Here is a 144,179-nt window from a genome sequence, read left to right on the forward strand (position 1 = left end):
TTCATAATTGGCGTCTATCCCGATCTTCCAGCTGGTTAACAGTCTCCCTTTTAAGTCCAAAATTGTGCTTCGGTGGGTTGAGGAGCGTGATAGAAGCTCAGATTTATGTCTTGAGCCACCAAAAGCACCAGATCTGAACCCGATGAAACAAATCTGGGCCTGTATCGTGAACCACCTCGGCACCCACAAAGCTCCGGCCCGCAATTTACTGCAAGTAACCCATGAGCTTATACAGCCGGCTCACAGTTTCAAGTCCGTTATTACATTGCCGGCTGTGAGACGGACAGAGCAGCTGTGGCTTCTACTTAGTGCTGTTTCTTCTCTGTTAATAGATGACATGAGCTGTTACATACCAATGGAAAGCTGAGAAATCGATCTGTTTAGTGGTGCATAACACACTCGACTTCTTTCGGTATTTTATGTCTTATAAGCAATCGTTTTCAGGTTTTGTTAGGTTTATTCCCCCAATCCCACCAAGAAAAAATCTTCCAGAAATTGTGTAGTGTGTAAAACAAGCAAGAAAAAGAGTGATATACTGTGTAAGTGTGAGAAATGTCTAGTGGCGTTGGACACGCATGTACTTTTTCGCGTGTACCACACCTACAAAAATTTCTAAAACAGTATTAATTCCATTCCTCATCACTTCCATAAAAAGAAGGATACGTTTATAAAGAATTCCTATCAGTATTACATAATATTGAGAAAAGTGGTACTACACAATATGGTGATTTTCGTAAATTTGAATAGTAAATACAGGGCTGACCATGGGAAACGGTCACTGGGTTAAGGAAAGGGTAAGAACTACACCAATAAGGCAAAGCATTACGACTACCTTCTTAATAGTGTGTTGGTCTGCCTGTGGAACCCATTATATTAGCCTTTCTCAGGTCCTTGGTAGCGTAAGTATGCAGAGTCTTGCGGCGGTAACATTGAGTGGAATGTTCTCAGGTTTCCAACCGCGTCAAGTAATGAAAATTGCACGAGCTTTAGGCCAAGTGATCCTCGGTCATTGCCAAGTGGCATCACTACTAGTGGGCTGGTGGTACCCCTTAGACACACTAATCGCCGGCTGTGACGTCACTGGTGCATGCGGCATCGCCATATACGGGCATATGTTGACTCTGCATTTGACACGCCCGTTTCTGCTGAGCGATCGTTGGATCCCACGCCGTGTTGAGCTGCAGGAAACCGTCTCTGTTTAGAGTGTTATAGGAGATTTTCAATCCATGACTTCTTTAATTACCCACTTCCAGAAGCCACTTGTGCGAGCCAGGACTGACGTTCCGTCGAATTTTATCCGGTGTCCTTTTTCTGGAATATGCTCAGCTATAGCACATTTCTCGGGACAGCTTAGGCGATAAAACCTCTCAGGATCCGTCCTGCGTTGTTCCACAGTGTGTACTGTTTGTCCGACATAACACTAGGCACAATCACCAGGTATCTTGTAGACCCAGGTGTTCTGAGACCTACTGCGTCTTTAACTGGTCTCAGTAATTGACCGACATTCATCGGAGGCGGCTTGTCTTACCCGACACGGAACCACAGAATGGAAATAAAGCAATTAGCTCGTCGGTGGTCTTATTGTGAGCATCGCATGATATCACTTCATTTGTTTGATGGACGTTATAGCTGTAGGTGACTCAGCTAATGGGGCAGGTTGTGGGCACCTGAAATTCTTGCACGATGCACCAATGTTTGTAAAACAGTTCGCTTCTGTGATGATGCCTGATGGCTTGCAAGTACAGATCGGTGTGGGTGGCTTTTCTACAGACGCTGTGGCCAAGGCATCCATTTCGTTTGGGATTGATGAGAACCTCGAGAAAGGGCAATGCATCCTATTTTTTGTACCTGGACGGTAAACTGAATGTTACTGTTAATGTCATTGAAGTATTCCAAGAACTTGTCAGGTTTCTCAAGTCCGTGGGCCGAATGACGAACGTGCCTTTAATGTACTGAAAGAAACAACTAGACTTTAATAGCACCGTGTCTAAAGCAATATCCTCAAAGTGCTCTATGAAGAGGTTTGCAACAGCTGGAGCAAACTGTCTACCCATTGCAACGCCGTCTGTGTGATCGTAATACCGGCCGTTGTACAGATAACAAGAAGATGTCAGAGAGTGCCTAAATACCTCGACCAGTTCACTTACTTCTGCAGACACATTTGTAGAAAGCCCTACCACATCAAAACTGACCATAAAGTCACCATCACTAGGTCGAGACGGTTAACTCGGTTGATAAAACTGCTGAATTTCTAACCCGATATTCACTGTGTCCCACATGTGGAGTGAGGAGATTGGCCAAGTGCATCGTCAGTTTCTATGTTAATGATCCAGCGATGAATGCGATGAGGCGGAATGACATTTCGTCCTTGTGGATCATCGGTACAGAGTAAGCAGTGTGTGGTCTAGGTGCCTGCGGGAGAAGATTCTTCACCACATTATCTTCCATCGAGGAGCTCTTGAGAAGTTCAGATGTCTTTCATATTATTCTCGATGTTGGGTAGCGGGGGAGTTTCCGATAAGTATCGTCGCGCTGTAGCGCGCAGATCATCGTATCATAGTCCGATTATTCCGTAGCTACGGCTCCATTCCACCTGCCAACTGGAAGGATTACAATGCTCTCAATATTTCGTAGTACTCACTGGCCACTACGCTCAATCCTGGTCACGTTGGGCGCTGGGAACTTTGCTTTCGTGAGAATGCGACGCGTTTCACGCAGTATTTCATCCGCTGTTTCATTTGGAGGCTCATTGACTTCCTGTTAGATGCCATTTATTAGATCACAGATTGGAATGTCCCGCGGTGAAGGTGCGAAATTAAGTCCTTTCTTAAGTGGCGACAATGCACCCTTGTCTATATCTCTCGCCGTCAAATTGTTGACGGTGCTTTCCGAGGTTCTGCCTCTCCTTAGCTGCGTCAACCCATTCCCAGTGCTCTTATGGCATTGCATCTGCAACTACCAAGGACGCTCACAGCCTTGGACGTAAGAGCTCTCGTTTCTTTTATTTTATTAGGATGGTCATTTACCTCTATGAAGATGGGAATAAAAAAATATTTTCGCACTGTGAGGAGAAAGTTGATGGCTGATGTTTCGTGAAAAGATTTTTCCCCAACGAAAAACACCTTTGTTTTAATGGGTGTTACCTCAACTCGCGTATCATACCCATGACACTCTCTGTAAAGAAGACACATCAGGTTGCAGACAGGCACAATTGAAAGACACTTACATAAAGCTTTCGACCATAGCCTTCATCGGCAAAGGGAGACACCACCAGCAAGAATATCTCACGGCCTAAGATGCTGGAGTTGGCGGTCGCGAGTGGGTGAGATGTGCCTGCTTCTGTTTGTGAACGGTGAGTGAGTCTTTTGCTAATGAAGGCTATGGCCGAAAGCTTTGTGTAAGTGTCTTTTAATTGTGCCTGTGTGCAACCTGATGTGTCTTCTTTACGGTAAGTAGCAATCTGTCTTTTCTTACATTGTTGGTACTCCTACCTGGAGTTTCCACTGTTTGATCCATGACACGCTCTCCATTATTATCTGATGATGCCAATCGAACTGTCCTCGTTCATACATTGTCGATATTATTTCAAACCTATATGGTAAAAGTCTTCTACTCTGCAGTGATATTCCAGAAGAGTACGGACAGCCGTAGCGTAGGCAGTCTCTTGAGTAGCTACTTTGCATTTTCTAAGAGTTGTCTCAGTAAAGCATTATCTTTGGTTCAACTTCTGCACTACATATTCTGTGTGATTTTACCAATTTAAATTGTTCGTAATTGTAATCCTTAGGTACTCTGTTGATTCTGAAACCTTTAATATTTTGTTCTTTATCGTGTAACCGGAATTTAACGAACTTTTCTACTAATCATTTAGTGAACGTCAGACGTTCTGCAGTTCAGTGTAAATTACCGCTTTTCTCACTACACAAATGTCTTGCCATAATCATTTTGCAATTGTATATGATCTTATGAAGCCATTACAATTAGCAGATAATGCTTGAAGGATGATCGGATTGTCTCCTAAATCGTTGATATGGATTGAGAACAGCAGAGCGCTTATAATACTTACTTGGGGAACGAACCCTAGATATCTGTTTCACTTGATGACTTATTGTGAGTTACTATGAACTGTGATCTTCCTAATAGGAAATCACGAATTCAGTCACACAAATGAGACGATCCTCCACAGACCCGCAACCTGGTTAGAAGACTCTTGTGAGGATTGTTATCAAAGACCTTTTGGATATCCAGAAATATGGAATCAGCACTCATTAGTCAGTGTGAATAAAAAGGTAGTTGTGTTTTAAAAGAGTGATATTTTATGAATCTCTGCTGGTCATGTGTCAGTAGATAGTTTTCACCAGATATCTCATAATGTTCGTATGCTATATTCTAAAACGCTAGTGTAAATTGATTTCAAAGACATAGATCTAAAATTCAACAGATTATTCGTATTTGCTATTCCATGTGCTGGTATGATGTGCAGCTTTCGAATCCTTATGTACATGTCTTTTATCCAGTAAGCGATTGTACATGACTGCAAGAAGTGTAGCATATTTCATCAGCATACTCCGAAAGGACGTACAATCTGGAAGGCAAGATTTGCCATTATTAAGTGACTTTTGTTACTTCACCACTCCGAGGGTACCTACTTCTAAATAACTCAAGTTGGCAACTGGACATGATTAGAATTTTGGAATATTTCCTGCACCTTTCTTGCTGAAGGTGTGTGGGAGAACCGTGTTTAGCAACTCCTGTTTGGTAGTGCTCTCGTTAACGCGCAGTGAAGGTATTGATTACGCCTTGCCGCTGGTACACTTTACATACGGCCATAAGCTCTTTGGATATTCCACCGACAGAGACAGAGATTTGTTTTGGAAACTGCTGAAAAAAATGCAGATTTAACTCTGTATCAAGTTTGGAGCTTCTGTAATCCATTGCTAATGTTAGAGAGTCTACTTTCTTTTCAATCTGATATGATTCATTTCTTGATTCTGCAAGAGTGATGACCTGTTTTATGTACTATCGGCGATCGGTTGCACCTCTCATTAATTTGCTTGGAATAAATCCCTCAGTTACCGTGAACAGCATTTCTTCGAATGTAAGCCACATGCGATAGACTCTTGTTCAGTGAATTTGGAATGGAAGCTGTCTCTTAGGATGTCGACGAAGGACTTTTATGTCCCTTTTTAAACAGACATTTTGCATTTATTCATGGTGGATATAGGTACAATCTGTCTCGCTACAACGATCTCGCGATCACTAATTCCGGTATTCGGTATGACGCTTTTTCCAATGTACACACATATAGAATGATCTATTTCCTTGTCGGCTACCTTTTCTCGTCTGCTAGAGAATAGCAAGATCAATAACATGCCATCAGATTTAATGTTTGAAGGAAGGAGACAATAATATTTTCTCTTTATTTGTAACTACAAAGCAACAGACAGTATGTGAGATCGCAGTTTCTCCCGGCGTATACAATGCTCAAATGACTTACAGGAATACAGCTAAGTAATGTCGTCGACGACCACCGATATGTCGACAGGAGCACACGTCGCCATATCCAAGGCATAACTGCAGCAAGTAAACGTTGTGCAAAGGACTTTGGAACTTCGATTTTCAGAAAAATTCCGGAAAGATAAAACAGGCACACGCACTGTAAACACTATCATCATCACGAACCAAAGGACATCTGAATTCAATCCACCCGAATATTTGTTCCACGATGGAAGTGGAAAATGATGGCTGTCTTCCCTTCCTTCATGTATTGATTACAAGGAAGGAAGGAAGGACATGCCGTTTATAGGAACCCAACTCATACTGACTTGTATCTGCAAGATTTTAGTTGTCACGTTAGCTGGCTCAACGTCAAGGGGTACTTCGTACGTTGGTTCACAGGGCCCATGTCATCTTGGCCGTGAGAGTTTGTCAGCTGATTTATCTCGCCTTCAAGTCACCTTTCATCAGAAGGGTGGTAGTTAAAGAAACACCAGACGTGCCTTGTGCTATCGACCAACTGTGTACCGAGAGGGTGATACCAAGGTGGCACCAAATTCTACGGACCTTTTGTCTTTCTCTGAGATAAATTCGAACAGGATTCGTCATGTTGAGGAAATATGTTCTGAAATATGATTTTTAGACCACTTTCTATGATCAGAGTCGTTCCATAAAGGATGACATTGGTATGCGTAAAGTCGGGTGTCTACAGTATTTCTTACATTCATTGTGGCTTGTCATGTATTGCTCAGACTATCAGGACTGTGGACGACTGGTGTACGGAGCACGAGCATCACACACGATTACGATAGCCGAGAAAATCAGCCATTACAGAACACTGTCTTGGCGCCGATCATCCTATGGAATATAACACCACGGAGATTGTGGCATGCACTTCCAGCTGTTGAGGTAGTGCTGTTACGGAACGTGTTGAAATAAAATTAGCAAGTAAACTTATAAATAGAGATAGAGGTTTTTGTTTAATTTCTGCATGGAATATAGGTCACCTCCTTGTCCAGACACGGAAGGACATAGTTAATGCTACATCACCTGATGGTCATTAATTTCAATGTTGATAACGTCTGACAGCGGTCATCATTGGTTTGTGTTTGCACTTGTGTTTATGGTGTGTGTGTGTGTGTGTGTGTGTGTTATCTTTCTAGAGTTTCTCTGAAAAACGTAAGTTCTAAATTCCTCTGGACAGCGATTACTTGCTGCAGTTACTCCTTGAGAATGGCAGGGTATGCTCCTGTCGAAATATCGGCGGTTGTGAACGATGTCAACCCATTGCATTCCCGTAAATTGTGTGAACTGATAGTACGCTATTGACAATAGAATTATACATCCTCAAAACCAGTTATACTGTAACAGACGAAACGATAAAGATAGCTACTCGGAAAATGGCTTTTGACATTCATCCACATGTGATGTTACCATTAAAGTACCGTGTGCGTGTACGGGTCTCACCTGACACGACGCGCAGCGAGGAGCTGCAGTGAGGCGGCTCGGCTGGTGTGTAGGCGGCTGGCTGCCGGGCGATCCATCAGACGGAGGCAGTGAGCCCGGCGTTAATTACAATTTCTGAAGAGTCGGCCAGACCTTTGTGAGGTGATTAGCCCATCCATCAGCGTTAGCTGCTTCTTGTTCATTACACGCGCACTTTTGAACTCGGCTCGCAAGTTTGCCTGTTACGGCTCCGCATGAGCTACGCACCTTCCCAGACGGCAACTGTTTAATCGCTTAAGCGTCAGCCTCATGGCTGCTCGCAACACGGCAGTACGTTGCTAGAGGGAATATTTCTCTCCGAGGCAGACCGAGTTACCAGTTTCACTCGATAACTCGGCAGGCCGAAGGAAACTCTCCTATTATTCATTAATTCATGCCTCCATCGATTATTTGGATGTGTTCAGTTTCAACGTTCTTTATAGTTATTGAATTACTTAAATGATTGCCTGAACTGGGAATGCACACAAAACTGGAGTTGTCGTGTTGCGTGTTGTAACTGCAAGTGGTGTCCTTGCTCTGTGTTCTTGCTAGCAAACCTTTTTACGAAGTGATTGGATAATGCAACTCACAATACCAGTAAAGAAATATAGTCACTGCAAAATACATTCAGCCCCTTAAGTACTGAATCCTCTGGCCCTGTTCAAAAGTGATGACTTTGGTTCCTGTGCACATAACACATAATAAAATTGTCTTATCTCTAAAGCAGCAACCGTGGATCGCATTATATTCTGCGCTCTCATGAAGAAGAATAAAATGTACTAACTACAGGCTCAGCGGTGTGCGAAGCTGACCGTAATTCGTTTGGCTGATAAATGAAAACATTAAAAAAAAATTAATTGCCTTTAGAAACACATGAGCAAAAATTGAGAGTGCTCAAATGCACTAGTGTTAATCATACTTTGGTTATAATATGAGCAAATTGTCTTGTAAACAAAGTTGCTGACAAGTTAATCATGTAAAGCAGTATCAGTATACAATCCTAATCATCAAGCTAATCATTTGGCACTGAGCAAGGGAAAAGAAGAGTCATGGCTGAAGACTATGAATAGTGACCAATGTGGTTTGCATTCATTGTACGAAGACACCTGAACTCATTATTTTCCTCCATCATGTGCAGAGATACAATAGGTACTCAGTAACAAATTACCAGCAACCATAGTTGTCGATTATCAAAATGACAATAATGTTATGACCATCATCATCACTGCTCTTCATAATGGAGATTCTTCTGAAATCCAAAAGACATATGTGGTCATTTATGTTGAAGTATGAATACCTGCAATAAATTGCTCCAGTACCGTGAACAGAGGTAGGAGACTCGATAATGGAAGGTATAAAAATTTAGCAAAGGTAATGTGGTGGAACATAACGATATCTACCTATGTCAACATCGAATAATCTATTTTCCCAGAAAAAGTTTACTTTCCTAATGAAATTACAGACTGGCTGACGCAATAATCTCTAACATGAAAGTGAATAGGCAAAATTGAAAGCGAATGAATAGGACAAAATAAATAAGTGTGGGATCAGGCCGCTAATTAGACATAGAATAACCTAACATGACAGAGAACATCACTGGTTCATATCAATATACTGTGGCTCTCCGTGGCCTTGTATATGCAATATTGTGACATAACTACTTAAGAAAAACAACAGTAAGATCAAGAACCGAATGGCTGCAGGTGGCCTTGTACTTGGAATAAATGCACACCTTAGTATCTAAAACATTGGAACAGACAATATCAATCAGAGGTTCCAAGTGGCTTTCCTACATACATAAATGCTGATCTTAATAGCTATAAAACGATTGGGGCTCCAAGTGGGCAATTACATGAAATAAATGCTGACTTAATAACTAATGATGTGACAGACATCATCTTTGTGGCTCAAAGTGGCCTAGTTTTACATAGCATAAACTACAAAGCCTAGAAAGCATCATAAAATATCATTTACCTGTAATTTTATATGGCACTCAGACACCTAATCACAATTCATAATGAGAATATGTAACTCAATATGGCTTTTGCAGAAACAAAGTGCTTAAATAGCAGTATTATATAGAAGTATGGCTCTGTATGGCCTGTATGAGTACAATATTAGACAAATAGCTTCATAAAATCAAAGATGGCACTGTATGATTAACGAGACAATAGTTATAGGTTGTATAGCACCCTCTGGACTTCATAAATTTCAATCTATTAAATGACCTATATCTCTAACAATGCGCATATCTCCAGGAAAACATATGGGAATGATTGATAAGCGCAGTACAGTTTAAGAAAATGATTAACAGTCAATCGTCCTTCGTTTTGAGTAGGCCCAAAACACAGAAATAATGTGATTGTAGTATATGCAAGCACAAAGGAAGGAGTACTAAGTGCAGTATAGCTTACTGTCTAGGTAAACGTAATTGTTCACACCAAATCACGAGATAAATATGCAGAGATAGTAGAACCTGGAAATGTGATTGTTAACCTGGATAAAAACCAGCCATGCATACTAACATAAGAAGGCGGTATCATAATTATACAGTCTCATAAGGAATGGTGGAAAACGTTTTAAGTGCAAAGTTTCTGTTGCAGTCTCCTACAAAAACCTCCAGTCATATGGCACAAGGTAAGACAGATTTTCCTAGAAACGCCTCAACATACACAATATGTACTAACATAATACAATATTATTATAGAGGAATCATCAATATGAGAATATAATCCTCATTATTGTAGTGCAGCTTAGGGTGTGAACACTCATTAAACATCAACATTTGATCATTATTCCAAAAAACTGGTGCAGAACAGGACATGAACACTCATTAAATATTATAACAATACTTAATACAAAATGCAGAGGAAAAATATCCTTAATCCTAAATCTTTATGAGCAATCTGCCTAATTTACATAGCGCATGAACAGGAACTTGCTTATGAAGGCTCGTCAGGAAACAGTGTGAGAAATTTCAGTGGTGTCTACTATTCCATATAAGTTGGTTATGTCATGCTTTCGATGCAATGCGTTTCCCTCATACCTTAACGGATGGCACATTTTCATGTGCTTCTATTTATGAGCATAAATTCGGTAAAAGAACCTGTGCTGACACCTGCGTGTTAGCAATATCTACCTCAGCATCGTCCGCAATGCTGGAATCGTCTGATCAGATGGTAAACCAGGTGAAATCATACTGTCAGTAATCTGTACGTTATTTTGGGAAACGGAACACATTTCCTGTGGTTCTTTGCAACTGCTGCACCGCAGAGTGGTTACTATCATTCTCAACATTATTGTCAACAACCAGAGATTCGTCCATTTCGGTGTCTTTAATTGTCAGATTACGCGTGGCATCGTAAATCACATACAGAGTACAAGCAAAAGACAAAAAAAATCAACAATCAAATCAATGAACAACAAGGCGGAGCATACGAAAGCCGATGAACTGTGGAAAATTTTTGTGCATGTTAGTAAACTGCAATGTTCTACCGATGTTACTACAAGATGTTTCACTGCATGACAGAGTGGCGATGTACTTCCAACATTATGGATACCCGGCACATAGCGCGCGTGCGGTTGAAGCGGTATTGAATAGCGAATCATGACAGGTGGATTGCTCATCGAAGCACCATACCATGGCCTCCACGTTCACCGGATCTGACGTCCCCGGATTTCTTTCTGTGGGGAAAGTTGAAGGATATTTGCTATCGTTATCCACCGACAACACATGACGACATGCGTCAGCGCATTGTCAATGTATGTGGGAACATTACGGAAGGCGAACTACTCGCTGTTGAGAGGAATGTCGTTACAAATGCATTGAGGTTGACGGACATTATTTTGAGCGTTTATTGCATTAATGTGGTATTTACAGGTAATCACGCTGTAAAAGCATGCGTTCTCAGAAGTGATAAGTTCACAAAGGTACATGTATCACACTGGAACAACCGAAATAAAATGTTCAAACGTACCTACGTTCTGTATTTTAATTTAAAAAAACCTACCTGTTATCAACTGTTCGCCTAAAATTGTGAGACATATGTTTGTGACTATTACAGCGCCATATACCACAAAGTGAAAGAAGTGGTCCAACGAAAACATTCAGATTCCTTTACGTACTACACGAATATGTAATAAAAAATGGGGGCTCCTATTAAAAAAAAAACGCAGTTGATATCCGTTTGACCTATGGCAGCGCCATCTAGCGGGCCAACCATAGCGCCATCTGGTTTCCCCCTTCAAGCTAGACAAGTTTCGTTCTTTGTTGTTTTTTCGTTTGGCAATTATTTCATTATATATATATATATATATATATATAATCGCCAAACGAAAAAACAACAAAGAACGAAACTTATATATATATATATATATATATATATATATATATATATATATATATATATATATATTGGGTGAGTCACCTAACGTTACCGCTGGATATATTTCGTAAACCACAGCAAATACTGACGAACCGATTCCAGAGACCGAACGTGAGGAGAGGGGCTAGTGTCATTGTTTAATACAAACCATACAAAAATGCACGGAAATATGTTTTTTAACACAAGCCTAGGTTTTTTTAAATGGAACCACGTTAGTTTTGTTAGCACATCTGAACATATAAACAAATACGTAATCAGTGCCGTTTGTTACATTGTAAAATGTTAATTACATCCGGAGATATTGTAACCTAAAGTTGACGCTTGAAATCTCCGACGTTCAGTTGCGTGTTGTAACAAACACGGGCCACGGTCGGCGAGCAGCATCTGCAGGGACATGTTTACGATGACGACCGTGTTTACGAGTGTAGCTGTAGTGCACTGTTGTGGTTTGGTCTAGCTGTCGCAGTGTCCGCATGTAGCGCTTGCTGCTATTGTTATTCCTCATTCGTCTCCGCACGGAGACCAACTGTAGTACACCGTGTTACCAGACGCCTGTGATAGTGTAGTGTTGTAGGAACTGTGACCATGGTGTATTCGAACTCTGAAAAGGCGGAGATGATATCTATGGCGAGTGTCGACGAAATGCAGCTGAAGCCTGCAGGGTGTATGCAGAACGGTACCCGGACAGAGAGCATCCAACGTGCCGCACATTGCAAAACATCTACCGCCAACTGTATGCAACAGGTATAGTCGTAGCACGCAAACGGGTTCGTAACAGGCCCGTCACAGGAGAAGCGGGTGCAGTTGGTGTGTTAGCTGCTGTTGCCATGAACCCACACATGAGTACACGGGACATTGCGAGAGCCGGTGGACTGAGTCAAAGTAGTGTCATGCGCATACTGCATCGTCACCGCTTTCACCCGTTTCATGTGTCGCTACATCAGCAATTACATGATGATAACTTTAATCATCGAGTGCAATTCTGTCAATGGGCATTAACAGAGAATGCGTTGCAGTTCTACCTGTTTACCGATGAAGCGGGTTTCACAAACCACGGGGCAGTGAATTTACGGAACATGCATTACTGGTCCGTGGAGAATCCTCGTTGGCTCAGATAGCTAGAGCGACAGCGACCGTGGACTCTAAATGTATGGTGCGGAATCATTGGCGACCACCTCATTGGTCCTCACTTCATTGCAGGGGCCCAAACAGCTGCAACATACATCGCGTTTCTACAGAATGATCTGCCAACGTTGCTCGAAAATGTCTCACTGGAAACCCGTCGACGTATGTGGTATCAGCATGATGGTGCACCTGGACATTCCGCAATTAACACTAGGCTGACCCTTGACAGGATGTTCGACGGGCGTTTCATAGGACGTGGAGGACGCATAAATTGGCCAGCCCGTTCTCCTGATCTTACACCTCTGGACTTCTTTCTGTGGGGCACGTTAAAGGAGAATGTGTACCGTGATGTGCCTACAACCCCAGAGGATATGAAACAACGTACCATGGCAGCCTGCGGCGACATTACACCAGATGTACTGCGGCGTGTACGACATTCATTACGCCAGAGATTGCAATTGTGTGCAGCAAATGATGGCCACCACATTGAACATCTATTGGCCTGACATGTCGGGACACACTCTATTCCACTCCGTAATTGAAAACGGAAACCACGTGTGTACGTGTACCTCACCCCTCATGGTAATGTACACTTGCGTCAGTGAAAAAGACCAATAAAAAGGTGTTAGCATGTGGACGTAATGTGCTGTTCCAGTCTCTTCTGTACCTAAGATCCACCACCGGTCCCTTTGGATCCCTAGGTAATTCGGTGCTCTCTGATACACACGATCGAACAGTGGAGGGGTGGTGCTCAAGCGTCAACTTTAGGTTACAATATCTCCGGATGTAATTAACATTTTACAATGCAACAAACGGTACTGATTACGTATTTGCCTATATGTTCAGATGTGCTAACAAAACTAACGGGTTTCCATTTAAAACAACGTAGGTTTGTGTTAAAAAACATACTTCTGTGCATTTTTTAATGGTTTGTATTAACCAATTTTTTTATGGTTTGTATTAACCAATTACTCCTCACGTTCGGTCTGTGGAATCGATTCGTCAGTATTTGATGTGGTTTACGAAATATATCCAGCGGCAATGTTAAATGACTCACCCTGTATATATATATATATATATATATATATATATATATATATATATATATATATATATTTCATTGATATATATATTTCATTGATATTAAAATGGTCCATATATATAGACCATTTTAATATCAGTGAAATTTCTCAAAGTGAATGAATGGCAGAGCTGTCGCAGTGTTGCCTAAAGTGGGAATACATACAAAACTGCAGATATCATGTAGTGTGTTGTAACTGCAAGTTGCATGGTTACCCTGTGTTATCGTTAGCAAAACTTTATACGAACTCATTGGGTAATGCAACCTTCAATACCAAGAAAGGAATAACAATCACTGCAAAATACATTCAGCCCCTTAGGTACTGAATCCTCTGACAGTGTTCGAAACTGGTAACTTTGGTCCCTGTGCAAATAACAAATAAATAAAATTGTCTTAACTATAAAGCAGCAACGATGCATAGTGTTATATTCTGCTCTCTCATGAAGAAGAACAAACTGTACTAGCTACAGGCTCAGCAGTGTGCATTGCTGGTCTTAATACTTTGAAATATGCATGAAATACTTCTGGCTGATAAACGGAAACATTTAAGAAAAAACTGTATGTCTTTAAAAAAACATGTGACCTGGCTTTTCAAAACACCTGACAGCTCAAGTTACATTATTCAGAAAATTTACATCCTTTTTACTGAGTGGAAATCCTCCTTCGCTCAGTCACAAACAATGAGATTTGTACAGGAAGTATTATCTACCATTGCTAAAAAGCATAAAAACAAATCTTCAAATTATGTATACGTGTGTGATAACAAATCTCAGAAACATTACAAAAGGGAAATATCTAACTCCTCTATATATCAGATCTGTTTAGGCACGTTCTGGGGTTACTCAGCATAGAACTCACTTTTACCAATTATCAGCCAACTCATTTACACTAGTGCGCTGGCAAAAGGAAAATATTAAAAATTAACTTTTTTACCTTAACTGCGAGAAGACTGTGCGTTCACGTTTATATTCCCAGCAATGCATGTACTCGTAAAACTTCTTTGTAATATCAATCTAGTAAACCTTCCTTGTCACAATTAATTTTACATTTCATCATTTCATTTTACATTCTATAATAAAATCACCCATCATTTTAACCATCTATTTTACGTCCGGTGTATCACAAAATATTGGTATGAGAAAATTCCTACATTATAATCCAACACTTGGTGGCATACAGAGCACATCACAAAAAAACTGCCTACTGCATCCTCTTTCGCTCACAGGCTGATACACTCTCACTGCTGTGCACCAAGCGCTCTCTTACTCCTATACTATAATCTCAGACTAGAAGCTGTATCTTTGGCTCTGCGGTCGGGCAAAGTCAGCGATCTGCTTTACAGAGACCGTCAGAGACATACATCGTTTACAATAGAAAAGTTTGACATTTAAGTGTACCGCAAAAGACTCCTTTCACAGTGGATCACAATATGTTTTGTGACTTCTGGAAAGCTTTCAGTAGCAATGCTTCCCAACAGTATCTACAGAGTATCGAATCAGATGTGTCGTTGGACTGATGAGTCTCAAGCAAACTCAGGGGATTGGGAAAGGTTTAAGGTTATTTTTATCGTTAATTATCTGCATTTCGTTGTTTACTGATCTTAATAATAGTGCTTCCAAATCTACAAATTGTCACTATATGGCAGATGTGATAAAGTTTATAAACGTCACTCGCCTGATGGCAAAACGATCCATGCTGCAAAAGAGAATTCACATTTATTCTCACTGGAAAAGGCAACCGGCAAACGTCGTTGTTGCCTAAACTACCTAGAAACTTTTGCTATACGTGTGGGAGATGCAGTCTAGAATCACAAATAAATTGCTTATTTAGTTAGGAAGGCACGTAAGCTGGATTTTTGTTGTCCTGTTCGTGATCAAGATCAAAGTTTTGCACCTCATCTTGCCTGTAAGATCTATACTACCACTTTAACCTAATGGCTGAACGGAAAAAGTGAGCCACGCCATTCGCTAATCCAGTGGTGTGAGCCTGAAGATCATTTTTGAGACAGTTACTCCCGCCTCAAAGGAGTTGCAGGGAATTTAAGCAAAACTAGGCATAACATGAACTATGATAATGTGTCTTCAGTGCATTTGCCTGTGCCCAGAGATAAAGAGTTGCTTCTTCGTATTTGTAACTTGCAACCAATGGCAACAGACCTAGAGTTAGCTGTTTGGTCCCCTTTCTAAGCACTTATTAAGAGCTTTCTGCGCAACAGAACACATGATAACCATGTTTATATTGTGAGTGATCTGCGAAACAGCTATAAGAACATGGGTTGGAGAATGTCACTTGAAATTCGCTTTTTTCCTTTCCCACCCAGATTTCCTTCCGGAAAATTTGGAAGCTGTAAACGGTGAACAAGGCGAACGCTTTGACCAAGACGTCTGTGTGATGGAACACTGTTATCTATGTCACTGGAACCCTTCAATGATGACCGATCACTGTTAGGATCTTGTTAGGAAGGGCGATGACATTCAAACAAAAGAAAAGCATGGTTGTCATATTTTCGAATACCAAAGGATTTTTAGTATGTGAATATATTGCGAACTAATTTAACCTTCTGTGGGCGTCATGTCCATATATACGGACTGAGTTGTATTGAGGCGTAACGTTATGAATATATATATTTCTTTTTCATTTTGATGTTGTCAATGTTCACTAGCAGAGTTTTCCATTCTGATGTATATCTATGAAGTGTGATGTAGGAAAGGAAACCAGATCTTACCAGTGAATTCCTCACCCCAAAATTAGGTAAATCCAACGTCTTACAACCAGATACAGAAATAACGTTTAAATTTTCTGACTAATGCAACTAGACACACAGAATAAATCTCTTCTATATCTCTCTGATACATGCATCCATCCGTCCATTATTTCGATGTGTTCATTGGATCTCAGTATGGTTCGCGAGGAATCATTGATTTTCTTCTCTTCTGGAAAGCTTTTACTGCCATTTTGTGCCACCAGTACCTACAGAGTATCGAAAGAGATATATCGTTGGACCGAAGAGTTTCAAACAAACTTAATCCAGCAGGACGTTCTTAAACGGAGGCAGTGTTCGGCGGACTTTTAAGCAGGTGTCCTCTGGCGAATGCTGCTCACAGACAGACATCTTCAGACAGTGATGAAAAGTGGCTCTCTACAAACAAATATAAGATAAAACACCAGAATAAACAAATTGTTTCGATATGGTTTCACTAAACGACTGCCACAAATTTGTATCCTAAGGTCCCACGGTCCCACAGCGCTGACTAAAGGTCCGCAAACAGATGGAAATGTAATTAAAATGGGTATAAGTGGCATCATATTTGACTAGGAAACAGTAGAATTACAGAAACTAGATTTCCGAAACCTTACTTCACTTGGCGCTGCGATGTCTTTAGATCCGTAGGTGCATCCATAGGTGCAAAGGATCTCGACTATCACAAATCTCATTAATTAGAGGTGACCTCATGAGCATTCTAATTGAGAATAGCCAGTATCAGTGAAAATAGTATGACGTTGGAGAGTAAACCACTAACATTGATATAAATAACTAAGCCCGAAAAATACCGAAAAGGAAAAAAGAGACAAATAAAATCCACCATTTTCGGGCCTAAAATGACCCAACATGAACATATATTTCATTGCGCCTCGTCTTGTGATACTCGGGTATTTTTATCAACATTCCAATCCTACTTATAACACTCAAAAGAAAACCTACAGAATAAACTGCTACGTAGAGTAGTTCTTCTTCTTCCGTTTTGTGATAGCTGTTCTTTCCTCAAGGCTCTGACGGCTTGGCATGGTGTAAAATTCGAACGGTTTGCCGCGCGGGGTAGCGAGCGCGCGCGCGGGCGTGTGTGTGTGTGTGTGTGTGTGTGTGTGTGTGTGTGTTGTCCTTAGCGTCACTTAGTTTAAGTTCGATTAAGTAGTGTGTAAGCCTAGGGACCGATGATCTCAGCAGTTTGGTCACATAGAAACTTGCCACTACCGCCACCACCATCGAACGGTTTTCAGTCTAATTTTCTCAGCTTTTATCCTAGTAGTGTGCCAAAGTCTTGCTTCCACGGACTCAATGATTGCTTTTTTAGGTATCAGCTCAGGTGTGACAGCGACGTTTAGTCCCTTAGCCAGTGCTTCTCTGACCACGTTGCTTATGAAAGGAGATGAGAGGTTTTATCACTGTTCGAGACGCGTCGAATCGAGGTCGCGATGTTCCGTGTCGTCTTTGCTAGTTTCTGAAAGTGCTTCTTCTGGTGACTGGTGGCAGATTCATTAGTTGAAACCACTTGCAGGTGACTGATTCTGTCGATATTGTCCCAGTCGCTCAGTGACAGCAGAAGATCTGTTTACAGCAAACTTCTACCGTGGAAATGAAGTTCTTTCACAGCTGTTGAACACGCCCCTTCAAAAGAGGTTTACTGGTTTGCCTGTAGATGCTTCTTGCTTTAAGAGTATCTATGGGCACTTCAAAGCGCAGGAATTTACATGTTATGTCATGATCCCTACATCTCAGAGTAGATTAGGTTGTTTAGAAGTTTCCCTTTCTTCTTCTTAAAAATTTACAACTTACGAATGTTTCTGAATGCTTGCCGCCTTTACAGGTCGAAAATGTAGTTGCCTTCGTTACATCTACATCTACTTGTTTACTCTGCAATTCACACTTTAGTGCCAGGCAGAGGGTTCATCGAACCGTTTTCGTACTCCTTCTCTACCATTCCACTCTCGAATGGCGCGTGGGAAAAAGGAACACCTAAATCTTTCCGTTCGAGTTCTGATTTCTCTTATTTTATTATGATGATCATTTCTACCTACGTAGGTGGGTGTCAACAATATATTTTCGCATTCGGAAGAGAAAGCTGGCGATTGAAATTTCGTAAACAGATCTCGCCGCAAAAAAGAAAACGACATTGTTTCAGTGACTACTACCCCAACTCGCGTATCATATCAGTGACACTCTCACCCCTATTGCGTGATAACACGAAACGAGCTGTCCTTCTTTGCACTTTTTCGTTGTCTTCCGTCAATCCGGCCTGTTAAGGATCCCACATCACGCAGCAGTATTCCAGCAGAGGACGGACAAAGATAATGTAGGCTGTCTCTTTAGTGGGTTTGTCGCATCTTCTAAGTTCTCTGCCAACAAAGCGCAGTCTTTGTTTCACCTTCCGCACAATATTATCTATGAGGTGTTTCCAATTTAAGTTGCTCCTAATTATAGTTCCTAGGTATTTAGTGTAATTGACAGCCCTTGGATTTGTGCAATTTATCGTATACCCACAAGTTATCGGATTTCTGTGAGTACCCTTGTGGATGACCTCGCACTTTTCTTTGTTTAGTGCCAATTGCCACTTTTCGCACCATGCAGAAATTCTCTCTAGATCATTTTGTAATTGGAATTGATCGTCTGATGATTTCACTAGACGGTAAATTACAGCGTCACCTGCAAACAATCTAAGGGGGCTGCTCAGATTATCACCTAGTTCATTTATGTAAATCAGCAACAGCAGAGCGCCTATGACACTACCTTGCGGAACGCCGGATATCACTTCTGTTCTACTCGATAATTTACCGTCTATCACTACGAACTGCGACCTCTCTGAGAGGAAATCATGAATCCAGTCACACAACTGGGACGATACTGCATATGCACGCAGTTTGATTAATAGTCGCTTGTGGGGAACGGTATCAAAAGCCTTCTGGAAATCTGGGAATCTATCAGAGATCCCTTGTCGACAGCACTCATTACTTCATGGGAATAAGGAGCTAGCTGTGTTGCATAAGGACAATATTTTCTGAATCCGTGTTGGTTATGTATCAATAAGTTATTTTCTTCAAGGCCACAGAGAGTTGACTTAAAAATTTTCTGAGTATCCTACCGTGTCGTAATGTAAACAAATGTATTGAAAAAATAAACATTTCGGCCTCGGAAATAGGAAAGAAATCGCAAACCGCAACCAGCAGCGCCCTTACCTTGAGTGAAAAATGTTTCTGATGGGAACGGTAATCTCCTGCGTCAGGTTTATGCCCAACATGTCTACCAATCCAGTCACTATATGCTAGGCTCAGGAAAGTAGGAGATAGCTGCTTTACACACTACGGGTTTGTACAACGCTGAATGTCAGTGTGAAGAAATGTACATCGGTGGGATTAGCAGGCCGGTAGCAACGCGCATGCGAGAACATGAGTGCTACATTCGTCTGGGGCAGCACAGAAAGTCTGCAGTGGCCGAACACCGGCAGGACTGCGACAGCGAAATCAAAATTTGACGAAACCCGCGTACTGGCTAAATGGCTGGTTTCGACGAAAGGCAAGATCATAGACGCCATAGAAATAATAAAAATCTCTAACAACAAGAACAGAAAGAGTGGATACGGGGTTGTCCCCATCCTGGCTGTACAATAGGCTGCAGCGAACATTACGTGAGTAACTGCAGTCTCATTCATCGATGGGCACCAATCACAGCAAACAGTACAATAAACAAAAGCAGAAACCCACTCTCCCCTCCTTAGCAACCTGTTATAACGAAGTTCCCGCTCCCTCCGCTTCAAGTGATCAATAATAACTAAGACATTTCAAAATTATGACGTAACTTCATGCTCAGTGAGCTGCGATGACCAAATATAAGCGACTCCTCACAGCTAAAGCGCATCAGTACACCCAGGTTAAGGCCACTATAACCATGGTCGAAATGTTGGCTCCTTCAAACAGTTTTTTTACGTTATGATGGAGTAAGATACCAAGAAAATTTTTATGTCATCTGACTGGCCGCCGATGTCTACGCAATTACAGAAGACGACAGTATTTGGTTGTATTTTTCGAGAAATGGTATTGTAGAGGTTCGTCCATTGCGCTGTAGTCCTCTTTGTAGAAGTTATTAGTTCTTGTCCTCTTCAGAAAGGCCTCAAAGGACACAGATAGAGGAAATATTTTCTTACGTACCACATCTCACCGTTTTCTCATGACGAATGCCGTTCATTTTGTAACTTTCTGTACGAGATCTGTACTGGGTTTTCTGTGGGGAGTCGCTTTACAGAATCGTTTGCGGTTGCCTTTTCATCCTAGTGATGAAACAGTGCATGTTGCTTCGTTGCAGAAATTTGTTGACTTCGTAATGGATCTCTGTAATACTGAAGTGATATTTTGATAATATAGTCTCCATTGTAAATCCAGCGATTAAGTGTTTGATTGCGTTATTTAGATGAATATAGCTGTGTTGTGACTGCAACCCGTGGTCTAGGGGTAGCGTATTTCATTACTAATCAAAATGTACTCGGTCCCGGGATAAAACCTGATACCGCTTCAATTTTGATTAGTAATCACTATTGGCGGCCGAAGACTTCCAGCATAAGAAGTCATCCTTATTCTGCAATGGCCTTATCAAAGAGGACTGAGGAGTGGACAGAGGTGCAGGACACTCTCTTGTCCTTGTGGAGGGGAACTGCCCCTAAAGGAGGAAGGATCAGCATTGAAAAACGGTATGAGAATGCAGAAGGCAATGGAAACCAGTGCTTTAAAGACACACAACGTGTATCCATCGGACATGTGGCTTGCCATTTAAGAAAATGTCATCATGATCTCACCATTGGTAAAAGATTCCGGAAAAGTCCCCCATTCGGATCTCCTGGAGGCGGCTGCCAAGGGGAGGTGACCGTGATAAAAAGATTGACCAATCAACGAAATGATAATGTTCTACAGGTCGGAACGTGTGGCGTCAAAAACTTGAACATGGTAGGGAATCTATAAAAACTAAAAAGGAAAACGCTAAGGCTCAATCTAGATATAGCAAGAGTCAGTGAATTGAAATGGAGAGAAGACAAGGATTTCTGGTCAGATGAGTAGCAGCGGAAAGTGGTATAATCGAAGTAGGAATCGTTACGAATAGGAAGATAGGGCAGAGAGTGGGTTACTGTGAGCAGTTCAGTGATGAGGTTGTTCTTATCAGAATCGACAGCAACCAACAACGATACTTCAAGAGTACATGCCGACGTCACAGGCTGAAGATGAAGGGATAGCGCAAGTATATGAGGATACTGAAAGGTTAATACTGTACGTAACGGGAGATTAAAATATCATGGGGGACGGGAAAGCGGTTGTAGGGTAAGAACGGTTATAGAATAATATCGGCTTGGGACAAGGATTATGAGAGGAGAAAGACTGAGTTCTGTAATAATTTCAGCCAGTAATAGCGAATACATTGTTCAAGAATCTCAGGAGGAGAGGTTATACTTGGAAAAACCTGGTGATACGGGAAGATTTTAGTTAGATTACATTAAAGTCAGACAGACATTCCGAAATCAGATACTGGATTGTAAGGTGTACCCAAGAGCTGATATAGACTCAGATCACAATGAAGAATAGGCCGAAGTTTAACGGATTAGTTAGGAAGAATCGATATGCAAAGAAGTGGGATACGGAAGTGCTAAGAAGCGACTAGATACGCTTGAAAGTCTCTAAGGCTGTAGGTACAACAATAATGAGTAGCCCAGTAGTCAGTACAGTTGAAGAGGAATGAACATCTCTAAAAAGAGAAATCACAGAAGTTGGAAAGAAAACTACAGGTACAAAGAAGGTAACTGGGAAGAAGCCATTGGTAACAGAAGAAATAATTCAGCTGATCGAAAAAGAAGAAAGTACAAAGATGTGCAGGGAAACTCAGGAATACAGAAATACAAGTCGCTGAGGAATAAAATAAGTAGGAAGAGTAGGGAAGCTAAGACGAAATGGCTGCATGAAAAATGTGAAGAAATCGAAAAACAAATGATTGTCTGAAGGACTGGTTGAGCGTATAGGTGAGTCAAATAATCTTCGGTCAAATTAAAAGCAAGGGCGGTAACGTTAAGAGTGCAAGGGAAATTTCACTGTAAAATGCAGAGGAGAGAGCGGATGTGTGTAAAGAGTATCCTGAAGGACTCTACGGGGCGGGGAGAAGGGGGAAAGATTTCTCTGATGTGATAGAAGAAGAAACAGGAGTCGATATAGCACAGATAGGGAATCCATTATGAGAATTAAAATTTAAAACAAGTTTGGAGGACTTAAGATCAAATAAGCAGAAGGGATAGATAAGATCCCAGTAGAATTTCTCAGATCATTGGGGAAAGTGGCAACAAAACGACTATTCATGTTGGTGTGTAGAATATATGAGTCTGGTGACCATCTGACATTCGGAAGAATATCATCCACACAGTTCAGACAACTGCAAGAGGCGACAAGTGGGAGAATTATCGCTCAGGCAGGCGTAATAGCTCAAGCATCCAAGTTACTTACAAGAATGTCCGCCCCAGTAGCTGAGTGGTCAGCGTGACGGATTGCCGTCCTCTGGGCCCGGGTTCGATTCCCGGCTGGGTCGGAGATTTTCTCCGCTCAGGGACTGGGTGTTGTGTTGTGTTCATCATCATTTCATCCCCATCCGGCGTGCAGGTCGCCCAATGTGGCGCCGAATGTACTAAGACCTGCGATATGGCGGCCGGACCTGCCCCGCGAGGGGCCTCCCGGCCAATGATGCCAAACGCTCATTTCCATTTCCACTTACAAGAATAATATACAGAAGAATGGAAAAAGCGACCAACAATTTAAAATGGTGCTAAATGTTCGAAATTATAAGAAAAGTAGGCGTAAGCTATAAGGAGAGACGTTTAATATATAATATGTAGAAGAGCCAACAGGGAACAATAAGAATGGGAGATCGAGAACCAAGTGCTCGTATTAAAAAGAGTGTAATACAGGGACGTAGTCATTCGCCCCTACTGCCCAATCTGTACATCGAAGAAGCAATGATGGAAATAAAGGAAAGTTTCAGGAGTGGAATTAAAATTTAAGGTGTAATTGTATCCATGATACTATTCGCTGATGAGACTGCATGATCTGCTGAGTGGGATGGATAGTTCAATGAGTACACGATTTGGATTGAGATTAAATCGATGAAAGACGGAAGTAATGAGAAGTAACACAAATGAGAACAGCGAGAAACTTAACATCAGGATTGATGGTAACGAAGCAGATTATGTTAAGGAATTCTGCTACCTAGGCAGCAAAATAAGCAGTGACGGAAGGAGCACATCAAAAGCAGACTAACACTGGATAAAAGAGCATTCCTAGCCAAGAGAAGTCTAGTGGTATCAAATGTGGGCCTTAATTTGAAGGAAGAAATTTCTGAGAATGTGAGTTTGGAACACAGCATTGTGTGGTAGTGAAACATGGGCTGTGGGAAAACTGGAATAGAATAGAATCAAAGCATTTGAGATGTGGTGCCACGGACGAATGTTGAAACTTTGGTGGACTGATACGATGAGGAAAGAACCGGAGAAGAAATGAATATGTGGAAAACACCATCAAGGAGAGGGAATGTTAAGACAACGGTTTTGTGCTTAGTATCTAAAGCTGCTATAGGCATTATACATGCATTGTAAAACAGAATGAGATATTGCAATTAAGAAGAGGGACTCGTAGTTTGAAGGGATTAATTTCGAATTCCCGTTTCACCAAACGAAGTTTTGTTTGGTTAACATACATACTACGGGTAAACATAAAGATTCGTACTTCCTTTTAGTCTTCAGTTAGTTAGGTGTACTGAAGCTCCGTGATGTTAACAGTACGTTGCACTTCATAGATCACAACAAAATTAATCAGAATTATTGTTTGTTTGTCATTTTCAAAGAACTTAAATACTAGAAGAAACTACTGGTATTGCGGTTAGTTAATGCATTTTCTCCTTGAGTCATGAAAAAAATGTAAATACATAATCATAATTCTTGTATACGAGCCACGAGCGCAGTTGAGTCTCCTGGAGAATCCAACGAAGGTGTGGTATCACTAACAGAGAACATTCACAGGGACCGCGGAATAGCAAATATAGACGAATATTTGTAAGAAGTCGTCGATAACGAATACTTTTGTAACAAGAATTATTTGTGATATTTCGACTATTTCTACCACACTGTACTAATTGTCACTGAAAAAAAATGTTATATAGCTCCACAAGCATTTATTTTTCTTCTTAGCATTCTTTGTGTGAATACGAGGGCTATTCTGAAAGCAAGTTCGATAGGTTACGAAGTGGAAATGGAAACCATCGTGAAAATCAAAAATGTTGTATTTGCAACAGTTAGCTACTCCTTCCAGCCACTTCACAACATAGTCATCTCTTCTACTTAGACATTTGTTGTAGCGTTGTACAAACTTTTCAATACGCTCTATTACACTCCTGTCCGCTGCAGCTACACCATTACCTCGAATCTGGAGGCAGGTTGTGAAATAAAACAATCTTATTAAAGCAATTATGGTATAACGCAACAGAACAGTGTTACCCTCTGAGAGGAATTTTACTAGGTTGACCGTGTTGTACCTAACGGAAATAGCTTAGCGGAAATGAACGTCAGATTTGGCTCTGAGCACTATGGGACTCAACTGCTGTGGTCATAAGTCCCCTAGAACTTAGAACTACTTAAACCTAACTAACCTAAGGACAGCACACAACACCCAGCCATCACGAGGCAGAGAAAATCCCTGACCCCGCCGGGAATCGAACCCGGGAACCCGGGCGTGGGAAGCGAGAACGCTACCGCACGACCACGAGATGCGGGCATGAACGTCAGAATTACGTAAATATTCGAACAGTAACAAACAATATTTTTGCCTAGCTATACTGTTTAAAGAATAAGGAAAACGGTAGCCAGGCTAATTAGGCAAGAGAAATATTAACGTTCTCGTTTAAGAAAGTAGTTATGAGTAACTTTAACGGATAAACACAACCTATACTCGGCCACACGCGAGTGCAATGAACTCTGACACATACATATGTTTACGGTAAGGTTGAAGCTAGCAGCTAGAGCAGCACAAACTATTTGCAAAAATATAAAAGATACTGAAACTCTATTACTTTCAGGACTTGTTCAAACTGAATGGTCTTTATAACATTACTATTAACATTCACTGCAGGATCATAAATTGGACATAGGTTAAGTCTCTCTTACAAGGGGAGGCAGCCAATTGTGAAATTCAGATTCGATTCATACTGCACATAATAAAAGCTCATGGCCAGAGGTGTAATGTGGCAAAGCACCAAGATGCACTTCTCAGCCGTTGTCGATAAAATAGACCGTTAAAAGACACCGTTGCGGTGAAATACTCTCTACGATTTGTAGTGTTCTACAGCGTTGTGGCGCAGCGGTAAGGGCTCGGGTTCGTAATCCGAAGGTCGCCGGATCGAACCTCGCGCCATGCAATTTTTTTATTATTAGTTTTTTGTAATTCAAATTATGCATGTTGGTGAAGGCGGATCGCTCTCCAATTGTACCGCCTCCATTTTTCCGTTTTTTAACAGGGTGTACCAAAGCTCTCCCGTCCGCACTGATTTTCGACGATGGTATAAGTTGCGCTATGGACCCCATCTACCTTCTTTCGAAGTTCGCAGGCAACTACGCTGTTATGCGGCTGCTCGTTTCGGCCCATTCAACATCTGTCCTTCAAGTGTAACGATCGAGTAACGGAGTTTATATTTCGTACCTGCCACAACGAATTTCTGTTCGTGCGGACTCTATTCTAATTCGAACGTTTGACTTACGCTATACGTATTCGTTTCGGAATATCGTTTCTACGTCTTCCGTTAACTATACGTGGTTAACATTATGAAGACAATTAATAACATTTGTGAAATACAACTTGGTTTGCGGAAAACATAATGATGTTCGAAGTCGCCAGTTTTTCCACGACAAACGACTTTCAACAACTTATTATATGCATAATTGTTGCAACTGATTGCAGGGAATTTGTATATATATATATATATATATATATATATATATATATATATATATATATATATTTGAATTACAAAAAACAAATACTAAAACAAAAGTTGCATGGTGCGAGATTCGATCCGGCGACCTTCGGATTACAAACCCGAGCGCTTACCGCTGCGCCACGACGCTGCGGAAAACTTTTAATCGTAGAAAGTATTTCACCGAAACGGTTTCTTTTAACTGTCTATTTTCTCGACAACGGCTGAGAAGTGCATCTTGGTGCTTTGCCACATTACACCTCTGGCCATGAGCTTTTCTTATGCGCAGTATGAATCGAATCTGAATTTCACTATTGGCGGCCTCCCCTTGTTAGTTAAATACTTTACTATTTGAAATGGAAGTTAATTGGAATCCACTAACAGGTTGCTTCTCACTATCTTTTGAATAAAGAAATTATGGTTTTCATAAGTAGTGGTCTTCCCATTAGTTGTTACCTAGCATTAGCATAATAGACAAACTGTGGATCCTGTTATACTATTGATATGCACTTCCAATACACAAGAGAGACAAACACTTAGCAATCATGAACATATAATTTTCTACTATTGCAGTTTTCCACTTTTACTACAGTGAAACACAATGTTTACAAAATTGCAAGAAACTGACTCACCTTTTAAAATTTACTACAGGTAGCACTATGATCATTAACCAAGCAAAACTTTATAAGCCTCAATTTTAAGAACTTTCATTTATAAAAGGAACAGCAAATTTTACTTTCACTAAATCCACAGTAAATCTGAATATTCCCTTCTCATCAAAGATCAAATAACATTATGTAATTAACTGTCTAACTTCAAGGCTTTCATTTTTTTTCCACAAAATAGGACACTCGGTGATCATAATTCAAATGGAGAGGAACCAGAGAGGCGTTGTGATAGGAAAAAATGAAGGTAGGTACATGAATTCAGTTATAAGTTACCTTATATTTGTGCACACTAAATCGCCCAATAAGCTGATCCTTCACTGTATATTATTATAGTACTCCTTTACAGCGATTGCGCAATGTGGTGGCAACTGCATGTTGGTAGACGGATTTGCAGACAGAATTGCTGGACTTTGGCCCTTCTTGGTGACGAGGATGGATACCAATTCCAGAATCGTTCCAGCTATTTATCCATCCATCCGAGGCATTGCAAAGTAGCAGAAAAAGCCTCTCTCGGAACCAGGACAATATGCCACTTTTACATGGCAGTGCACAGTTTGGTAGCTCGTCCCCGACTGACTCTTGTTTCACCTTTTCTACCTAGGCCAACCACAGTTTGCGCGCGCTACACAGATCCGTTCCCGAGGGGAACCACAACACCTTTTACATACAAACTAACTAAGAACACTAACTGAAGGCCAGCAGTTTACATACCAGCAACCAAACACATTAAATAAAACAGAACATTTGCACATATTAACATTTCTACAAAAAATTATTAACACAGAAATTACAATTATATATAGTAAGTTTTGTTCCCTCCAAATGGGACAAAGAATTTAAATGACAGATACACTACATTGCATACAATCAAATCATGACATCAAAGATTTTACAAAGAAAGGAGTATACAATTTTATGTTATTGATTCAAACACATTTACAGATACGCAATGTTATAACACTCAATCAAAGCAAAAATGCAAAATAAATCCATACAGCATTAGAGCTATGGTGTTACAGCTCCAAGTAGAAGGCTGCCGCCTGTACTTTCCGCCAATTCTCTGCGCTGCTGTACACCTCGTTGTCTGTGCCAAAACGTTATCTTCGTAGCCAGCAGTTCATGTGAGCTGAGATGAAACTATGCGGGTGCAGCACCTTCATCGCCCCTGCAGAGTGCGGCCGAGAATATTGTCAAGAAGAAGGAACTGTATGAGGTTTGCATAACATCAGGCAAAATGTCTCACCAGGCCCTCACACTTAGTAGGGGACACTGTATTCTAGGCGTCTTTACGTACTCACCGTGTCCTCAGAACCGAAACGTGCGACGTGATGCGATCGACGGGCGTACTAGACACACTGTCCAACCAGCTGTGCAAAGCTTCATCGGATTTTTACAGTGGTTTCCATTTCATGACCGATGAGAACTTACTTTCAGAATGCCATTCGTATATTACCTACGTAAATCATTAGGATTTCATTTTCTAAATTTTTTACGTACCATAAAAGGAGATATTCGGGAAGAAGAAAATCAAAGTATTCACAGCATAATGTATAAAGAGCAGGACGTAGAGTGACGACAACATATGGGAACACAATTCAAAAGTTGTTGTTGTTGTTGTGGTCTTCAGTCCTGAGACTGGTATGATGCAGCTCTCCATGCTACTCTATCCTGTGCAAGCTTCTTCATCTCCCAGTACCTACTGCAGCCTACACCCTTCTGAATCTGCTTAGTGTATTCATGTCTTGGTCTCCCTCTATGATTTTTACCCTCCACACTGCCCTAGAATACTAAATTGGTGATCCCTCGATGCCTCAGAACATGTCCTACCAACCGATCCCTTCTTCTACTCAAGTTGTGCCACAAGCTCCTCTTCTCCCCAATTCTATTCAATACCTCCTCATTAGTTATGTGATCAACCCATCTAATCTTCAGCATTCTTCTGTAGCACCACATTTCGAAAGCTTCTATTCTCTTCTTGTCTAAGCTATTTATCGCCCATGTTTCACTTCCATACATGGCCTCACTCCATACAAATACTTTCAGAAACGACTTCCTGACATTTAAATCTATACTCGATGTTAACAAATTTTTCTTCTTCAGAAACGCTCTCCTTGCCATTGCCAGTCTACATTTTATATCTTCTCTACTTCGACCATCATCAGTTATTTTGCTCCCCAAATAGCAAAACTTCTTTACTACACTGAGTGTCTCATTTCCTAATCTAATTCCCTCAGCATCACCCGACCTAATTCGACTACATTCCATTATCCTTGATTTTCTTTTGTTGATGTTCATCTTATACCCTCCTTTCAAGACACTGTCAATTCTGTTCAACTGCTCTCCCAAGTCCTTTGCTGTCTCTGACAGAATTACAATGTCATCGGCGAACCTCAAAGTTTTTATTTCTTCTCCATGGATTTTAATACCTACTCCGAACTTTTCTTTTGTTTCCTTTATTGCTTGCGCACTATACAGATTGAATAACATCGGGGATAGGCTACAACCCTGTCTCACTCCCTTCCCAACCACTGCTTCCCTTTCATACCCCTCGACTCTTATAACTGCCATCTGCTTTCTGTACAAATTGTAAATAGCCTTTCGCTCTCTGTATTTTACCCCTGCCACTTTCAGAATTTGAAAGAGAGTATTCCAACCTACATTGTCAAAAGCTTTCTCTAAGTCTACAAATGCTAGAAACGTAGGTTTGCCTTTCCTTAATCTTTCTTCTAAGATAAGTCGTAGGGTCAGTATTGCCTCACGCGTTCCAACATTTCTACGGAATCCAAACTGATCTTCCCCGGGGTGGCTTCTATCAGTGTTTCCATTCGTCTGTAAAGAATTCGCGTCAGTATTCTGCAGCTGTGACTTATTAAACTGATAGTTCGGTAATTTTCACATCTGTCAACACCTACTTTCTTTGGGATTGGGATTATTATATTATTCTTGAAGTCTGAGGGTATTTCACCTGTCTCATACATCTTGCTCACCAGATGGTAGAGTTTTAGCTCTCGATATACTTACTCGTGTATTGTTATAGCGTAGAGATATATTTCAAATGTAGTAAAGAAAGCTACAACAGTGTTTAAAATCTGCGTTATACAATGTGAACTATCCGTAATCCATGTCTGTGTAACCGTTCAGAGAACCTCTAACTGATTTTTCGACATATGTTTATTTTAATCACAATTACTTTGCCACCAAACTAAACTATATCTGTGAAACAGAATCACTGAGAACTGGTTTGTAGAAACAGCAAACGGAAAAAACACCGCTATAATTCATGGATTACGCCCTATAGACTTTACAAAAATAAGAGTGACATATTCATTGATGTCAAGTACATGACATTGAGCTTTCAGTTGGAAAGACAACTTTTTTTTGTAAAAATCCTAAGTTAAAGTTAATGTTTTTCCTGTAATATATTATGAAGGTCGTGGTATTCTGCAATATCCAAAGTCTTTCAATGTAATTAACAGTCTACATTACATTCAACTGTAAAGATATGGGCGAATGAACTGAGACACTTCTCTTGGACATTTCACAAAGCCGCAAGTTCATGTGAAATTGTCGATAACGTGGACAATATGGTGTTAAGATTTTAAGAAATAGCTGACGGCGGAGATATATTAGAACAAAAAATAAGTCGCATTTATAGGAATAATTCTTCTCATCAAGCACCTAAATTTTGAAGCAACTAATGCGAAACAATATATAAGCTGAAACAAATGACTGCCTGAGACAAAGCCTGGACTACAATAAGGACGCTGCAGTTGCGGAAAATAGTAGTTTCCCAGTGGGCAAAGTGAGTAATTTTAAGTACTAAATTCAGTGGTTCAGTTAGCCTACAAGGAAGATGGAACACTATGACTTAATATCAATTGAAGACCTACATAATTTTATGTATGGAATAAAGTTTTGAGTTGATTAAAGGAGTCGTTTAACTGCAAATGAATATTTTGCAGACTTTCGGGAACTGCACTTTTGGAATTGTTTTTAGGCACTGGATAAATGTTAGTCGCAATGCACTGATCTAATAGGAGGCTACGTCTGCAAGTAGATGCGTTTTATAATTGAAAACGTAGCCTTTCAATGCCAGAAAGACGATATATGACTCTGTTCTCCTGTAGACATCCGGTTTACAGTTACGTTGCCTGTAAGTGTCCTTTTGGTAACATTTACCTTCCTTAAATGCAAATTCTGATATGCCAATGCATGATACTTCAGGCTGACACCAACTCTAATGTCAAACTTCTCCGTAGAGACAAAGTGATCAAATAAGTGTGAAGTGCCTTTAGGTGTAGATCGAGTCTGAACTAGTAATTTATCTGATTTCCACACACTGCAACTGTGACTGAATTAAATGCTAAATGCAGAGCGTTAATGTAATAAAGTGGAGCTTGTTTGAACGAGGAGACTGATGGGTTGTGTCAGCGAGTGTGTTGCGGTTTGAACTGAAAATGTCAGAAGTGGGAGGTTTTTAAAATATATTGCCTGTAATTGGAGTAGATTAAACCGACCGAGAAGTCACGATGCCCAAATTGCCACAGCACTTATGTCACCCTTGTTTACGCATCATATTCATTATGCATACGCTTGGTGAAATTTTGTCATTATTACATGACGCTCCATAATATAAGTCTTTGAGAACGTTGTTCAATGAAAGAAAATAGTAAGTTAATAGAACAAACCCATCAATTTTATTAGTGCAGCTTCAATAGCGTTGTCGAAATATTGTATCTTTCTTCACCTTCTGTCTTAAATTTACGTGTAATTAAGGAAAAGTATATGCATGATATTGCCACCTGGCAAGACACACAGTCTGGCTGCACTGTATTGGTCGAAACAGTTGATAATCGATCATCTTTGCTGAAGTTCGAGTGCACGTAACCACACGCAAATCGATCTGAAAGACTGAATGATTTCTGTCACTTAGATCACATCAAATTAAATTTTTATCCCGTGTAAATTAATGTTAAATGATGCTACAGATTATTTTGGTAGAATGAAGACTTTCACGACCGGATGACACAACTGGTAGTAAACCTTTCGGGATATAAGATCCACAAAAACTCTTCTGTTCGTAACGTTTCGTCCAGAACTGTGTTGGCCATCTTCAGAGGCGTAGCTCCTCCGCTGAGCCGACGAGAATCAACGAAGAAGCAACTCCTCTGTAGACGTCCGGCGCAGTTTTCGACGAAAGGAGCAGAAGAGTTTCGTATACCATGACCTTATACCCCGAAAGGTCTACCTGTAGCAACAGATTATGTTCTCATGTCTCTATAACTGAACGATTAATAATTAATCAATATTTGTGTTTTGTTGCCGTCTGGCAAAACGAACCTAAAGCACTGAATAAATCAAAATTAAATCCAAATTTCTATGTTCAACCTGTTATACAGTATTTTTTGTGTCATAGCCTGCCCCCCTATATTTTTTTCTCACTGTAATTGGTTTCCTAAAATTATCGAGGGTTAGTTAGTGTAAGCACCGACGCTGATTCATTTCTGTTCTTACTTTGTCTCTTGCATGAGCAATAAAGAGAAATGTGCAACACGAAACAGTAAGGCTGTGTCGCTGAGGTAAGCTGTTCAGAAGACACAAGAGACCGAAAATGGCTTGGTCACAGCATACGACTGGTGCCTGCATGACATACATTAACGGTAGGTGATCCTGATAGAGTGTCTTGTGGGAGAGTCGTGTAGTTTGTACACTACACCGGTGGGTGACAAATACGTTAAAAGTGTTCGTTATGTATCACTGCATGAGTGAAGTGGAAGCATATTGGCCAGAGAGGTAGTAATCATTTTTCGAATATCCTGATGCTGCATCGTAGCCATCCCAGTCACATAAGCAGTGACATGAAGCTCAGCCGTGTGGAAATAGTTGAATTCAGCCACACAGATCATCTCCCATTGTTCTAATTGAGTCGAGATATTGGTACAAGTTACACACTCAGTGTATGTAACTCTTTCATCTTGTGGAAAACATTCCCAATGCCTACCCACTCACTGTTGTTATGTTCATACCATTAGTTACTTTCGCTGGCAAAAGTACTATAAGTACTTAGCAGTTACGGGTCAGTTTCGCCTTAATGCCTCTCTCAGGAAACGGCTCCCGCTCGATTAGCGTTATAGCGCAATAGTCTCCATTGGCAAGGTCGTTAACTCAAACTTATAACCTCTGATCCGAATGCCTCCTGTGGGACAAATTTTTATCGTTATCTTTGATAATAAGATATAATTGGTTTTTCACGATAGTCAACATCACGACGCTATGCTCCTGTACTCATTCCCAGCCACATTTCACAAATGGGATACGAGAGCGGCTGGCATGGATTAAGGGTGAAAGGATTCTAGATTCTACCAGGCGTTGTGAGACTGCGATTAAATAAATACTTACTTTAATTTTAGATCAGTTCGTAAAATTATATCTCCACGTATGTTTCCAAATTTGCCGCTTGATACACAACTAATTATGCAGTGCTCCCCAACGTTACATTTTCTCTGACTACATTTATATATAACTTGACGACTTTATAGTTTCTCATGTGTTCTGAAAGGACTCAGCTGCTTAAAATATGAAAGAGAGGAAAGAAAAAAAAATTAAAGTCTCACGTCCAGTAGATGTCAGGATCACGAAATACACAATATCGCTGAAAAGAGTCTGTGTGCAGTACATAAGTGCAGCCAACATTGTCATTGGAGGGTAGGGCGAGTATAACGTTGACAGTAAGAAAGACCACTGCTTAGAGCGTTGTGAAGTGGTAGTAGCATGGCGATCTTTTTTTTTTTTTTTGCGATCACCACAATGCACGGTGGGACTTACCACGGGTTCCGTGTAAACTGCGTACGAAGTGATTTGGTGCCCACTGTAGTAGGCCCTTGCTTTCTGTTGGTATATCTCAGCGATATAGATAATACAAAACTGATGAATAACTTTTGTCTGCCAAATGCAATAGTAAAAAAGTAATTAAATTTACTGGCAGACACAGTAGGAATACTAACATGAATGAGTAGCTAAACAATACAATGTGAAAAAAAATCAAGCTTCTGTGCAGTCGCCTAACGGAATACCTGTGTGCCTGCCGTTGCTCAACATTTTATACAGCATCTGAATGTAAAGGAACGGTGATGCAAGAAGCACTAAATCATAATTACCGTCCTTTGGAAACCTTTAGTTCAGTTGGACGAGACCAATATGGCACTTTTCGTTGGAAGAGGGTGTGATTACGTATGAAGAACACGAGGGTGTGCTTCCTACCATCTAACATGGTGTAGGCTGTGATTTGTGATGAAACAAAGGAAGATTAGCGCTTAAAATCCCGGCGACATCGAGGTCGTTAGAGACCAAGCACTACTACTGCAGCAGCATGGGGAAGAAAATCCGTCGTGCCTTTTTAAAGGAACCACTCGGACCGTCACCTTAAAAGATTCATGAAATCGCGAAATCACTACATCTGGATGACCAGGTAGGAAATTGGACCGCTGTCCTCCCATTTGCTCCTACAGAGCCTCACTGTGCCACCTCGCTCGATGCTGTAGTTTGGGCGATCATTTGTAACTTTCTGTGAACACTCTTTTCGCATGAAAAGATGTTAGTCGAAATCATTCATTCAATGACAGTCATCTTTCACATAAAAAAAATATTTCTTTAACGTTGTCAATTATGACAATTTTCCTACTATCACAACTGGAAAAGTTAAAATTTCCCTTCATAGCCACAGCCTGTCTCAGCCTTTTTAAACTGTACTTGTAAGCATGTAAATGACAGCATGAATTGTAGTAATACACCTATGGCGAATCTGACCCATTGCTCAAGTAATCGGCGAAACATTCGCAGCAGTGCAGTCGCTGGTGGTGGCAAGAAAAATAAGAAATCCAAGATTCTGTAAGCTGGGAAATTCAAAAATCCAAGGTGGGACACGGCGGGATATTAAAAAATGCAATATGGTGCCTGTGGGAAACTCAGAAATGCAAGAAGGTGGGAAATTGAAAAACTAAAAAAAAAAAAAAAAGAATATTCAAAAGTTTAAGATGGTGGAATTAGTCCAGTTGTGCTTTGTAGCCTCTCAACCCTCCCATCCCCCAAACCTTTCCTCGAATCACATCCTAGTACTTTATATGTCGTTAAAATGAAACAACAAAGTAAAATGTAACACCGGAGCATGCATCTTGGCTGCGCTCAAATGTATCTGGAAAATCTGAATTTCTCCACCATGTTAAAAAGTATTTAGCCAAGTACTTATGTGAAAGGTATATCTTACATGCTTACATGTCGTACCCGTGGTCTAATAGTCTGGCATTAGCTGCCGCAGCGGTCGCACGCTCCTCAAGTTTGCTCCGTGAACGTTCAGTGTTTACGCCAGTGTTTTCGTGTTTTGTGCTCGTTTATTGACGTTTTGCACGTGAATTAAGCGTTATCAATTGAGCATTTGGTCTTCTTTCGTGTCATCTTTCTACGAAGTGCCGTTGGGATTTCGGCGTTGTCCGAGATTTCTTCGCTGCAGAACACCATGGCAAACTCCGTGAGAAAAAACACCGTGATTTTCACCTTCGACAAGTACACCCGTCGAGTACAGCCCTCTGCACTTGAAATACACGACTGGATTGCCGAGATAATTGGCCTTCATTCTGAATCTGTTCATACCATGCAGCTCGACTCTGATGAATACTGCATTTTTGTAAAGTTTAACGATTCCGCGAGTGTAGACCGCTTTCTGGCAAAATTTGGTTATGAAACGGAATTTATACACCGTGATGGTACTAAAAGTACTGTCAAACTCCGGAATTCCGAATCTGTAATTAGGAATGTTAGGGTTTTGAATATTCCCATAGAAGTAGACAATTCGAAAATTAAAGATGTCCTTTCAAAGTATGGGGTTGTCAGGCAAACAGTCAACGAAAGGTGGGCTTCGCATTTCAAGCTGCAGTGCTTTAACGGCATTCGCTCCGTGGAGATGGAAGTGAAAGCAAACATTCCCTCCCACATCTTTGTTGACGGGCACAAGGCGCATGTTATGTACTCAGGACAAACCCCTACATGTCATGTATGTAACGAGTCTGGTCACCTCCGTCAGGACTGCCCTCGCCGTGTATTTGTGCTAACAAATAACCTTACGCAACGCCGGAAATTGACACTCAACGATTTGTTGCCAGCCAGTAATACAACAGAGCCAGCGGCGGTCGTGGATCCTGTTACTACCTCTGAAAATGTTGCACTTAATGTTAATGACTTTCCGTCTTTAAAACCTGCATTAACTGCTGAAATTCCGTCCCGTGACAGCGAGATTCCCACAAAAAAGCGTCCTCTAGAGGACACTGAAAGAAATGTTGATGAGGACTCTTCCTGTGAAACACCCGTTGCCAGGAGGCCGAAGCCCAGTCCTGAAGATCTGTTGGAAGTGGAAAAAGGAGATGGAATGAAGGTCGATGTGGCTCCCACTTCCGCACAAGGACTTACACCGCCACGAACAGATAGTGACGCAGCGGGTAGTGATTTTTCACGGAAATGTGACCCTGAGCCTGAGGTCACGGCTGAAATAACCGCATCAAGTGCACAACCCATACAGTGCGAACCGTACGAGGAAGTACCAGGTAAAGAACCTGCTGACTCCGAAGCGCAACGCCGCGCCGAAGGAGGAAATACACAAGCATCACCGCCTCGCCAGCAAAACAACACAACAGACACCACGCCGGAACCAAACATTGACGACTCGCAAGCCACGGCCGTTGCCCCATTTAGCCACCGCCGGCGGCTGCGACAGACACCGGGCCTTGCTGTCACGCGTCATCAAGCGAAAGTCACACCAGAAAAAGAATATCAAATATGAAGTCATCAGGTCCAACACTGACGAGGAGAAAGAGAATGGCCACAGTGACTTATAGCAATGCATTGTCAGGATATCAGGATACTTTTCTTCTCAAGCTATTTGTTTAAAAGCAGTGCAAATTTTCTAGGCAGTTAGTACATGTAATGGGCACACAGCTTGTAAAGATCGTGCCTTGTAGGGAAGCACGTTTGCTGCTATAATCATACCGAACCTCATCCCAAATAGCTTCTTCCGGTATGTCTGTGCTGCAAGCTTATAGCATTACTACTATTAACATTAATAAAATACAGTCACCCTTGAAATTGGCAGCACTAAAGGAATTCTTGTACCAGTCCGGAACAGATATCGCGTTGCTACAAGAAGTTGCGATAACGGAATTTCGGATCCCAGGCTTTTTTGAAATTGTTAATGTTTCTACGGAAGCCAATAATGGTACAGCCATTCTTATAAGGGAAGGCATTCCGGTGACTGAAATCGAACGACTAGAATCAGGAAGAGCCATAGGCATAAAACTTTTCGATGTGACAGTGATTAACCTTTACGCCCCATCAGGAACTTCCCACAAATTGGATCGTGCGAAGTTTTTTCAAGATGAACTGATTTATTTATTGAGGAAAAATCCGTGTTCTCTTATACTAGGTGGAGATTTTAACTGTGTTTTAAACCAGAAAGATCAACAACCCAACTTCAACTACTCGCCACAGTTAAAAAAATTAGTAAGTGATCTACACCTTAAGGATGTGTGGGAACTTCAGCACCCGACGTCAGTCGGGTTCACGTATATAACCAGCCACTCCCGCAGCAGACTAGATAGAATTTACGTGTCACCAAATTTGCAAAATTATTTATTAAACGTTGAGACTATTCCAGTGTATTTTAGCGATCACAGTACACTTTTAACTTGCTTTAATCTAAGTGTACAACCAACCCGTCGATTCAGAGGCCAATGGAACTTAAATATCTCTTTTTTAACTGACGAAGAACTGGAACAGGAAATAAGGTTTGCGTGGACTATGTGCCTGCGCACAGTAGACAAGCACCCAACAGTCATAGACTGGTGGACAAGGAGGGCTAAACCAAGGCTGCGGAAAGTTGTCATGCAGTATAGTGCAGCCAGGCACAGGGAGTTGAGGAATACAATGGAGTTTTATTATAAAGTTTTAAGAGACTTATATCAACAGGCCCATGATGACGTAATTCGTCTGAATGATATCAAAAAAATAAAAGCCAAGTTATTAAGCATTAAACGGCAACAGATGGAGGGACTCAAAATTAAATCGAAAGCCACATCTGTCGTAGCAGATGAAACAGCTTCTCTGTATCACTTGGTGCGGCATGCTAAAAACAGACGTCAAACTTTAATTGATGAAGTCCAGACGCATACTGGTACGAGGCTCACATGCCAGAAACAAATACTGGACGAAGTCCACAGGTACTATGAAACCTTATATGCCCCTACCACAGTGGAAGATGCAGCTCTCGAGGACTTTCTCACTATTTTAGGTCCATAATTGTCGGGAACAGACAACGCTGACATCCTGTCACCTATTACTAAAGATGAAGTGCATGAGGCAGTGCGTAACTCACCTCTCAACAAATCTCCGGGACTTGATGGCCTCCCTGCGGAGTTTTATGCCCGCTACTGGTCTATAATTGGGGACAAGATCACTTCCATGGCAAATGAGGTCCTGAACGGAAAACCGGTCCCTGCAGAGTTTAAGGAAAGTAAAATAGTACTGATTCCTAAGAGTAAAGGCAAAACCAACTTAAACAATTTTCGGCCACTTTCGCTACTAAATTCTGATTACAAAATAATTTCGCGTATTATCAACAAAAGACTCTCTGCCTTTTCCAACAAAATATTGAGTCATCACCAATCTTGCTCTCCGACCAGAACGATATTCGAAAGTCTATCTGCATACAGAGACGTCATTGCAATTACCTCAGTGACAAGTATAAAATGTGCTTTAATCTTTATAGATTTCAACAAAGCTTTTGACCGCGTTAGTCATAGATACCTCTTTGCGACGCTGTCAAGAATGGCTTTCCACCCTCAGATTGTGAACATGCTAAGGAATATTGCAACAGGTGTAAATCCGAAAATAGCAATCAATGGCCAAACATCTAAACCCATACAGATAAGGCGAGGGGTTCCACAGGGCAGTCCCTTATCAATGTTTTTATTTTCAGTATCTTTAGAGCCCTTCCTCCGCACTGTCCACGAAAGATTAACAGGCATAACATTGAGTGGTGAGAAAACTGTCATACGAGCTTATGCTGATGACGTGGGCGTTGTAATAAGGAATAAGGAGGAGACAGTTACACTGGAAAGAGAAATCCAAAGATATTGTCTAGCGTCGGGAGCGACAGTAAATGAAAACAAAAGTCAAATATTGAATCTACGGGGCCTAGATCACCTTCGACTGGCATGGGAAAACAAGACAACAAACATAAAACTTTGGGAATCACCTTAATGGCATGTCCGATACGGATGGCTGCTTTTAACTGGACGGAAACTAGGAGGAAAGTTCATGGTGCTGTAATGGAGAACATCCATCGAACTATGGACCTGGTGCAAAAAGTCAGATTCATCAACTCCTGCGTTTTGTCTAAAGCGTATTTCACTGCGCAGGTATTTCCAATCCCTAAACTAGTAGCGAAAGGGATCATGTCCACTGTTACCAATTATTTATGGAGAGGAGACATATTCAGGGTTGGTGCGACTACGGTTATACTGGATGTCAGAAACGGGGGCCTCGGTTTGGTGCATATTGGCAATAAAGCGTCTGCTCTGTTCCTCAAACGGACTTTCCATGTACTCAGAGAACTTCCACAATGTATAACCGCAAAGCTCTTTGAGGCTGTGACACCCCATAGCCTGCAAGCACCGATTGATGTGCGAAGGATTAATGCCCGTCTGCAGTATGTGAGGAACTTTTTCCTCGAAGCAAGTTATCTTAGTGACGAAATCAGAAGCAACACACGTATCACAGCGCGCGACATCATACTTGAAAGGAAGTTAAATGAGGGTAGAAACAAAATTGAAACGAAATTCCCAAATTGTGACTGGAAAGCTGTATGGCGGAACATCAACTATGCCGGGCTATCTACAGACGCTATTTCCGCATGGTACAAAACAGTTAATAATGTCATCAGCACCAACGAGAGACTATATGGGATCGGTTTAAACCAGACACACCTTTGTGGAAAATGCAATCTGGTGGATACACTCAGCCACAGATTCACCTGTGGTGGCAATGTGCATAACTGGAATTGGATCAGGCAACAAATCGCCTTTCTCACCAGATCCTCTACGGAATATATAACGCCATCGCTCCTCCTGAGACCATACATGACATACTTTCCGAAATTAAAAACCAACGCCATTAGCTGGTTACTGGGAAAATATGTTAGTTATGTCATCCACACACTTGGGTCGGACAACGAGATAGAATTCCGCGTTTACACGAAGTGTGAATATGCAAAAATCAGCACGTATCGCAACCACAAGAAGCACTATGGCAACATGCTGAAGATCATTTTTGAAAGAATGGGTGTTGGTTAAATATGTGAAACCACTACAACACCTTGAACGAGAACGAACAGAAGAAAAATAAAAGTCACTTGGTTCCTTATTATTATTTACTTTAACCTTGCTTCCGGATTTTTTTTTTTTTTGTATGTGTTTAATTGTATTGTATTTAAACTGGTTCATAGTCAAGAAAACTGGTATTAAATATGCTATTATCTTTTATTCAATGGACAGTTTACAAATTAAACAGTGAATTCAACTTTGTAGACAAACCCACTGATTGGGTGACAATAATTTGCACCTAGAATAATCTCAGTTATCTTGAGCAAAGTTTATACTGTAACCACTTTTAAAGTTTGTTTTACCATTATTACTGTATTAGACATATTTAGCATATAAATAGTTTAAAACTGGTTCTTTTTTTAATGTTGCAAATGGTTTAATCATTAATTGTACTGTTGAATACTTGAAATGTATGTTTTAGTAAAATACAATTTAAAAAAAAGGGGTAGTGTCTCTGATTCATAATCAAAACGTCTTCGGTCCCGGGTTCGATCCCTGCCACTGCCTAAATTTTGATAAATAATCAGCATTGGCGGCCGAAGACTTCAGGCATAAGAAGTCAGTCTCATTCTGCCAACGGCCTTGTCAAAGAGGGCGGAGGAGCGGATAGAGGTTCAGGGCACTCTCTTGTCCTAGGGGTGGGAAATTGCCCCTAAAGGCGGAAGAATCAGCAATGATCAACGACATGAGGATGCAGAAGGTAATGGAAACCACTGCATTAAAGACACGTAACGTGTATCCGCAGGACATGTGGCCTGTAATTGAAGAAGTGTCATGATGATCTCTCCATTGGCAAAAGATTCCGGAATAGTCCTCCATTCGGATCTCCGGGAGGGGACTGCCAAGGGGGAGGTTACCATGAGAAAACGATTGAATAATCTACGAAAGGATAACGTTCTACGAGTCGGGGCGTGGAATGTCAGAAGCTTGAACGTGGTAGGGAAACTAGAAAATCTGAAAAGGGAAATGCAAAGGCTCAATCAAGATATAATAGGGGTCAGTGAAGTGAAGTGGAAGGAAGACAAGGATTTCTGGTCAGATGAGTATCGGGTAATATCAACAGCAGAAGAAAATGGTATAACAGGTGAAGGATTCATTATGAATAGGAAGGTAGGGCAGAGGGTGTGTTACTGTGAACAGTTCAGTGACCGGATTGTTCTAGTCAGAATCGACAGCAGACCAACACCGACAACGATAGTTCAGGTATACATGCCGACGTCGCAAGCTGAAGATGAACAGATAGAGAAAGTGTATGAGGATATTGAAAGGGTAATGCAGTATGTAAAGGAGGACGAAAATCTAATAGTCATGGGCGACTGGAATGCAGTTGTAGGGGAAGGAGTAGAGGAAAAGGTTACAGGAGAATATGGGCTTGGGACAAGGAATGAAAGAGTAGAAAGACTAATAGAGTTCTGTAACAAGTTTCAGCTAGTAATAGCGAATACCCTGTTCAAGAATCACAAGAGGAGGAGGTATACTTGGAAAAGGCCGGGAGATACGGGAAGATTTCAATTAGATTACATCATGGTCAGACAGAGATTCCGAAATCAGATACTGGATTGTAAGGCGTACCCAGGAGCAGATATAGATCACAATATAGTAGTGATGAAGAGTAGGCTGAAGTTCAAGACATTAGTCATGAAGAATCAATACGCAAGGAAGTGGCATACGAAAGTACTAAGGAATGATGAGATACGTTTGAAGTTCTCTAACGCTACAGATACAGCAATAAGGAATAGCGCAGTAGGCAGTACAGTTGAAGAGGAATGGACATCTCTAAAAAGGGCCATCACAGAAGTTGGGAAGGAAAACATAGGTACAAAGAAGGTAGCTGCGAAGAAACCATGGGTAACAGAAGAAATACTTCAGTTGATTGATGAAAGGAGGAAGTACAAACAATTTCCGGGAAAATGAGTAATACAGAAATACAAGTCGCTGAGGAATGAAATAAATAGGAAGTGCAGGGAAGCTAAGACGAAATGTCTGCAGGAAACATGTGAAGACATCGAAAAAGATATGAGAGAGCAGATAGGTCGAAAGAATACATTGAAAGCCTCTATGAAGGTGAAGATTTGTTTGATGTGATAGAAGAAGAAACAGGAGTCGATTTAGAAGAGATAGGGGATCCAGTATTAGAATCGGAATTTAAAAGAGCTTTGGAGGATTTACGGTCAAATAAGGCAGAAGGGATAGATAACATTCCATCAGAATTTCTAAAATCACTGGAGAAGTGGCAACAAAACGACTATTCACGTTGGTGTGTAGAATATATGAGTCTGGCGATATACCATCTGAATTTCGGAAAAAGCATCATCCACACAATTCCGAAGACGGCAAGAGCAGACAAGTGCGGGAATTATCGCACAATCAGCTTAACAGCTCATGCAACGAAGCTGTTTACAAGAATAATATACAGAAGAATGGAAAAGAAAATTGAGAATGCGCTAGGTGACGATCAGTTTGGCTTTAGGAAAAGTAAAGGGACGAGAGAGGCAATTCTGACGTTACGGCTAATAATGGAAGCAAGGCTAAAGAAAAAACAAGACACTTTCATAGGATTTGTCGACCTAGAAAAAGCGTTCGACAATATAAAATGGTGCAAGCTGTTCGAGATTCTGAAAAAAGTAGGGGTAAGCTATAGGAAGAGACGGGTCAAGCTGTTCGAGATTCTGAAAGAAGTAGGGGTAAGCTATAGGGAGAGACGGGTCATATACAATATGTACAACAACCAAGAGGGAATAACAAGAGTGGATGATCAAGAACGAAGTGCTCGTATTAAGAAGGGTGTAAGACAAGGCTCTTGCCCTTCGCTCCTACTCTTCAATCTGTACATCAAAGAAGCAATGATGGAAATAAAAGAAAGGTTCAGGAGTGGAATTAAAATACAAGGAGAAAGGATATCAATGATACGATTCGCTGATGACATTGCTATCCTGAGTGAAAGTGAAGAAGAATTAAATGTACTGCTGAACGGAATGAACAGTCTAATGAGTACACAGTATGGTTTGAGAGTAAATCGGAGAAAGGCGAAGGTAATGAGAAGTAGTAGGAATGAGAACAGCGAGAAACTTAACATCAGGATTGATGGTCACGAAGTCAATGAAGTTAAGGAATTCTGCTACCTAGACAGTAAAATAACCAATGACGGACGGAGCAAGGAGGACATCAAAAGCAGACTCGCTATAGCAAAAAAGGCATTTCTGGCCAAGAGAAGTCTACTTATATCAAATACCGGCCTTAATTTGAGAAAAAATTTCTGAGGGCGTACGTCTGGAGTACAGCATTGTATGGTAGTGAAACATGGACTGTGGGAAAACCGGAACAGAAGAGAATCGAAGAATTTGAGATGTGGTGCTATAGACGAATGTTGAAAAGTAGGTGGACTGATAAGGTAAGGAATGAGGAGGTTCTACGCAGAATCAGAGAGGAAAGGAATATGTGGAAAACACTGATAAGGAGAAGGGACAGGATGATAGGACATCTGCTAAGACATGAGGGAACGACTTCCATGGTACTAGAGGGAGCTGTAGAGGGCAAAAACTGTAGAGGAAGACAGAGATTGGAATACGTCAAGCAAATAATTGAGGACGTAGGTTGCAAGTGCTACTCTGAGATGAAGAGGTTAGCACAGGAAAGGTATGTGTGGCGGGCCGCATCAAACCAGTCAGTAGACTGATGACCAGAAAAAAAAAAAATCTTACAGTATTTCCACATATAAATACATCAACAAAGCACGCATGCACACACACACACACACACACACACACGCACACGCACACACAAGTGTGACACTTGAAAAACATCATAGAACAATCTAAATGTGAAAAATAATTAATTTGATGGTCCACTGCTCCTTGTACCAAATGTAGTACGCTGACTGAAGTATGAACATTGACTAGGGCTGTTTATTCTGTAAACTCAAATACATTGTGTGTGTAGGAGTGCGCGCACGCTCATGTGTGTATGTGTGTGTGTGTGTGTGCGAGAAACACCATTTACCTAAACTTTCTGATAAATAGTTTTTAAACATGGTCCCAAATTCAGATCGTTCGGATACTTGTAAGCATATCCAAGGTGCTTGCTGTGTGGGTACATTGGATTTGTCGTTCCACTTTAACGCTCAGCCTAATACTGAGATATGATTGTGAAGAGGGAAGGGCGGAGGGGCAAGGAGGGAGGGAGAGAGATACAAAACATAACTAGACTAGTTACGCTTTTTGGATTCTTTGATAATTTTTCTGCCATCATCAGCGACTGGAATGTGGCGAATTTGGAGCTGACAAGTGGCGGAAACTTACCAGTAGCTCCCAGTCATTTTAGAAATTCTAGCACTGATGTTTATTGGTGTTGATATCTAAAATCATGGTAGGTTTAGTATCATTGTAAAATTTATCCCTGGATGAATAAAATTGCTACCACTACTACTACGTCTACATAATGAGAATGTGAATGAAATAACATGGAATACGAGACCTGCAGAATTCTCGATATTTCATGTTATCCACCCGTTGTGCTTGTATTGGACCAAAGGCCTTGACACAATGGTAAAACCGGTTCCCATCAGATCGCCGATGCTCTGCGCTGTTGGGCTTGACTGAAAACTTGGATTGGTAACCGTCCGGTCTGCCGAGTGCTGTTGGTAAGCGGGGTGCACTCAGCCCTTGTGAAGCAAATTGTGGAGCTGCTTCATTGAGAAATAGCGGCTTCGGTCATGAAAACAATGACCTTAAAAGCCGTGTGCTGATCACATGCTCCTCCATATCTGCGTCAAGTGACGCCAGTAGTCTGAGGATCGTTGGTCCTTCCGAAGCCACATGAGGACAGAACGGGCCCACTGTAGTGAACCGTCTTGAAAGCAGTGAAATGGAAATTTCAAAAGAAGAACAAATGGATGTAGTGCGTTTCGTGACAGCGGAGGAGTACGGGGACCGATGGTACAATGTACAGACATCACTGAAAGTCAGATATAAGGTTCAAAGTGTGGCACGAGCGATTCAGAGAAGGAAGTGTGTCGTTGGGTGTTTATGCTCGGTTTGGAACGCCACACTGCATTACTGATAACATTGCACGGAAAATGAATGCCGTCATTATTTAGGTCCAGCGAATTTTGGTACCAGCCATTGCCGCGTCGGCTCGCCGTCATTAATGACAGTCTGAAATTTCACAAAGTATGCGCAAAATGGGTGCCTCACAGTCTTCAGCCAGCACTGCAAGTATCTCGAAAGAGACACCCCCTTGAGCAGCGCTACTCCAAGAAAGGGAATGAGTTTGTCACATCACTAGAGACGAGACGTGATATCATCATTTCGAATCCGAGAGAAAACGTCGAAGTCTCCAGTGGAAGTATGCAGGATCGCTCCCCCCCCCCCCCCCCCTCCGCCCCCGATACCCACTACATTACGCTTTCTTCTTCTTTTCAAGCCTCTGTTTTACTGCTATGAGCACAAGTGACTGGAGTGGACGTCAACGCTTGCTCGGTCTGTAGTCGCGTGAGTGCGCGCCCTTGTCCTTCTAGCGGAGAGTTTAGGTCCTCAGCGCTCTTATAGAGACCGTACACTCTTCCACAGAGAAAGACATTAATATCATTCCAGTGGTTTGCATTTTACAACTTTGGCTCATTTCTTTTTGAATATACCTTATACAGTAACTAAGTGACACTAACAAGTAACCCCTTGAGCGCAATGTCGCAAAAGGCCAGTGATGTTTACGGCATTCGACGCTCCACATATTGTCTACCAGCAACCTCAAAATTGGCAGCTTGTAGCAGCAGGTATCCAATGGCCAGCACAGCATGAAGCTACGGAGCGCAGTTGAACTGCTTAGTCGACGAGTAGCTGACAACAATGCTACAGTGCTAGTGCTGTTGATATAAAGCAGAGCAACGGTAACGATAAACAAAGTAAACATTGCATTATATCTACAACTGTTGTCGAAGCTGACATTTCGTCAGATAGGAATCAAGGAATTTCACAGACTGAGAAAGAAGTAGCAGATGAAATATTAGCGTTTCTGAAAGATGGCTCAGTGGAATGTGTGGTACAGTATACACTCGACTGTGCAGACAGTGTATGTGGGGAGTAAAATGGTGACCATACATCTTAAGTGAAAGCAATACTGAAACGGGTTTCGAGCCACGTAGTTCGTCATCCTTGTCGAACAGGGAGCCGCAACTCCCGTCTCCAGTGAAACGTAGTAAAGGACAACCGTTGTTCAAGGAGTGGTTACTCAACATAATTACGTACGTGGAAGACCATCCACTGCATAGCAATATGCAGGGACTGATGACCTCAGATGTTAAGTCCCATAGTGCTTACAGCCAAAGAGGTCATCAAAAAAATGGCTCTGAGCACTATGGGACTCAACTGCTGAGGTCATTAGTCTCCTAGAACTTAGAACTAGTTAAACCTAACTAACCTAAGGACATCACAAACATCCATGCCCGAGGCAGGATTCGAACCTGCGACCGTAGCGGTCTTGCGGTTCCAGACTGCAGCGCCTTTAACCGCACGGCCACTTCGGCCGGCAAAGAGGTCATCAGTCCCCTAGAACTTAGAACTACTTAAACCTAACTAACATAAGGACATCAAACAAAAAATGGTTCAAATGGATCTGAGCACTATGGGACTTAACATCTGGGGTCATCAGCCCCCTAGAACTTAGAACTACTTAAACGTAGCCAACCAAAGGGCATCACACATCCATGTCCGAGGCAGGATTCCAACCTGCGACCTTAGCGGTCGAGCGGCTCCAGACTGAAGCGCCTAGAACCGCTCGGCCACATCGGCCGGCTACATCACGCACATCCATGCCCGAAGCAGGATTCGAACCTGCGACCGTAGCGGTCGCACGTTTCCAGACTGAGGCGCCTAGAACCGTTCGGGCACAACGGCCGGCCAGAACTAGCAATACTCACATCATAAATCTTCTCCAGTAGGTTTTCAGTGAAACAACCTACATCAAATCGTTGTTTCATAAAGATCCTGATTCTTCCAGACAGGCATAATTCAAGGAAATTTTAAGATTATTGGATGAGCAAATTGTTGGCTTTCTGCGTCTCTTGTAAATGAGGTTATTAAATCTTTCGAATCGGTTTTGTGTTTCATCATGTGCACATTTCTTGAATGAATCGTAATTAATAGCATTGTAAATAGGTGCATAGCCGTGTGTACTTTAGACGTGTCTTCTCTGATAGCAGGAAATAATGAAATACCGCAAACAGAGACAGAGTCGTGTAAGAAAGGGGCATGGACATGCGCATTGGTTGAAACAAGATGGCTTTTACATCATTTGTAGCTCGAATTAAAGTCTAGAAATTGGAGACAATATTTCCAGCATGCTGTCAAACTTTCTGCTGACAAAACAAAATCTCAATATTTTTGATCAGTTTTACGTACACCCCGGTTTAACGAAAACGTTTATGCAACTCTAGAAGAGTTTAAGAACCGGTACTGCCGTAATATCGGAGATGATGGACGTGTTTACCCGCCGAGCATGGCGGGAAGTATCAAATTGTTCATATAGCTCTAAGCACTATGGAACTTAACATCTGAGTCCGCAGCTCGTGGTCGTCCGGTAGCGTTCTCGCTTCCCGCGCCCGGGTTCCCGGGTTCGATTCCCAGCGGGGTCAGGGATTTTCTCTGCCTCGTGATAACTTGTTGTTGTGTGATGTACTTAGGTTAGTTAGGTTTAAGTAGTTCAAAGTTCTAGGGGCCTGATGACCATAGCTGTTAAGTCCCATAGTGCTCAAAGCCATTTGAACCACTTAACATCTGAGGTCATCAGTCCCCTAGATTTAGAACTACTTGGACCTAACTAACCTAAGGACATTACACACATCCATTCCCGAGGCAGGATTCGAACCTGCGACCGTAGCAGCAGGGCAGTTCCGGACTGAAGCGCCTAGAACCGCTCTTCCACACGGCCAGCTGTAAGTATCAATGTGGTAATGTTCATGTTGCTGGTGGTGGATTTATTGAACATCTGTAATGTAGACTTGAGAGATTCGTAAGTATGGGTCTTAAGTTTAATAGTGGTTTCTCTCAGAGTTTAATAAACATATGCGTTTGAATTACGTGTATTCTTTTTGAAATGTCTCTCTTCTTTGTAGCTACTTGAATGACGTGGACTTAAAAGTGCTGTCTTAAAGGCGGAGGTTTCTAATTGCTCTGAAACAGACGGTCTTCATCAGTGACTGAGACGCCTTGCTGCGGACCGTTGGAATGACTGCGTCCTGCGCAGAAGCCATCACCGCCAGGCGTCGCGTATATGCGTGTCGGCGCCCGCTCGCCCCATCGTCGCTCAACGGCTCGGTTCACATGTAGCCGCGCCGACACGCGTGCGCGATGCCACGCCTGCACGCTGTCGCTTTCTTCTCCTTCACCACCGTCTCTCTCCCGGCCTAGATATTTTTTTCCCTTCTTTCGGTCCGTCGGCCCACTTTTCTGCTGCCAAACTCGCACCTCAGCCGTGGGCGCTTCGCAATCCTTTCGCTGGCGCTTTTCAACACTACAGAAAAGAAGCAGTTAGGATTTCCGGGTGCGGTTTTCCCCCCGCAGACTCCAAGCTCGGGTTCTGCGCCTCGACTCGGCAGACAGCCTCTCCCCCTCCCCCACCCCCTCCACCTTCCCCCTCTTCAATCTCATTGCCAGTCGCTGGCCCCGTCCCTCTTTCAGCCTTTACAGCTCTGTCTCCTTACCTGCTGCTGGGGCGACTTTTTTGACGGCGCTTTAAGCGCCGCGCCGCTCAGAATGTATTCTTGAAAGACAGCGAACCATCTAATTCCGCACAAGGAGCCATAGCTCAGTCTTCCTAGAGGCTGCTCCTTCCTCCTCACGAGTTTAACTTTAAAATTACATTTTCTTTGGGCCTTTATTACCTACTCGGTGGCGTCCTCTGAAATTAAAACTTTAAAGTATTTAGCAATTCCGACTGCTCCAAGTTAAGTCGGTTTTTCCTCGCGTTACACCTTCTGTCGCCGATCCCAGGCGGCGCGGCGAAGGCAAATGCGACACCCAGCCAGGTCCCGTATTCAAATTAGCCCTTGAGGGAATCGCGGGCCCATCAGCCTAGGGAGGGCTGGCTCACCTCGCCATACTGCAGGCAGCGCGCGCGAGACATTCATACAGCACGCCAGAGTGTGCGACTGACGCGTGAAAGCAACACTGATATCTTACAATATGCAGCATATCTACTCAAAAAAGAGAATAAATAAATAAATAAATCCTGAAATAAATAAATAATAAGTGGCCTTTATGTGCTATAAGAAAGGCATTTGATTTTGTACATTAATACTGTTTATCATAATACGATAATCCACCGATTTAATTTCGTAGGTGACAGATAGTTGACACCACAAAATCGCAGAGAGCTTGTCTTTCAACAAATTCGGATGGAAGAAACAGAGATTGCCAGGAAGTCGTTAAACAATTTCCCCAAAACGTAATGGGGTTGGGGTGTTTGGGGGAAGAGACCAAACAGCGAGGTCATCGGTGTCATCGGATTAGGGAAGGACGGGGAAGGAAGTCGGCCGTGCCCTTTCAAAAGAACCATCCTGGCATATTCCTGGAATGATTGAGGAATATCAAGGAAAATCTAAATCAGGATGGCCGGACGCGGGATTGAACCGTCGTCCTCCTGAATGCGAGTCCAGTGAAAAGCTTAATGCTAATGCCAACGACATTATGTTTAACACCCAACAAATAAAATAATTTCTTTGCAGATGACAGAGATATCAATACGGATAATGAATAAAGTACGAGAACCATGTTCGATTCAACGAGAATTATTGTGCCCCACGACCGTGATTTGATCCACAACAGAAAGACAGTCTGCATCGGTCGCAGTGTCATCTGTCTTATTTACTGCAGATGTAGATTTCGGCTAACAGTGCAGTCATCAGTGCGATATAGGCAGTCATGTAGAGTTAACGTAATTATAATATCTCATTTTCCAATGTAACTTAGTCATGTACAAGTATTAGTTCTGGCATTAGTTGAAGTAACGTTTGCACATTATATTGGAATAATACCACTAACGCTCTGATGACAGCTGGACTGTTAGCTGAAATCTATATCTGCAGTAAACAAGGCAGCTGGTACTGCGACTCATACCGATTGGTTGGTTGGTTGGTTTGGGGAAGGAGACCAGACAGCGTGGTCATCGGTCTCATCGGATTAGGGAAGGATTGGGAATGAAGTCGGCCGTGCCCTTTCAGAGGAACCATCCCGGCATTTGCCTGGAGTGATTTAGGGAAATCACGGAAAACCTAAATCAGGATGGCCGGACGCGGGATTGAACCGTCGTCCTCCCGATTGAGAGTCCAGTGTCTAACCACTGCGCCACCCCGCTCGGTGACTCATACCGACTTCCTTTCTGTCCTGAAGTATAAGAAGTCACTTATCATAAAACTGATAGGTTTATTTATTGGTGTTACCCTCACGGTCACTATTTTACCTTTTTATAGTAGGCAACGACCATGACCTAAGCCCAACATACACTACTCCTCTCACTACATCTACACACACTCTATGTGAACCCTATTCACACACAGTTATCAACATCGAGAAAAGAGATCAAGCACAAACAGATAAAGAAATTACCATTTTATTTTAAATGTGAACTTATGAATAGGTATGTCTCGAAGGGGATTGATGAAGGTAAAACTGGAAAATAATGCTTGTGAAAAGCAAAGCAAGAAAAGGGTTTTCGAAGCTGTGTAAGTACATGTAAAAAAAAGAGGTACACTTCGAAACGTTAGTTGCTTGGTTGCAGATGTCATACTGAAGCTGATTGTTAGTAATTTAATGTAAGGGGTTAGTAAAATGAGATAATGAGATAAGCATGCAACTCTGAAAAAATAAAAATGTACTTCGTATTCTCAGATGAAGGTAATAGTAGCGTAAATGCTAATAGCTATACAGGGTGTATCATAACTAATAGCGTAACCGTATAGTTCTGAAAGTAAACGACACTAGAAGCAAAAAAGTCCCAATAAATATCGTCTCTAAAACGAATACCGTAAGAGCTATGTGCACTTCTTCATCTTCGGTACTGTAAAAGAAACCTATTCTGCTGCAAGCTCTCTTTCTGAGACGTAGCAGTATGGACCAAAACAGGAAAGTAATGTCCAGGTAACAGGAGCTGTACAGTGCGTATCGTATAGATCTATGAGCACCTCTGTGGTGTCACCGCCAGACACCACACTTGCTAGGTGGTAGCTTTAAATCGGCCGCGGTCCATTAATACATGTCGGACCCGCGTGTCGCCACTTTCAGTGATAGCAGACCGAGCGCCACCACACGGCAGGTCTAGAGAGACGTACTAGCACTCGCCCCAGTTGTACGGACGACGTAGCTAACGATGCACACTGACGAAGCCTCGCTCATTTGCAGAGCAGATAGTTAGAATAGCCTTCAGCTAAGTCAATGGCTACGACCTAGCAAGGCGCCATTAGCCTTACATAGCTTGTATCTAAAGAGTCTCACTTGTCTAGTCAAGAGCGATGTACCACAAGGATGGATTAAAGTTAAGTATTCCAGCAGCTACGTACTTTTCTTTATAGCATTCATTACGTATCCTGTTACAGACCTATCTCTTGCCTGCGTGAGCTAAACGCGTGCCTTTTCGGCTTCCTCGCATTGTGTCTAGGCTGTCTTGCCTAGACACAACAACCTCTTCACCTTCGCTATCGAGAAAAACTTCTCTTCTATTGAAAAAGTTATATTGAATCGTGGCCCTACTGAGTGTAACATTGTACACTGTGAAACAAACGTCATATTAGTTGACATTATAGTAAGAGCGAGCACAATATACACAATCAACGGTAAAAATGCACCAGTGTTATTGTTCATTGCACCAGATCGTTAACTGGAACAAACTCACCGTACTAAACCATTCACTCAATTATACCTCAATACCAAATCACCGCTAGCAACGTTCAGTATCAAAAGTCAGATTTGACACATAAAGAGCACACGTTATCAAAGTCCAAATTGTCGGAATACTGCATGGACAAACTGTCGGATGTCAGTGTCCAACGAGCGCGATATTTCGGCAAACGACCACGTTTCCCTCATCAGGTGCACTGATGGACTGACTAATCGGCCGCTCCATCAGGCGCCAACGCCCACGCTCCTTACACCCACTCCTCCAGCCGTCCCAGTGTTCCGTCCTTGGTTCGTGCCCAGGTGCGCGTACTGGCGGCACCTCTGCTGTGCCTCCTCGTGCCCCAGAAGTCATTTCGCTATATGGTATCTCACTTGTCTCCTTGACCACAGCGGCGTCCCTGGCCTTACTAAAGATGTACTCTATTACAAGGTCGTCTTTCGCACTGCCAAGCAGAGCTGATCCCCCATCAGTTAGATCATCAGTGCATCTGACGATGGGAGCGTGGTCGTACGCTGAAATATTGTGCCCATTGGAGACGGCCATCCGTGAACTATTTCGATATGAAGTATGCTGGAAGTAGATGAAGCACCGCAATATGCAGACTGTTACACTGGAACGGCTATGTCCAATCCAGCTACGCCCCACTCTAAAACTGTAGAACACACGCGGCTTATAGGCTGCACAAGCTCTTACTCCCATAGCCGTCTTAGGAAAGCGACCAAAACGACATATTTCGTGCTCTGCCCGTTCCTTTATCAACTATCTTACATGACTGATATCCTTAATCAAAAGAATTACTGTGTGCCTGACCATCATTCCAAATGTAATTCTATAAAGGGTTTCAAGTGTTCCAAATATGTACCATATAAATGTTTGGACATTACTAACTGAATATCATTTCTTTTCAGTTACACATTGTTAAATACTAACATAAAATTACATTTTATATTCTGCACAAACCGGAAGGAGAATTGATTGACAACACAATTCTTACTTTCTCTTGCCGGTTTCGCACTATATTGATGACGCATCTTACTTGTAAATTTCAGCTCACATTTTTCTTACCAAATGAAAATAAATATTAGAAAAAAGGACAAAGAATTATGGAGAACTTTTGTTCTGGAACGCAACAGTGATAATAAATATTTTTATTTATAATAAATAGGTAATCTGCTTATCTGTATGTAAAATATTCACATTCTATAGCTTCTTTCAAGCGCTAACAGAAACTGCATCGTATGTGTCTGTAGTGTGTCTGTCGTTAGAAACAAATGTTAATAATGTCGTTAGTGAATGTGGTACAAACATGGTATTAATTTCATAGGAATCGTCTCTTTACTCCGATTTAATTGCAATGTTTAGTTATTCTGTAGTCCTTTGGAAGCCATTTTAGTTTCTTTGGTGAATATAGATTTTAGTTTTAGACACATTCAGAAATTCGCCATGTCTCTAGCGTCTGTAGCCACACGACGCCTTAGTTTCACCCCTCTCCCCCATTGGGAAATCAGGGCAACGTCCGCTCACTGGCCGATCAAATACGCACCCACTCTCTCGCCTCAGTTGCTGTGGCTCTTGTGACCACGTGACAATTCTTGCTTACCAGTCTGCGCGCCCACTATGCTGCTTCTTGTTAGCCTTCTATTGCTGAATTTAATCTCCCATGCCATTACTAACGTATCTGTATGACGTACTGCTTGTAACGTCTCACGACCATTACCAAACTGACAATTCTTTGTGGCATCGTGATGTGTCCTATCTTCCAGTGCCTTCTCTATAAATTGTGCAATAATACCCGTTTTCCCTCGTTCGATTCAGTAACTCCTCGCTTATAATTGGATCTACATAAGAAATTTTCAACGTTTTTCTCTTGCACCATATTTCCAGAGGATCCACTCTGTTCTTGTCTCAACTGCTTATCGTTCGCGTTTCGCACCTATACAAGGTTACACGTCAGACGAAAGCTTTCAGACAAACTTTTCTAATATATTTATACAATGTGTAACATAAACGTATGGCCGAACCCTCAGGAAACGTTCCTCACACTTAGGGGTATAAAATGTGTTGCGACGGGTATCCGCAAACGCCTTATTCCCATGTTAAAGGTCTTTACTACTTCTCTTTAAAATCACATTAATCATGCGAAACACAGTTTGTTTATATCACACTTAACAACACTATACAAAAGTTGCACTGAATAACTCAAACAGTATTGCAAGTAGAAAAATTTTTTTGCGGCAAACGAGAAGTAACGAAGGAAATGCCACAAGGTACAATTTTCGGTCCACTCATATTCATTATTCTTGGTTATCAAGTACCCACACCAAATTCTGCAATCAAGACATCAACAAAGACTTTCCGTCAGCATTTGGGCCGGTATTGCTTGTGACTGATTGTAAGGACTCGAAGAAGAAATTTACCATGGTTTCTTAGAGAACACTCTACCTGTTCTGCTAGAATATGTGCCTTTACCAGGGGTCCAAATAGGTATGCCAGCCACGAAGGACCTCCTCCTCATTCAGTGTTCACGTACGTAGGCTTTTAAATAACTGAGTCCGTGACACATAGATAGGCAGATCTAGAACGATTCCTTAGCCTCCAATACCTTGGCCTAAGCTACTAGACTTTTATTTGTGGGAGCATCTAAAAGCTCATATGTATGAAACTTCGGCAGAAGATGTACAGAGTCTTCGTGCACATATTGTGAAAGGCTGTGAAATAATACTCTGTGATCCAGGGAAACATCAGCGAATCAGGGATTCAATGCAACTCCGCTTTGATGTGTGTATCCTTACCAGTGGAGGGCACCTTGAACATTTTATTTAGGATAGTCATTCACGTTGTGCTGATCGATCATTTCTGTGTTTTTGACTGATTAATGTGCTAAGGAACTGTAAAATCTAGGAAAGACAGCGTGTCCGGACCTACGTCATCTAACATATTTTCTTTCTCTATCTGAGAGCAATTCTTCCTGGAGGATTGACGATATGTTTTTGTGACATCCTGTACTGAATGTCAATAAATTTTAGTTTTTCAGAAACACTGTTTTAGCTATTGCCATTCTACATTTTATATCCTCTCCATTTCGGTCGTCGCCAGTTATTTTGTTGCTCAGGTACCAAAAGTCATGGAATACTTTTAGGTCTCGTTTCCTAATGTAATTCGGCGACAGTAGGCTAGCCTTGTTTTAATTTTGTTAACATTCACCTTATTACCTATTTTCAGTACACTAACCATTCAGAGAAACAAATCCTTCCGTTCAGGTGCTCTTGCAAGTCATTGGTCATCCCTGACTGAATTTCGACGTCATCATGTATTATTTCTTGTCACTGGTCCCCCTGGCTTCGTTGCTTGCTCAATGTAACAATTAAATAGCATCAGACAGAGGCAGGAACCCTGTCTCACCCCCTTCTGAGCTACTGCATCCCTTTCATGCCCTTCCAATTTTATAACTGCTGTCTGATAAAATTCTCTTGCCTCCAGCTGTGTCAGGTGGTTTAAAATCCACAAGCTTTCAGCTGAGTGCTCCTTGGCCACTGTCGTGACAGTCTTTTGGTTTCTATTACCGTTCTTATATAGTCTTTTACAGCTGCACCTCATTCTGAAGCGAGGGTGACGGCGTAGCAATAAAAACATTGCCTTATATGGAACTGCAGCGAGCACCAGTGACGTCAAAGAAGGCAAAAGCAACCAAAAGACAGTCAGCAGATGACGATGGCTTTGGAGTGCTCGGCAGAAGGCTCGAGGTTTTTAAACCACTTCACGTTGCTGGAAGCCCGAGAAAATTTTATCAGTACACATCGCCGCAAAACAATACATTCGTAAATTTCAATCTGGTTTGCTACATAAATTACAATGCAAACAACGGATATTTCAATTCGTCAATTTTCGGAATTTCTCAGGAGCATTAGTTTAACAATTTTTAAGAATTACTGCAGTAATAACGTGTGTAAGTAGAAGTAAAATAACGACGCATGTAGAAAGCGAATGAGGTCAGGTTAACACTACTCGTTTGATGTGGCACGAGCTGTGTTGCTTATGTGTCCACTAGATAATAGCCTAAAGCCGTCCAGTCAGAAATGTCACAGCAGTAGCAAAGCACAGAAATATAAACGCTGTGAAACAGAGGTTTTAATCGTCGTACAGCGAGGAGAGAAAATCAGGAGATGCGGATCCCTTTACTGAAACTGTACCCTGTCCTGCCCGGCGTTAACGTCTCCGGTCGCCTTGCTTACATTGTCAACACAGTAATTACGTTCTTTATGCCAGCGTGCCTGGCCGTAGGACGGCTTAACTGTGCGGAGCTCGGCACCTAGCGCTAGGGGCGCGAGCAGCGCGAGCGATTTTATGTCGCCATTACGCGAGAGCCCCGGGTTTAATTAGGTAACCGCACAGTGGCCGGGCCCGGCTTTGCAGGTGCACTTAGGCCGGCCCCAATTAGAGCTCGGCCGCTGTCCACCAGGTGACGTGTGCACCCGGCGGCCAATCGAAGCGCCGTGTAATCCGGCGGCAGCCAATCGCGGCGAGGACGCAACCGGAACTGCGGAAGCCGGAAATGCGGACGTCGCGGGATTAGCTGCTAACGGCCGCGCGTAATAACCGGCGCGAGGCAACGCGCCGCCCAAGGAGAACTGAGGATGCCACCAAGGCCGGAACGCACCGATCGAACGTAATTAGGAAGCGTCGGTAATCCTGCGGCTGGACCGCCGCGCAGTACAGAGGGACTTCCTTGCCCTCCACAACCAAGGTCTTCCCTCCGGTTTTCTTATCACGGTCATCATTTGCAGCTAATAGTTCAATCTTCACATAAGAGGGGTATTCATTAACAAACCTCTGATTGGGCATAACAAATAATAACGAAAGTTGCGAGTAGGTCTCGCACTCTGAAGATTCGGCACGATGTTAATCGTGTATATAACAGTTCACCCAATCTGGGAATCGAAACTCTCGACTACTTTCGGCTGTTACCAGTATTCTTGGTCAACGGGAAGTTCAAACGTGTGTGAATTCCTAGGGGACCAAACTGCTGAGGTCATAGGTCCCTAGACATACAAACTACTTAGACTTACACTAATTTATACTAAGAACAACACATACACCAATGCCCGAGGAAGGGGTCGCACAATCCGTGATATGGTGCTTCTAACCTCGCGGCCACTCCGCGCAGCCAACGTGAAGTACAGTACAGGTTTCGATGAGTGAGTTGCAGGGCATCAGAATATGTGACATAAATGACCGTATCTTCTGACTGCCCTAACTTAGGAGCGTATATATTTTGTATCAGCAAGGGACCATAGGTCTTGGTGTTTGGCATAAATATGAACTTCATAAGTCTGTCCGTTCCTGGCAAAAACGGTTTTATAAGTCGGACAGGAAAACAGACAAACAACAGAATGATCATATCAGTGTTCCTTTCTTGTCGATTGAGGTACGGAACCCTAAAAGAAAGAAAAAGATTTTCCTACTTAAAATTGTACTGACTTGTTGATACTACTTGATTACACAATCACCATCCAAAATTCAAACATTTGTCGTATCGTCAAAGAGTGTTCCCGCATGGTACTTCTGTCAGCTGTTGTCAGCACCCTCGAGTTCATCGTCGTTGATGAAATACTGAGCAGCCATCTTGGGGAATAGTTGAAAGGCGCTCTGACAGTAAAACATGGAATCTTGAAAAATCTCCCTTCGAAAAACTTTGAATTTTCCCTCGTACGATTGGCAGTATGCTATCACGCACTTTCGTGAAGGGACTGACTCATTCATGCCGTTTGTTTTGGATTGACTTTCGGAGCTTAGTAAAAGTTTGACAATAAAACTGTGTGTAAGCGTACACTCACGCATTACTCTCATAAAATATGTTACCCAAATTTCTTTCAGATTCCAAAAACTCTATCCATAATTTTGCGGTTTGGCAATGTCTGCTTGAAGTTTTGGGCTTATTGAGGGAACGGGTGTGCATCCAATAGCTGGATTGTCCCTTAGTTTCAGAATTCCCACAATGCACCCCTGTCTGGTACCCAGTCAGATTTCTGTTCAGAAATTCCTCCCTCTCTTCATGGTAGCGCTGAAGGAATGTCAACCCATTCTTTCAATACTGTGAACGTCTGTTACACATTTTGTTATGTACAGTGCACAAAACTTATGGTACATTTACATCTCTGTGATTATGTTGAAGAGGGCTACCTTGAAATTTGAGGCGAATCTCAAGAAAAGTTCGGAAATTATATACCGTCGTCTCACATGCACGATATCGTCTGTATGTCGCACAAAGACGTCGGTCGCAGTAGAATGTCTTCCTTGACCACCTACATCGTGCGCGTCTGTTCGACCAGCTATCAGTTTTCTGTGCCACTCCCTTAAAATACCATCACTCATAACTCCACTCCCATTCACATGACACAATCGACGATGAATAGCGGCGCTAAAGAATCATTCTGGTTGCAGGAAGCGAATGAAAGAATACATCTTGCAACGGGTGGGATACGTAATAACAACGTCCATTTCAATTTCATGCTGCTTATACACTGGCGAACACGACAGAGAGGTGACTGGATGCAACGTGAACTTCAAGGTATCGTTTTCTAACTGCGATAGTTCCATGAACTTACAAGCATTTGTCTGTTTTATAACCAATTTGAGGTTGCTTTATGAATAGCGCTCATACTAGAGAAGTAGTTTTTATTTTAATTTGAAAACTGAAAATTTACAGAAGGAAAAGCATATTGTGTACAAGCAATTTCTCCCTGTTCTCGTACTTGAAACTAACACCAAGATACCTCCATCAGTACCGAAGTAAAATTAGCGCTCCTGTTGACACAATGAATTGAATAGTTCAGCATGTATTATGAGAATGCCATGTCTTTCATACTGACGCTCTTTGAAAATGTGTTTTTTCTGTGATTTGGATTAACATAAATATCCCTGAGCAAGAGTGTGCAGAAAGTGAAAGCATTGTGAAATGCAGACTTCCACGGCCGGAAATGTAACAACTAATAAAATACTCCGGACTATTATGCCTTGGTCGAACGGATTTCACGTTAAAACAAAATGTTTCGTCCCCAACTGCGGAGGGCATTTTCAAGATGGATCGTAGCTTCTTTGAATGTCCGTTTCACACCCTGCCTCCCTGGCTACTAAGCATAAAAGCCCAATACATTTTATTAATTGTGAGAGAAAGCATGTGTGATATCTTTCATTAACAACGCTAGTACGTAATAGGTTGGATAGTGCGCTGAAGGACATAGAATGAATTCAGAGAGATGCTGCTAGCGTTGTAAAAAGTTGGTACAGCCCACACGAAATAGTAATAGAAATGCTCAGAGATCTTAGATGGGAAACCCTGTAAGCAGTGGCGACCGGTTATCACGTGCTATTATGCTACAGCACACGGAAAGTACCGCACTAAAAGTATGCCGTTTCTCTTTGAATGCGAGCTAGAAATCGCACAAAAATTACGTCATGTCTCTTCAAATTTGTGCTGGTTTCCAAATAAAACGTTCGAAAACATGTTTAGTAGCGCTCTTATTACGACAACCAGAATCCAGTGTCGAGTGCTGAAATGATGGTCAGCCGCACTACTACCGAGAGAGGTGGCGCAGTGGTTAGACACTGGACTCGCATTCGGGAGGACGACGGTTCAATCCCGCGTCCGGCCATGCTCATTTAGGTTTTCCGTGATTTCCCTAAATCGCTCCAGGCAAATACCGGGATGGTTCCTTTCAAAGGGTACGGCCGATTCCTTCCCCGTCCTTCCCTAATCCGATGAGACCAATGACCTCGCTGTCTGGTCTCCTTCCCCAAACAACCCAACCCGTACTACTATCAATTCAGATGGGACGCAGTTGTCTGTTTTTGATTGCACACGCTCTCACGTGACGTTGTCCCTTGAGGCTACGATTGCTATGTTGCTCACAGCACCAGGTCAGTATGAAATCGCGCTTAACATACTGCACAGGTGGAGAGAATGAGTCGTTTTTTACGAACAGATATACTACCAACTGGATGGGCAAGTGGTTAGCCGCACTGACTGGAAATCCATTGGCTCACATCTGATCCCCGCAACTCCCAACATCTTTTTTTCCACTTTATTTTGTACTTGGCAATGTTAAACAAATGATTATAAAATTTAAATAAGCTTAAACAGTTCAGTTTATATTAAAATTTTGCACGAGCCGCCACTGCATGGAAGAAACGCTATGAAGTTCTCGTGAAATCCTGTTGGGTAAAATCAGAGAACCTGTATCCGTAGATGCCTGTGCAACAATTATGCTGCCATCAATATTCATCTTGCGTAGGGATCACAAGGACAAGATAAGAGAGAGAAGGACGCGTACAATGGCCTCTAGATAGTCACTTTTCCCTCATCTAGGGCGCGATTGGGATAGGAAGGAAAACTGATAATTTTTAAATGAACACACCTGTTTTTTACTGTAATGTTGTTTATTTAATTACGACATAGGTTTCGGCCCTTTGTGTCATTTTCAAGTGCCTGAGTTTGTCATTAATATATATAGTCGGTTACGTAAAAATGGCATAAAAGGCTGAAACTCAGGTCGTAATTAAGGAAACATCAATACAGTCAAATGGCGGTACGTTCATTTAAAAATTATTGTATGCCTGTTGCCCTAGAATATCAAAAACTGATAGTATTGGCACAATGTATTCTACGCCATGCACTGTACATTCATTGTCTTGCTGTGCAGTGGATGGATAGAAACATGAAAACACCACTAACCAAATATTACTACGCCTAGAATAGTGTAAATAAATTTCTAGTATTGAAGAAGCTTATCGTCATCTCGGAACGGATAAATAAAAGTCCAGCATGGATTTCCAGTGGAATTTTATACTACTCTTCCTCGAAAATAGTAACAAGTTCAGGTAACGGTGGTAGAATTAGATTTCTATCACACACATTTTTGTCCAAAGTAGAACACAAAGGTTCAATAATAGTGACATCTGGTGACTGTGGTGATCAGGGGAGGTACGACAGTTCACTCTCGTGCTCTAGAAAACCAGTCCTGGACCATGTGAGCCGTGTGGGCAGGGCCCCTGTCGTATTGGAACGTAGGATCACACACCTGGGATCAGGCATTGTATCGTCAGATGTACCTAACTAACCAAAATCGTCACACAGTGCTCCGAAACATTGCGACCTTGCAGAGCAACCATGGAGAGAATGGAATTGCGTTATACGGCTTCCTATATCATCATCTCACCAAGTTGCACTTTTTAGCAGCAAGCGGTCTGCATCGTAGGCTTTTGATGCCACGCACCAGGCGTAAACAAGGCCATATGGTGGAAACAGTGTGAAACAACTCATTAAACCAAATTACTTTTTTCCATTGCTTCGTAGTCCGTGTTTTATGGATTCAGCAGCAAGTTTTCGTCTTACGAGCGTTGCATCACCGATGTTTAGTTTTGGAATTCCAACTCGCACTGTAATTCCCAGATTATGGTGCTCCGTCCGTGTTCTTTTGCTACCGAAACGGTTCGCGAGTGCTATTTTCTGTTCTGCAACAACTTTTACAAATATCGTTCTCCTACTTTTCGTCCTATTGAAAGACCGTCTTTCATGATTACTTAACACACACTTTCGTCCCCATCGTGACTTAGTAAATAATGTATTTCCACTTTCCTTGTATGCGGTATAGATCTTCGATACGGGGCCTATTGAAACAGCAAGTACTTAGGCTACTTTGGTTATGGAAGCAGACACTACACGAGGACCATCAATTTGCCCACGTTTCTAATTCACTTACTTTCCTCATTAGCACTCACAACTGCGGAGATCTCTGTACTGACCACCACTGACACTTGCAGCATAATGAGGACATTTTACAAGTGCTGTTAGTGGCAAAACACAACAGCTTAAAATGCAGATTTGGCTAGTATCTCCATTTACTTTCAAGCATCCTCTCCTTTCGGTGTTTCCACATTTTTCCATTCCCTGTAGACGCAAATGTAGACGAGCTCAGAGAAAGGCGGTAGGATGCATGTCGGTGATATTATACCTCAGGCGTGTTTGCTGACGATGCTAACTTTTAACTCCTCTATAAGGGGCAATTTATACAGCGAAGAATCAGATTTCTATAAATGTGTAATAATAAGGCAAAGCTTAATGAACTGAAAATTAAATGACTTTCACCAATCATAGTTAACCCGTGGACATATATGCTAACCGTGTATTGTTGTTCAAAACAACCAATCAAATATTAAATTAAAAAGAATTTTACAGGTACATTAAACTGCATGAGGGACCAGAAACGGAATCTTGAACCTTTGCCTTTCGTAGCAAAAGCTCTATCGACCCACCCTAACAGCGTAGGACGTCTTTGGAATAGTTTCAGCCGGCCGGAGTGACCGAGAGGTTCTAGGGGCTATAATCTGGAACCCCGTGACCGCTACGGTCACAGGTTCGAATCCTGCCTCGGGCATGGATGTGTGTGATGTCCTTAGATTAGTTAGGTTTAAGTAGTTCTAAGTTCTAGGGTACTAATGACCTCAGAAGTTAAGTCCCATAGTGCTCAGAGCCATTTGAACCATTTGAACAGTTTCAGTGGAAGCAACCCATTATTTGGATTCTTGCATGATGTCCATGGTATAGTGATGGATGCGGGTCTCCTTGTTTGTGACGTTTCGAAGAAGAGAGTCCTGCTTTAAACACGAATTTGTAGATGATAACCGCACCCACTTCTTGTTCTGCGTAAGTAATCGCGGCAGCTGCTGCGCCGACAACTTTCCCTACCATCTACTTCCCGTATGAAATATTAACTCTAGCTGGTAACGCAGCTATGGTATCTGCTACTTGGCGCAATTTGATTCGGATATCAGGTAGAATCAGGTCGTGGACATTTTCAGTGATCTCTTCCGTAACAGCAATTGAATGGTGCCCTTGGCGATGCTCACTTTAAAATACGTTGAAGCAATAAGTGACGATAGTTACTGATGATGAAGGGTGGCCATAAATAATATCCAAATTCGCCTTTCCCTTGTAAAATGTTTCCTGATTGAAAAGCAGCAAGCAAATCATTGAACGATACTATACTTTTCCATATCGGTGAATATTCCGAAGCAGAACTTACTGTAGTAAGTACTATTAAATCCAAAATAATCTAGAATCAGAGGTATCCCATATAAATTAGTGTCGCATTCCGATTATAGGTGTAGAATTTTTTATTACGATATTACAATCTGGTGTGAGATCATTGCCCAGCATAAGTAATTGGTGTCATGTCGCGGCAAAGATTTGAATTGGTTGTAGCTATTCCCTTCTAGAATTGTGACTTACTTTACAGCAATGGAGGAAATGGAACACAGTCTGCAAGGTTCCGCTGCTTTCAACTTCCATTTCAGCCACGACAGGGTAAGCATTATTCATAGCCAATGGCGTCCCACCAAAATTGCATTAAAGTAATAAGAACTGAAATAATAAGTACAACGGCCGTGAGCCTAACTTAACTATTCATAGAGCGTATTGACGTAAAATACATTCAATTAATTATGTAATTTTGGTTCTAACACCGTCTAACAGACGGCGTCATACGATGGTAACAGCACGTTAGTTAGTGACATATGTCTTGAAAGACTCATACTTGCTGAACCACCCACATGCTCACACTTTTGCCGTTCCTAGCAGTTAGAGCTGTTGCTTCTCGTACGTATTTGTCACTGAGTAACAAATATACCACGAGTTCTGGCTCGTTATTGCCCGAAAAATTTCGTTGCTCGCATGTCGTCTTCCTCGCACGCAGCTGTTATTCCACTCTAGCTTAGTCGAAAAAAAGGCGTTATCATAAAAAAGGCGTTTGTGGTTGCGGTGAGATCTTTTAAAGAAATTTAAATCACCAGCTGTCTCCTCTGGCTGCGCAAATGTTTCGTTGACTCCTAACTACATATAGGGAAACGACCATCGTGATAAAATAAAAGAATTCAGAACTCACACCCAAAGATTTCGGTGTTCATTCTTCCAATTCCTTACTGTCAGAAGACTCTTCTTTCCCACACACAGTTCGTGACGACTGCAATCACTTTTCTCAGCCGAACAAGTTCTTAGCGACACTAAGTGCCGCACACATTTTATCACTCGCCATTTTTTTTTCTCGTACGCAGTTCTAACCCAGCTCGGGAGAAAGCCAAATGTATTCGTGAGCCTTGGATTCCTTACTTTCAGATGCGTTTCGTTAGTCCTGTGAATTGAAACGCCTTACAAGAGTATTGAAGTAAGCTCGACCTGCTTACGTTTTTAAAGACGTGATCAGATTTACTGTAAAACTGAATAGTGATCGACTTGACTGGAGAAGGCAGCAATTCGCTGTTCCCAGTATTCATATCATTTCTCATTAAAGATAATTTAATATATTTTCTGACTGTTGGATGCAATCATTATGGAACGGGGAACAAGCGAACACTGTGATTTTTTTTTTCAGAGAAAAGTCAGAAAATAAAGCAAAAATCAGTTATTCAATAACAAAAGTAACAAGAAACTTATACTTTGTAACGGATACGGGTCTCGATGATATAGAATAAATACGGTGCAAAATCTAGCCGTTACTTCTGCAACCGTACTGGCAATTAACTGGCTTTACCGATACAAGCCATACCAACACAAAAGAGAAGAAACGGAAGTAATCCTCTGAATTATAGACCATATCACTGATACTGATTTGCAGTACGATTCTGGAACATACACATTATGAAATACCTCGTAGAACAAGATCTATTGACACATCGCCAGCATGTATTCAGAAAATATCTTCCTTGTGAAAAATAACTGGCCCTTTATTCATGCGAAGTAGAATGCTATTGACAGGGGATCTCAAGTTGGTTCCATGTCTTTGGATTTCCAGAAGGCTTTTGAAACTATTCCTAACAAGCGGTTACGGATAAAACTGAGTTTTTGTGGAGTATCGTCTCAATTTTGGGCACCCGTAATATCCTGTCAGAAAGGTCACGGAACCGGTAACGGGGGAAAAATCATGTACTGAAACATAAGTGATATCTGTGGTCTCCCAAGGGAAGCCGTCAGTAATCCACACAATTTAGAAGACAGCTTGGGCAGCCCTCTTAGATTCTTTGCAGACAATGCTGTCATTTACCGTCTAGTAAACCCGTCACCAGATCAACACGAAATACAAAAAAATGGTTCAAATGGCTCTGAGCACTATGGGACTTAACATCTGTGGTCGTCAGTCCCCAAGAAGTTAGAACTACTTAAACCTAACTAACCTAAGAACATCATACACATCCATGCCCGAGGCAGGATTCGAACCTGCGGCCGTAGCGGTCACGCGGTTCCAGACTGAAGCGCCTAGAACCGCACGGCCACTCCGGGTGGCACGAAATACAGAATGATTTTCTCAAGATATATACTTGGTGCGAAAGGTGGAAATTGACCTTCATCAGTAAGAAGCGAGAAGTGTCCGCATGAGTACTAGAAACAAATCCGTTAAATCTCGGTTACACGATAAATGATACAAAGTTAAACATTGTAGATTTAAATGAATATTTGCGGATTAAAATAACTAACAACTTAAATTGGATCCATCTAACAGAAAATGTTGTGTGGAGCTCATCCAAAGAGAGAATTTTACTGGCAGAACACTTGGAAGATGGGAAAAAAAATTATTACAGAGATTTTCTTACACTACGATAGTCATTTGTCTTCTAAAGTACCGCTTCGCAATATGAGACTTTTGTCAAATATGACAGACGCAGGATATTAAAAACGATCTCAGAAGAGTAGCTTGTTTTGTGTTATCACAAACAGGGGAATAGACTGCCACAGATATAATACTGCGAGTTCGGTTGACTGTCATAAAAAAAGGTGTTTGTGGTTGCGGCGACATATTTTAAAGAAATTGAAATCACCAGGTGTCTCCTCTGGATGTGCAAATATTTTGTTGACTCCGAACTACATTTGGAGGAACGACCATCGTGATAAAATAACTCACACGGAAAGATTTCGGTGTTCATCCTTCCCACGTGCTATTCAAGAGTGGCGGTTGAGAAACGATCGGAAATTATTTCTGTGAACCCTCTGCTCTCTACTTAAATATGAATTGCAGAGTAGTCATGTGGATGTAGACGCACATACTTCGTAAAACACGGAATATACGTTTGTATTACGAGTCCCCTTCAGAGTATCAGTTAATTAACCAATAATCTCCGAAAATCGCAGTGGACGCGAAATCTGTGACGTCAGCCAGTTCTCAAAAATGGTTCAAATGGCTCTGAGTACTATGGGACTAAACTTCGGAGGTCATCAGTCCCCTAGAACTTAGAACTACTTAAACCTAACTAACCCTAGGACATCACACACGTCCATGCCCGAGGCAGGATTCGAACCTGCGACCGTAGCGGTTGCACGGTTCCAGAGTGTAGCGCCTAGAACCGCTCGGCCACCCAGGCCGGCTCAGCCAGTTCTCTTAAGAACATAAGATACAGTTGTGGTACAACAACACACACATAAGTTTTTGCTAGGAATCACCTTATCGAACTGAATTCAAACCGGCTATGATTATAGACACGAATAGGATTAGGTACTTCGTCACAACAAAATCGTAGCAGCAGATGCGGTCCAAACTACCCTTAATCATTTCACTATGCAGTGAAAAACTGATGTAAGAACAATGTCCCATTACGTTGGTAGGCCTGACACAGCATTCGATATAATTTGCTAATATCTACTAAACAACATCGGCCGTCGTTGTCAGGTAAATTAAAGGACTTCCGCTGCAACACACGCATCAACGATGTCTTGAGAAGCAAAAGGACTAGATTTTCGTGACTGTAGTATGATAGATTTCTGCCGGCCGGAGAAACCTGACGTCGATGCAGTCTACATCAGAACTCCCCTTGTCCTACTAAGACTTGAATTTCCTTCATCTCATCTGTTAGGAAAACTGGGGATAGGTTTACTATGACGTCTGTGTGTGTGTGGAGCATATTGGTAATTAAAACTGCAGCCTTTAGCGACGGTGTCGTCGTCCCTATCGTATATTTGCCATTAGCTTATATCACAGGTCGTTTAGCCACATTGCCTCTACACTTGATCATGTATAGCAACGCCAATAATTATGAACCAAATTTAGTTTAAACACCTCTACAGCGCAAACTAAGCTACAATCTGGCTGCCCAGCATTACAACCAGAAGTGTGCTGAAACAGCTGATTTTTCACATGGCAGGACTGCCTTTCATCCCCCCTCCCCCAACACTCACAAGTTCACAAGACGACATCGTCTACCCTGTCAGGTACCCAGTCATTTTGCTGTGAACTGTTCTCCAGTGTCCCTTGAATTATTGTATGTACTGAAAATGAACACACTTCGTATGCTACAATCAAAGTGTGGACACTTTTATTTTTTCTCTAGATGACCGGTTTCCACAGTGTTACGCTGCCAACATCTGATCTAATATAAGAACAAAAATCATAGAGGCGGGTTCAGGGAGGCTACAATCAATATTGTGCAATATATAAAATATATAAAATTCTATTTATCTTACTAAACTTGTTATAAAATTGCCACTTTACACTACAAGAAGTCAAACTTAAAAGTCACTCCCCACATATACATGGGTTGATAACAAACCAGTTGATAAAATCCGCATAATTGATAAAATGCATAGAGTTGATAAAATGTACACAGCTGATAAAATCTTCATATTTTCCATGCACATTGATAACGAACATGATTCTCACAAGCTTGCTGCACAACATTATGTTGCCAGTGGTGTCTTAATATAGAGACAGCAGACCTGCTACGAAGTTACCTATAAAATCAGAAATTAGTGATACGAAAACTGAACTTCCAGATAAAATATATGCAGCAAAACAAACGTTTGAGCTCTTGGAAATCAGATTTGAAGACTCGGAAAACAAACTAGGAACTCATTAAAACTGAGGAAGGGGTCAGCAAGCAAATAGACAGGGTAGGAAAGGAGCTGCAAACCAAAGTGGACACTAGATTCTGAACTCAGGGGACGGAATGGAGCACACGACAAGAACAGCAGGAAATTTGAACTCCAGGTGAATGCTGAACTAAAACTGGTAATTAAAATCGATAATGAGAAATTGAAAGGGTGGTAGAACTTATTCAGCGAAAGATAGACAATCTGAATTAATCTGTAAGTAATGTAGCAGCTAGGCAGCTACGTATGATGATAGGATATTCTATGGGAATTATTAGTAACATAAAGCAGTTCAGTGATGAAAGCAGGTACCATGCAATAGATTTCGTGGCTACAGGCAAAGATAGCTTTATAAAAGAGATGAGTGAGGAGACAAAGGTAAAGTTTGTAAAGAGACAACTGGAGGAACTACCTCAGACTTGGGGTAACCAGCATGCTGAGGAATTTTTATACTGTAAGGAATTTGAAGCAATGTTCTTGCATAAGTTATGGGGCAGGCCAAGCAATTAAGATTGCAAAATGATTTCTTAAATTGGCCAAATTGCGAAAGTGATAAACTCTGAGAGAGTTCTGCGTTAGGGAATTCAGCAAACTTATACATTTAGACAGACCATTAGGGGTACTAACAGAAATATCAACATTTAAAAAAAGGTTTCTAGGGAAACAGCTATTTAATATAAAGCCCTACTAATTCAGTGGATGAATTTTTCTGAGAACATGAACATGAACAGGGCACTATGCTATAAACAAAAATTGGTAGAACACATGACAGCAGCAGAAATCAGAATAAAGGTAACAATTATGGAAATAATTTCAATGACAGTGGTAACAGGTGGTCATGTAATAGGGATGGGCAGAGTGGCAATCAGAGTGACTGGGGAAACAGGCAGGCAAGAGAAGAAATAATATATGAATGGGGTAGATGACTTCCACCACCATTGATAATGATCACAAGGTGCAGAATTTTAATGGAGTTGGACAGAAAACTAGACAGAGAATCCCTTAAGGTCCACAAGGGTGCGAGGACTTTTCCTGTTAACAAGACCAAAATACGATTTAATAAACGTGATGAGAGGGAAAGAAGGCAGTTGGCCATATGCCAAATGTTTGCTATGCTGGGTAACAATGATATGTGGGAAGGTTTCATGAAATTTAATAAGAGAAATAAAGGTAAAAGGGCAGAGGTATCAATGATGTGAATGACAGAAAACTGTCTTGTATAAGGCAGTTATATGATAGAGATGAGACAATTGAACATAGAGGTAATGATTACATCATAGGTTTATCTACAATGGAAGATACAGTGGGGTTGGAAATTGGAACTGAGCTGGTTACAAATCTAATAAGTAAAAGTATTGCTGACAGTGTAAGTAGAGCAGTCTCAAGAGCTCTTCGTATATATTGTAAATCAGTTTATCACAAAGGTGGCAGGTGATAATGCATGTGACAATGGTCTAGGAAGTGTGAAATATGTGAATGTGCTGTGCCAAAGGTAGTGAAAGGTGATATAGTTGACTGAAAAAGGAAGGAGTCGCTGAGGCTGATATTAGGTGAGATAAAATCTACTGAGTAAATGAAGTGGAAACATTTCTACTCAGTTAATAAGGAAATAGTGTGGTTCTAAGATCGGACGTTAACAGTGAAACGATGAAGAAGGAGGGGCATCAGTGTAATATAAAAGATTGAGTGTCATATGCAAAGGCATATCAGATGTTGTTGCCAGAGGAATGGGAGAATTTACAATTCCAAGTGGCTAGAATGATAGAGGAATTGGATGATGGGAATGCAAGTGAAATATTTAATCACTTATGTAAGGGAGATATTGGGACTGAATGCAGGAATAAGTTTTGGCATGCATGTGTGATGGATAAATAGAGTAGGAAGGAAATTGAAGCTGATTTGATGGGGGAAACTCAGTTAAAAGTAGTAGAAGTACAGAAGGTGCAATCCATTGTTTAGCTCATAGTGGGGAATCCTGAAAGTGAAGCACTGCTGGACATGGGGCTCAAATACATCAACTGTGTCTGAATCCTTTTGGCAATTAATAAGGACAGATCAAGTAGAGCTAACTGTGAGTGGGGTAAAGAACAAGACTACAACTGGGACATGTAGTAAGGTCATTAGGAAGAAAATAATTTTCGAGTTTATGATAAATATTCATTGTTTTACTGCATACTGTTTTATGATTTTAGGACTGTCAATTAACATAATTTTGGGTAAGTATTTTCTGTATAAAAATAATGGTAATAGTCAGGTTAAGGATAGAATTTTGATTCTTGATGCTGGAGTGTACAGAAAGGGAATACAATTTAAAGAGCAATTAAAGGGAGATAAAGTGATGACACATTTGTAGAAGGAAAATGAGGAGTGTTGTGCAGATGAGCTAATAAATAAGATAAAGAAGATAGAGTGCTTACCAGAAGAGAGCAGGTTTCAGCTGGCTGAACGTTTGCATAAATATAAAACTGTGTTTTCAAATAAGCCAGGGAAGGTAGTGAATTTTGAATATTCATTGAAGGTCGGGTCACAGTGTCATTAAAGTAAAGCCTTTCCTTATTGCAGTGAGGAACGAAGAAGCAGTGAGGGATAGGATTTCACCAAATGGTGGAATGGGAAATATCAGAACAGGGAGGGAGTGAATACTGCAATCTGGGAGATTGGAACTGCATGAATTGTGTTAGATGCTAGGAAATTGAATAAAATAGTAATAAGCATAATCAACAAACAGAAATATGAACGAGTTATTCCTAAAATTTAATAATTTAATGCTAATGTCATATATGGATCTGACCTCTGGGTTCTGGCTGGTGCCACTTGCCAAGGAAAGTAGAAAAGACAGAGATTTTCTGTATGAGTAAAAGATCTTAGGGTTGTTCCATTTGCCCTATCCATATCAGCGGCTCTTTCTTTTAGAGCATTAAGTCACGTACTTGGGAGTGAATCGTTGAGGAGGTTTGCATTATATGTAGATGATACAGTCGTCATAAGCAGTACATGACATGAACACTGGCCATTGGTAGAAGAGGTGTTCAGGGCATTGCCCAATTTGGGAATGACACTCAAACTTAGTAAATTTCAATTCATGCAGTTAGAATTAACATTTCGAGGCCATCAATGAACAACTTAATGAATACTACCTTGCAGGTAAGATCAAATGCCACTGAATTGTGTATGAATCCCAAGAACAGGAAGCAGTTGATGTCTTTCATGAGGATGTGTAACTTCTACCTGAAGTTCATCAGAGACTACAGAATGAATCCTCTAGATTTGTGTGAATTATTGAAGAAAAATGTGAATGTAATAAAGAGTTTGTTGCAACAAAGAAAAGCGTTTGTTACAGCAAAATATTTTATTACCAGACATGTAACTCACCTTTTGCATTCCCTGTGTCAGCTCCGATTTTTGTGTGGGGCCTGCGCTATTCCTAGAGAGGATGATATGTGGGGTAGAGGAACAGAGGACAACGCCATTCGTTAGTGAGATGTTCTCAGAATATGAACTCACATTTGGGATCTCGCAAAAGGAACTATTGACTTTTGTGTTTGGATTTCATAAATTTAGGTTCTATTTGGAGGTCAGGGAGGTAAATATATTTACAGACGATAAACCTCTGAGTTATTTTCAGGACTGCACACTTTCGAAAAAAAAAAGGCTAATGATTTGCCATTGTTTCTCCAGCAGTTCCATTACAATATAAGATACAGTAAAGGGAAGCAGAATCATATGGTAGATTTTTGTCATGGATGATAGTAGAGGAGAATGAGTGCGGGGAAGGAGGTGACGAGAGGTATAACATAGCAGTAATATATATGAAAGGTGTAGGGAAGGGGAAGGTACGAAATCGATTCGCAAAGGTATGTGCTGATAACCAAACAGGGATCAAAACCCAAAAATCATGAAGATGAATTTAGGATTTAAAGGGTATATTTAGATGGGGAGGGGGGAGGGGAGTATTACAAGATTTATAAAGGAGTTTTGTTTAGGCGTAGGGAGGTAGATAGTAAAAATAGGTAGTTGTGTTTCCCTGATGATCAGGTTGAAATAATGATTTTACACATCTGTCGTGTACATTATGGAGCCCAGAAACGTGCAGAAGTTATGCAGGAGTATATCTACTCCAATAATACGGCAAGCAGATAGACGTGGAGGGTTTCAGCATGTGAAACATTGCACTGAGACAATACAGACTGAAGTGCTACACATCGTGCCCCCTAAAACAGTAGAGCTGTTGTAGCTGCTGTTTGGACCACTACCCGTAAGACATATTAGTAACTGTGTATGTATTCTCAAAGTATGTTAGGCTGTATTCCCTAAAAAGAGCCAGAAGTAAGAATACTATGAATAACTTAGAGAAGGACTATACAGTAAAAATAAAAGCACAGGAAAAAATTCTTTCAGATATTGCATAATATTTGTTTTTCAGATGTGAGATAAATTCATAGAGAGACTGAGTGTAGTGCATATAAGGATCTTAGTGTTACACCTGGCAAGTAATCCTGCCGAGAGGTACATGCAAGAACTAGGTGGACTATGGAGAACATATTGTAGCAATAGTCACAATGGTTGGGCTGGATATGTTCCTGTATTTGAGGACCTCATGAATACTGTGAAGAGTTGCTCGAATGGTTTCTCTCCCTATGAAGTCATGATGTTTAGGGGGCCAGCACATCCCATAGCTGAAAAGGCGAAATTTCCTTCAGTCATTGTGATAAATAACAACGAGAGAGATGATTGTGTTTTGTGGCAGAAGAGTAAGAAAGGCATGGAGAGTAGGAGGCAGCATAACTGGAAATACAAAATGACGACATTCAAAACTGGGGTAGAGTTTCAGTCAGGACTATAGGTAAATCTAGCAGTATTGATGGTGAAATTAAAAAAATTGTTTGATCTTTATCATGTGCCATTTTAGGTTGCCGAATCTCCACAGACAAATGCATACAGGTTAGACTATCCTAATACAAAGAAACCATTTGGTCCGTAAAATGTATTTGAACTGAGCCCGTATGTCGACAAGTGATGTGGTAGTGATAAATGGAGAAATTTGTGTTCCTGTATATCAGTTGCATAGGTGCGTAACAGATTAACCATCTTGGAAGATTATTATGCGTATTTAGTTATTGTTATGGGTATTCTTGTAAGTGGGAATGGTGCCTCTTGTGAGCTGTTCAAAATTCGAAAGTGTTGTCTCGGTAAGGGAAAATATACGTGTAATCTGGAAAGCAAATAGAGATAGGATTCCAACTGGAAACGACACGCAATGAACTGGTGCTGTATGTGTTTTATAGTTGAAATAGCACATAAATTATCTATTTAAATAAAATCTTTGTAGATCATAGAGTCTGTGGATGTAATTCGATTCTGAGATTGATTTATACGGAATTTGCCCTTATGTGAAGTTTGTCTGTGCACTTCGTTCTATGCTTCAAGATTTTTCACTTGTGAGGTGATACAGAAGACATATTGTAAAACAAGAAGGGTTTCGGGAGCCTGATCACTGGGAAGCCATGGTCCACAGTTACAGATAACTGTTTATTTGGATCATTTGTTTTACATTTGTCAAGATGTGGCTTGGTTGACGAGGAGTACAATGCACTGCTGTCTGTACTTGAGTGAGTGAGAGGTGGCCTGCTGATCCACAGACGGTGCTGGGACTCAAGGAAGAGGTCCTTGCTGTGGAAGCAACTGGAAGACAACAGTGATGGCATGACAAGTGAAAATGATGTGTGACGACACATTGGAGAATTGGAGTTAAATCTGTTTAGATTTGACTAAATACCCAGAGAGACCAATTATTATTGAAATTTATAAGCACGTTTAGAATGCATACGTCACTTACAGTTTAGGCGTATAGCTACTTACATATCACTTATTTCAATGCCGAATTGTTCACCACATGAAGTTCTTAATCACGTATTAGCACAGTTTTATTTGACTTCACGTTTTCTTATTATTTATGTAGGTAGAAGATGTGGTATAGGTATGGATGTCTTAACACTACTTCACGCAGTCATCTTGACCCAATGTCTTCATAAAGTAGAGGTATGTAACATAGGAAAAGGTGACATTGTGTACCCAAAACGGAGCTATCCACAAATACGTAAAGATATTAGCATCCACGTGGGTAATTTGTATCGATATTTCATGTTTATGTTTATTTAGTAATAAATTTATATATTAATAATTGTAGAAGAAATTGAATAACGTTATGCGAAACGTTCTTTTGATGAGCGACTGCTGTTGTGGTATGTGCAATATATGAAAATAAAAATAATCATGAGAAGAAAATATAATGGTATGTGACAGAAATAATTGTGTACTGAATTGTGTAATGTGTTTGGTTGAGGTATTTTAATACTGGGAGAAGCGTTTTCAAACGAATGATTTCAGGTATATGGATGTTAATCTGACTAGAGCAATGTGTCACCTAACAAACCATAGTACAGTGACGCAAGGGAGAGACCGTGGTCCTCTATGTGGTGAGAACTGTGCGGTTAAGGTGAGCTAGAACGGCCTGGGACCACACGTGTTTGAGTTCCGATGTAGAATCAAGCTTATACTGTTGTTGGGAAGCTAGTCTTCGATTTATCAGTCTGTGAGCTGAGAATTTGAACTGTGAACATAGTGGACTTACAGTGGCTGTGATGTAATGAACTGTTTATTGCTTGCAACCGCTGTCTTAGGACTGTTTCCTATTTCTTTGGATCTTCGTCTGTAAGACCATCATTCATAGGAAAGGCATTTCCTATGAATAAAGCAACGGTAAAATTCAAACGTGTGCAAAACATACTTTAATATCCTGAACATCTGATTTAACTGCTTCATTTATGGACTCGCATTCGGGACGACAACGGTTCACACCCACATTCGGCCATGCTGATTTAGATTTTCCGTGATTTCCCTAAATCCCTTCAAACAAATGCTGGGATCATTCCTTTGAGCCCGCATCTCGTGGTCGTGCGGTAGCGTTCTCGCTTCCCACGCCCGGGTTCCCGGGTTCGATTCCCGGCGGGGTCAGGGATTTTCTCTGCCTCGTGATGGCTGGGTGTTGTGTGATGTCCTTAGGTTAGTTAGGTTTAAGTAGTTCTAAGTTCTAGGGGACTGATGACCCAAGATGTTAAGTCCCATAGTGCTCAGAGCCATTTGAACCATTCCTTTGAAAGGGCAGGACGACTTACTTCCCTATTCTTCGCAAATATGGTGAGTTCAATGACCTCGCTGTTTGGTTCCCTCCCCCCGAATCCACCAACCAAGCAACTACGTAATTTAATGTTATATATCAGTATTCGGGAGGACGATGATTCAATCCCGGGTCCGGCCATCCTGATTTAGGTTTTCCGTGATTTCCCTAAATAACTCCAGGCAAACGCCGGGATGGTACCCTTGAAAGGGCGCGGCCGACTTCCTTCCCCATCCTTCCCTAATCCGATGAGACCGATGACCTCGCTATTTGGTCTCTTCACCCAAACAACCCAACCCATATCAGTATTACGCTGACTGATCTCATAGACACCTTAATAATGATTAATCGCTTTTGTAAGGGCGTAAAGCAACGGTGTAAAAAGAAATCTCTGTACAGGTGAACCACGTAACAGGTTATGCTTTCGCCCTCTGCTGGACTGCTAGCAGCAGTAGTTACCGCTAACCAAAGGTAAGTTGCACCTTATTATTTTTATGGGAGATCAGATGATGAGAGCATATGATTGTTGAAACCTGTCATCTAGAAAAAATAAAAGTATCTACACTGTGATCGTGGCGTACGAAGGGCGTTCATTTCCAACCATACCGATTGCCCCACAGCACTCATTGTATGGACCATGTGACAAGGCAAGGAATGTACGAAACGAATTGTTTGCTTCGAAAACTGTAATGGTACTATGAAGTTACTCGCCCACAGTCAGACCACCGTTGCGACCGCGGCGAAGTAAATGCGAACGAAGACAGAACAGAGAGGGATGCTGACAGCACAGCAACGCTCGCGCGCTCCGCTACCTGCCGACGCGGCGTCGCCTTCACGCCGGCGCATCGCAGCGCCGCCAGTAATTGGCGTAATTACCGGCAATTTCTAAATTTATCGCGCACAAACAATCACTGGCTGATGATCACCGACACGGCGCGCCACTCTCATTAGGCGCGGCGTAAAGCAGTCGCCAGTCAGCCGTGGCGCCGATCACGGTTAGCACTGCGCGGGTAATTCTGCCCATTATTAATCTGCACGCGGCCGCCACTGTAATCCAGCGTGGCCCTGTCCAACATATCCGTTATGCTGATTGCTCACTTGGCGAACACTAACTCTAGCTGTTGGTACCTCCAATTGCTAGTAATTCCTATTTTCTTCTGTTTCTATGCAATGACGTAGTAGGTAATTGATTAGCGTTTGATTTGTACTGATAATTGTGATTGGTATCATTCCGCGTTCCATCGCCCTGTTTTTTCTCCTACTCCGCATACCCCTGACAGCCTTTCGTTTTGTTTCTACTGTAGCTTCTTCCTGAGTGGTCTCGCCTGATACTGCTTTGTAGGGAATACGGATTGCTGAATTTGGGAGAGTCTCTATTTCATTTCGAGGCGGTAATTAAATCTGCAGTGATTAGCAGGTATGCACCGGGTCGCAATGAACGCCTCGTGCACCCATTCCCTCCTAGGCTAGAGTCGCTGCCGGTGGCTTTCTTCGTTTTGCCATTTCGTTTGAGGAATTCTCCACCGCACTGTGCTTGCTGAGTTATTGAGCAAGGACGCGGCACAGCCGCAGAGACCCCTAGCTATGTAGGTTTGTTACTTTGTAAATTGTTAATATTGTGTGTCTTGCTCAACTTCCGATGGACTTGAAGGTTGTTCTTGGGACCGAGGAGACGAGAAACATACATATAAAGACACTGTCAATTGCCTTTCCGTTTGGGGTATATAAGTTGTTTCAAACCTTTTGGGTCAAATTGAGACAGGAGATTAGTGGGTCTACAAGCGATTATACTGAAATAGGCAACCAGTGCTCAAAACTGCATGTTTCTCGTGTTATGGACATACACAGTGGCCCATAGTAACTGTTGAATGTGACAACTGCCAGTCTCATTACTTGCATGGCAACGGTGGATGAAGTTGTGCCGCTCTATAGCGAAGATCCTGGGAGTCAGCTGTACACCGGAACAGACAGTGTGTGATAAGCAGTGTACAACTCAGATCACTAAACAGAGACACTGCACACAACTTAGCTCGTAGCATCTCTGTCAAGGGTCGTCCACAGGCATCGCACCTGTGCATTAATATGTGCCGCACTCACACCAGTATCCCTGGTGTCAGTTGCCCACTGCACCAGAGGGCTTGTGACGTGTCCATGGTGGAGTGTGTTACTGTGTGCAGTGCATGACGTGTAGTCTAAGACGGAAAGTTGCTCGTCACAAGAATTGACAGACATGCATTTAAAGTATTCCACGGGAGGATGTAGTGCCCGTAGAGCAGCACGAATCTGCAGAGAATGTTTTCCCAGCAGGCGTCATCCATGGATACCAACCTATGAGAGACAAGGTCGCTCACGCCATAAAGAATGCTGCCGAAGAAAAATTTGGAAATTTGTGGTAAGTACTTTGGGACCATACTGCTGAGGTCATCGGTCCCTAAGCTTACACACTACTTAACCTAACTTAAACTAACTTACCCTAAAGACGGCACACACACCCATGCCCGAGGGAGGACTCGAACCTCCGACGGGAGCAGCGGCGCGAACAGTGATAAGGCGCCTTAAACCGCACGGTTACCCATCGCGGCTGCTGCCAAACACATGGAACACCAGACATTGAGGAGGTGTTGCTGGATTGTGTGGACGACCACCTAGCGATAAGCACATGTCACCTTGCTAGTGAAATGCACACTTTGAACGATACAGCGTGGGGAGTACTGATGGAACATATATTACACACATATCAGAAACAACGTACACAAGCACTGGTCTAACATTCTGCGTGGTGTCTGTTTGTTCTATATCGTGTCTCCCTACCACTTTCGCGCAACGACGCTCTGAGCGTGTTTTTTAGGGAATTGACTAGTTTGAACCTGGGACCTGTTGCTGGTAAGGAGACGTCAGACCACACATGACATGTAGAATCCAGAAGAGTTCAGTGAGACTAGCGATGATATAACCAAATACTCAATGATTTCAGCGTCAGCTCCACTGCACTCCCTGTAAAAGAATCTTAATACTAACTAAATTTAGTGTAAGGGGTTCAAGGCTTTCCTATTTTTAGTTAGCTGGTAAAATAACGTCGAAAAAGCAGTTAAGTTTACCATTGGAAATTTTATTCTACTCTCAAAATATTGTTTATAAATTGCACTATTGATAAAAGGAAATGTTTTAATACAGGATAGTAAAAACCAACTGCGTTCAACAAAAGTGTGAACGAATATTCTCTGAATGGGTTTCCAAGTTCTACAATGGATCGAAGGATGATCTATGCCATATCACATCTATAATCTAGGTTTAAATTAAGTTTCACAAAAGAGAAAAGCTACAGTGATCCTCAATTATCTTTAATTACTTATCTAACTTGTAAATTACAGTGGCTGATGTGGCTTCTCAATAACTATATAACAGAAAAATCATCGAGTTTCAGATTTTTACTTCAAGTGGCAAATGTGAACACCATGAGCTTTAATTGACGATCGACACTAGTATTACGCAAAAAGGGGGTGTAAGAGATGAGACTTTTGCAGTTCTGAGTGAAGCTTTATGCGCTGTTATGAGGCATCGCGTGCGTTCATTACCTTGTCGGTGTTCGTCAGGGGGCGGCGGGCAGCACAACTCCGCTCACCTCGCCGTCTCGGAAGCAACTCTGTCCTAACTTCTCCTTACTACAGTTTACCAAAGTAGGTTTGAAAAAAACTATCTGGCTGTATTTTCATCTGAGCAATCAGGGTCTCAATGTTAACCTTAAGCTACGCCTACAAAACTTCTGTCTATCCAATGAGAGACGTTATACTTTTCGTGGTGGGGCAATGTTTTTAAAGTTTGCAACGTAACAGAGACGCAAAAAAGTGTCACGCTAAAACTTGCAGCTGGTGTGGTCCTTTTTGTGTTATCGTAAGATCTATACTGTTCTTCTGGAGGGCTCTAGCTTTTAACATGGGTTGGGGGGTGGTCCTGACGGTTATCTGGCGACGTGGGTGTCCGTCCCTCATCGTAGGGCCTCCAGCTTAACATGGTTCTGCTCTCAGCTTCTGTTCTCGTTTCTCCTCTCGGAACTGCGTCTGTCTCACGGTGGGAAGGTATGACATGCATTTAGGCATTCTTGTGTTATTCTGTGGTATTCCATTTGCTCACTCGTTACTCCTATTACTTTGGTTAATTTAATGTCACGATTTATTCGGAGCTATGTGACATACTACTGGATTTGCTTATCATGTCAGGGTTTTCATGGAAGGTGTTGGATTTGCCTGACACCTTACACTGGGACCAACGAATTTTGAGCCCTCCGTTCGCTTTTGACAATGTATTATCTACTGCAGTAGCCAGGTTAGCCGAGAGCGCTAACGCGCTGCTTCCTGGACTCGGGTAGGCGCGCCGGCCCCGGATCGAATCCGCCCAGCGGCTTAACGACGGAGGCCGGTGTGCTGGCCAGCCTGGATGTGGGTTTTAGGCGGTTTTCCACATGCCACTAGGTCAATATCAGGCTGGTCCCCACGTCCCGCCTCAGTTACACGGCTCGCAGACATCTGAACACATTTGTACTCTACCATGTATTACACTAGACAGAGACAGTTGGGGTACACTAATTCCATCCCGGGGGGTACAGGGTGGCGGCAGGAAGGGCGTCCGGACACCCCTTAAATTAATTTTGCCCAATCCGATTAACCATGGCGACCCTGCGTTATTGCGGGAACATGGTACAAGCAAAAGAAAGAAAGAAAGATCCACTGCAGTACTGTAGTGCCGAACTTGGTACAGGTTTTACTGTTTACAGACGAAACCTCCGTCACCCATGATGGTGTTTCCAACAGCCACAACAGCCATGTCTGGAGCGGGGACAGTTCTCAAGCCACTCACATATATGGCCACCAGAAACGAAGCTCTATCAAGGTATGGGCGGGCACTGTGTCAGAACACCTAACAGGACCTCATTTACCGCCTCCCCGCTTGACTGGTCCACATTACCTGGTGTTCCTCCGCGATTTTCTGCCACAGTTCTTGGAGATGGTACCCCCTGTCGGCCGCGAAAGACGAGATTTCGACGAGAGGGTTCACCAGCCCGCTTCAATGTTAATGTTCGCGAGGACCTGAACAACACGTACCGGTAGCCACTTCATTGGATGAGAGGGAGACGTCTTGTGCCATGGCCAGCGCAATCGTTTGATCTTACACCTACGGAATTTTTTCTCTGGGGTTACGTCAAGACATTGGTGTATGAAACCTCCGTAAAAACGAATAGAGGCCTGCGTGCTTTAGACCAAGGATGGAGGCCTAGGTTCCAAGGTGCCTGTCTCCTGTCACAAGAGACGCTATGGATCTGTGAGAGGGTCCGGCAGAACTTTCTCCGTCGTTCATATGCATGCATCGAGACTGGCGGTCGTCACTTCGAGCAATTATTATGAGCTTTGTTGTCATGCGGTGTACCCTGAGTATATCCATAACACAATTAATATGCCTTTCCGAAAATTCGTTACCTATTTCAATATGATCGAAAGAATAGACATCACGCACTCACATATTTGATTCGCCTCGATAGGCAATGAATACACTATCTTCAGAGGGGATACTTATTTACGTCCGACCTCCAGAGGGAATCTAAAACTAGCGACCATGGAGGACATGGACGGAGATTGCGGATAGCTGGCGCTAGGTGGGAATGTGAGTCGACGGGGAAGTGTGACAAGATGGTCCACAGATGTGGCACAAACTCTGCGTCTGAGTGGAGCAGAAGTTAAGGCAATTGCCTTCTAGTACAGAGATTCCGGGTTCGAATTCCAGTTCGGCACACATTTTCATTCTTCTCCGCTGGTTCCGCAAAAAGTCCCGAAGCTGTTGATATCGCTAGTTCCTTCATTAGTATTCAGATCGAAATAAGTATATCGTTGTGTAGACCATGCAACGTAGGGCGCTATAGAATGTATGGCCTAGCGGCGAAATGAATCGAGTCTTTCAATCTTGTTTACTCCACAATAGTTTTATATAGGTATGATTTGTACTCTTTGCGGATTGTTTGAATGTGTGGTATTGTAAATGTTAGTATAAGACCTAATATCCAAATTGCTGATTGGTTCCTTTCTCGCAGATACTCCAGTTTTCCTTGTATAACCAGTTCTGTGACGCTAACTACGCCGTTTCATATTCCGCCTATTATTACCAGATTTCAGTATTTTTGTCGGTACACGACTAGAGTTATCAGCAGATGATGTTCCTGTAAACTGGTGATAATAGTCCGTCGACGATGAGGGCATAGCGCTGGGGTACAAGTATCCTTTCGAAAGGAACTATCCTGGCATTTTACCTTAAGCGATTTAGGGCACCACGTAAAATCTACACCTTTAGTTCCGGGTACGAATTCAGATTGCTAATCGTACTGATGCACCACTTAGTTACCGGTAAGAATCGCAGAAATATGGTGGAATTTTTCCTCTGTGGATACGCTAAGTGTTGTTTTATGATGCACCGTGTAACACTGCTATCGATATTCTCTATATTTGACTCATATAACTTCTTTCTCTGCTTTTGCTTAATGTGACATCTGTGTAACCACTCTCTTTGACGTAAGATCGATGTAGATGTTTTATTCTTTATTTTTGTCCATGTATGCCACTGGAATTAGTCTGTACGGCCGGCCCATGTTGCCGAGAGTTTCTAGGCGCTTCAGTGTAAAACCGCGCGACCGCTACGGATGTAAAATTAAGAGTAATGTTATGTAAAATAATGAAACGTTGAAATATTACCTGTAATGCCGGTTCATTTATACGTTACTTAGGTTTGTAATCATAGAGGGAAGTTCCTTTGCAACGAAACTTACGTGGCAGGTACACAAAGAGTGGAGTTGGCGGTCGAACTGCAAGGCTCCTATGTGGCATAATTTTGCATGCAAAGGGTTCGCATCTTGTGCGCTGAAGGAGGCAAGAAAAGCAGCAGTATTATTTAATATAGCTTCGGATGCCGAAGAAATCTGGCTAATTATTCATGGTATACACTGGTTGGCTATGATTGTGCTAAGAAGAGAATTATTAGTGCTTGTTATACAGCAACGGCTATGGATAGTTTTGCTGGCTATTTGAGTAGCCACAGGAGATCGCCACAGTCCTCTCATATAACCAGTTCTGTACTGTAAAATCGCATGGACCAGTTATTTGGTTTCTTATCTAAATAATAACGTTGTTTTGTTTAAACTTTGTGTCAAAGACCCATATTTTATCCTTCATCATTTACCCAGGCCGGGTTCTATTTCAAGTGCTGCGATATTCCCGTGTTCCTATTGTACTGAACTGAAAAGTAATTCATTTCTATAAAAATAATTTAATAACTTTTGCGAAGTAGAGTTTTTTTTTAAGTACTAAAGGTTTTTTCACAGAAGGGTAGTTAAAGATTCACTGAAGTGTAGCTGCCAAGAGAACATCTGAAATGGTTTGCTTAAATGTCATTCCTATTGAAATATCAGTAAAGTAGCAAACTTACCTCCAAAGAAGTCTATTAAGTCGGAGTAGTTACTGTCTAGTAAACTTGAAGGCTGAACTTAAGGGATAATTAATGTACAGATTTGTAACAGTATCGCTGGAACACAAGTGTTTGCAGTCTATAGTGTTTTTCATGCTGTGTTTTTGCAAAACTAGTGAGCCTTGATCTTTGTCACTGACAGATTGATTGGTTTTTTAGTCCCCAACACAAAATGTTGAGCCAGCTTTGCTTTCCAAATTACAGTTAGTGTACTAATGAAGTTCAACTACCAATATAATAACATTTGTGTGCTGTAACAAATAACTAGCTACCAATATTCAGATTACTACAAAATTTATGATTTCTATTTAGTGTACAAAAGTAAATGATCCGTTATGAAACAGACAGTACTCTGAGCAAATAACATAAAAATTAGAGTCGCATTTCAATGACAGTATTTCCCAATAACTGACCTGATGTAAATTTCTCACGTCCAACTTAGTAGTGCTCCGTCATTAATAATCATTTACCTGTAATGACCATTAAGCATCTGCTTTAACATACTGAGAGTGCCATTTCTTGCCAGAACGTTTTAGCACTCCTTCTGTGTTATTCATGACAACCATTCGTATGTTCGTTGCTGCAGTGTACTACTGTCTGGTGCCCTGTATGCAAAAGTAGTATTTTAGTATTAAATATAGCAAATAGCAATAGCTACGTTCGTTTACGAACAGCGTTAGTACTTAGTACAACTTTGCGTAGTTAGGCTGTTGTCCGTTTGATTTCGTATAGTTGGAGCTTACATTATTACTAGTAGAACATTGGTTCGGTTCCGTTCCACTATTACTTCTCTCAATAGATATCTTTAGATAAACGAGAAATAGTCCTTTTATACACAGTCAGGTCAAATAAAATTCCTTTCACAGGAGTAGCTTCCTTTCACAGGAGTAGCGAACATTGGTTTGGTTCCCGTTTGTTCCACTATTACTTCTTTCAATAGATATCTTTAGATAAACGAGAAATAGTCCTTAATACACAGTCACGGTCAAACACATTCCTTTCACAAGAGTAGCATTATCGGTGTGTTGCTAAATTAGTAGAACGTGGTAGTGTTATAACCAGTCAACTTCAATCAGGAAACCCACATGTTTGACAGGATTCTTGATGTTAATGGAACGCTAGTAAGATTAGGGACGTCAATGAAATACCGCAGCGGTTTGTATTGAAATGGGCCAGTTCAACCCTCCAGTGGGCTAGCCGTTTTTCATAACACGAGCGGGAGCGCGGCGTATTTATACACAACTGTATAGTACCTGTCTTTATGTTACCAAGGTAAACATATGTGAACAAAATCACAGTTTAAACTCAATTTAATTAAATAACGATAACAAATTTTACATAATATGAGCTAAAGCACTGTTTTATTACACAATAATGGAATAAACTTTCATTGTATCACTGTGTTGCTACGGGCAGGTGTGACCGAGACAGTAATGACCCATTATAAGCATTAAACAGCGTAGTTGCATCAGATCTCAGCCAACAGCTTATTCGATTGCTAATTATGTCGTGGGCAAGTGCTCGTAATCTGCGTCATTTTCTTGCACGGACCGTAAACTTTTTCTCGCGTAGCTCGCTTTGTATTTTACAATTGCTCACTAGGACGTATGCCAACAAAATTTTTCACTGTGTTAGCTGGAGCAATTGTGAGGGAATAGGTATGGGTTCACAATTGTGAAACAACGATGGAACCGCGCAAAATCATTTTATTTGATGTTGGCACACTTTATACGCGGGCGTGCCTGCTCGAAAATTAAATACAGGAAATAAATTTTACGTATTAGTCCACGATAACTGAGAATATCCAGTAAATGAAACCATCTGGATCATTAAATAAATTTTTCTATTTATTATACCGTCATCTTCACAACAAGGTTCAGTGTCAATATTAAAACCTAGTATTGATACTGAAAGTAATTTTGCAAGTTCAAATATTTAATACCTGATAATTGCAGTAACCGAAACGGCACAGTAAAGAAATAAAAAGTATTTATAGACCCAGATGGTTTTATTCAAAAGATCGTGACATGGAACGATTGTTATTATTATTGTCGTTATTACTGCGCATGTTATTGAAGTGGGTGAAGATGAAGGAAGCGTGACAGCAGCGCCCTTAACATATTCGTGAAGCGAGGAAGTAAGATCAGCGTTCCACGTTCAGTCGAAGACGAGGTGTTCAGAGTCTCTGGTTTTCATGTTGGATACAGAGGTGGGGGAAGAAAATCGGTCGTTTCCTTTTCAAAGGAATCATTCTCAAACATTCAGAGATTAATATCCAGTTTCGAATTGGGTTTGAGTTTTCTTTATCAATAACGTACCGTAGTTAACTCAGGCAACGCGCTCACCATTGCACTGGGCAACGGTAAGTTTGGTACCTTACATTTTTTTGCCAATTTCGAGTTATATTTGTTTTACTGATTACAAAGACGCTGTCAATTTTGTCGCATCAGTTCTAGATTTTTTAGATACACCTGATTCACATTATACGCCACTCTAACGATACTGATCCACATATAGAACTACGTCATTCACATACAATTAAATACAGAAGACGTTTCGACGGATCAAGCACTTTCTTTTTTACTGAGCAACTATATCAGTGTAACAACCACTATTTATTTGTGCGTAATTCGTATTTGGTTCATTAATTTTCTTCCATTAGGTCACTGAGTCCTTGTACCTCGATCTTTGACATTCACGCTGGATGTTCGTACAATAGTCTGCCATTATATGTATCGTTCCTACACTTTGTTACGCACTTTGACTGTTACTATGCAAAGGATTCGCCTTTGACGCTACCGAGCGCTGGCGGCAAGTTCAAAACCTGCTACACATCTACCGGTGTCACGCGGACGAGTCTTGGTATGGCAGTCAGGAGGTGAGCTTCCAGCTGGCAGCTGGAGTGGCATCTCCACTCTGAACGGACAAGCAGAGCGTGCGCCTTTAGAGCGATGGGTGGCCGAATTCACGACGTCGCCATTGGGCCCTGCTCGGGCGTTGGGCTAGAGGTGATGTGGCCAGTTTTGCATCGGGCGAAGAAACCTCTGAGTCACGGGTAGTGGGCAGAGGAAGACTGGTACACGAGTGGCCACTTGGTACAGCCCGTCTCCAAAAGGAAAACTAAATTTGTTGGGTGTATCTCAGAACATTGTCTGCTGCTATGAGATCGTGCCGAAAAGTCGACTTTAACGCACTGTCCAATCCATTCAGCTGGATATTGATGATGATGTTTGGTTTGTGGGGCGCTCAACTGCGCGGTTATCAGCGCCTGTAAAATTTCCAAAGCTTCATTTATCACCATCTCGTCACTTTCATGAATGATGATGAAATGATGGGGGCAACACAAACAGCCAGTCATCTCGAAGCAAGTGAAAACCTATTAGCTGGATCTTGTTCCTGTTGAGTTGCTGACGGTTTCTACTTGGTGTTTGTTACTGTTTCCGACAGACTTGGAAAGTGTGGATCGTTTATGGTTTCATGTTAGAAGCCTTCTAACTGTTAACTTGTTCTTGTGAACCCCGGGCGGAATTAAATTTTTTTTTTTACTGAAGCTTTAAATTGATCATTTATTAGTTCGCGTGTTGGGGGAGACGTGGATCACGAGAATAGTTTTGTGTGATACAGCTGGTTTCGTCTTGCTTAGTGAGTGCATCTGATTTTAACGTTTTTCTCTAATGTTATTCCTTCTAATTCATCTTAGTTGACGCTCCATCTTTGCTATTTGATTAGGCGCCACTCGTCAGCACTGGCTGTTGCAAGTTTCAACTTTATTACGCCTGTACCAGGTATACCAGGACTTGCTGGTTAACTATTCAAGGGTTAGCAGCTATTGCCCTCATGTACAAGCGGCATTACTGTAACTTGTTCTGCTTCTTATTCGTTGGGCTTATGATACGTGAACTCCGTGTGCATGGCGCCAGTATTATTTGCCAGACTTTTACCTCACGGATATATGTCTGTCAGTGGGCTCTTTCGTTTGCTGGGGTCGTAAGTGGGAGCGATGGCGAAGTTGTGAGAAGAGTCTGGAGAAGGAGCTGGTGGACAGCCGGTGTTCGTGAGCGAGACACACGCAGGTGATTGTGCAGGTTGTATAATTTTAAACTCGTGTTACAACCAAGTGCAGAAGCATTGACAGTGTTCTTCACTAGTTCTTCATCGTTAGGAGCCTCCTAGATTACAAAGGAACTCTTCACTACCATACAGAATAACGTCGACGCGCTTGCCTGAGTATCTTTCATTGAGTCTTGAAATTTCTAGTCATTCATGAGTTGGCGAATTGGTGGTCTATGGAATATACACGTTTTTATTTTCTCGATAATGAGTGCAGAAAATTTTGTACATATGTAGCCAAAACGTTCTCCATCCGTATTCACAGCCCTGATTAACTGCTTCAATAATCCAATTCTGTTATGAAGTGGTGGTAATGTGAGTGTACATCTTTAGCTCTAGGGCACCACTGACATAAGAAGCATGGCTATTTGGTGTATCCCATTGTTCACCATCTTCAGAACAACACACATAACCCGTTGGTGATTACGGTATGAGATTTGTTCCTTGACTGAGGCTATTGCAGATTGATCTTAGCGCCTGGCAACAGAGTAATCGATTGGGATTGACCTCTATTTGTTAATATTAAGCAAAATAACACATTTTATGCTGCATTTGGAGCTATCCATAAATAACTGCCATTGAAGTGGTGTGTAGCTTCTTATACCAGTTTTCATAAACACTCTTTCAGCACTGGTGCGAAGAAAATCGGTTTTCTCTGAAACGTCCCCTTTGAACAATTATTCATGACTGTGCTTAAACTGACACACAATATTTTGTTAGCGCAACGCAATCTGACTTTCAATATTCCCTACAAAAGAATGGCCCTGACTAACATTAAACTATACCTTTCACAAATCACTTACCTCACAAAAATCTTCGCTGCTCAAGCTACTGCAATACAGCGAGCGCCACTACTGCCAGCTAAATAAAAGATTCAAACTATGGAAGGCACTAACTACTGATAGGGATAGTTAGCAAATGAAAGATATTAATAGAGAACAAACAATGTATTTACCTTGATATCATCATTTATAAATATAGCAGTTCATGACAAATTTCAAAACTCCGCCATCTCTCTCTCCACATCCACCACTGCTGGCGGCTCACATCCAACTGCGCAACGCTACGCGCTGTTCACAGCCAGCTGCGTAACACTACAATGGCGAGTATTACAACAATGCAAAGCAGACACAGACTGCCCACAGCACAGCCAGTGATTTTCATACAGAGGTGGTGTTACCAATAAAAAAACCTAAACAGCCTACTTACATCTCTTGTGAAGAATGGCAGAAAATTGTCTCTCTTTTGCTATAGAATGTGGTTTTTGCACCCGATAGCAGACAAAGTTTCCTGTCAGCGTGGAATTTAAAGTTTCCGACGATTTCCTAGATGAATTAGATCTCCAATGAGGCCGTGCAATTCCACTTTATTAAAGCCGGTTGCAAGTGAGGTACTTCCTGCAAAATTGTCACTTCACTCAGCATAAACTGAAACTGATTCTTCCTCTTTTTCTGATGAGTCTGAATGACTGGTAAAAGAAATCTCCTCTGAGTGTGGAACTTGCCATCTTGAGGCGTGTGGACAGGGATATGGCAATCTTTTCCGGTTATAGAAAAGGTTCCCTTTACATTCTCTGCACAAAAGTAACACTCATCACTGAAGTTTACTTGTCCTCGCCATGTCCTTGGTACTCCAGATTCGTGCTGTATCAGATGTCCTGTGAACGTTTCACATACAATGTGAGGGACCCAAGACTTATCTTTTTCTCCCAGTTTGTTCTCCAAGGCCAAATAAGCTGTTTTTACAAAGTCAGTTATGGGTTTTCTTTGCTGAATGAGTGTGTACCACCCACAGATGAAACAAAACACATAATTATTACTGATACATATCCTTCTTGATGGAAGCTGTCTTAGTACCTTTAAAAGCAGAAATAAATGTCAGAATAGTTAAAGTACATATGCAACAACAATATGAGTAGAATTTGGATAAATTAATGTTATTCTGGTGTGTTGGTAAATGTGCCAATACCTTGTAGATAGAGGCGGCCTAAATGCACGCTATCTAACGCAGACGGGCGTGACTTCTGGAACAGGATAAGTAGTGAATTCTAATAAGAAAAGTATGCAGCTCCTCGAATACTTATCTTTTATTTATCCTTGTGGTACATCGCTCTTGATAATACAAATAAGACTATCTTCAGATACGGTTAATGGCACCTTGCTAGGTCGTAGCCATGGACTTAGCTGAAGGCTATTCAAACTGTCTCTCGGCAAATGAGAGAAAGACTTAGTCAGTGTAGTCGCTAGCAAAGTCGTCGTACAACTGGGGCGAGTGCTCGTCCGTATCTCTAGACCTGCCTTGTGGTGGCGCTCGGTTTGCGATCACACAGTGGCGACACGCGGGTCCGACATGTACTAAATGGACCGCGGCCGATTTAAGCTACCACCTAGCAAGTGTGGTGTCTGGCGGTGACACCACATATTCAAACAATCAATTTACAAATTGTGGGATAAAAGTGAAGTTCTCGTATAACGATATCATCAATATCTCATAACACAGATCTGCTAGAAAGAAAAATGGATGGCATGTTCTCAATCAGAAGCATAAAAATACCCAGAATTAGTACAAAAATCTGGTTCAACACGAAAGTGTTATTCATATGACACACGGAATTGGTGCGGTAACTCTAATATCCCTCTACATCGAGATACACACTCCGCAAACCACGGTATGGTGTAAATTATAAAGCACTCAAGTACGCGATATGTTACGACGAAGCTTCTAGAACGTCAGGAAGCACCCACTGACGTGTGTGAACTCATTGTACAGTAAGATAGTTTCAGAACGACGAAAGACAACATTAGCTAGCTACTTGATGTCTAGCGAAAAGATCGCAGGACCTTTCTATGCAGATGAGTGTTCCTCTTAAAAGGTACGCTACTAAAGCGAGAACGGACACTGTGTTCATGATTGGGACGTCACTCAAGGAGATTATGGGCTATGCTTAAAGGACTGGAGCCCAGATGCCCCAGAAAGGAAAATATTCAGCGTCATTTGTTTGAAGGATTTCTGGTTGCAACAGGTAACAAGCACATGGAAATTATGAACAGTGCCCATCACTTATGCATAACGACCTGACTCTCAAAGCAGTTAATACATACGAAAGAGATTTCCTTGTTTTCGAACTCAGTCAAAATCTACAAATGCTAGTACATAAGTACACTACTGACCATTAAAACTGCCACACCAAAAAGATATGCAGATGAGAAACGGGTATTGATTGGATAAATATATTATACTAGAACTGAGATGTGATTACATTTTCACGCAATTTGGGTGCATAGATCCTGAGAAATCAGTATGCAGAACAACCACCTCTGGCCGTTCAAAATGGTTCAAATGGCTCTGAGCACTATGGGACTCAACTGCTGAGGTCCCCTAGAACTTAGAACTACTTAAACCTAACTAACCTAAGGACAGCACACAACACCCAGCCATCACGAGGTAGAGAAAATCCCTGACCCCGCCGGGAATCGAACCCGGGAACCCGGGCGTGGGAAGCGAGAACGCTACCGCACGACCACGAGATGCGGGCACCTCTGGCCGTAATAACGGCCTTGATACGCCTGGGTATTGAGTCAAACAGAGCTTGGACGGCGTGTACAGGTACAGCGGCCCATGCAGATTCAACAAGATACCACAGTTCCTCAAGAGTACTGACTGGCGTATTGTGACGAGCCAGTTGCTCGGCCACCATTGGCGAGACATTTTCAATAGGTGAGAGATCTGGAGAATGTGCTGTCCAGGGCAGCAGTCGAACATTTTCTGTATCGAGAAAATTCCGTACAGGACCTGCAAAATGCGGTCGTGCATTATCCTGCTGAAATGTATGGTTTCGCAGGGATCGAATGAAGGGTAGAGCCGCGGGTCGTAACACATCTGAAATGTAACGTCCACTGTTCAAAGTGCCGTCAGTGCGAACAAGATGTGACCGAGACGTGTAACCAATGGCACCCCATACAATCACGCCGGATGATACGCCAGTATGGCGATGACGAATACACGCTTCCAATGTGCGTTCACCGCGATGTCGCCAAACACGGATACGACCATTATGATACTGTAAATAGAACCTGGAGTCATCCACAAAAATGATGTTTTGCCATTCGTACACCCAGGTTCGTCGTTGAGTACACCATCGCAGGCGCTCTTGCCTGTGATGCAGCGTAGGTAACCGCAGCCATGATCTCCGAGCTGATAGTCCATGCTGCTGCAAACGTCGTCGAGCTGTTAGTGTAGATGGTTGTTGTCTTGCAAACGTCCCCATCTGTTGACTCAGGGATCGAGACGTGGCTGCACGATCCGTTACAGAGATGCGGATAAGATGTCTGTCATCTCGACTGCTAGTGATACGAGACCGTTGGGATCCAGCACGGCGTTCCGTATTACCCTCCTGAACCCACCGATTCCATATTCTGCTAACAGTCACTGGATCTCGATCAACGCGAGCAGCCATGTCGCGATACGATAAACCGCAATCGCGATAGGCTACAATCCGACCTTTATCAAAGCCGGAAACGCGATGGTGTCCATTTCTGCTCCTTACACGAGGCATCACAACAACATTTCACCCGGCAACGCCGGTCAACTGCTGTTTGTGTATGAGAAATTGGTTGGAAACTTTCCTCATGTCAGCCACCGGCGCCAACCTTATACGAATGCTCTGAAAAGCTAATCATATGCGTATCACAGCATCTTCTTCCTGTCGGTTAAATTTCGCGTCTGTAGCACGTTATCTTCGTGGTGTAGCAATTTTAATGGCCAGTAGTGTACTTCGAATAACAATGAAGTGTATTTTATTTGACCATTTTTCCCTATATTAGGGTCCCATCCCATTCCATTCATAGGAGTGGTGTGGGAACCATGACAGCTTATACGCGCCTGCGCCATCTCTAAGAATGATGCAAGTTATAGGCTAAAGAGAATTGATAGAGTCTGTCCCCAAGGACGGTTCTTGAACTATTTTAAACGGGTGTTTGCAAGATGTACGAGATATTTCTTCGAGTGCCAGTTAACATTATTCAGCAATTCTGTAATACTCTCCTGCCGGCTACACAAGATTGTACATGTTCACGCAAGATTTCCTTCTGTTTAGTTCGAGCGGATATAGATTTCATTCGGCATGAGTAGTTTCAGTGTTGAATCGTAATTAATTATGATCATCCTGGTTAAGTTCAGGTAGCGTCACCATGGGGAATATTTACTTGTATTTTTCTGCTACGAGCTACATTTCTTTATTTTTGTTTAACTTATCATATTGCAGTGCGTTTCAAGCATGTTTTGCTTTTCATCATGCGTTTATGCATACGGGTGTTACTCAAACCGAAAATGCCTACTCTAAATTAGCTAACAACTTTTTTGTCACTGTTCTGCTGATGGAGTGACTATTGAGTTATTTAGCTAAACTGAGGGCAACCAAGCCTGTGCAGATGGTCTTGGAGCAGTTGCTGTGATGTGATGATCGTGTGATTTCCTTTTTATATGACATCCTAGACCTTCACCTGCATCGCTGATACACAGGCGGAGTTGTAGTTCAACATTAAACATTTGCACTGCTAAATCTAACATTATTTTTGAAGTATTTTCTGTGTGCAAACCTTTCTCCATAGTAAACAGAATACTTTAAATGCAATATGCCACTGATGCAGCGTATAAATGAGTATAGGCAATCGTTTCATTTCACCAGTATAAGCTTTAAAGACTGTCTGGTAGTCGTTTGTTTCAAGCTGTCGTATCTTAAATCTGTTGTATTAATACTGGTTTAAGGCTAATGGAGAATTTTGAGTTTTTAAATTCAGTTATCTCCGTAAGGACATCATCACCAGTTTTTGTATTACGAATGAAAATTCCAATTTCTTCCATGATACTCATATTATCATCTTACAATAACATCTGTATGCATAAATGACTGATGATGAGCAAAACGTACCTGAAACGTGAACGTGATGCAGTACGTTATGTCAAACATAAAATAAATATGTGGGATTTGTAGTAGAAAAATATAAATAGTAACGCCGCAAAGGCTACGGTTCCTGAACATAGCGAACTGGGTCACAGCTCCCTATGATTTAACCAGCCAAGTGTTATAGACTTTGTGCATACATAAACATTAGATAACATTACATATTTTGATATAAAATTCAACAAAGCCATTATATGAGAATATCCAGTACCTAAATATGTAAATATGAAGACGAGTAGGAAATCTACTTCAGCTCTACTTGGCATAGCTATGGGCGAGAAATGCTGGCTAAGGGCTGAAGTGAAGCATGTATATAAAAAGAAGTAATATCTCAGTCGATTAGCTTACTGTTCCTATCAGCAATTAATGTTAGCAGCACTTCGAGATCAGATCCCGTTGTTCCATGATATCCTTCGGAACATAATTAAAAGCACTTACAACAAATAATATACTACTCATCAAAGGAAGGTTTAAAATTTTAGGAAGATTAAAGGCTACCTGAAAATGAATACATAAATATGAACATTAACACATAAATTTTTCTCAAATGTTACAAGTACAACTGAATTCCAATTGAGGCAAAATGAAATGGCACTGCTAAATAATGGCATGATGTGTAATCTTAATGCAAAAAAATAATCACTACAACATAAAAGACATCATAATCTAACTAAATACAGTAGCATAGTTTGCAAAAGCTAATAATAGTGTACAAATAGTACTAGGCCCCAAGACTAGTAAAATTATAAAAAACACATAGCCACTTAAGCAACGAAAACATGTAATGTTGAAACAGGTGTGCTTAAATCAATAATAAGAACCTGCAAAACCATCAGCAATAACTGATAAAGGATCCACAATACTTGTTATGCTTAAAGACAATTCTACACCAAAAACACTTGAATTCTTTGCAAACAACAACATACAAGTAGTCCAAGTTGATCCCAAACCAAACCACCAAGATAAATTAAGACAACGCCTCAGAAACTGTAACTTCCTGTTCAATAAAGACGAAGAACATGGCCTTGTTGTTGTGAATCCCACAGCCCTAGACTTTTGGCACAGCCAGAAATTCATCAGATCAACACATTAACCAGGATTATTGTGAACTCACCTGACAGACAAAACTACAAATTAATGAGAGAACGGGTGGAAAAATACACATTCGGAAAACATAATGTTGTAAACTACAGGTATGAACCTACCAGCCCTGACTGCATCCCCTTAAGCTATCACGTGTAGAGATTGTTAAATTATATTGCGAATGCCTATAGATGAAACAGCTGAGATAATAAGATAGGATATAATGAAAGTCATGAAAACATGCAGCCCGGAAATAATACAGTTTATATACGTACTTAATTTGGTATTCTTACATAATTACTTTTCTTTCAATAACAAAGCTTACGAGAAATACCTAGGGCCTGCAGTGTGAAGGATTCCTAGTGGCTTAATAGTTGAAATATTTATCAACTATATACAGAATAAAATATTGAAACTGAAAGGAAATATCACAAGGTAAGTTAAATTCTACAAGAGGTACGTGAACGACACCATTCGGTTCAATGAACCAGATAATGAAGTGACAACTCTCTTCAATAAATTCAGTAGACTACATAAACATATTCAGTTCATGCATAAATAAGAAGGGGCATCACGCACGGGCTGTGTTGTCAGTGACAACAAAGAGGCAGCACTCCATGCCAGCAGAAGTCAACAATGGACACGGATTTCGGGCAAGCCACTGTCTAAATACCCTAATAGCCACTCCACCATCAGAATAGCGAACAAAACGGTCCTGGGTTAATTTAGACTGTCATTTTATCCTTTAATAACACGTGTATGCACAGATATATCATGACGAGCAAAACATACTTCAAACGCGTTGCTGTATGTTACTTTAAACAACATAAATAAAATTGACTCGTATCAGAAAAACATAAATACTCGCTCCACACAGTGACAGTTCCTAAACTTAGACCAGGATGGCCGCAATTAATTATGACTCACTAGATTTAATCCCTTTCCTGAATGGGCTCCTGGCGTGAATCGTAGACATCCATATTTTCTTCCAACAACTGAGACCATGTGTTCATTCTATTTCATTCCCTAGCCACTGTTACTTTCAACTATTTGTATACTGAGACGACAAAAGTCAAATGGTAACTCCTAATATCGTATCTGAGATCCTTTTGCATGGCCTGTTGCAGCAGCCAGACGTAGTATGAACTCCGCAAGTTGTTGGAAGTCCTGTGCAGAAATATTCGGCATTGCTGCCTCTATAGCCGCCCACAAAAGCGACAGTGCCACCGGTGCAGGATTTTGTACACAAAGTGACCTCTCGATTATGTCCCATAAATGTCGTGTAGGGAGAACTGGGTGGCAAATCATTCGCACCAATTCCAGAATGTTCTTGAAACCAGTCGCAAGCAATTGTGTCAATGCCACATGTCACATTGTCATTCATAAAAATCCCGTCCCTCTTCGTGAAGATAAAGTCCAAGAACATCTGCAAATACAATTTCCAGTCAATGGTCGGTTCAGTTGGACCAGAGGACCCAGTTAAGGAGCCACCGCCAACTTGCAAAGTACCTTGTTGACAAATTTGAACCATGGCTTCGTGGGGTTTGTGCCTCACTCGAACCCTACCATCAGCTCTTACCAACGGAAATTGGTACTCTTCTGATAAGGTCATGGTTTTCCAGTCAGCTAGAGTCCCACTGATACGGTCACGAGCCCAGGAGAGGCACTGAAGACGATGCCGTGCTGTTAGCAAAGACAGTCGCATCAGTCATCTGCTGCGATAGTCCAGTAAGACAAACTTTCGCCGCGCTATCCTAACACATGCGATGGTCGTAAGTCCCGAAACGATTTTTGCAGTTGTTTCTAGCTCTGTTGCTTTTCTGTTAGTACTACGCAAACGACACTGTTCTCAGTCATTTAATGAAGGCTTTCGGCCATAGCGTTGTCCGTGATGAGAGGTAATGCCTGGAATTTGGTATTCTCAGCACATTCTTGACACTATGGATCTCGGAACACTGAATACCTAACGGTTTCCGAAATGGAATGCCCCATAAGTGTAGCTGAAACTACAATTTCGTGTCCAATGTTCGTGTTAATTCACTTCGTATGGCCATGATGAGTTCTGAAACCCTTTCACATCAATCTCCTGAGTACAAGTAACAGCTCCGCCAATGTAGTGCCCTTTTAAATCTTTCGTACGCGACGCTACCACAATCTGTGTATGTGTGTATCGCTATCGTATGGCATTAGTCACTTCAGTGCACAATACCTCTGATGTATATTGTGATCCATTAAGACTCACTAACATTCAGTCAAGAATACAGCTCTTTTACGTTCCGTGAAGTACTTAACATTTCTCTATATAAAGAGCATTGTCCATAGTCATTACAGCAATTTGATTCTTGCTGAGGTATAGCAATGCCTTAGTGGTACTGTTCGGGGCATGGATCTGAGCATCTATTACCAGTGTATTTTTCAGAGATAATTGTTATTCGCTCAGTTTGAGTGCGACATGTCCCATGAGCCCGTACGCTAGACAGTAACTGGTAATGGTCTAGCCTCTCTTCGAAGATGATGGACGTCAGTCTGTTGTAGAATTAATGTACATGTTTTATGCTAGAGAATTATGTTTTTGGAGAATGAAAATCTCCACTGTAATAATAATATAGATTTCGCAAACACGGATTTTACGAAACTTAGCTCGCTTTTTCCCTTTACGAGATAGATAGCGCAGTAGACAACGTCGCTGAGGTTGATGCCGTGTTCATTGGCTTCAGGAAGGGATTTGACACCAACCCGCCCTGCCGTTTACTGAAGCAAATACCAGTTTATCATTGGACTAGACATGCTACTGGACTCAAGACTTCGATGCAGATATAAGTCAACACGTCGCTCTTAACAGAACAAAATCGACAGATGTAAAGGTAAATCCGGAGTACTCCAAAGAAGCGCAATAGAACCGTTACTGTTTACGGTGAATGTAAATGATTTAGTAGAAAGCGTCGGATGCTATTTACCACTCTTCACAGATGATATGATTGTCTGTAAAAACGTAGTAACGCCAGAAGACAGTATCGATGTTCAGAATGACCTACAGAGGTTTGGTAAAAAAATGTAAATGTCGTGTGACTAGGGCCTCCCGTCGGGTAGACCGTTCACTGGGTGCAAGTCTTTCGATTGGACGTCACTTCAGTGACTTGCGCTTCGATGGGGATGAAATGATGATGATGATCAGGACAACACAACACACAGTCCCTGAGCGGAGAAAATCTCCGACCCAGCCGGGAATCGAACCCTGGCCCTTAGGATAGACATTCCGTCGCCCTGACCACTCAGCTACCGAGTGCGGACAGAGATTTGGTGAGTGGTGCAGGCTGTGGCAGTTGACACTAACGTAAACAAATGTAACTTAATGGACATACAAAGGAGAAGAAACCGGCCACTGAACAACTACTATTGATGAGAAACTGCTGGAAACAGTACATATCGTAAAATATCTAGGAGTAACTACCCAGAAGGATCTTAAGTAGAATGACCACGTACAAAAACAGTAGGAGAAACAGATGGCAGATTGAGATTCAAAGGAAGAATGTTAAGGAAATGTAGCTCATCCACGAAGGAAGTGGCCTATAAGACACTTGTTCGACCGAGTGTTGAGTACTGTTCATTAATGTGGAGTCCTTACCAAGTAGGACTGATGGAAGAAACAGGAAAAATTAAACGAAGAGTGGCGCGTTTCGTCATGTGATCGTTTAGTTGGCGCGAAAGTGTTACGGAGATGCTCAACAAACTCCATTGCCATACGTTACACGAGAGGCGTTGTGCATCGCGGTGAGGGTTATTATTGAAATTTAGAGAGATCACTTCCCGGGGAGAGCTGAAAAACACATTACTGTCTTTTTCCCACATACATGTCGCGAAATGACCATGAAAAGAAAATTCTGGAAATTAGAACCAATACACAGGTTTACCTACAACATTCTTTCCACGTACCTTTCGTGAGTGGAACAGAGTACGGGGGATCAATTACTAATACCGGAAGCACCCTCCCCCACACACAGTCAGGTGACTTGCGGAGTATGGTGTAGTTGTAAATGTAGATTCACACACTTAATCATAGTCTTTCGAGCATTATGCTGTTGGATCATCTCTTGGAGCGTCTTCTTTTTCCGATCGTAACTCATACTGTCGTTACCCACAACATGCGTAGTTTGGACTCCACCATGTAAACGTTCGCTAGCTGAATAGATGACGCAAGGTAACACTCTTTGGTTGGTCACATTAAGGCCTACAAGCTGATAAATCAATTCTGATTAAAGCCATTTACATGTCGGTTTGTGCTCGTGAATACTGCGGATGATAGCGTTGATCAGCATCTTGGCTGTGAACCGGTTACCTATTTATTACGTCGTGGGACGCAGCCTTTGTGAAAGCATTGAAATTATGGATGCCAGCAGCTCACTTTCACAGATTTTTGATAAGGTAAGATCCAAAACTTTGGTGGAGGTTACCAATATTACTTTCAAATAGTGAGGACCAACAATATCGCTGACGATGTCTCTGAGCCGGATGCAGTCGTCCACCCTGTTCCAGAGGAAGCTTCACGGCCCGCAAGGTCTGGGCGTTCACAGAGGGTGGGTTTGGTGGTAGTTGGGAGTCCCAACATTAGGCGCGTAATGGGGTCCCTTAGGAACATGGCAGCCAAGGAGGGGAAGGACGCCAGTGTGCACTCCGTGTGCATACCGTGGGGTCACTCCGGATGTGGAAAGGCTGCTTCCGGATGCCATGAACAGTACAGGGTGCAGCCAACTGCAGGTGGTAGCTCGTGTCGGTACCAATGACGTGTGTCGCTGTGGATAGGAGGAGATCCTCTCTGGGTTTGGGCGGCTAGCGGAAATGGTAAAGACTGCCGGTCTTGCTTGCGAGATTAAGGTGGAGCATCATCTGCAGCATCGTCGATAGAACCTATTGTGGTCCTTTGGTGCAGAGCCGAGTAAGATGCCGTGTAAGATGCAGATTCCCTGACTTGCGCCATCGGGTGGTTGGTTTCCGGGTTCCACTTAATAGATCAGGAGACCACTACACACAGGAAGGGGCTACACGGGTGGCGGGGGCTGTGTGGAAGGGACGCAGCGGTATTTTGGCTAGAGCGCGTCAGGGAACAAAAGAAAGGGCGTCCGTCTAAAAGGGGACAGGTAAAACACAATAAGGTGGTTGTAGGAACGATCGAATTGTAGTTGTAAATTGTCGTAGCTATGTTGGAAAAGAACCAGAGCTCCACGCCCTAATAGAAAGCTGGCTAAAGCAGGAAATAAGTTCAGCAGAAATTTTTTCTAAAGATCTAACAGTGTTCAGAAAGGAGTATTTATTGCTGTCAGAAGTAGTTTGCCTTGTAGTGAAACTGAAGTAGATAGTTCCAGCGAAATAGTATGGGTAGAGGCTATACTTGGCAATCGGGGTCGTTTTACCGACCCTCCGACTCAGAAGATATAGTTGCTGAACAGTTCAAAGAAAACTTAAGTCTCATTTCAAATAGGTACCGCACTCATACAATTATAGTCGGTGGTGACTTTAATCTACCCTCGATAAGCTGGAAAAATTAAGCGTTTAAAGCCGGCAGGCAGTCATTAAACGTCATCCGAAATTGTACTGAATGTTTTCTCAGAAAGTTATTTTGAACAGTTAATTTGTGAATCCACTCGATTCGTAAACGTTTGCAAAAGCATACTTGGCCTCTGAGCAACAAATAATCCTGGACAAATAGTGAGTATCGTGACGAATACAGGGATTAGCGACCACAAGGCAGTAGCTGCTAGGCTGAATACCTTAACTCCTACAACCATCAAAAAGAAACGCAAGGTGTATCTGTTTTAAAAAGCTGATAAAAATGATCCTAGCGCCTTTTTAACAGACAGTCTTCACTCCTTCCGATCTGATCATGTAAGCGAAGAAAATTTGTGGAATGATTTCAAAGAGATAGTATCGAAAGCAATTGAGAGATATATACCACATAAATTAAAAAGTGATGGTACTGATCCCCCATGGTACACAAAACGGGTCAGATCGCTGTTGCAGAAGCAGCGAAATAAACATGCCAAATTTAAAAGAATACAGAATCCCAAGACTGGCAAAGTTTTGCAGAAGTTCGAAATATAGCACGTACTTCAACGCGAAATGCTTTCAATAATTTCCACAATGAAACTCTGTCTCGAAATCTGGCAGAAAACCCAAAGATATTCTGGTCATACATAAAGCACACCAGTGGCAAGACGCAATCAATACCTTCACTGCGCGATAACAACGTTGAAGTCATTGATGGCTCAAATGGTTCAAATGGCTCTAAACAATATAGGACTTAACATCTGAGGTCACCAGTCCCGTAGACTTAGAACTACTTAATCCTAACCAACCTAAGGACATTACACACATCCAGGAATCGAACCTGCGATCGTAGCAGCAGCGTGCTTCAAGACTGAAGCGCCTAGAACCGCTCGACCACCGCGGTCGGCATACGTGAATTCGAGTGGCAATCATAAAAACCAATGCGTTTTTCATTGGAACGGGATCTTCTCATGAAATTTCATTTACCAGTTTCGTCTTCGATTGTGAAAACATTCTGTTGGCACCCACCTACATAGGGAGAAATGATCATCTCGATAAAATAAATCAGAGCTCGCACAGAAAAATTTAAGTGCTCGTTTCTCCTGCGCTCCGTTCGAGAGTGCAACGGTAGAGAGACAGCTTGAAGTTGGTTCATTGAACCCTCTTCCAGGCACTTTATTGTGAATAGCAGAGAAATCAGGTAGATGTAGATGAGAATGACAGAGTTACTGACAGTACGCGCACGTACAAGTCGACTGACAGGCCGGGGCACTCAGAAGTTAATCCAGCACTACTAACTACCTAAGGTCGTCGTTCTGATATGTTCGGTCGAAGTGAGTGACATTAATTGCTTTAGAAATTCATATATTTACTGTAGTTTCGACATAAGAGAACAGCTACTGTTTACACACATTTTCCCTCAGTCCCCGACATTCCCGCTTACTAAACAATTGTAGCATCCACGCCAGAATGCCTGGTCCGTCACCTGTTATCGCGTTTTGCGTCATACTTTATAAACTTAAGGGGATATGTAGGAGTAAAAAATTATGCATATGAAACATGGCAATTATTAATTTCACAGAAAAGTAAATAATTTTGACAGAAATACACTTATAAAAAATTTGTACCACAGAATGTTGTATTATACTATGAACAAAGCCTGCAGAAAGTTTCACTTTTCTCTCTCCAATAGTTCAGGGGAAAATGTTCCTTATACACATAAAAGATTTTATAAAGATTTACACCATAAACTACTACCTTAATGTTGACCATAGCCTTAAATTTGATCTTTTTGCTCTTAGTGTCTTTGCTTTTATCTGATCTTACTGGCCAGCCCTTTTGGCTATATCTTTCACAGACAGTTCAGAATGTGCAATGCGCGCAGTATCTATCTTCTTTATTAGGTTCTCTGTGAGGCAACCTGCAACAAATCCTAGTCCGGTAAGAGTCCTTATTCTTCCAACGATACCATCATTAAACACCAGATATGCATCATATGCCGCAATTTTAACAATAGGTGATAAGCTGAATGTTTTATTTTTTTTATTTTTTTGGGCATCCCTTCCAAATGAGACTGTTGTAGCTATCATTCGGGTTTTGTGTTCCATCATGGATACATTTCTTTATCAAATCTGGATGAGCTAGAAACGGGAATGTTGGCTTTATGGTGTTTAAGACTGCTTCAGGAAGACTGTGTTTATGAAATAAGTTTTGTTTACTGCTTTTGTCTGCTTATAATTGCCCAAGGATATATCACACAATTCACGTAGTGGCTTCTCATCAGTTGACAACATGTCAAAAAATATTGCCCGCACTGTTTTCTGCATTGCTTTCAAATCTCCAGTGTTTTGCCTCATTGCTTTGCCTTAATATATTTGCAAATTGTGGACCTCGTTGTTATTCAGGCGTTGTGGCCCACGGAGTGGCTTTCCATCTTCGGGTCTTACACATTTTTGTTCTCGTTTCAGTTTCAGAAGTCTCCCACCCGTCCTCTTCTGAAAGTGCCCCACACACTCTAGCTTTTCAATGTTGCATCCATTTCCATATGGCTTGCTTTCTACAACAGATTTGAAGGCACTAGAATCTCCGTCACCAAGATATTTCACATTTATGACTCCATGCCTTATTTCACTGAGATGAAATATTAATTTGATTCCAGCTGGCTCCATGCCACCACTAGGACCATGATAATTCTTGCTGCAAATTAATTTGTGTTTTAATTGCCATTGTCTCTGTTCTTCCTTATTTTCTAGCATCTTCCTCTGTGAACAAATAGAGCAATATTTAAACAGCACCTGCGAATCCAAAATTTTTCCTGTGTCAACACTTAGAACTGACGAAATATCTTGTGTGTGTGTGTGTGGGGGGGGGGGGGGTGGCCCCTTTTCATCCGTGTGCTATCATATGAAATACACAGATCTGTAGAAGGCAAAGGCTCATTTACTTCCGTCTGAATATCTTTGTTGAATAAAACTGCCTCATTCACTGCTGCTGACAGACTGATATTGCATTCTGTTTCCAAGGCATTCAGAAAGTGATTGTTTAGTGTTGAGTATCAGGCAGACAGAAATGGCATATTCATTATTTCACAAAACAGATTGCTACCTTCGCTTCCAACACCAACACATCTTATCCCATAGAAGAATCATTTGTTGGCTTCATACAGCCAGTTCTTAGCACTTAATATTTTGAATTGAATGTCAGTTTGACAGACGTCGCAAAACAAGTGTATATTACACAAAATACCATCTCTGTCATTGCCGTCATATATTTATTGCCACAGTTACCACATGCACACGAAGTTCTAATAATAAAACACATAATTCCTAAATCAATTATCCTAAAAGCATTATTCACTTCGTCTTTAGAGGACTGAAACTCTACACCAGTTCCAAGTTTCTTCTGTGAACTGCTCGTTGCCTTAGCTCCACAATTATCTTCCGCTGAATTACGTTTACTCACTTGTAGAAACTGTTGATTCACACGTAAATGGTGAGCTTTAGCCACTTTCTTAAACACTTTACCACTACACCTTGGCATTTTAAACGGTGAATCATTCCAAAACAGTTTGAAGACTGTCGTAATACTCACACTAACAGAAGAACTGAAATGCTTGCATTTCTGCACCACAGACAATAACAGCTGCCAAAGATAGCTAGCGGAATGCAAAGATAACACGACATAAACTGGTCCATAGCGTTATATACTCTTCCGTTACTCTTCCGATGCTTTTATGACAGCAGGAAGTTATAAGGTATTGCAAACAAGAAGAGCGTCGCCTAAAAAAGTGGGCGTGGCGCTGCGCAGTGATTGAAGCACGACACCATTTTTATCATTTGTAGTTCGAATTACTCTGTGAAAACTGGGGACAGGATTTCTAACATGATACAGAACTATCTGGTGGATATTTTGTTTATCATTTTTGACAAATTTTGCCTACGTTCCCCCTTAACTATTAAAACAGCCCATAACGCTGCTCAATGTGCGTGACGTCATACCTATCACCCTACGTTTCCATAGAGCAGTAACACTTAGGACAGCGCTTTCGGCAGCTATGTAACTGATCTTTCAGCAGCGAGTGAATATCAAACTGCAAAAACAGTTTAGAAAAAATGGTACCATAATCTAATAAAATACGTGCTGTGACGAGCCGTCTAGAGGAAAGCCAGGACCTAGGAATCTAAAAAAATTTCTAATTTTAACGGCAGCACGTAATATCATCGTCAGTAAGTATAAGCAGAGACTACTTGATACATCCGATGGAATCCTAAATATCCACATTAGCAAATGAGACAAGGGAAGAAGAGGCTCATCGACAACGACGAAGAGGAAGGAATCTATACAGAGTGAAGAAAAATTCGCGCACTCCGACTTCACAGTGCGATTCCTCACATACTGGCAATACAAAAATGTGTGTCACAAAATTTCGTCGTGCGCATATTTCCGGTAGTTAACGGACGTCAAAGATTGGCAATCTGGTAATACTACAATCACGTGTACAGTATCTGGCAGTAGTGCTGTGTAGTTCGTGTAGTGGGTAGCGTTTTCGGTTAGCAAGCGGGAGGTCTGGCGTTCAATTTTGGATCAAGGTGAATCTGTTTGCTGGATGTAGTCTGCGTGGTACGGTATCTGGCGTCTTAATCGTCATACAGCGATTACAGTGGGTCTTCTACAAAACATTTGCACTTTTGTACTGTAAACACAGAAATGGTAGTACATTCGTTTTCATCAGTCAACTTTCAAAGAAGCTTTTTCCACGTCTTGGCCGCGAATTATTTTGCACCACTGCATCTACTAGATTCCAAACCATTTTTCTGTGAATCTTTCCCCAATTGTGCCATCGATTAGTACCGAGTACTGTTCTTGCCACGTTCATGTCCACTACATTTCGTTAGAAATGTACTGTGTAAATGTGGTACACATGCGGCTTAAGTGAAGGTGTAAATTACAGTACTATTTGGCAGAATAAAAGTGACAAGCAAAAACAAATACGCCTCGACCCAGAATCGAAGCCTCGAAATTCTGCATGGTAACCCAAAACGTTATTCACGGCACCATCTGCACGACACCAAGCATGTCTGTGGACATAGTTAGTTATCATACATATGATTACAGCGTTGCCAGACTGCCAATCTTTAACGTCCATTTGCTGCCAGAAACACATGCAGAGCTAAATTTTGTCACAGACGTCTTTGTATTGTTAGTAAGTGAGGAATAGCGCTGTGAAGTCAAGGTGTGCCAATTTTTCTTCACCCTGTATATGCGATTAGAAGATTCCTGGAGTTTCTCTTGAGCAGGGCACAATATATGCAATTAAGCATAATTAGAGGTAATACTAAGGAAGGGTAGAAAATGGGTCGAATACGTCAAATCAGTATTAGGAAAAGTGAATGGAAGATTTAGATCCATTGGGAGTTTATTGAAATTGCGGAGCTTTAGTAAAGGAAACTGAACGCAAGGCGTAAGTGCGAACATTTCTAAAACACTGTCAGCATTTGGATTGATTATGAGGTAGACGTGGAAATAAACATCAAACGAATTCAAATACGCCCTGCAAGGATAAGTATAACCTTCATTAAAGGGTAACCTGTATGCTTAGGAAACATAACAGGAAATCTAACAAGGGAAGTCGACCAACAACTAATGAAAATTTATGAATTGGTTATCGTGGCTGAACACCTTGTGAACATGGTGTTGTCACCTGCGTACGAAGCAAGACAATAAGATAAGAAAGGTCAGAGGAAGTGCAGAAACCTGTAGACAATCAAACTTTCCCTTATCCAATACACAAGCGAATATGACAGAATGAAAGCAAAAATTAGTATTAGATGAAATATGAAGACAGTAACAGTTCTCGAAAGAACCGATACCATTGATGACCGTGCAGCTTCTGTAGAATAAATGTTAATTGATTGAAACCCTCAGCTGCCGACAGGTATTGTTGACATACCTTGGTGGGTATAGTTGAACATGTGTGCCCCGACCGGGACTCGAACTCGGAAACTCTTGCTTACATGGCGGACGCTCTATCCATATATTTTTCTTTAATCTCATGTTGTTCTCTTTCGTTCGTTGTATCTGCTCGGGGCGGACGTCGCAAGACACCCGTTTCAGTTCGTCGTTGATCGATTAACTCAGTTTTTTTAATACAGAGGGCAGCTAACCCTCTGACCAAACAGGTTGAGCTACCGTGCCGGCATCCATCTGACCCACCGAGGACACAGATGAATAGCGCTGCTGCAGGGACTTATCCCTTGTACGCTTCCCGTGAGACCGACATTCCAAACTGTCCACAATCTACATACGTAATGTTCCTAATAGATACATTGCCCATCCACTCGTTACTCGTGCCCACTTAAGTTGACGATTCCCGTAAGAGCGAAGTTGTCAAGTGGAGGCGTGACGTTCAATATAAAATGAACACGTTTAACAACAAAAAAGATTTTTAAGATCTGAAGATAACATCAAAGTCTATTGAAACCGGTTGTCTTAAATAAAGAAATATTATATGCGATCTTGATTACTGAATGGTTTTTAGCAAGTAAAACAGATCATACTGTCAGTACTCTCAAACTGAGGAAACTTGTTGGATTGATTCATTTCATTCTCACGGGATATTGCAGTTATAACTACGTCTACACTCCGCATGCAAATTATGGCGAACCGCAGCAGGTAGTTATTATACCTCTGTTGCTTCCCTGCTTTCCTGTTAGCAGTGAATGGTGCTCTGGATGACCGACTGTCTGTAAGTCTCTGTATGAGTCTGTATCTCCTCAGTTTTTGTACATAGTCTCAATAAGATACTTGTAGAGGGAAGTTTGTTGGATATATTAATTTGAGTCGATCTCGGATTTTCAACAGCAAACCAAACTGTAACTCATAATCCCTCTCTTGTTTCATCTGTCTATGGTCTTGATGAGCATCCCCCTGATTCATTCACGCTTATTGAATGGATTCGACACTAAACATTGTTTTCCTGTGCGGAACTTTTCTATTTTCTTCATCATTGAACCTGGTATGATGCCAGATCGAGAAGCAACACTCAAGTATTAGTCTAACGCCGCTTTTATTTATTAAGATACCTGTAATGAATGGCTGCTGGCTACAAACGTAGAAAAATGTAAGTTAACGCCGAGGGCAACAAAAACAAGCAACTAATGTTCGGATACAGCATTAGTGGGTCCTATTGTACAATGTTCCTTCGTTAAAATATCTAGGCGTAACGTTGCAAAGCGATACGAAATGGAGTGAGCATGTGAGGATTGTGGCAGTAAGGCAAATGGTAGACTTCGGTTTATTGGGAGATTTTTTTAGGAAACTGTACTTCAGCTGTAAAGGAGGCGCACACAGGAAGCTAGTGCGACCTATTCTTGAGTAATAATCGAGTGTTTATAATAGGAACCAGGTCGAATTAAAGAAAGAAGAAATTTGGGGACGGGGTGCTAGATTTTTTCTGGTAGGTTCACACAACATGCAGATGTCACGGATATGCTTCGGGAACTCAAATTGGAATCCCTGAAGAGAAGGCGATTATCGGATCGCTATTGAGAAAGTTTAGAGAACTAGCCAACATGCACTTCGCGTAAAGACCACGAATATAGGACACGAGAAATTAGGGTTCATACGGAAGCCTATGGTCAGTCGTTTTTCCTTCGCTCTAGCTGCATATAGAACAGGAGAGGAAACGACGAGTAGTGGTACAGGCTGTCCTCTGCCAAGCATGGTACTGTGGAATGTGGACTATGCATGTACGTACGTAGTACTTGCCTTTTATGTGGTCCTTCCACATTAAATCGCTCCATACACATACTTCCAGGTATTAAAAATTTTTGTTTCCATTCGTTCAATCAAACAGTAACAGACCTTTTTGCCTCTTTTAATTCATTTAATTATTAACAAGGGCGTGCTGGAAAGTAATGCCTACGAACTTTTTATGTGAAAACTCTTAAAGTTTTTTTTAAATAAACCAAAGTTTTTTGATATTCTCCATCTGTATTTGTTACATCCCTATATTTATTTCTCAAAATAGTCACCCTTGTGACGCAAACGTTTCTCCCAACGGGAGGCCAGTTTCTTGATACCGTCGTTGTACAATGTTTGACTTTGTTGTCGGAACCGTAACTGCACCTCTGCTTGGACCGCTATATTACTATCATTGTAAAGTCTTCGGAGGTTTCCTTCAAGTTTTGGAAACAGTTGAAAATCGGCTGGGGTTAGTTTGGGACTTAATGGAGGATGATCGATGACAGTACATCCAGAGCACTGGACTGTTCCAGATGTCGTAGTGCTCGTGTCATGCTGAAGGAAAGGTTGGTCCCAGTGTGGACGACCTCTTCGAATGCAGGCTTTCAGTTTTCTGAGAGTCTGTTTCACACGAACCAGCATAGTTACGTCACACTACGCCATGTTACACGCTAAGGCTGTGAATCTACGTATGGATTAAATATCAATGAAACAGTCTCGATCGTGTCTTCATATATTTTATTTCTTAGCAACTGGTTTCGGGCCTTTCCTCAAGCTCATCAGCGCCATTATGGCTGATGGTGGCGGTAGATGGCGCAAGATCCGTAGAAGTACGACTGACACTGTCGTACGTCCACGGATCTCGTTCATCTGCCGCCACCAGCAGCCATAATGGCGGTGATATGCCTGAGGAAAGGGCCTAATCCAGTTGCTTAACAATAAGCAATCTTAAAACGCGACAGAGACAGTTTTTATTGATTTTTAGCATTTTATATCGATTGCTGTGCTCCAATCAAGAATACTTTCTAAAATTTTATTTGTGGATTGCTGACAATTGAGCGCTGCTCTTGGTCTGTTGGACGTCACGTGATATATGGGAGCCATTTTGGACCCAAGTAGTGCATGAGAGTAAGCGGGAGAACTAATCTAATTAGCTGCTATCTTATTACATGATTGGAATACAGGGACTCATTTTATATTAAAATAAGAGCCTCACAAAACGTGTCAATTTCCCTGCGGTTAAGGGTTCAGCAGTGTGGTGCTATTCGAGGGCAGAGCTTGGTAATAGGTTCTTCCGAAATCCACAAGGCGAAAAGAATGCAAAATACTGTCGCATCGAATTTCAAGCGAAAACATATTTCCTTATGAATGTGGCAGACTGCGCCAAAAAAAAAAAAAATACACATTTATCTTATTGCGCCGTGTTTAACAATGAGCTGACGTATATTGAAGTGACAAAAGTCGTCGATACCTCCTAATATCGTGTCGGACATCCGTTTGCTAGGCGTAGTGCAGCAAGACGACATAGCATGGACTAAACAAGTCGCTAGAACTTCCTTCCAGATATGTTGAGCCGCGCTACCTTTATAGACGCCCATAATTGCGAAGGTGTTGCGGGTGCTTGATTTTGTGAACCAACTGACATCTCGGTTATGTACCATACATACTCCATGAGATTAATGTCGGGCGATCTGTTGGCCAAATCATTCCCTCGAACTGTCCAGAATGTTCTTCAAGCCAATCGTGAACAACTGTTGTCCGGCGATATCACACATTATCGTTCATATATTTCTATCGTTGGCTGGCAACGCGAAACCCTTGAACGGCTACAAAGGGCTGCAAATTATCTCTAAGTACCGAAAGCAACCATTTCCACTCGTTTCCACTGATTGATTCAGTTGGACTGGAGAATCCAGTTAATTCCATGTAAACTCAGCCCACACCATAGAGGAGCCATCACCAGTGCCTTGTTGACACTCTGAGTTCATATTTCAGGGGGTCTGCGCCATACTCGAACCCTACCATCAGCTCTTACCAATAGAAATCGTAACTCATCTGACCAGGTCACGGTTTTCCAGTCGTCTAGGGTCCAACCGATATTGTCACGAGCCCTGCAGAGGGGAAGCAGGGGATGTCGTGCTGTTAACAAAAGCCCTCGCGCCGGCCGTCTGCTGTCATTGCCCATTAACGCCAAATTTCGCAGCACTGTCCAATGTACACGATCGTCGTACGACTCACATTGATTCCTGTGGTTATTTCACGCAGTGTTGTCTTTTTGTTAGCCCTGACAACTCTACAGAAACGCTGCTGCTTTGGGTCGTTATCTGAAAGCTATGTGCATATCGTTTATCCATGGCTTTTTCATCTCAGTGAATATCATTATTTAGCAGCAAAAGCACATCTTGTTTTACAGCGCAGTTGGCTGAGCACTGGATTTAGAATGCAGTATCGATACTCACCAAGAGCAACTGACTTTATTTTGGTTGATATTTCTGTCTCCTTAAGTTTACTTTAAATGTAGTCGATATGATAACGAACTTTAAATTCAACATTATGTTGCGTTTTAACATATATTTCGATTTCCTAGCTTCATTTTACACCTAATCAGTTGGAGATTAATCGCTAGGTTGATGTTAAGAAATTGTACTTCATTTCTGATGTACCTCATGTCATGGAGAAACAGAGATACAATTTAACAATTTCTTAACACATTATTTTTCCCAGAGAAGTCGTCGAAGACATAATTTTCCAGTTCCAGGAGTCTCCATCGAGCGTGTTGCATAACTGTATAATTTTGACAGAGGGAAAGAAATGAACATTGCCAGGAGTGTCCAAAACATATAATAAGACCAGGGCGTTACAGTAAAATAAAAGGTTGTCCTGCTTGCACACTTTTAAATCATAGTGTTCCGGCAGCAATAAAGTATGCAGTATCAGAAAACACACGGTACTTAAAAATTCTGCACATTCTATGGACATAGTTTTCTAGTGGTTTAAATTAATGACCTCGGCGAACAGAAGAACTGCTGCGTTTTAAATTGTTGAGAAGAAATACGACGAATCTGTACAGTTCCTCACGAGTTCTATCCCACTATTTGAAAACGGGGAAAACAGGTACCCGAAAATAATAGTAGTAGTGGAAACAACTCTAGCAATTACAATTATGAATTATCTTCTGAATGAAAAAAAAACTTTCCACTATGTTTCATTGTGCTGGCTTTCACGAGATGCTCCGGAAAAAACTTTTCAGCGTAGTTCGAGAACATGCTCCAGTTACATGCTCCATTCCCCAATTTTAAAGCAAATTTGCTGTTTCTTACTGTGTCACAATATTACCATCCCAATCGTCATGGCAGCTTTCAGATACAAAATGGTGAATTCTTCGTCGACTGACTAGAACACAGGCGTAATTGTAATGACTCGGAAGTCAGCAACGATGCAGTATTACATGTAAGCGGAAATTAGCATAGCGATGTAGATAAGATTTCACACGAGGTAGAACGGTATCCGTATTATCTTGTTGGGAGAAATGAGAAACAAGTTAAGCAGAACTACGTGTTAGGTAATGTTTGCAATGTACAATTTCCAGCAAGTGAACGCTCTGGACTTTAACAGGTAGTTAAATTGAACAGGATGATTGTAATTGCGTGGACAACGATTGTGTGAACTTTGTGTAATAAAGAGAAAGCCTTATGTGTCATGTTTTGTCCTTGTATAGAATTATGTACAGATTTTTTTTAAGATAATATCTGTGTCGGCGAGTACTGAAACCGCCACAGACGATACTTATTAAATATCGAACAAAGATGAGAATATGTGACAAGTGTAAATAGTAGTGACCTAACATTAATTTCTCTGTCGTCTTCTTGGAGGTACGTGAGTAGGAAGAGCCTGTGACGTTATATTGTACGCTTGCGTAGCATTCTTTTGTCAAGATTGAGAGACGTACGCCATTACGCACTGATTGTAAAGAGCTGCACTACGTACGAACGAGCCACTGCCGCGGCGCAATCAGACTGCATTAAATAAAACCAATCATCGAGCAAAGAAACGGACTGGTAATAGTAAACTAAAATTGTTTGTTTCAACTTTTGGAATTGCGGGGTAGAGCAGCAGATTTTATGATTTGTTCTGCAGGTGGACGCGGGCTGCTGATAATATATTATTAACAGTGCAAAAAGATAATTTACCTTCATAACATAAAAGAAATCTTGCTGTGCGTAGTTCTGGTCTGGCAAACATTATAGTAAAAACATCTTTTCTCTGATAATAGTCTCACGTTCTCGTGTTAGTCGTGGTACTTATTCGTGTTTTACTGTTAACAAAAAACCACTGCAAAATTTTTATGTTGAACAAACATTGCGTACTGTAACATCAGTATTGATAACGAAACAATTTTCACTAACCTTTTCAGTAACTGTAAAGTAAGGAAGATATGTTGAACTTTAATGCGAGTTACAGTAACGAAACAATGTTCCTTTAATAGAAAGCCAGATACAGAATAATAACATAATATATTTTATTTTGTTGAAAATTAATGATCCAAAGGAAGTCACAGCACAGCATCTCTAAAAAGGTATTTCGGGGCTCTTTTCGTAGCAACATATTGTATCTCATATATTAGTTGTTACGCGAGCAATAACAAAGCAAATAGAGCCAGCGAAAACAGGTTCGTAGATAAACCTAAATTTTTGAGTTGGGTTAGTTTACGGACTATAGTTTAGTATGCGCATCGGAAGCAGCTTTTAACATTACTCAAATAGCAGAAATTATTTTCCATATCACTGAAAAACAAATTTGGGGATGGGAGTTGTCTTTTCCGGTACTGGAAGGAGACGCATGAAAAGCATCCAAGAAACTCTCTCACAGTGTTCAACCTTAACACACTGACACAGAGAAAAATTTTACATGTGTTTTTGACAACCAGATTGTATTTTGGTTTGAGGAAATATAACCGTCAGGCACAGCTGGTTGCTAATGTAAAATGTGGTAGCAAAACTATAGGCATCGAAAGTGCGATAACGATATCTTAAGAGGCAATCACCATGCAAATAATTTGCTTCCTATATTTTTCGGCTAGTTAAATTGGTACTTATGTAAATGTAAAATGAGGTGTAATCTGCAAAACAAACAAATATTAGGGACGTTAAAATGTAGACAAAAGCTGAAAGGAGTCCACCTGGGGTACACTTATGTAAGGCACGCAAATATTGTAATCATACTAATATAAATTAAAATGAAACTGTGATATTATAAATTATATATGTCTCCGATGGGCCTATAACGCGGATCGCTGACTGTTCACGGCCGCAGAGCCAAAGATACTGCTTCTGGTCTGAGATTGTAGTGTTGGGGTAAGAGAGCGCTTGGCGCACAGAAGTGAGTGTGTATCAGTCTGTGAGCGAAAGATGATGCTGTAGATACTCCTTTGTGGTGTGCTCTATAAAGCCACCAAGTGTTAGATTATAATGTAAGAACTAAGAGTACATGAATCATTGGAAATATAACTATGGAAGCAGAAGTCACATCGCAAGTAAGGTAAAGAAGTTAAATTTTTATGACTTTCGTTCTGCCAATGTGTTAGTGTAATTGAGTTGACTGATAATTAGTAACAGTTCTATGTTCAGTAACCCCAGAAGGTACGTAAACAGACTTGACGTACAGGCTACTTAGATATTTCCATATTCCAATGTTTCTAAGATTTGTTAACACAGGTAAAAGTGATTTGATGATTTGTCAGTATGGTCATTCAGTGCGGTTCGATAACACTTGTTGTATAAATCTCATTGTTTGTGACTCAATTAGTAAAAAGGATGTAATTTTTCTGTGTAACGTAATTTCCATTATCAGATTTTTTGGAAAGACAAACTTAAGTTCGAATACAATTTCATTATTGAAAAATTCAGTGTAAGTAGGCCTACTTAACCCAAATCACTACCCCGCCCTGTCCAGGTCATATGTTTTTCAAAGACACTGAATTCAAAAATGGTTCAAATGACTCCGAGTACTATGGGGCTTAGCTTCTGAGGTCATCAGTCCCCTATAACTTAGAACTACTTAAACCTAATTATCCTAAGGATGTCACACACATCCATACCCGAGGCAGAATTCGTACCTGTGACCGTAGCGGTCGTGCGGTAGCAGACTGACGCGCCTAGAACCGCTCGGCCACACCCGCCGGCGACACTGAATCCGTCTTAAATGTTTTCATTTATCAGGCAAAGAATTTCATGTACATTTCAAAGTATTACGACCGGTACTGCACACCGCTGAGCCTGTAGCAAGTACATTTGATCCTTCTTCATGAGAGACCAGAATATATCGCGACCCACCGTTGCTGCTTTAGAGGTAAGACAATTTTACCTATTTGTTATGTGCACAGGGACCAAAGTTATCAGTTTTGAACAGGGCCAGCGGTTTTATCTGTTTTAAACAGGGCCAGAGGACTCAGTACCTAAAAAGCTGAATCTATTTTGCAGCGACTGTATTTCTTTACTGGTATTGGGAGTTGGATTGCCCAATCAGTTGGTATAAGGTTTCTGCTAACAACAACGTAGAGTAAGGACGCCACTTGCAGTTACAACACGCTACACAATAACTCCAGTTTTGTATGCATTCTCAGTTCAGGCATTCATTCTTGCATTCCCAAAAGATACGATAAAGAACGTTCCAAAATATGTCTCTCAAACAACATAAATGCATCATACATAATGCTGTTATGTCTAGAGCATATACTACTAATATCAAAAGTAACTGTGAGGAAGTTTCAAACGTGTTATGAGGAAAATAAAATGTCGTGATTTCAGTGATGGATTTACGAATGTTATCATTGTATTCGCTTTATGTTGCCAGTAGGAACAAGGCGAGTTAAAAATTGAAGCTCATTGTTTACTTCACCCACTGGGATATCATATGCATTTACAGACAAGTTCACCTCTTCATGAATGAAAATTTCTAAATTCCTCCATGACACTGCTACAGCCATTTGAGTCCAAATTGACGGCCGCCACCGAATTGCAGGTGCTTTCCTTATTCATGGCTTTGTTACCCTCTACAATTCAGAGTCCTCTAGCAGCAGAGGGTTGCAACTTATGTCAGATAAGCGGGAAGTCGACCGAGTGGTAAGCACACCATACGCCAGCCGATACTGAGAACAGAATCTAACGCCCTCGTACTTCACCTTTCACCTGAACAGCTCATCTCTTCCTCTGCAAGACTCCTGGATTTTCGCTATAGTTTCCTAGCACTACAAGTTTTCTCTAGACAAAAGTAACATCCGCGAAGAACCAGATTGACCTTATCCACAAGGTCATCTACGTAAATCTACAGTACTATTCTTATAACAGTCCCTTGGGGCACGCCCGAAGAAACTTGTAGTTCTGAAGATTTCTGTTCGTTAGCCATTCTCTTCAAACGATGCTTGTCTGTTAGTGATAATCCTTAACATGAGGGATGATGATGTTTGGTTTGCGGGGCGCTCAACTGCGCAGTTATCAGTACCCGTACAAATTTCCAACCTATGCTCAGTCCAATGACAACGCAAACAGACAGTCATCTCGAGGCAGGTGAAAATTCCTGACCCCGCCGGGAATCGAACCCGGGACCCCGCGCTCGGGAAGCGATTTCGCGGCCGCGAGACTACGAGCTGCGAACTTACAACGAGGGAGCAGCGTTGTGTTAAGTTACCATTTCCAGGTATGAGATTAATTGAAATAAGGTTAATTTAGATTGTCTGTTCAGCTGACTATGTCATACTGGAAATTTTTTACAGCCTTAAAGACCGTCGCGAGTTGGGATGAGCGCAGCGCTGGCCTGTGGACGCGTTGGGCTGGCAGCTGTTACCGCCCGGAGACCGCAGCCAGTGGAAGACGCGGGGTGGGGTCCGGCCGCAGCGCGCCTCCAATTAGCGCACCAGTGCGCATGCGCGGCCGCCGACTGTCACTTGTCTGGCTGACCCGGCTCTACCTCCGTTAATTAAAAATCTCCACATTCTATCGCCGCGTCTGCCCACTATTTCTGATTCTAATTAAAAAGAAGCTGCATTCCGCAGCTGGAGCCCACGCTTGGCCCCGACCACGGACCGCATGCCGTGGACTCCCTTCTCTGCACGCATTCAAGCTGCGGACCTGCACCAGCGCACCCCACCAAAACACACCATTTCCCACTGGTGGCAGCACGAAATTTGACTCGCTGAGGAGTTGCAGAAATGAATATTCTGCTCTTGTCGCGACGCCAAACACACGATGACAGAGAAGAATATATCCTGCGGCGGCGTCACATCTGCGCCGGTGTCCTGTGGAAGAAGTACAAACAAATTTTTGTCTTTGCTTGTTTCCACTAAGTCATAAAACATGGGTGATGTAATTTAACGCAATACTCAGAGAAACGCCAAGTATGCGACAAACTCTAGTTGCTACACTACTGCCCATTAAAATTGCTACACTAAGAAGAAATACAGATGATAAACGCGTCCTCATTAGACAAATATATTATACTAGAACTGACATGTGATTACATTTTCGCGCAATTTGGATGCATAGATCCTGAGAAATCAGTACACAGAACAACCACGTCTGGCCGTAATAACGGCCTTGATACACCTGGGCTATGAGTCTGAGCTTGGATGGCGTGTACAGGTACAGTTGCCCATGCAGCTTCAACACGATACCACAGTTCATCAAGAGTAGTGACTGGCGTATTGTGACGAGCCAGTTGCTCGGCCACCATTGACCAGACGTTTTTAATTGGTGACAGATCTGGAGAATGTGCTGGCCAGGGCAGCAGTCGAACATTTCTGTATCCAGAAAGGACCGTACAGGATCTGCAACATGCGGTCGTCGATTATCCTGCTGAAATGTAGGGTTTCGCGGGGATCGAATGAAAGGTAGAGCCACGGATCGTAACACATCTGAAATGTAACGTCCACTGTTCAAAGTGCCTTCAATGCGAACAAGAGGTGACCGAGACGTGTAACCAATGGCACCCCATACCATCACGTGCGTAATACGCCAGTATAGCGATGACGAATACACGCTTCCAACGTGCGTTCACCGCGATGTCGCCAAACACGAATGCGACCATCATGATGCTGTAAACAGAAAATGGATTCATTCGAAAAAATGACGTTTTACCATTTGTGCACCCAGGTTCGTCGTTGAGTACACCATCGCAAGTGCTCCTGTCTGTGAAGCAGCGTCAAGGGTAACCGCAGCCATGGTCTCCGAGCTGATAGTCCATGCTGCTACAAACGTCTTCGAACTGTTCGTGCAAATGGTTGTTGTCTTGCAAATGTCCCCATTTGTTTACTCAGGTATCGAGACGTGGCTGCACGTTCCGCTACAGCCATGCGGATAATACGCCTGTCATCTTGACTGCTAGTGATACGAGGCCGGCCATTGGGATCCAGGAGGGCTTTCCGTATTACCCTCCTGAACCCACCGATTTCATATTCTGCTAACAGTCATTGGATCTCGGCCAACGCGAGCAGCAATGTCGCGATACGATAAAGCGCAATCGCGATAGGCCACAATCCGACCTTTATCAAAGTAGGAAACGTGATGATTCGCATTTCTCCTCCTTACACGAGGCATCACAACGTTTCACCAGGTAACGCCGGTCAACTGCTGTTTGTGTATGAGAAATCAGTTGGAAATTTTCCTCATGTCAGCACGTTGTAGGTGTCGCCACCGCCTCCAACCTTATGTGAATGCTCTGAAAAGTTGATCATTTGCATATCACAGCATCTACTTCTTGACGGTTAAATTTCGTGTCTGTAGCACGTCATCTTCATGGTGCAGCAATTTTAATGGCCAGTAGTGTATAATCACTTCACGCATTAGCAGCAAAATCAGTGGTCCACAACAGTGTGTCTATATTTCAAGAGTCACAAAGCAAATATCCACAGTAATTCGGGTTAAGATTTTCTTTATATTTACCTCAGTTATGGTGCTTTGTACTCCACATCAGGTTATTAATTTCGATCTAAGATTGCCTCCTTAAACCGGAGTGCAAACAGTTTTTGTTCACGTTGTTTTTAATCACATCTGAAGATGATCATCATAGAGCAAATAATAACTTGATGTATCCGAACATCCCTATGTTAAGCGGAATTAAACATTAGATGTACATAAGGAGAAGCAGCAAAATCGTTCGGTCACTGGATTTATGTTAGTGATGAATACGTAGGGACATTTCAATCCTTATAAAGCTGCACACAGTTGGTAATGTGATGGAGATGGTGAACTGGAAGTGCATAGGAATTACCACAGGTAAATCAACACCAGGCCGGTCTCGTCTCGACAGAGACTGTCTGGCATTATGTGGTAGTGGGAGTACATGGAGGGGACATAGTACTGCCGCTGAGAATTATTAAAGCAGTAACACTGGTTAAATACTTAGGATCGATCAAGTATACCTCGGGAAGCTATGAAAAAGACGTGGAAAGCAGTGTCCAGAAGAGAGGAGGAGCAACATCATAGGAAAAAGAAATGTTTCTGCAAACAGTGGCTGAAAGTAACACATGGTGCAGAAGGATGGACCCTGGGGGAGAGACAGAGAAGTAGAGAACAGTCAGTAGTAGTGAATGTAATAAAGGGACAGCCAGTATCTCCAGAACAAAGAGGAGAAGAAATGAGGAAATTAGGAAAATAACAAGGATATGGAACAAGTGTCGTGTAAAGAACTGGGGAAGATCTCTCCTATTGTATGATCATGTACGGTGAATTGGGCAAGGATTGTCCATACGTGGTCCTGGGATGGTCGTCCCCTGGAGGATGGACGGTCGAGAGTAACGTGGAGAGCGAGAATAATTGGAGTAATGGGGAAGGGAGGTCTCAAAGAGGAAGACTTCAGTGAAGGTAAATGCTGGCAAATAGAAGTACAGGGCAACTGTTGAAGTTAGGGCAACTCCTTACAAGTAAATAACGTGTGGTTGAGGTTTCTACTTATCGCCCTTAAGAAAACGTTAAGGACACGAACACATTTTACAGCACTGTGTACTGTTGGCAGTACAGGAACAATTTGGAGATGATGATTGTTTGTATCAGTGTGACAAGTTGTTTGTATCAGTGTGACAAGTTGTTTGTATCAGTGTGACAAGCTATTTGTATCAGTGTGACAAGTTGCCCTTTCGTAAGACAACGTCTCTGAGGCAATGGTTTATGGCCAATAACATTCCCAAAATAGTTCGCCCTGTGCAGAGTCTCGGCCAGAACCCAATGAGACGCCTTTGGAATCAGACCGTTGACGTCACTCTAGGCTTCAGCGTCCAACATCTCTACTTTTCTGCCTTCGACTCTTGAAGAACAAATGGCTGTCATTCCTCTAGAGACAAGCAGACACCTTACAGTAAGTGTCCCCGGCAGAGACCAAGTCATCATAGAGGATAAGGGTGCACACGACAGAGCAGTAGATCTCCACTAATAGGTGGCTACATACATAGGATCAGAATGTGTATACATAAAGTTCAAGCTACGTTTGCGGTGAAATGTGGCACCATATGCCTACTTTCAGGTTACGCAATTCCTGCAAATTACGATCGGTGGCTTGTAAATACAAGACCGTACGACCTTGCGAAGACATAGTTCAAAATCAAGAGAGGATAGGAGGCGAAGGAAGGAGGAAGGGGGTTACTGGTACTAGGAAAGTCGTTCAATAAATTATACTCCATATTTTCTTTTGCAGATCTTAATATACAGAATGTATAGATGTCTTTGTGTCAAACGCCCAGGGGGAAACAACTTTTGTTAGAGATAAAATTTTCGCTAAACTCCGTGGTAGATTCAAACCAAGTGTTGGACTGGGACTCGAAAGTGGGATCTTTGCCTTTTGTGGTCAAGTGGTCTACCAGCTGAGCTACCCGCGCATGACTCGCGACCATTTCAAACAGCTTCACTTCCGCCAGCGCCATATCTCCTGGTGTGTGAGAACAGTTCGTGAGTTGACCACTGACGGTTTCTGGCGTCGCTAGGAGTTCTTTAGCGTTAGTTATTTCCGCGATAGATGCTTCGCGTAAGCGCTCTACGGTGTGTGTACTCAACGCGCATTGCCTTTAATTCATTCGTGTGCTCCATGTGAAAAGGGGTAGTCTGAGCTTCTAAAACGTCTTTCTCCTCTTAGAGATACTTGCGAAGATTTTATAATTGAAAATCACTTTATCAGTTTACTTGTGTAGGCAGTTCAAAACACATGTGGTTAGTAAATACTGCTACTTCTATGCAATTTCCTCGTCTCAGTGTCGACGATTACTAAAAAACGCCTAGCGTCTCTCTAACAAACGTTGTTGCCATTGATGTGATTAAACGCCCCTACACGTTTTATGTAAGAACTCTGAAACATCCTATATGTGGTGTCACCGCCAGACATGACGGACCCGCGTGTCGCCACTGTGTGATCGCAGACCGAGCGCCACCACAAGGCAGGTCTCGAGATACGGGATAGCACTCGCCCCAGTTGTACGGACGACTTTGCTAGCGACCACACTGACGAAGCCTCGCTCCTTTGCCGGGCAGATAGCTAGAGTAGCCTTCAGCTAAGTCCATGGCTACGGCCTAGCAAGGCGCCATTAGCCTTACATAGCAATTGATACTTATCGTATTAAGCATGTCTCATCAAGAACGATGTATACAACAAGGATGGATTAAAGTAAAGTATTCCAAAAGCTACGTACTTTTCTTTATAGCATTCATTAAGTATCCTGTTTCAGACCTCACGCCATCCTTAGTGTGTTTATAGTGTGCATTGCGGTCCCCTCAAATCACACTGTGTCGGCACTTCTGTCGACACATCATATGGCGACGAGGCTTAAAAGAGGAATTAGCGTTCGTATTACTCTCCTTTGCTTGTGTCATGGCTTCGCCACAATCTCCAGATGTACCGTCCGAATTTTATCGCTTGCAGAATCAGCAGACGCAGGCGTTATTGGATGCCCTTGGACAGCTCGTTCAGGGTCAACGTGCTCTGCAAAACGATGCGGCAGCCGCCGCTTCACCGCTACCGCAGCCACAACATGCAGTTGCACCCCCATTTCGTCCCGATGAAGTGGCTCCGGAGACATGGACGGAGTGGTCACGCCAGTTTGGATTTCATCTCGCCGCCTACAGAATTCAAGGTAACGAGCGGCAGCCTCATTTATTGGAGTGTGTAGGGGTGCAAACGTTCCGTGTGATACTGAAATTATTTCCCCGACGCGACGTAGCAACTCTGTCCTACGAAGATATTTTGTCTGCTTTAGATGCCTATTTCAAGGAAACAGTTAATGTGGTTGCAAAAAGGTATACTTTCTTTCGTACAAAACGTACGGCCGGTCAAACTAATAGGGAGTGGGTTGCAAATTTGCAAGGCCTTACTAGGGATTGTGCTTGTGAGTGTGAATGTGGACTCCCTTATTCAGATACTATGGTGCGTGATGCAATTGCACAGAACGTTTCTGATGTTCGTATACGGGAACAGATTTTGAAACTAGTTAATCCCTCCCTTCAACAAGTGATAGACATATTAGATAGACAAGACACACTTGACTTTGCTCAGGAATCATTTGCAACTTCGCCAGCTGTGTGTCACGTTAACTGGCCCGCCGGGTGAGCTGCACGGAACTGTAAACAGCCTTCGCGCTCGTCTGCGCAGCTGCCGCCTAGCTCTCCACGTGTGCCGCGCAAGCATGCAAATGCAGTGAAATCATGCCCGCGGTGTGCAACTAGACATTCACGTGACAATTGCCCGTCACGCCAAGCTATTTGTTTTTACTGTGATAAGAAAGGACATGTTCAAAGTGTTTGCCAGAAAAAGCTCAGATCATACACTCTTAATCATTCCAGGCCCTTTGCTTCGCGCCGGCATCGAACCAAGAATACTCAGGCTCGTGAACCTTCACCCATGGACATTCATGTAGTTAATTCCACTCCGTCCAGTGCCACTTTCTCTAACAGTGATTGTGTTCGTCCCACAAAAAGTGTGTGTCGACGTCGCCGGAAATCACGTCAATTAGCAAGTGATGCTGTACCTGTATCAGTTCAAATTGCACGAGAAAGTCGCTCTTGTCGTCAGCAGGACAATAAACTTTTCGTAGACTTCGACTTTGAAGGCAAAGTGATCCCATTTCAGCTCGATACGGGAGCTGCAGTTTCCTTGATCAATCACAACACGTACAAACAACTGGGCAAACCTCCGTTGCGTGCCGCAAATGTTCAGCTCACTAGTTATTCAGGACAGCATATCCCTGTGTTAGGACAGTGCACTCTTCTTGCAACATACAAGGGACAAACAAACCTTGTGTCATTTTACATTCTTCGTTCTTCTACGGCAGTGAACTTGTTTGGTTTAGATTCATTTCAGTTGTTTAACATGTCTATAGTAAATCAGGTCCTATCAGTGAATCAGACTGTGCCTTCAGACAGTGTTCCTCGTCTGTGTGAAGAATTTACAGACATTTTTGCACCGGGCTTAGGTTGCGCTAAAAACTATGAAGCACATTTGGAACTGAAAGTCAACGCGCAACCGAAATTTTTCAGAGCGCGCAATGTTCCCCACGCATTGCGTGATGAGGTCACGAGAACCTTACATGATTTGGAATCACAAGGTGTGAGTGAATGTGCGCAATGCCTCTTCCATTTCAGCTCCGCTTCATCGCTTATGCCGTACAGGTGTTCCGTTCGTCTGGACGACGGAATGCGAACGCGCCTTTCGCCAGTTGAAATCGGCGTTGCTTTCAAATACTTGCCTTACGACATTCGATCCCCAGAAACCCCTTTTTTTGATGGTAGATGCATCGGATTTCGGGATCGGTGCTGTGCTTGCGCACAAAGATGGATCGCATGATCGCCCTATTGCCTTTGCGTCCAAATTGCTCTCATCTGCACAAAGAAATTAGTCACAGATCGAGAAAGAAGCTTTGGCTCTCGTCTTTGGTGTTACAAAGTTTCATGATTTCTTGTATGGTCGTCACTTTACCGTCATCACAGACCACATACCTTTGACATCGCTTTTTCATCCGAACAAGCCTGTACTTCCACGTACAGCGCAGAAATTTATTCGCTGGTCTACTTTCCTCTCGTGGTACCACTACGATATCTTGTATCGGTCCACTGCTAAGCACGGAAACGCTGATGCGTTGTCCCATTTGCCTGTTGCTGAGGATAGAGCATTCGATTCTTCTGAACTTGCTTGCATGTTCATTGATGCGGAAACCGATGACGTGGTCGAATCGTTTCCGATTGATTTTCGTCGTGTAGCTACAGCCACAGCTGCTGACCCTGTCCTTGCTACCGTTTTGCGTTTTGTTGCTACGCAATGGCCCTTGTAAAAATCACGGATCGAGGATCTGTTGGTTCGCAGATTTTTTGCTCACAAGGAGAGGCTTTTTGTTCGACATGGTGTTTTGTTGTTGCGTTCTGATAATGATCAGTCCAGAGTCGTGGTCCCACGTTCGTTACAGTCCTCTGTTTTACGGCTTCTCCACCAAGGACATTGGGGTATGGTGCGAACGAAACACCTTGCTCGTCACCACTGTACTTGGTTTGGAATCGATGCTGCGATTACGAATATGTGCTCTTCTTGCATGGCGTGTGCCGAACAACAATCCGCACCACCGCGGAAATTCTTTGCATGGCCAAAAGCCACTTCCCCTTGGCAACGCTTGCACATCGATTTTGCTGGTCCATTCTGGAATGCTAGATGGTTGGTTGTGGTCGATGCCTTCAGTAATTTTCCTTTTGTTGTCCGGATGTCTTCCACGACGTCATCTGCCACCATCCAAGCGTTGTCTGCTATCTTTTGCATTGAAGGTCTTCCGCAGACTATTGTTTCCGACAATGGCCCACAATTCATGTCTGCAGAATTTCAGTCTTTCTGCAAGGCCAATGGTATTCAACATCTGACATCCGCGCCGTTTTCGCCTCACTCAAACGGTGCCGCTGACCGATTGGTCCGGACTTTCAAGTCACAGATGTTGAAGTTGAAACAGCTGCATTCTCGGGAGGACGCATTGTTGCTCTTTTTGTCTTCGTATTGCTCTCAGCCCCGAGATGGTCGCTCGCCGGCTGAGTTGCTCCACGGTCGTCCTCATCGAACCTTGATGTCTTTACTGCATCCGCCACATCAGGTTCCTGTGCAGCGGCAGACTCCTGCTTTTGCTCCAGGCGACGTTGTATTCTATCGCAACTATCGAGGTTCACGGCGTTGGCTCGCAGGGGGCATTCTTCGCTGCCTCGGCCGTGCGATGTATTTGGTTTTGGGGGCCTCTGCTGAGGTGCGTCGGCATCTCAATCAACTGTGCCTCTGTCGTCGCACGGGTTCTGCCGCTCCCCGTCTGCTTTCAGCGACGGTGCCGTCCGGTCAGCGCCCTGGGGACCCATCTATTGGCTCGCCTCATCCCCAGGTGTTACCGACGCTGCCTTCCATTTTGCCGCCGCCGCCGCCGCCGCCGCTTGTTCTCCCGCCGGCGCCGCCCGCAGTGGACGCTTCGCTGCAACCGCCAAGCGCCTCCCTGGGTCACGCGCCGCCGATTGCTTCCCGTGACCAGCTGTCCTCCACCATGGCACTCTTGCCCGCTCCGGACCACATGGCGTCTTCGCGCGTCGGGTACCCCGACGCAATGGAGGTCGACCCTTCGGCCCCTCCTGTCTCTCTACAGACGCATACACCACATGTTGACGTGCACCCTGGACTAGGTTTTCAGGCGTTTCCTAGCTCCCCTCAGACCGAATGGCCGGGAGCGGGTGGCACAGCCTCGCTTGTTGTTAGGCTCCCCACCTCATCGCATACGTCAACATGGGGTCCTCCCCACGGCGGGCGGAAGCCTTATAACACGACCGTTCGCCGATTTGCAGGGGAGGAATGTGGTGTCACCGCCAGACGCCACACTTGCTAGGTGGTATTTTTAAATCGGCCGCGGTCCATTAGTACATGTCGGACCCGCGTGTCGCCACTGTGTGATCGCAGACCGAGCGCCACCACAAGGCAGGTCTCGAGATACGGGATAGCACTCGCCCCAGTTGTACGGACGACTTTGCTAGCGACTAAACTGACGAAGCCTCCCTCCTTTGCCGAGCAGATAACTAGAATAGCCTTCAGCTAAGTCCATGGCTACGGCCTAGCAAGGCGCCATTAGCCTTACATAGCAATTGATACTTATCGTATAAAGCATGTCTCATCAAGAACGATGTATACAACAAGGATGGATTAAAGTAAAGTATTCCAAAAGCTACGTACTTTTCTTTATAGCATTCATTACGTATCCTGTTTCAGACCTCACGCCATCCTTCGTGTGTTTATAGCGTGCATTGCGGTCCCCTCAAATCACACTGTGTCGGCACTTCTGTCGACACATCACTATATATGGGAAAACGTCCTTTCAGGTATTTACAATTTAATTTTTATTCTGCACGTGTGGGAGTATTCAAAAAATTTCGACCAATTGTGGAACCGTAGTGAATGATACCCGTGGTCTAGGGTAACGTCTTTGATTCGTAATCAAAACGTCTTCGGTCCCGGGTTCGATCCCCGCCACTGCCTGAATTTTGATAAATAATCAGCATTGGCGGCCGAAGACTTCCGGCGTAAGAAGTCAGCCTCATTCTGCCAACGGCCTTGTCAAAGACGGCGGAGGAGCGGATAGAGGTTCAGGGCACTCTCTTGTCCTAGGGGTGAGATACTGCCCCTAAAGGCGGAAGAATCAGCAATGATCAACGACGTGAGGATACAGAAGGCAATGGAAACCACTGCATTAAAGACACGTAACGTATATCCACAGGACATGTGGCCTATAATTGAAGAAGTGTCATGATGATCTCTCCATTGGCAAAAGATTCCCGAATAGTCCCCCATTCGGATCTCCGGGAGGGGACTGCCAAGCGGGAGGTTACCATGAGAAAAAGATTGAATAATCAACGAAAAGATAACGTTCTACGAGTCGGGCCGTGGAATGTCAGAAGCTTGAACGTGGTAGGGAAACTAGAAAATCTGAAAAGGGAAATGTAAAGGCTCAGTCTAGATATAATAGGGGTCAGTGAAGTGAAGTGGAAGGAAGACAAGGATTTCTGGTCAGATGAGTATCGGGTAATATCAACAGCAGCAGAAAATGGTATAACAGGTGTAGGATTCGTTATGAATTGGAAGGTAGGGCAGAGGGTGTGTTACTGTGAACAGTTCAGTGACCGGTTTGTTCTAATCAGAATCGACAGCAGACCAACACCGACATGATAGTTCAGGTATACATGCCGACGTCGTGAGCTGAAGATGAACAGATAGAGAAAATGTATGAGGATATTGAAAGGGTAATGCAGTATGTAAAGGGGGACGAAAATCTAATAGTCATGGGCGACTGGAATGCAGTTGTAGGGGAACGAGTAGAAGAAAAGGTTACAGGAGAATATGGCCTTGGGACAAGGAATGAAAGAGGAGAAAGACTAATTGAGTTCTGTAACAAGTTTCAGCTAGTAATAGCGAATACCCTGTTCAAGAATCACAAGAGGGGGAGGTACACTTGGAAAAGGCCGGGAGATACGGGAAGATTTCAATTACATTACATCATGGTCAGACAGAGATTCCGAAATCAGATACTGGACTGCAAGGCGTACCCAGGAGCAGAAATAGACTCAGATCACAATATAGTAGTGATGAAAAGTAGGCTGAAGTTCAAGACATTAGTCATGAAGAATCAATACGCAAAGAAGTGGGATGCGGAAGTACTAAGTAATGACGAGATACGTTTGAAGGTCTCTAACGCTATAGATACAGCAGTAAGGAATAGCGCAGTAGGCAGTACAGTTGAAGAGGAATGGACATCTCTAAAAAGGGCCATCACAAAAGTTGGGAAGGAAAACATAGGTACAAAGAAAGTAGCTGCGAAGAAACCGTTGGTAACAGAAGAAATACTTCAATTGATTGATGAAAGGAGGAAGTACAAACGCGTTCCGGGAAAATCAGGAATACAGAAATACAAGTCGCTGAGAAATGAAATAAATAGGAAGTGCAGGAAAGCTAAGACGAAATGGCTGCAGGAAAATTGTGAAGACATCGAAAAAGATATGATTGTCGGAAGGACAGACTCAGCATACAGGACAGTCAAAACAACCTTTGGTGACATTAAAAGCAACGGTGGTAACATTAAGAGTGCAACGGGAATTCCACTGTTAAATGCAGAGGAGAGAGCAGATAGGTGGAAAGAATACATTGAAAGCCTCTATGAGGGTGAAGATTTGTCTGATGTGATAGAAGAAGGAACAGGAGTCGATTTAGAAGAGAAAGGGGATCCAGTATTAGAATCGGAATTTAAAAGAGCTTTGGAGGACTTACGGTCAAATAAGGCAGAAGGGCTAGATAACATTCCATCAGAATTTCTAAAATCATTCGGGGAAGTGGCAACAAAACGACTATTCACGTTGGTGTGTAGAATATATGAGTCTGGCGATATGCTATCTGACTTTCGGAAAAGGATCATCCACACAATTCCGAAGACGGCAAGAGCTGACAATTGCGAGAATTATAGCACAATCAGCTTAACAGCTCATGCATCGAAGCTGCTTACAAGAATAATATACAGAAGAATGGAAAAGAAAATTGAGAATGCCCTAGGTGACGATCAGTTTGGCTTTAGGAAAAGTAAAGGGACGAGAGAGGCAATTCTGACGTTACGGCTAATAATGGAAGCAAGGCTAAAGAAAAATCAAAACACCTTCATAGGATTTGTCGACCTGGAAAAAGCGTTCGACAATATAAAATGGTGCAAGCTGTTCGAGATTCTGAGAAAAGTAGGGGTAAGCTATAGGGAGAGACGGGTCATATACAATATGTACAAGAACCAAGAGGGAATAATAAGAGTGGACGATCAAGAACGAAGTGCTCGTATTAAGAAGGGTGTAAGACAAGGCTGTAGCCTTTCGCCCCTACTCTTCAATCTGTACATCGAGGAAGCAATGATGGAAATAAAAGAAAGGTTCAGGAGTGGAATTAAAATACAAGGTGAAAGGATATCAATGAGACGATTCGGTGATGACATTGCTATCCTGAGTGAAAGTGAAGAAGAATTTAATGATCTGCTGAACGGAGTGAACAGTCTAATGAGTACACAGTATGGTTTGAGAGTAAATCGGAGAAAGACGAAGGTAATAAGAAGTAGTAGAAATGAGAACAGCGAAAAACTTAACATCAGGATTCATGGTCACGAAGTCAATGAAGTTAAGGAATTCTGCTACCTAGGCAGTAAAATAACCAATGACTACTCTGAGATGAAGAGGTTAGCACAGGAAAGGAATTCGTGGCGGGCCGCATCAAACCAGTCAGTAGACTGATGACCAAGAAAAAAGTGAAGTATCAAAACGGTGTCTACGCAAGGGACTCGTTACAAGCAACGTTTTTAAAAGAATAATTGGTTGCGGAAAACGAACCCGTGGTAGATACCCATTAATGTAAATGGCAATCGTTAAGTTACTGTTGTACGATCGGTAGAGTGAACTAAAGTGTCAGGAAAAGCAGAATTAGATTCTTGGGTGATCGAAGATACGCTGAAGATGCTTTCCACCATAGCTCATACCAAACGGCAACGAAAACGAAAAGATATTTCATATGAAGTACTGGAGTAGTTTGAAGCCAATGGAGAGTACTTCCCGTCTAGGATAAATACATGTGACGAAAAGGCACTGGAGTGTCACCACCAGCAATCATGAAAAATAAAACAAAATTAAAAGAAAGAAGAGGTAGTTTCCTCTGCTGGCGTGTCAATGTCTTGGATGTGGTCCTAATAAATTCAACGATTAATTCAGAGGTATAGAGGGTGATTTTTCTCCACCTTGGGTATATGGAACAAAATAGGTGCAATGACCTCATGTCCGAAAATGCATGCTTTTCCTGCTACAGACCATTTATTCGAACATACTTTGTTTCAGAGATTGCGGTCTAATACGCTCTGTACCATGTAGTCATAGTTATAGTATGTGCGGGTTCCTCCTAGACAGTGGTATTGTTCCTCATTCGTGATGGCGTACCACCTCTCCTGCCGTTGTAGTTAGTAATGTTGTGTCTGATTCACTTCTCTTGCTGATTCACCTTGTAGTGGATGCGATACAGTGTTTTAGGCAATGGTTCCGTATTCGAATCTAGAGCTTGCCGACATGGTGTTTACTTACAGAAAGGTAAATGGCAGCGGGCGGCGGGCAACAACGTTGTATCAAGACATTCCCGCCGACAACAGCCACAGCATTCAATGTATGCAATTACCCTTATCACTTACGTCGTGCGCAGGGCTTACTGGCGACAGACTTTGCGTATCGGAGCAGTTTTGTCACTGGTCTCTTCACCAGGCAACCAGGATTCCGAGATGTGTGTCATCCACCTTATTCACAGATGAGGTCAACTTTACGCTGAGTGGTATCTTCAACTTTCATAATGGTCATTTGTGGCATAGTATGCAGAACCCCCATGGTCTAGTGAAAACAAATCATCTGCATCAGTGCAACCTGAATGTGTGGGTCGAAATAAATTGGCGACCGTATTTTGGGTCTAACAGGCCGGAACCATCGGTGTTTCTTGTGGGTGACTTTGCCTTCCCTGCTGCAAGAGGTGCCATTGATGATGCAAAGGGTTATGTGCCTCCTATAAGATGATGCTATAGTGAACGTCCAGACGCATCTCAATCGTGTCTTCCCTGGTCAACGGATCGGACGAGGGGATCCAGTTGCATAGCCTGCTCGTTCACCGCATCTCAAACCGAGCGGTTTCTGGTTATTGGGCAATCTTTGAACTATAGCACATACAGAGCCCATTCCAAATGTGGAGAAACTGGGTCTACGTGTTCATGCAGCCTTTGAAACTGTTCACATGCAGCCTGGCCGATGTGCACAGGAGACAAAACATGCTACGACGCCTACACAAACGCGTGTAGGCACATGGAAACAGTTTTCAACCGTGTGGCTGCATGGTACAAAACATATAGGACTGCAATCCCTGTAACAATGTATGATTGAATAAATAGTCTCTAGCATGGAAACCATGCATTTCAGGACGTAAATTCACTAGACATTTCGTGCTCCATAACCTTTGATTGATCAATCCCTATAGTTTGTACGTGATGGAAAATAATTACTCTGTACATTTACATATTGTGTCCGCTGCAGAAGATCAAGGGCTCGTAAAGGATGATCTAGGAACCAAGCTCGTAGTTGGGACAGTCGGCGTCGGCAGTTGAGAGCACTGATCACTAGCGATCACTAGTGAAATCGAGTCCTAAGCGTCGGATAGTAACAACTACATGAATGGAGCAGCGCTGTCCGCAGGAAGACCAGCACCTACAGCGCTCGACTTTCAGACAGTAAGTGTCTCCTTAGGTGTTAATCCATGACAGCGACTCCCTTACCTCAGTACCGCTACGAAGAACGAGATCGTTCGTGTAAGCAGTGCAGCCGAATACATGGCCACCGAGGCAACAAAGCAGTGGTGCCTTGGCGAAAGCATACAACAGTGCAGAGAGAGGGCCGCCTTCACCCACCGAACTGCGGATCTAGATGAGAGGAGTGAGAAGGCCATTGTAGGAAACGTGCATCGTAGATCCATAAAGGAGACGCATGAACATGTCGACGGGCCAACGACGAGCATGAGCATGAGCGATTATTTCCCAATAGCAACAGAGGCTGGGGAGGATGTTATCGACATCTCTCAAAGAGGTTTGATCACGGGAAACCAATGACCCGGTCGTCCGCCTTAGCGGCGCAACAACAGTTAGATAAAGACCTTGGTGTCGCTGATGGGCAACGTGAAGGGTCGGTAATCGCATATGCGTGAGGTACACTGAGGCTTATGGATGGGAATGGCGGCATAAGGTCCCGACAAATTTTCGTCCACAGCAGTGGCATTAGGGGACGAAATGTCCGATAAAACACCAGTGGGAAGCTGTCAGGGACAGGTGACTTGTTTGTAGAACTTGTCTGGATAGGGTCATGGACTTCGTCCTCCGTGACGTCCGGCAAGCAGATCCATCATTGTATCCATAGGAATCGTATCAAAGCAGAGTTGGGAGACCGCCATAAATTAGGCAGACCAGTAATGGTGCGCAGAATACAACATAAGATAATGCGCATGGAAGGCAGGCTCTATATCTATGCGCCGCCCATCATCAGTCTAAGAACATTAATCAAAGGCTTTCGACGATAACGCCATTCGGCTATCACAAGATACTTAGATGGACGCTCCTACGTAACCTGTTGTGTGTGTGTGCACAAGATAATTGCCAGAGATGGATGTGAGCTATTACTTGACACGATTCACTATCGTCTTGCGCTCTGGCGAATAGCGCATCATATTACATTTCCAGAGAGTAGTGAAGTAGACATCCTGGTTTCGTCATCACTACCCCGTGACCTCCCTTCTGTAACCGATCAAGGCCCTGCGGTTGGCATACTTCGCGCAGAGAACCAAACGTGAAGGTTAGACTGATACGCATCAGGCCGTCGACGGCAAGCAGTCCACGTGGTCTCGATGAGCTGCCGACAATCGGATGAAAAAAGACGGACCGTGTTCAGTTTGCATGGTCTCAGGCCGCCGCACACGCTTTGGCGGCAGAGAATCTGCGCACAGATATATGCGTCACGGTTAGAGAACGCAACCGCCCAGACTGCAGCAGCATGCACCACACATACAACATCGCGGGACATATATGCACCAAAAAAAGTTTTGCATCACCTCGGTTCTGTACAGAAAATGGGAATGTAGATCAACATAAACATCATTTCCATCCATTTTATTGTGCATCAAAATCACACATCGCATTTTGTACCTCCATACAGCGAGACCTTCAGAGGTGGTGGTCCACACCGGTACCTCTAATACCCAGTAGCACGTCCTCTTGCATTAATACATGCCTGTATTCGCCGTTGCATACTATCCGCAAGTTCATCAAGGCACTGTTGGCCCAGACTGTCGCACGCCTCAACGGTGATTCGGCGTTGATCCCTCAGAGTGGTGGATGGGTCACGTCGTCCGTAAACAGTCGTTTTCAATCTATCTCAGGCATGTTCGATAGCGTTCATGTCTGGAGAATATGCTGGCCCCTCTAGTCGAGCGATGTCGTTATCCTGAAGGAAGTCATTCACAAGGTGTGCAGGATGAGGGGGGGGGGGGGGGAGGTGAATTGTCGTCTGTGCAGACGAATACCTCGCCAGTATGCTCCCGATATGGCTGCATTATCGGTTGGAGGATGGCATTCACGTATCGTTCAGTCGTAAAGGCGCCTTCTCTGCCCACCAGCGGCGTACGTCGGCCGCACATAATGCCACCCCAAAACAGCAGTTAACCTTCACCTTGCTGCACTCGCTGGACAATGTGGACATATGCGACACTCATCAGTGAAGAGAATGTAATGTCAATCCTGTGCGGTCCATTCAGCAAGTTGTTGGGCCCATCTGTACCGCTCTGCATGGTGTCGTGATTGTAACGATGGCCCTCGACATGGACGCCGCGAGTGAAGTTTGCCATCATGCAGCCTATTGCGCACAGTTTGAGTCGTAACACGACGGCCTGTGGCTGCACGAAAAGCATTATTCAACATAGTGGTGTTGCTGTCAGGGTTCCTCCGACCCATATTCCGTAGGTAGCGGTCATTCACTGCAGTAGTAGCCCTTGCGCGGCCTGTGCGACGCATGTCATCTACAATTCCTGTCTCTCTGTATCTACTCCATGTCCGAACAAAATCACTTTCGTTCACTCCGAGACGCCTGGAACTTCCCTTGTTGAGAGGCCTTCCTAGTACAAAGTAACAGTGCGGATGCGATGGAACCGCGGTTTTGACCATCTAGGCATGGTCGAACAATAGACAAGACGAACCGTGTACCTCCTTCTTCGTAGAATGACTGGAACTGATCGGCTATAGGACCCCCTCCGTGTAACAGGCGTTGCTCATGCATGGTTGATTACATCTTTGGGCGGGTTTAGTGAAATCGATGAACAATCAAAGGGACTGTGTCTGTGATACAATATCCACAGTCAAGGTCTACCTTCAGGAGGCCTAAACTTCTTTTTATGTGTGTATAAACACCGTCAAAGCCACTGGAAGAATGGCTAATGAAATGCGTAAACCCTGGACGATCACCTTGAACAGACTACTGAGCCATCCTGATACAATGGCCATGTTAACTGTACGGAACCCCCTTGCTTGCCTCCCGTCAGACCCAGATTCTCCGCTTATCCACCCACTACAAATGAAGTACCCCTTGTCCGTTATTCTCATTACTGACCTCATTTCGCCGATTCCCTTAAGACTTCGAACCTCGAAATTACGCTGTTAATAAGGATAATGGGCAAGGAGCACTGAAATCCCTGGGCTAGCGGGACAGAGCAGATGCGGTTATATTTGTGGAGAGGGGCCAAAATAACTTAATGTTAGTTGCACTCAACATATATAGTTTATTTCTTAAAACACACAATCACACACGCAAGAATCAAAACTCTCAGGGTTTTAACGAAAGACTTTCTTTCAATTAATTTAGATCGGTTGAAGGCCACATCGAAAATCCAAGGCACAAGGCCTAAGCAAGGGATTGAGGTACAGGACTTCTTCTGGAGGTTTCACTTCTTTAGAAAACATTTTTTTTTATCTACAATATAAAAAGGCTGAAAGCCTTGGCTTAAATTTTTCCCATAGAACTCGCCTGAAGGCCTCACGTTAATCAAGAACAGTTTGACGGCTTAAGGCCGGGACAAAGGTTTTCAACTTTTGATTTGAAAAGGCTGCAAGCTCGGCTGAAGGCCACATACCAACATGAAATCAATTTACCACTTACGGCCTAGGCACAAGGAATTTCCAATTTTAATTTTGAAAGGCTGAAACTGGGCTGAAGGCCACGTACCAAACAAGAAACATTTTTTTTTTTTTTACGGCTTAAGGCCTATGAAGAAAAGCCTTGCAACTTTTAATAAGCTAAAATCTCGGCTGGAAGGCACACAGAGTACTTAAGACTAAAAGAAAATCGCTGTGTAAAACACAAGGAGCGGCGCTCAGAAGGTTCCAAGGGTCGGTCTGTGAAGGTAACACTAACGCAGGCAGTCAGACCTACAACGTCTTAATTGGAAGGCCCCACAACCTAGGGACGGTTCACGACTGACCGACAATCTGACCGATTTCCAACGATCAGATCCAACTGCACAGATAATGGAAAATATCGACCGATGAAGAGTAAACCAAGATACCAATAACTTCGAAATCGGCCTCACCAAGATCAAGGCATCAAACACCACTCAAGACAAATTTAAAAGAATACCGTAAACACAAGTCACAAATTTAAAGTCACTACGGGAGGCTGCAGATTCAAGGCAACAAAACACACGACTTGTTATCACACGCGTGAACGGCTGAGAAAACAACAGTCAACAAGTAACGAACCAATCGTAACAGTCAAGATTTTAAAAGAAGTCACTAATCATTCAACTTGAGGATCCTGCTTCGGAGGAAAGCGAAGAGTCGCTCTCGCAGCTAGCGTCTCCAAATGCAACAGTTCGTGACCGCCGTCAAGAGCCCCGGTCTGGCTGCGCGCTGTGGAGACTGCGTCGCTACTCAGTTCCAACGGACCGACAAGGTCCAACCACATCCCAACTCGGAAAATGGTGTTCGTCCTGAGGATCCAAGTCGTCGTCGACTGAGACGACCTGCCGAGCAAACGACCAAAGGCAGCCCGCTTTCGCCAACAGCGGTCCCGGCGAGTACCAACACCATACGGACCCGACTGATACTGGTGTCAGTGCTCAGCAAATCACAAGTTGCCATCCCACGACCAGCCGACCGACCGACCAACGGTCTTACGTCTGCGTCGACCACGGTCCCGGCGCGTATTTGCACCGTGCGGACCTGCCTCCTACTGACTACCAACTCGTCCAGTCGCCGAGTAACGACGAACCCGACTCACTATACATTCCAAAAGCGACTGAGACTCAGAGCTGACTGACTAATATGCGAATGTCTGCCTTCTGACTGACTCTGCCGACTCTCTACACCGACACTCCACCGACCCCCCGACGCTGCTCCGTGCCGGACTGCACTCCTGGTCCGTCTCCAACCGACTTCCAGACACACGACGACCCGGAAATACGATCGGTCGCTCCAGAGATGGTACGACAGTGCACTTATAGATAGGCGCTGCTGCTGCCACTCACGGGCAAGTAAGGCAGAAGTTGGTGACGCCAGTAAATGGAATAAGAAAACGGGGTGGCAGTACCGTAAAAGAAGAAGACAAAAAATAAATGGCATGAAAAAGAGCCGCGCTCGGGTCAGGTAGTACATGCGTAGTGTGTGGATAAGTTGAGAATTCGGATCTGAGGGGAGCTGTGCAAGTTTCAATGTCCACTGTGTCCGGATGGCTCAGTGGTCAAAGAATCTGCCTATTAAGAAGGAGACTCGACAAAATTTCAGTTCTTCCGATTGCCTGAAGTCAGTGCCCACTAACAGCCAACACAGTGAATGTTGTAATTCCCTTTGTATCTTAATTCAAAATGACTGCTGGATCAAAATGGCGACTGTTCTCTCGAACATGTTCGAATAACAAACACCAAATATACACACATCCGAAAAAAGATTTGCATCACCCCGGTTCCCGGAACTACTGAAGATAGACATTGAGTGTGGATATTGTATCTCAGACACAATCCCTTTGACTGTTCAGCGATTTCACTAAACCCGGGCAAAGATGTAAACAACCATGCATGAGCAACGCCTCTTAGACGGAGGGGCTCCGACAGCCGGTTAGTTCCAGTCAATCCACAGGGAATGAGGTACACGGCTCGTGTTGTCTATAGTTCAACCATGCCTAGACCGTCAATACTGCTGTTTGATAGCGTCCGCATTATTCAAATGGCTCTGAGCACTATGGGACTCAACATCTGAGGTCATCAGTCCCCTAGATCTACTTACCTAAGGACACTACACACATCCATGCCCAAGGCAGGACTGGAACCTGCGACCGTGGCAATCGCCTGTTTCCAGACTGAAGCGCCTAGAACCGCTCAGCCCCCCCCCCCCCCCCCCCCCGGCCGGTGTCCGCATTGTTACTTTGTGCCAGGAAGGGCTCTCAACAAGGGAAGTGTCCAGGCGTCTCGGAGTGAACCAGAGCGATGTTGTTCTGACATGGGGGAGATACTGAGAGACAGGAACTGTCGACGACATGTCTCGCTCAGGCCGCCCAAGGGCAACTACTGCAGTGGATGACTGGTACCTACGGATTATGGCTCGGAGGCGCCCAAGGGCAACTACTGCAGTGGATGACTGGTACCTACGGATTATGGCTCGGAGGAACACTGACAGCATCGCCACTGTGCTGAATAATGCTTTTCCTGCAGCCACAGGCCGTCGTGTTACGACTCAAACATTGCGCCATAGGCTGCATGATGCGCAGATTCACTCACGACGTCAATGGCGAGGGCCGTCTTTGCAACCACGACACCATGCCACGCAGTACAGATGGGCTCAACAACATGCCGAATGGACTGCTGAGGATTAGCATCACGTTCTCTTCACCGAAGAGTGTGGCATATGCCTTCAACCAGACAATCGTCGGCGACGTGTTTGAAGGCAACCCGTTCAGGCTAAACGCCTTAGACACTCTGTCCAGCGAGTGGAGCAAGGTGGAGGTAAACCGCTGTTTTGGAGTGGCATTATGTCGCGTCGACGTATGCCGATAGTGGTCACAGAAGGGGCCTTAACGGCTGTACGATACGTGAATGCCATCTTTCGACCTATCGTGCAACCATATCGGCAGCGTATTGGCGAAGCATTCGGCTTCATGGACGACAATTCGCGCCCCCACCATGCGCATCTTGTGAATGACTTCCTTCAGGATAACATCGCTCGACTAGAGGGGCCAGCATGTTCTTCAGACATGAACCCTATCGAACATGCCTGGGATAGATTGGAAAGGACTGTTCATGGGCGATGTGACCAACCCACCACTCTGAGGGATCAACGCCGAATCGCCGTTGAGGCGTGAGACAATCTGCACCAACAGTGCCACAATGTGCATTGATTAACTTATGGATAGTATGCCACGACGAATAGAGGCATGGCCGGCCGCGGTGGCCGAGCGGTTCTAGGCGCTTCAGTCCGGAACCGCGCGACTGCTACGGTCGCAGGTTCGAAACCTGCCTCGGGCATGGATGTGTGTGGTGTCCTTAGGTTAGTTAGGTTTAAGTAGTTCTAAGTTCTAGGGGACTGATGACCTCAGATGTAAAGGCCCATAGTCCTCACAGACATTTGAGGCTTTTTTTATTTATTTTTTAATAGAAGTACCGGTGTGTACAGCAGTATGGACCACCACATCTGAAGGTCTCGCTGTATGGAGGTACAACTTGCGATGTGTGAAGTGGATTAGTGGACACGCAATTTCCTACTTGTTTGCTGAAGGCGAGAAAAATACCCTAGAGTTTTGGCACGTTCTTAATGAACGTAACTATGCAGTTGTCCACAGTCTCAAATGCAGACAATTTTTTCCGAATTTCGTTGATAGTATCTTTCGTAACCCACCCCAGAATTGGGGTGTTACTGCAATGAGGAGTTGATCCACGCCATTTACACTCTTAGAACCGCTTGTTCTTTAGTCATCGGAAAAAACAGGAAATTATTAAATAAATTGCTAAATTATTGATGTTCTATGTATCTATCCTCCACGTTCCCTAAACGTTCCTTGGTTCCTGTGGTAGGGAACGGGACATGGTGGCGAGGGGTCGCTGCGTAGTAAGCAGGAGAGCCAGATTCGAATCAGGTCTTGCACAAATTTTCAATTTTGCCCATGACTTGAAATCAATGCCCACTCCAAGCCAATATCTGTTATTCCTTTGTGTTTTAAAATATTACCGTCCCTGCAAATATGCCTGTTTGGTGATGAGTAGGAAAATTACACTCTTTCGAAGCTCTTGATGTTAAGTGACGTATTCGGATTCGACTGTTAGTTACTAGATGCGTATACGGCTGAGGATCACTGGCCTCATTAAGATCTGATTCGGGACGCAGATTTATGATCGCTTCTCTATATTCACAGGCGTTTTCCACGTGGCGGCGAAGTCAAGAGCGTGCAGAGAACATTACGTTGTAAATTACCTGACGCGTTCATTGTAAGACTGTTGGACGCAGGGGAAAGGCAACTAACTGTCGAATTGGTAAACGTCAACTAACGTCAAGAGCTTTGCCGTATGATCACAATCTGGACTTATATCCCTAATATCCTATATAAGGGCTATTGAAATACAGAAACACTGGTACAATTTTCACAAAGAAGTAAAACCGTTAACTTTAACGAAATATTGACAATAGCCCTACAGAGTTTTTTCTTTGACAGACTACAGTTTCTACATCTACATGAATACTCTGAAAATCACATTTAAGTGCCTGGCAGAGGGTTCATCGAACAACATTCACAATTATCTATTATTCCAATCTCGTATAGCGTGCGGAAAGAATGAACACCTATTTCTTTCCGTACGAGCTCTGATTTCCCTTATTTTATCGTGGTGGTTGTTCTTCCCTATGTAGGTCGGCGCCAACAAAAAATTTTCGTATTTTAAGGAGAAAGTTGGTGATTTGGAATTTCGTGAGAAGATTCCTTCGCAACGAAAAACGCCTTTCTTTTAATGATGTCCAGCCCAAATCCTGTATCATTTCTGTGACACTCTCCCATATTTCGCGATAATACAAAACGTGCTGTCTTTCTTTGAACTTTTTCGATGTACACCATTAGTCTTATCTGGTAAGGATCCCAAACCGCGCAGCAATGTTCTAAAAAAGGACGGACAACCGTAGTGTAGGCAGCCTCCTTAGTAAGTATGTTACATTTTCTAAATGTTATGACAATAAAACGCAGTCTTTGGTAAGCCTTCCCCACAACATTTTCTATGTGTTACTTCCAATTTAATTGATAGTAATTGTAATATCTAGGTATTTAGTTGAATTTACGGCTTTTAGATTAGACTGATTTATCGTGTAACCGAGGTTTAACGAGTTACTTTTAACACTCATGTGGAAGAAATCACACTTTTCGTTATTTAGGGTCAACTGCCAATTTTCGCACCTTTCAGATATCTTTTCTAAATCGTTTTTCAGTTTGTTTTGATCTTCTGATCACTTTATTAGTCGATAAACGACAGCGTCATCTGCGAACAACCGAAGACGGCTGCTCAGATTGTCTCCCAAATCGTTTATACAGATAAGGAACAGCAAAGGGCCTATAACACTACCTTGGGGAACGCCAGCAATCACTTGTGTTTTACTTGATGACTTTCCGTCTATTACTACGAACTGTGACCTCTCTGACCGGAGACGATATTCCATAAGCACGCAATTGCACTACAAGCCGCTTGTGTGGTACAGTGTCAAAAGCCTTCCGGAAATCCACAAATACGGAATCGATCTGAAATCCCTTGTCAGTAGCACTCTACTCTTAATTTGAATAGAGAGCTAGTTGTGTTTCACAGGAACGATGTTTTCTGAAACCATGTTGACTGTGTGACAATAGACCGTTTTCTTCGAGGTACTTCATAATGTTCGAACACAATATACGTTCCAAAATCTTGCTGTGTATCGACGTTAACGATATGGTCCTGTAATTTAGTATACGACTTTCCAGTCTCTGGGTACGGATCTGTTGTCGAGCGAACGGTTTTCTATGGTTGTTAAGAATGGAGCTAATGCATCAGTATACTCCGAAAGGAACCTAACTGGTATACAGTCTGGACTAGAGGACTTGATTTTATCAAGTGATTTAAGTTGCTTCACTACACCGAGGATATTTACTTCTATGTTATTCATGTTGGCGGCTGTTCTCTATTCGAATTCTAGAATATTTACTTCGTCTTCATTTGTGAAAGTATTTCAGAACGTTGTGTTTAGTTTCTCTGCTTTTGCAGCACTGTCTTCGATAGTATCTCCATTGCTGTGGCGCAGAGAAGGCATTGATTGTTTCTTGCCGTTAACATATTTCACATACGACCAAAATCTCTTTGAATTTTCTGCCAAGTTTCGAAAAAAAGTTTCGTTGTGGAAACTGTTATGAGCATCTCGCATTGAAGTTCGCGCTAAATTTCGAGCTTCTGTAAAAGATCTCCAATCTTGCAGATTTTGCGTCTGTTTAAATTTGGCATGTTTGTTTCGTTGTTTCTGCAACAGTGTTCTAACCCGTTTTGTGTGCCAAGAAGGATCAGCTCCGTTGTTTGTTAATTTATCTGGTATAAATCTCTCAATGGCTGTTGATAGTATTTCTTTGAATATAAGCCACGTCTGGTCTACACTTATATTATTAATTTTGAATGAGTGGAGAGTCTCTCTCAGCAAGGTGTCAAGCGAATTTTTATGTGCTTTTTTAAATAGGTGTATTTTTCGCTTATTTTTCGAAGATTAGGGGATTACAATATTCAATCTCGCTGCCACAACCCTGTGGCCACTAATCCCTGAATCGGTTTTGATGCTTGTTACTAACTCGGAATTATTTGTGGCTAAGATGTCAAGTGGGTTTTCACAACCGTTTACTATTCGCGTGGCGTCATGAACTAACTGCACGAAATAATTTTCAGAGAATGTGTTTAGTACAATTTCCGATTATATTTTATGCGTACCTCCGGAATTAAACATGTATTTTCGCCAACATATCGAGGGTAAATTAAAGTCACCACCAAGTATTATCGTATGAGTCGGGTACGTGTGTGAAATCAAACTCAAGTATTCTCTGAACCTTCCAGCAACTGTATCGTCTGAATTGGCGGGTCGGTAAAAGATCAAATTATTATTTTGTTCCGGTTGGCAACAATGACCTCTGCCCATACTAACTCACAGGAAGCATCTACTTCAATTTCGCGAGAAGTTAAACTATTTATGACATCAATAAGCACGCCCCCGCCAACCGTGTTTAGGCTATCCCTACGGAACACGGTTAGGTTCTTCGCAAAAATTTTCGGCTGAGCTTACATCCGGCTTTAGCCAGCCTTTAGTGCCTATAACGATTTGAGCATCAGTGCTTTCTATTAGGTCTTGGAGCTCTGGTACTTTCCCAACACAGGTACGACAATTTACAACTGTTATACCAGTGGTTCCTGTATCTACGTTCTTCCTGTGTTCAGTCTGCACCCTTTGTGACTGAAGCCCTTCTTGTGTTTTCCCGAGACCCTCTAACCTAAAAAACGGCCCAACGACGCCACACTACCCCTGCTACCCGTGTAGCTGCCTCCTGCGTATACTGGACACCTGACCTATTCAGCGGAACCCGAAACCCAACCACCCTTTGGCGCAAGTTGAGGAATCTGCAGCCTACACGGTCGCAGAACCGTCTGAGCCTCTGATTCGGACCCTCCACTCTGCTCTGTACCAGACGTCCGCAATCGGTCCTGTCAACTATGCTGCAAATTGTCAACTCTGCTTTCGTCTTGGAAGCAAAACTGTCAGCTTTTACCACTTCTGTTAGCCGATCGAAACCAGAGAGAATTTTCGTCTGATCCATAGAGACACACATCATTGGTACCGACGTGAGCAACTACCTGCAGTTGGCTGCACCCTGTGCTCTTAATGGCATCCTGGGAGACCCTTTCCACTTCTGTAATGACTCCACCCGGTATGCACACGGAGTGCACATTGGTTTTCTCACCTTTCTTGTCAGCCAAGTCCCGAAGGGGCCCCATAACGCGCCTGACGTTGGAACTCCCATCCGTTTTATGGTTAAGTTTTGCCTTCGTTAAGGATTACGTCTACTAATCACGATCGCTTTTGGCGGTATTTATGTCGGTATACGGCGTTCCCACCCATCAATCGGCAAGACTCAGCGGAACAAGGAGCACCTATGAAGAAGTACTACACATCTCCGGGCGAGACGTTAGCAACAGTAAATGTTGATGGACCACGGCCATTCACCCCGGAAGATTCACCAGCAGCATAACAAATTCCTTCACGAGAACAGCATCAGCTCCACAAAGAGCAGTAATATTTCGCGCAGCAGAAAAGTCGTGTGGCAAACGACTTAATATCTCAGTTTATTGTTACAGATTGGGCCACCTTTCTTGTTTAACGGCTCTCTTGGTTCGGCGCCGTTGAAGGTGTATGCGACCCCACTGTGCCGGCGACGTTACGAGAGAAGAAACTTGTTGTGCCCCCAAGTTTTTAAGGGTTTCTGCCGAATTTATGTCCCGGAACTGTTGGTTGAGGTGGGGGGAGATGGGGGGACGGAGGGGGGCGGTCCGTGCTGGCCAGCCATTGGACGGCGGCCACCAATACGTCCGCGCGGCCGTCTTCCCGGCTGGCCGGCGACATTTAATTAAACAGGTTTTACAGCCGGCCGCGATCCGGACCCAACTCCAAATCGAACTGCTAAGGAAAAATGTCGGCGGTGCGTGTAATGGCCGCCGTAAATAAGCTGTGTCGACAGAGCTGGGCAGCGCTGCGCTGGGAGCTGGGAGCTCCGTAGAGAAGGCGACGGCAGCGACACCGGCCATCCTGCGAAGTACCGCCCCACCGTCACTCCAGGGGCACGTATGACTGGAATACGAGCTGGTCAGTCGGGACAAAACACGACTCAGCATGCAAGGGGAGACAATTTTCTGCATGGTTTGTCTTACTCCTATAGTCCGATTAAAATTACACTGCTGGCCATTAAAATTGCTACACCACGAAGATGACGTGCTACATACGCGAAATTTAACCGACAGGAAGAAGATGCTGTTATATGCAAATGATTAGCTTTTCAGAGCATTCACACAAGGTTCGCGACGGTGGCGAAACCTACAACGTGCTGACATGAGGAAAGTCTCCAACCGATTTCTCATACACAAACAGCAGTTGACCGGCGTTGCCTGGTGAAACGTTGTTGCGATGCCTCGTGTAAGGAGGAGAAATGCGTACCATCACGTTTCCGACTTTGATAAAGGTCGGATTGTAGCCTATCGCGATTGCGGTTTATTGTATCGCGACATTGCTGCTCGCGTTGGTCGAGATCGAATGACTGTTAGCAGAATATGGACTCGGTGGGTTCCGGAGGGTAATACGGAACGCCATGCTCGATCCCAACGGCCTCGTATCACTAGCAGTCGAGATGACAGGCATCTTATTCGCATGGCTGTAACGGATCGTGCAGCCACGTCTCGATCTCTGAGTCAACAGATGGGGACGTTTGCAAGACAACAAGCATCTGCACGAACACTTCGACGACATTTGCATCAGCTCGGAGACCATGGCTGCGGTTACCCTTGACGCTGCATCACCGACAGGAGGGCCTGCGATTGTGTACTCAACGACGAACCTGGGTGCACGAATGGCAAAACGTAATTTTTTCGGATGAATCCTGGTTCTGTTTACAGCATCATGATGGTCGCATCCGTGTTTCGCGACATCGCGGTGAACGCACATTGGAAGCGTGTATTCGTCATCGCCATACTGGCGTATGACCTGGCGTGATGGTATGGGGTGCCATTGGTTACACGTCTCGGTCACCTCTTGTACCCTTCATTCGATCCCTGCGAAACCCTACATTTCAGCGGGATTATGCACGACCGCATGTTGCAGGTCCTGTACGGACCTTTCTGGATACAGAAAATGTTCGACTGCTGCCCTAGCCAGCACATTGTCCATATCTCGCACCAACTGAAAACGTCTGATCAATGGTGGCCGAGCAACTGGTTCGTCACAGTACGCCAGTCACTACTGTTGATGAACTGTGGTATCGTGTTGAAGCTGCCTGGACAGCTGCACCTCTACACGCCATCCAAGCTATGTTTGACTCAACGCCCAGGCGTATCAAGGCCGTTATTACGGCCAGAGGTGGTTGTTTTGGGTACTGATTTCTCAGGATCTATGCATCCAAATTGCGTGAAAATATAATCACATGTCTGTTCAAGTATAATATATTTGTCCAATGAATACCCGTTTATCGCCTGTATTTCTTCTTGGTGTAGCAATTTTAATGGCCAGTAGTGTACTTGATAGTTAACACTTCAAGCGCTAGAGCTGTTTTTCTGCAATCAGAGCGATGGAAGTCACGCTCTAACCGTTCGCCGTTGTCAAGCTGCCGCAGCAGTTGGCTTTCTTTCTTGATGTTTGGATACTGAGTAACGGGCGTGGCCCTTTTATTTCGTATTTAATCACACATGATAACTACATCAAAAAACAACAGACGCAAAAACACACACAAACAGACACAACGATGCTAACGAAATGCACGCATTTCGCAGACAGCATTAATCAAGCACTACTGGATCCATCCGCAAAAGACGCGATTCATCGTCACATATGCAGTTATCATAATCACAGAGATTGGTGTACATTAGATTAAACCTCGCGTGAGATCGTGAAGCCGAATTTTTGGAGGTTCCAATTTCGACTGACTCACCAGAGTCATAAATACAACGCACACCTGTGTAGTGGTGTAGGGCAGTGGTTAGCAAGTCAGTCGGATCTATTGAAGGCTGTGTGGGGAATTGCTGCAGGAACTACAACATAACTATGGACACCCGTGTGTGTTACTAGCACTCGTAAAATCACAACGAGAATTGCTGAGAAACTAACAAATGAAAAAAATTTCACCAAGAGATAGATTACGGGAGAGCTCCAGAAATAAAAGTCCACATACCAATCAGCCAAATAAAACGCAAAGATCTCAACTGGAAGGTAATCTGGTCTAACTTCTCGGATGCGACTATAAGTTCAATGCTACGCTCGACCCTTACATATTGTTAAATGAAATGTTTCAGACAACATCTGTGACTCACGAGAAACCGCCACTGCGAATATTGTGGCTTGACTGATAAAGCCCTGCACCGAACGGTAGGCTGTTCACGAATACTAGGCTTATGGACGTGGATTAAGTTTAACTATGTAATGATACTAATGACAAAAACATCTGAAATTACCTCTAA

The sequence above is a fragment of the Schistocerca serialis genome, chromosome 1, assembly GCF_023864345.2.
Source record: "Schistocerca serialis cubense isolate TAMUIC-IGC-003099 chromosome 1, iqSchSeri2.2, whole genome shotgun sequence".
NCBI classification, from domain to species: domain Eukaryota; kingdom Metazoa; phylum Arthropoda; class Insecta; order Orthoptera; family Acrididae; genus Schistocerca; species Schistocerca serialis.